General features: G+C 37.6%; 2 long non-coding RNA genes and 1 pseudogene across 6 annotated transcripts, besides 8 other annotated features; 1 reads left to right on the plus strand and 2 right to left on the minus strand.

Annotated features, from left to right (window-relative positions):
* Window positions 10,257-11,456: an enhancer, noted in NCBI's record as "P300/CBP strongly-dependent group 1 enhancer chr21:16738058-16739257 (GRCh37/hg19 assembly coordinates)". NCBI's record gives its function as "activates an origin of replication core promoter dependent on BRD2, BRD4, P300/CBP, MED14 and CDK7 cofactors, with strong dependence on P300/CBP, by STARR-seq in HCT116 cells {active_cell/tissue: HCT116}" and the evidence as "EXISTENCE:reporter gene assay evidence [ECO:0000049][PMID:35650434]".
* Window positions 10,257-11,862: a biological region, named in NCBI's record as "P300/CBP strongly-dependent group 1 enhancer GRCh37_chr21:16738058-16739257".
* Window positions 11,324-11,862: an enhancer, noted in NCBI's record as "OCT4-NANOG-H3K27ac hESC enhancer chr21:16739125-16739663 (GRCh37/hg19 assembly coordinates)". NCBI's record gives its function as "activates a minimal SCP1, AML or CMV promoter by ChIP-STARR-seq in naive H9 embryonic stem cells {active_cell/tissue: H9 hESC(naive)}" and the evidence as "EXISTENCE:reporter gene assay evidence [ECO:0000049][PMID:30033119]".
* Window positions 11,863-12,400: an enhancer, noted in NCBI's record as "OCT4-NANOG-H3K27ac hESC enhancer chr21:16739664-16740201 (GRCh37/hg19 assembly coordinates)". NCBI's record gives its function as "activates a minimal SCP1, AML or CMV promoter by ChIP-STARR-seq in naive H9 embryonic stem cells {active_cell/tissue: H9 hESC(naive)}" and the evidence as "EXISTENCE:reporter gene assay evidence [ECO:0000049][PMID:30033119]".
* Window positions 13,468-89,174, minus strand: LOC101927745 (uncharacterized). 5 transcript variants are annotated; one of them, NR_188234.1, is made up of 9 exons: window positions 88,892-89,174; window positions 88,542-88,599; window positions 45,016-45,067; window positions 39,981-40,015; window positions 39,518-39,647; window positions 38,991-39,024; window positions 35,096-35,136; window positions 30,140-30,207; window positions 13,468-15,429 (listed from the first exon to the last, which is right to left on the minus strand). It is a non-coding gene; the product is annotated as an uncharacterized LOC101927745 (long non-coding RNA). The 5 variants fall into 5 exon arrangements; NR_188236.1 differs by lacking the exon at window positions 38,991-39,024; NR_188237.1 differs by lacking the exons at window positions 30,140-30,207; window positions 45,016-45,067.
* LOC124905055 (uncharacterized) lies at window positions 67,502-70,477 on the plus strand. Its single transcript, XR_007067934.1, has 2 exons — window positions 67,502-67,728; window positions 70,047-70,477. It is a non-coding gene; the product is annotated as an uncharacterized LOC124905055 (long non-coding RNA).
* Window positions 89,446-90,215: an enhancer, noted in NCBI's record as "OCT4-NANOG-H3K4me1 hESC enhancer chr21:16817247-16818016 (GRCh37/hg19 assembly coordinates)". NCBI's record gives its function as "activates a minimal SCP1, AML or CMV promoter by ChIP-STARR-seq in primed H9 embryonic stem cells {active_cell/tissue: H9 hESC(primed)}" and the evidence as "EXISTENCE:reporter gene assay evidence [ECO:0000049][PMID:30033119]".
* Window positions 100,408-100,702: an enhancer, noted in NCBI's record as "tiled region #2263; HepG2 Activating DNase matched - State 5:Enh". NCBI's record gives its function as "activates a minimal TATA promoter and a strong SV40 promoter by Sharpr-MPRA in HepG2 cells {active_cell/tissue: HepG2}" and the evidence as "EXISTENCE:reporter gene assay evidence [ECO:0000049][PMID:27701403]".
* Window positions 127,681-127,730: a silencer, noted in NCBI's record as "silent region_13218". NCBI's record gives its function as "represses an Ori minimal core promoter by ATAC-STARR-seq in GM12878 lymphoblastoid cells {active_cell/tissue: GM12878}" and the evidence as "EXISTENCE:reporter gene assay evidence [ECO:0000049][PMID:35858748]".
* Window positions 132,929-133,137: a silencer, noted in NCBI's record as "fragment chr21:16860730-16860938 (GRCh37/hg19 assembly coordinates)". NCBI's record gives its function as "represses an EF-1alpha promoter that drives an FKBP-Casp9 reporter gene in an ReSE screen in phorbol 12-myristate 13-acetate-treated (for megakaryocytic differentiation) K562 erythroleukemia cells {active_cell/tissue: K562(+PMA)}" and the evidence as "EXISTENCE:reporter gene assay evidence [ECO:0000049][PMID:32094911]".
* On the minus strand, window positions 135,042-135,300 carry CYCSP42 (CYCS pseudogene 42; annotated as a pseudogene).

Here is a 144,179-nt window from a genome sequence, read left to right on the forward strand (position 1 = left end):
GGAGTTGTTGGGAACGAAATTGGAAATATGCCTGTCTGGGTGTGTATTTCATGGTTGTGTGTAGGGACGCTCAGGGACATTAGTTTTAAGAAGGCCATTAATGAGTATAGATAATTGTAGAATTTTATTTCATAATTTCTTCAGGCACACATTAAGGTGAAAATGAGCACAATTGAAAGTTTAAATGGTAGACCTTATTTTCCCCTTGACTTTCGGTAAATTTAAAGATGGTTTATCTTCATTTTTTATTAATCTCAATTTGGCACTGATTCCCAATGCTTCAGCTTTCATTTTCTCTTTTCTTTAGTCTTTCAAGTAGTTATTGATTTATAAACAAATACTTAAATGTAAGGAAGATGAAGAGATTTTGATTTAAAGCAATCCTAATGGTGAAAAGAAAAATCATTTTGAGCTATAGAGGAAACTCCCTCCACAGCATCTCTTTAACCGTTTTGGGTTTTCATACTTCAGGTTGTCTTAAATTTGGGGCCATCTCTATTCCTTTATAGTTTTCCTAACTTGTGCCCTAAAAGATAATATGAGCTGTCTTTGATAAACCCATTTTAGAGCTTGCTCTGTGATCTGAATCACAAAGTTGACATTGAGAATTATGTTCTTCCCCTTGATAAAGGTTGCTAGAAATGGCAGAACAAACGTAAGAGATTTTTTTAAAGTACTTGAAAGACAGGACATCCCGTGGGCTTTTCTGACTGATAAGACATGCTGTACATATCTCTACTCAGGAGGCAGAGGAAAGCTTTGGAAAGAGGATGGGGTATAGTCATCACAAATATTTTAAAGAGACTATAAAAACATGCTAAGGACAGCCAAAGCTGTAATAAAAAATAGAAAACATCAACATAAATGATGAAATTATTATTACATTCTATCAATGTGAATTATCCAAGTCCTTTGATTTTTCTGGGAGACTACAAATGAAAAGAGGTATGTGCAAGAACCCTTCCAGAGAAGGAAGTCTATGTCCTCTTCCATACTATCCCCAACCAAAAATGAATGAGGAAAAATAACATGTAGTTATGTTAAGGTGTTTAGGTTTTTAACAAGAGAGAATAAGATTAAAAGTACCTATCAAAGTAATCGTTTTCAAATTGACAGTTGTTCAACGAGTACTCTAAAGTCCTGTATATGTTATTGCCCTTGATGAAGATGGGCCTTCCCTTGGTCTAATAAGAAAGGTATACTTTCCCTGTTTATAAATGGCATTTTCCATTCATGGAAGAAAAAACGTTCAGTCCTTTGTGATATAAGATTTGTCATCTGATGATATGGTAGCCCCTAGCTACATGTGGCTATTAGACGTTTAAAATGTGGCTAGTCTGAATTGAGATGTGCTATGAAGTGTGAAATATATGTAGGATTTCAAATCCCCCACAAAAAAAATGTAAAGTATCTCAATCATATTCTTATTTTGATTACATGTTGGAATGATAATAATTTGGACATATTTGGTTAAATACATACATTATTCAAATTAATTTGTTTTACTTTCTAACATTTCTATTAGAAAAAATTTTATATTACAATTTAAAGTTGCACAGGTTGCCCACATTATGTTTCTGACCTAGAAGCCAGTCTTAGATATTTGTATCTCTATAACTTTAGGCACTGAAGTCACTTTAAAAAAATAAAGGAAACAAGAGATTTCAACTCTAAGAAATGAAATAAGGAAGGATAGACTTTAACTTGCATATGTGGAGAAGAAAGTTCAAGAAAGAGGAAAAAGGGGAGCAATAGAGGTAGGGAATCAAGTGACTGCAGAAAACAAAGAGGATGGATCAGTTGATGAAACATCAATGCAAAATAACAAGAGTACCACAGTAGACACACACACACACACACACCATGGAGCTCCTATCGTCTTGATTTGTTGCCCTATACTGCAAATCTCATATATTTGATTTCCAAGTAAATTTAGCAAGGTCGATGAGTTTGCACCATTATTGCTCAGGAAATTTCTTCCTGTAAGTTTAGATGGACTCACTGTCATGGTACGAGTTATTATTATTAAGTATACCTTCAGCATTTTATATCTACTGAAGTGGTCATTGCTCATATTTTTTGTTATTCTTCTCCGTTGGCATCTTCCATGCACTCTGTATCAGCCAAATAGTCTAAGTCTGAAACATCAAAATGACTTGACAGATCTGCAGGCTCATATCTTGTTCCATTCTAAACCTTCAAAGTTATATGGAGGAAATATAATAAAAATTGATTCTGCAAAGATGTTCAAGTCCTCAACCTTCCTTACATGGTCAGGATAATAAAAAGATATATACCATACCAAAATTAATTTCCACTGCTCCCTTGGCCTTGGATAAATGAAAAACTATAGTTTTTAGTTTTATGGATCTCCTAGCCTTCACCAGCACCAGTGTTGAGGAAATTAAACAATTAATCTTTCTTTTAATTGTATAGGAATGTCAGTCAGTGAAGTAAACACAACTTATTCCGCTCTTGCTCAATGAAAGTTATCTACTGTGAAGGATTAGCTGCCATGTTCAACAATAACGAAGCTCTTGTTTTCCAATAAAGAGGTTAATTGGCTTCAGAGAAAATACGTGTACAGAACACATAGGCCTAATATTGGTTTTGCAAAGGCCCAGTGTGAGGGAAGTTAATGTTTCCTGTTTATTAGCTGTTTTACAACAATCTGCCCTTGACCAATAATTATGCTTACATAGCTGATGCTAATATGTGTCAGCGCAGTAGCTACTTAATGTATCCTCTGCACCTGTGTGCAATTGAGTTTGCCATCAACCCACAGCGTCCTTAGTCCTCACTCTTTGGGTGTTGTTTCCTGTCTCCAAATGGACTAAGCACCTGGATGGTGGAAACTCCAATGTCAAAAATCAGGCTGCCTTTCCTGGACCTGTTTTCTTAAATTCTAAATGTAGCCATCTGTTTTGCAGGTCTATGTGGTTAAAAATGAGAATAAGAAAAGTAGAGGATACTTTCTAAACTTAAAGAATTTTTCAAGGAAATTCACACAGGTGTCCCATACATATTCACTGGGGAGAGGCCTCTGGAGTTTTGAGAGCATACTGAATCACTGTAGGATCTTGCTAAATTGCAGATTTAAGCAGGGCCTGATAATCTGCATCTCCAACAAGCTCCCAGGTAATCCTGATGATGCTGATTCGTGAGCAAATGTTGAGTAGCAAGGCACGGGGGCTCCTTAGGATCACAGCCACTGTGATAACTACTTACTGATGTTTACTGAGGTACGATTAAGTTTTTACTTTCTGAGTAGCAACCACGCCTTCTATTTCCTTTGAAAAGACTCATAAAGCTTGCCTGCAGTGTAGCTCTGGACAACAGAAAACTCCTGGTAACTTTTGTGAAAGATAGATCATTACATGGCAACTCACTGAAACTGATTTTGTCCATGAGGATGCTCTAAGTCACATATAGCAATAGGCATTGGAGAGAAATTTAGGAAACAGGACTTAAAGAAATATGGCAGTGAGTGTTACCAACTGGGACAGTTAGACTCATTAACTCCTTGATTTCCCACCTTTTTCCTTATTTACCTTCATGTTACTCCCTCTCCTATAGATTATTTATTCCAGTTTGCTCACTTCACTTCATTTTGAGAGCAAGCTAACTAGGTTACAAGTGGCTGTTTAAAAAGCATCCCATGTAATAAACATGGCACATAAAGTTCACTGATGTCAAGAAACAAGAATCAGGAGCAGTAATGATCTCTGAGTCTTTGATCGTTTTAAAATATAGTTCCCCTCTGGGTTAAATATTTTTTATGGCTTTGGGAAATATTCATATTAATTCCTAAAAAAAATGATGACCAGGATGAAGAGCCTATATAAAAATAGACTGAAGGACAATCACCAGGCCGATTTTCTTTCATGATACAAGTTTTCAGTGACAGCTCTAAACTAGAAACTTTTCAATTAAGTCCAATCTGTCACGGTGGGGGAAACCGTGTGGCCGGCAGGCCTTGCAAAGAGATTTGGCAGTGAGTGGCCAAGTTAGCATTTCTAACTGAAAATATGCTGTATTTGTTTAAACCATTGCTTAAATAGCACTGTGTATTTTTATTCCTTTGTAGGCATTTATGCCATTAATTTATATGGTATGCAATTAGGCACTGCAAGCTCAGTATTGGAGTCTCTGTTTTTCAGTCTTTCCCCCATCTCTAAGTTTGCCTTGGTGGCAGTAAAACAGAATGATAAAATAATCTTTTCTTCCCATCTTGCTCTCTCTGCCACATAGGGAGAAATTTTTGTCCTTGAGAATGTTAAGTGTCCAAATCATCTCTGAGCCCAGTTCATGGTCAGCACTTGAAGGGAACAGTTTGAGACAGCAGAAGCCTCTTAAACCATCCCACCACAAATCTCTTACAATATAAAAAGACAGGAAATAATGCATCCCTCCCTCCTTCAAACTGTAGTGACATGATGCCATTATTGTAACATAAAGTACCTTCTTTTTCAAGGTTGTTCTTAAGAGCTGTGGAATTGTACGTTTCAAGAGACTGCATTATTAACAAGGTTTGTATTATAAAAAACATACAGGTCATAAATTAATGGCATCAATATCCCCTGGAACTAGATCTTAGCTGTGTTTAGATGCATTCTTATTTATATTGGTCTAATAACCAGGACCTTTCTCTGCTCACCACATTTCAGCAGTTTCGATTGGCTGTATCATTAGTTCAGTAGCCCCTCACAAGGGGCACGTCAATCACCTCATGTTCTCCTTCACCTCTCCCTCTTCTCCGTCTCTTCTGCATTCCCTCTCCCTCGCTGTTTTGTGTTGTGATTTACTTGGGATCGCTTGAACCTTTTTAATAAATAAGGTTATACACAAACCTAAGGTTGCAGGTGGAATCTCAGTTCCTTACACTCTCCACTACTCAATGTAATGTGATCAGACTTAGGAGGGGAGAAAGCCTACAAATACCGATACTTTACGGAGTATTCTTTCAACTGTTGAATGTCCTTTAATTTAATTCAGAAGTCAATCCAATGCATGTTTTCTTTTTTTTTTTTTTTTTTTTTTTGAGACGGAGTCTCGCTCTGTCGCCCAGGCTGGATGTTTTCTTTCCATTTATGAATTTCCACTTTCAGGAAGAGTTTTTAAAAAGTCAACAAACTCTTCCTGTTGTTCATGTGCTGATTATAGAGAATGTGTCTCTGTTCAAGGTTTAAATTTCCTTTTTGAGATTCTCAGTGTGACCTTCAATTATTTCTGTTGGGGCAATGACTAGAAATTCTTTAAAATAAAATAGTAACTGGTTGGGCCATGTGGATGTACTGCTCTGTGGGACATGGAGTAACTTACAAGTTAAGGATATGAGTAACACAGAAGATAACTCTGTGTTGGTGGTGCTGAATTTTGTTAGAGAACAAACCTCACCGAGGCTGACTTCAGCTCTACTATAAACATGCAAAGCAAGAAAATTGCATGTGTTTTGGACATACTTTGTAAGGCACCATAAGGTCTATTTCAAGAAACTAACATAACAACGGGTGATACTAAATGCTACTGAGGAACTTGCAATATTTTGCACATATGGACTGACTATGTGGCAGCATATATAAATATTTCGTTTGCTAATTGCAGTTAGTTATCAGATTGCACATGAACAGACAGAATGACATATGAGAAGTTCCAAGAACATTGTGTAACAGGACATACAACTGAAATATAGTTTTCTCACACTTGGTGAGATTTGAGCTCAGCAAACACAACTTATTCTGTATTCATTCATTAAGATTAAAATATTTAAAAAATCACCAAATTGAGAACATCGTTATGTTGTCATGTTCGAGGACCAATGCCAAAAAGAATGTGAGAAACTAGAGCTTAAGAGCCACCAGCTCACAAGTTGCTTGACATAATTTGGAATCAGTTGATAGTTCAATATCTGGTTTCCCCAAAAATTAAGTACCCAATACCTCTTTTTATCATTTTGGAGCTTAACTGATGAGCTAGTTAGAAAGGAGAGAAAGCAGAAAACAGAATAATTTTTAAAATCACAAAATCTCTAAAAACTGAAATTTCAAGTCAACTCTTTATAATTTTCAAGGCAAAACTGACAGAATTAGAAATGTTTACCATTGGAAGAGAAGCAACCATAAAAAATAACTTAATGCGCTTCCTGTTTTATAGATTTATACATCCATCTCCCATAGATAAAGTGTCTCTCCAAGATCCCAAGTCTAGTTTGTCAAGGATAGGATTCGAATTCTTACCTCCTAGACTTGTGCTTTCTCCAGCTTTGCATGCTCTCTTGATTACTATTAAACCTTTTCGGTTTATCTCTAGAATATGACTTGGAAGCCAAGGTGGTTTTGTGAAATGGGTCTGAGTTTTTCCATTGATGATATTTGAGTTCAAATCCTGGTTCAGTTTCATTGCCTTCATCTAGAAAAATGATAATTAGACCTTGTTTTCAAAAATAATTTTAACATTAGAAACGAAGTACGTACAATGCCTCAAACCTAAGATGTTCTGAAAATGGTAGCTGTTATTATCATTGCATCTTTGAGGCCTGGGTACTTAGTATGGACTCAATAAACAAATGACAGAATAAATGAAAAAAATAACAGATCACATAAGAATGAGTAAGTGAATGAATGACAATAGTAAGAATTGCCACTAAAAGATAAATGAAGAGGCCTGTGAATATTTTCTTTGGGTTCTCTCCATGTATTAGAAATGCTTTGTTTCCTTTTTGATTTCACTCATTCATCAAGTATGTTCTTTTAGCCTCTGTAGTGCTAGAAAACATGACCCAGAAAATTAGAAAATCAAAATGCACCGAATGGCTCAAAAATGTATATCAGCTCAGCACAGCCTAAATTGGAAAATCTAATTGAACACCTATCCAAACAGAGTTTTGTAAACCTTACCTGCACTAACTATTCAAACTCAAGCAGAAAACCTCTCCTAGGAATAGGCCAATTTAATTAATTTTACTAAGTAGTAGAGGGCAACATGGCCTTGTGCCAGGGTATTCCTTTTTACTTTTTAAATGAGTGTACACAAACGTACCCCTGGTACCATTTCAACAACCTCCTTAATCAAACTGCCTGTAGAAACTGGGAGTCTCCAATGTTAACTTTGCTAAGGTGTCTTTAAGACCAGAGAACAAGGAAGAGTCGGCAGTAGTACCCTGGAAATGCTAAATGAAACACTCTTCCTTATGTTCTTCAGAAGCTAAACTTTTACTACATAAAGTTCGAGATGAGGCAGCAGAGTGATCATAAACAATAGCTTTGCTGAGCTCTTCAACCCACATAATTTTCTAGCAAATAAAAGATGTAGAAGACCTGTGTGAGAGGAATATTCTACTTTAAAACGATGTGGCCTGAAAATTGAGGAATAAGTGAGATATCCTTTTTAATACTCCCTTAGTACTCCAGTCTTTTTAAAAAGCAAAGAAGTAACAAGGCAGGATGAAATACAAGAGAGCAAACCTGCATGGAAATTTGTATAAGAGCTTTTAAGAATATTGATATTTTTCTGCTATAGAAGAAATACTTGCACATTAAAAACAATAGGAATGAGAAGAAAAAAATTTTAAAAAAGGGAAAATCCTAAAACTTTATTTCATAAATACAAAGCCGATCTTGGTGGTTTTTTTGTCAGCTTTGAAAAAAAATCAACTTAATTGAGGCATAATTTTCATATAATAAAATGCACCACTTTTAAGTGTATATAGTTCAATGGTTTTTGATAAATGTGTACAGCAAGTAACCACCACCAAAGCAAAAAGTTCCTTCATTTTCCTAGGAACTCAACTTTACACCCTTATCCTTGGCCCTTGGCAGTCACCAATATGCTTTCTTTCTCTCTCTCTCTCTTTTTTTTTTTTTGAGATGGAGTCTCGCTCTGTCGCCTGGGTTGGAGTGCAGTGGTACCATCTCGGCTCACTACAACCTCCTCCTCCTGGGTTCTAGCGATTCTCTGGCCTTAGCCTCCTGGGTAGCTGTGACTAAAGGCACCCGCCACTATGACTGTCTAATTTTTGTATTTTTAGTGGAGAAATAGTTTTGCCATGTTGGCCAGGCTTGTCTTGAACTCCTGACTTCAAGTGATCCACCTGCCTCAGCCTCCCAAAGTGCTGGAATTACAGGCATGAGCCACCGTGCCTGGCCCAATATACTTTCTATCTTTATAAATTGTTTTCCCTTTTGTAGAGTTGCATATAAATGAAATCATACAGTACCTATTCCTTTAGGTCTGCTTCTTTTTCTCAGCATGTTTTTGATGTTCACTTATGTTGTAGTATATATTACAGATTTGTGGTTTTTTTGTTTCCAAGAAGTATTTCATTGTATGGATAGACCACAATTTATTTCTATATTTATCTCTTGATAGACTGTTGGTTTCTAGTTTTTTCCTATTATGACCACAATTCCTATGAATATTCATGCATAAGTCTTCATGTGAATATATGTTTTCATTTCTCTTGGGTAAATACCTAAGAGTAGAATTGCTGAGTTGTATAAGTGAATGTTTAAGCTCATAAAAAGAACCTGCCAAATTTTTTCCCAAGTGGTTGCAAAATTTTACTTTTCCCAATAGTAGCAAGAATATTTTCAGTTGCTTTGTATCTTCAACGACACTCTGCACCACCTATTATTTCAATTATTTGCCTTTTCCTGATGACTAATGATGTTAAGCAACTTTTTATGTTATTGTTCATTTGTACATTTTCTTTTGTGAGCCTTCTGTTCAAATCTTCTGGCTGTGTTAAAAGTTGTTTGCCTTATTGAGTTGTAGGAGTTCTTAATGTATTCTGGTTATAAATTATTTGTCAGAAATAAGTATTGTCAATATTTTCTCCCAATCTGTGGCTTGCCTTTTAATTTCTAAATGGTGTCTTGCAAAGACTGTAAGTTTTTAATTTAAATGAAATCTAATTCATCATTTTTTCTTTTAAGACTCATTTTTTGTCCTAAAAATTTTTGCCTATCCAATCATATAAATGTTTTGCTCCGTATTTCTTCTAAAAGTTGTAGCAAAAACTCCAAGCAATACTTTAACTGTATGCATTAAATTTTAATATGTTTCATTGTCATTTATATTCAATTTATTCTTTGTAGTTAACTTGTTATTTCTCCTTTGATTCATGGCTTACCTGGTGGTGTGTTTTTAGGGCTCCAAAAGTTTAGGAATGTTTAAAATATCTTTTCATCTAGATTTCTAGATTGATTTTGTTGTAGTTAGAAATCATACTCCATATGGTTTCAATGATTTGAAATATTAAGGCTTTTTATGGCTCTGTATATTATCTATCTTGGTGAATGTTATCTTAGAAGAAAGAGACTAGAAAAAAAAAAGAAATCTCAATCTTTCTTCAACTTTCCAGTAGATAAACTTGTTTCAATATGAAATATCAATTATAGATTGAGTATCCTTTATCTACCATGCTTAGGACCAGAAATGTTTTGGATTTAGGATATTTTTAGATTAAGAGATATTTGCATATGCATAGTGAGGTATCTTGGAGATGAGACCTAAGTCTAAACACAAAATTCATTTATGTTCCATATACACCTTACACATATAGTCTGATTAGGGATGCCTAACCCTGTATAAAATGACACAGCATGAAATTAAAATTTTGCTAAATTCATATGTATTAATAATTCTAAGAATATGAAATTAACTTGCAAATAGCATAATATATAGTAAATATTTGAAGATTTGTCTCAGAATAATAAATCAACAAAATGGACTTTGCCAAGTCTAATCTCACATTAAAATGTGAGTATTTTTGGAGAATACATAGCTTTATTCTCACATCTTTTAGTAGTATTACTTTGCCAAATAACCTGTCTTTCACAAAACTCTTTTAAAAAGAAGTATTCTGAACATTTGGCAGAAGTTTTAAACAATATGAGCCCAAAAGAAAGCTTATCTGACCAGAGTAGTTGGGAGCTGGTCAAATATGTTTATTTCATATAATCTTTAATAAAATTCTTTCCATGTCAAGAAAAAATTTCAGGAAAATCAGCTATTATATAACTGAAAAGTTTTATCTCACCAAAATAGTTGAAAAGTAGCAACAATTTGAGGTTAAGAGAGCATTCTACTAAATTCCCAAAGCTTCAGTGATGAAATAAGATTATAAAAAATAATGAGTGGTAGAAAGAAGGATGAATTTTCTACAGCAGATTTTACGGTCTTGTGGGAAATGAGACCATGTCTTCTCCATTACTTGCTAGCCAAGTATACACTCCCAGGTAGCAGGATTTCAGTGAACTCTGGCGGGCTATTAGACAATAAAATGAAACTATGTGCTAGCCAAAAATCACAAGTGACCACAATGGGAAGAGGTTGAATGAGGCAGCACAGCAGGGAACGGTTTGGATGCCATGTTGGGAGAAGAATGTTAGAAGCAAATTTTTCAGTGCCGCAAAAATGAAAGAATAGCACTCAAGTATAAATTTTCTCAGCAAGGCAATTTTACTTCTATAGAAGGGTGCATCTTGCAGGTGGAGCAATGGCAAGAGCACACCTGAACAAGGGAGGGAAAAAAAAGGGGTTTTTATTCCTGATGCAGGTAGCCCCTACTGCTGCATCATTCCTCTATTGGCTACGGTTGGACCACACAGTCTAAGCTAATTCCAGTTGGCTGCTTTAAAGAGAGCAGAGGTATGAGTTGGAGTGGTGGGGTGAGTAGTTTGGCAGGAAGAACGGTTACAGAACAGGTGACTCAGGATGAGTCAGGATGGAGCAGGTGACAGGGGTGACTCAGGTCAAAGCAGGTGACCAGGGGAACAGATGTGAACTACCGATTAGAACTGGTGGGAAAGTTGTTTACAGAAACTAGAGGCAAGGGGGCAAAGAGAATCAGGAAGTTAAACTTTAAAATGGAGAACAGATAATAAGAGAGCTGAGCATACTGACATACTGATTCTCTGAAGAGAAACTTGGAGTTCACTATATTTAACAAGAACAACCTTTGTCTGGGCCTGACAGCTACTGTACATAATTTACTTTTTCAGTAAATGTATCTGGGATTCTTCTCCAAACTATTCGTAGATTTTCCACCATTTGAATATTCCTTTTGAGTCCTCTATTGATGCCATGAAATTATATCTGTTAGGAGTCCACAATATTAAAAATCTTGAGTGGAAAGAGGGAAATAAAAAAGGATCTTTGCTTTCTTTTAAATTCAAATTAGCTTCCTCAAGCCACAGCTGGAATAGATTATTCTTGACCTTTCTTTAAGTCATAATTTATTTCTTTACAAGTCCCCACCATCAAAGTTTTCAGGACAGTAAGAAAAATGTCTGCTTCACAGAGTGGAGGACATGATTTGCAACAAACCATAATGATGATTTGCAACAAATTTGGGATTCTTTCCTCGTAGTTTTTCAAAATCATCAGGCTGATCACAATCATATTCAGCTAGTAAATTTGCTTTGGTTTCATCCTCTTTTACCCTTTCTTCTCCTGATTATCTATAAATTCTGACTTTTTCTGTGACCAACCTGATTATTACATAAAGTAATGCCTGTAAGCTAATAGTTCACATGTTTTCAATGCTACCTGTTTTTTAGAAACTATATGCTGTTGTGAAAGGAAAATATCTTGGGCCCCCAAAATCACTAAGGAAAACTCAAACTGGAAACTGCTTAGGGCAAACCTGCCTCTCATTCTATTCAGAATTATCTGTCTGCTCACTGACATGGATGCCTATCTGATTGCCTCCTTTGTAAAGGCTAATCAGAAAGTCAAAAGAATGCAACCTATTCTTTTGTGTCTCTCATCTGTGACCTGGAAGCTCCCTCCCCACTTCCAGTCTTCCTGCCTTTGCTTCAAGTTGTCCCACCTTTCGAGGCCGAACCAATGTACTTCTTACATATATTGATTGATGTCTCTTGTCTCCCTAAAATGTACAAAACCAGGCTGTGCTCCGACCACCTTGGGCACATGTTGTCAGGATTTCCCAAGGCTGTGTCATAGGCACGTCATCAACCTTGGCAAAATAAACTTTCTAAATTAACTGTGACCTGTCTCAGATTTTCTGGGTTCACACCGTTATTTATGCTCACAACACATCAGCAACCCCATGTAGCTGATGAGAAAACTAAGTCTAACCGATATCAAATTACACGTGCATACAAAAATAGTAATTGAAAAAATCATGTCTTGGGTTCAGGGCTCTTTGATTCCAGTCTGCTAAAAACAGATGTGACTAATTCAGACTTTCATTCACTCATTTGTTTATTCATTCATTCACATTAAGCACCCATTATATAGTAGGAAATATTCAAGATATTCAAGAAATGTAAAGGCATAAAAATGAATTAAAAAACACATTCTTACATCAAAGAGTTCACAATCTTTAAATAATTAAGTGAGAAAAAAGTTTTCAGCCTTGTGCATGTGATGAAATCACCTCCTTTTATTGTTTAATATGCCTGCTTAGATTTGACTAATGTATTTTTTAAAAAAACATTGTGCTGTGTTTTAGGTTAACTTTGCACCTGAAAAGAGAACAGTTACCTCTTAAAATTAGAGAACTATTGTATCTAATTGTGTAGGTAGTTACTATGGGAATGATTTTATGTAAATTTTATTTTATTATATCAGATTAAGCTAGTGATTAGGTAGGTGGTTTGCAGAGATACTAAGAGCCATTTCTCTAAAAGCTAGAAAAAGGAAAGCTGGGAAGTCAAGTAAGTAATAGTGGTTACAGTGTTTATTTTTAAATTTTTCTTTCTTTATTCATTTTTAAAATTTTTTTTTAGAAGCAGCATTTTGCTGTGTGCCCAGGCTGGGGTGCAGTCCTTTAATCATAATTCATGCAGCCTCAACTTCCTGGGCTCAAGCGATCCTCCCACCTCAGCCTCTTGAGTAGCTGGGACTACAGGCATATGGTGACATGGCTGGCTAGTTTTTTGATTTTCTTGTAGAGACAGGATCTGACTACATTGCTCTGGCTGGTCTTGAACTCCTGACCACAAGCCATCCTCCCACCTCGGCCTCCCAAAATGCTGAGATAACAGGCCTGAGGCATCATGCCTGGCTACAGGGTTTTTTAACCCTCCCCAATCTAATGGCTTGGAGTTGAAGTGTTATGAATTGTTATGTGTAAGTGTGGATAATGCAACACAAGAATCCAGGTAAGAGACAGAAACAAAAACAGATACAAGATTAAAGAATACTCAGTGTCCTTTGTACAGAAGGATTGTGTCCTTCCAGCCAGTCTTCCTGTCAGTAAGATGTTGAAAACTCAGAATGCCCATCAAAATACTACATCTGGGTTTAGATCTCAGGCAAATCAAAGTGGAGCAAACTCCTTCGTACTTTGCAAATAACTTATCACAAGAACTTGAGTTCTGGATCCTAAAAACTGGGAAGACTAATAGAAGAAAAAGTAAAGGAAGTAAAGAAAGAGGGTTTCTTTTACCTCTTTTGAATGCAGAGATGATCTTAGGCAACATTTGAAACAGAGTATGCTTTTGTGTTTTTTAACAGTTTTATTGAGACATAATCTACCTACCATATAATTCACCCATTTAAAGTGTATCATTCAGTAGCTTTTAGGATATTCACAGCATTGTGCAAACAACACAACAATCAATTTTAGAACTTTTTAAGAAAAGCACCACAGAAAGAAACCCTGTATTCCTTAGCCAATACCCTCCAATCCCTGCTTGCTTACTCTAGTACTAGCCAACCACTAACCTACTTTCCATCTCTCTAGATTTGCCTGTTCTAGACATGTTATATAAATGGTATCAAAAATATGTGGTCCTTTGTAACTGCCTTCTTTCACTTAGCATGAGGTTTTCCAGGTCAGTACATGCTACAAAAAAACAAAACAAAACAAAACAAAAAACTCTTTATTTCTTTTTATGGCCAACTAATATAAAAAGAAACTTCATTTCTTTTTGTGGCTAAATAATATTTCATTGTTATGTATACAACATGTTTTATTTATACATCCATCACTGAGGCACATTTTTGGGGGGTTGTTTCCACTTTTTGGCTATTTTAAATAAAGCTGCTACAAATATTTAACTCTAAGTTTTTACATGGACATATATTTTCAGTTCTCCTCAGTACATGGCTAGGAGTGGAATTGCTGGGTCATATGGTAATTCTTTGTTAATTTTTTAAGAAACTGCCACTTTTTTCCAAAGTGTTCGGACAATTTAGCATTTAGCAAAGTGCTTCACAAGCATTATCTCCAATGTGTTTTTTAAATTACTTCTTGGGAAAAATAAGTATGGAAGGCAGAATAGCGCATACAGTTTAACTTCTGCTTTCTATGTCCTGACACTATCTTTGGAGAAAGGTGACACTATCTTTAGAGAAGAGGTCGGATTTAGAAGATATGCTTTCAAGTCTCAGTTCCATATCCAGTAAGCTGGATGACTTAATAGATACTTAACTTTTCCTTGACTCAGTGTATGCATCTGTGAAATTGGAATATTGAAGTACTCCACCTGTTTTACATGATTGTTTTAATGGTGAAAAATAACAGATTTGAAAAGATTAATATGCTGTGGAATTGTAGGGCTGCAAAATTATTATTATTATATCTATTATCTATTTAAAGAATCGTGCAAATTTTTTTACTTATACTTAAATTTCCTTGCACTTATTCCCTGTTTTTTAAAAGATACCTGTTATTTTTTCTCTTAATTTTTTATGGGTTTTGCTCATCACTTTCTAAAGAACCCCAAGTAAGGGGTTTGTGATTAATTACACACGATGATGGAATAAAGTATTTAGGGATGAGAGCACCTTAATTTAATAACTGACCTTGATTTACAGACAAAATGTAATGCATTTTAAGGTAGAAGTCTGACTTAGCACAATGCCTGCCCTTCAAATTTGATGTCTCCTAGTATGTGCATTAATAATATGAAAGCTGTCAGTCAGACGGTTCTGATTGAAAATATCCTCCCAGTTGATTCACTGTCAACATTTCAGTCCCCTGAATAAACTCTCTTTTATACACAAAATCTAGAACAGGTTGCTTTCTGTATTTTTTCAAAAGGTTTTTTTTTTCTTTTTTTTTTTCGAGTTTAAACTTTTAATGGATTGAGCAGCCCTCGCCTAACAATCCCAGTGTGCCCTTTGGGGAAAGATTTCCATTTGCCTACTCTTTATAGCAATGCTCCTGAGCCCTCTGTGGCTTGTTTCCCTTGGAGACCATATTCCACGGTTGAGAGACCCTGTGATAGAATAATCTGATGACTGTGGCGTGGCCGAGGTCTGATGTGTAGAAGTCATTGTACCAGTTGACGGTTCGGTTGCTCTTTTACATTTTCTGGAGGAACTAGGTTGGAAAGAAAAACATGGAGGCAGAAAGCATGAATGATTTTTGTAGGTTTGGTCTTCTTAAAGCTGGCTTTGTATCTGTTGGAGATGACAGACGGGAGAGGGCTGATCCAGGAAGAACTGTTATTTCTGTAATTAAAAAGAAGCAGAATCAGAAGAGAAGAGCCATTGTTCAGGCTGGGTTGGAATTACAGTACATGCTTAATTACCAGCCTTTTTTCCTAGTTATTTTAATGTTTTATTAATCCTGTTCCTCAAAATATCTTCTTTCATTTACAACCACTGACAGAAAAAAAAATGTGACAATTTGTTTTCCTTTGTGCTTGGTAGATGGCATTCTCTAACACTATGGGTCAACATGACCTTAACTTGAGTTTTATTATGTGATACCTACAATGGTGTCTTATCCGTGCCTCCTACTCTTTTGTGTTTATATAATTTTTTTAAATTACTGTGGATCAGTGGACCTTAACCCTTAGAAGTCAAAAATCAAATTTTGAGTGGTTAGCAGTTATTTGCTTACATTTCTTCTGAACTGAAATTACAAAAAAAAATCACTTTTTTGGGGGGAGAGAGGGATAAAAAGTGAAGGAATTAATTGGTAACTAGTGGTGTTCATATGAATTCACTTACCATCTCAACTTCAAATAACTAAAACCTTGTTAAGGAAATAAATTGGATGTATTAAGGTGAGGCTAAAGTATTGGAGGATATTTACAAAGAAGACTAATCTACTTTGGAGATATTTTTAATATAGATGAGTTTTACTTCAGTGGTTCTCAAAATGGAGTCCCCATACTGGCAACAGCAACCGAACCTGGGAACTTGTTGGGCATGTAAATTCTCTGGTTCCACCCACAACTACTGAAGCAGAGTTTGTGGAAATGGGATCCAGTAATCTTTTGTGTTAACATCCTTTTCAGGGGATTTTGATGTTTAGGAGTTACTCCTCAGCTCATTGATTCTCAAACTGGCTTTACAGAAGAATCACGTGGAGAACTTTCCAATACATCAATGCTCAGGTTTTGCCCAAGACCACTTACATGAGAATCTTCTGGGAGTTGAAACCGGGCATATTTTTTACAGACTCCCCAATTGATCCTAAAGAGCAGCCAGGCCAGGGTACAGAAGAATATATCTCAACCCTAGTTGCACTTTACAATTTCCTAGGGAGATTTCAAAATGTCCTGATCTCAAGGTATCCCTCTATACATAATTAAACAGGATCTCTGGGGATGAGACTGCTATCTATCAGAAGTTCCTGTAAAATTATCCTACACAGTCAGGGTTGAGAGCCAATACGTTTGCTGAAGTTATTTGAATGGACTAAATGATCTCTCCAGATCTGTTCTCTTGATGCAGTTCTTTAAATTTTGTTCCCACTTAGCACATTTTTCAGTTTAGTTCATTTTTTCCTCTGACTTTGTGGCATTTTAATTTCCCATTGTGGTGAATTAACTAAATGTGAGCTTGTTTTTAACAAAAGAGGAGTCCATGCATGGACCACCATGGATAAAAGGAAAAGATTAGGGTCAGACATGCACAGGTGGTGAAAGCCAACCACATGAGGAGTTTTCAGGTTATATGATAATTGATATAATGGAACAAGCCCTTTCTTGAAACAGAAGCCATCTCCACATTTAGAGCAGAGTAAGAACTTGTCCAGGTTGCCTTCGGAGTCTCTAGCTCCATCACGCAAAAGTGAGTAAACAAATAAAATACAAGATATCCACATCTTTCCATTTTGAGCCCATAGGTCTATTAGATACCAAGCAAAGCAGACTGGTATTGATACTTTGTCTCTCCCAATAAACTAGTCAACACAAAGGCCACCTTAAAATATAATAACATACAACTTTGTTCTAATTCATCATGCAAAGTTCAATGAATGCTTCACAATAGGGAGTTTTCAAAGATTCTTTGATGAGTGGGATGGACTTTCTGAGTCTGATGCACAAACACTCATCTAGGTCATTCATAATTATTACCTCTTCTTAATTTCCTGTTAGGAATCTACTGCCAAACCCTATGTTTTCCTGAGAATGGCTGTGGAGGTCACCATTTATCTTCTATTCACATTTGCCACTACTCCAAGTCTCCATCTCCCAAATCAGTATTACTCTCATCATCTGTTTAACATGCCGTTCTGCCCCAGTGTGTCCTACTTCTGATATCATCTTGCAAACACAGCAGCCAGAGAGAATCATACTAAAGCACTGCTTTGTCATGTTACTACCCTAAAATGGCTCCAAATTTCCTTTAAGGTAAAGTGAAAGTAACTGTGGATCTCAGATTCTCCCTAAATGAATGCAATCCTTCTCTCCAATTTTTATGCTGGTTCCTAAGGCAAACTCGTAGCTCCAGTGAGCTGGTCATCTTGTTCTTTTCCATATATGAAAAAATTCTGTTGTCGTGACATAGAAGCTCAGCTGTGCCTTCTACCACCCACCTAATGTCTTCGTCTATCCAAGTTGTATCTACACTTTTGAGTTCAGATAAAATCTCAAATCCTGCATCATATCATTTGTTTCTCTTTGAGGTTCTCTGAGCACTAAAATTCTCAACTTCTGCATTCACTGGCCTTCTTCTCCTATGCCCTGCTGGTGCACCTAAAGTTCTTATCACAGAAATCAGTCCTTCATTGCCCTTTCTGTGGATAAAGATGCTCTCATTCAAGATAAATTTTACAGAGCTCCTTCTTCAATTTCAAATGTTTCCATTTATCTCCTAAGTAAACTGTAACTTCCGTGATGGAACCCACATTTTCATCCAGTGCTAACTTTATAGTAGGCACGTCTATGGATTTTACATGGATTTTTTAATATTATTTCATCCATTCTTACTAATCTAAGATGTAAATATTATTATTATCTGAACTTCACAGATAAAGGAAGTGAGACAGTGAAGTTGTAAAAAGCCAGATTTACCCTAAAGAAAGAGCTATCAAGTGGAGAAGCTAAAATTCAGATTCTCCTCTCATTCCAAAGCCCATGATCTTTCCCTGACAATATCAAACATCTTCCAAACTATCCTTTAAATCTTTATGACTGAGTTTAAATTATTTAGATGTTTAGAACAAAATACCATTTTGTAACAAGAAGTTTTTTTTTAAATCTCAAATCTTTCTTAGGCAAACAGAATTGCAGTTAAAAAATTAAAAAAAAACATGAATGTTATGAAGTAGAATAAATAATTTTCTATTAAATAGAAATGGCTAGTGTTGATGATCATGGCATGTTGCCAGTGTGTAATGAGTCTGAGAAATCAAAACCTCAGAAGCTGAATCAAGCCAAACCCCTGAACTGGCTAAATGATATATTCTGAAGGATACATGAGGAGGAAAAATGAAGGGTGGGAGTTTTCCAAGGTTAATTACAGAACAATCATCTAGGAACAAGGCAGTGAGAACAGGGAGGTCTGGTATGCAATGTATGCTGAAGGGCTGGAACCAACACATTGAAGATATTATTCAAGTACAGTTCATTATTTAAGAACCCATTGCCCTCTGAATACTTTAAAGGTCGGGGTCAACTTTATACCAGACTTCATTTGCATTCTTTGTTAATTTAGAAATGTTCTCTTGAGTACCTCTTTAAGCCTCTCATTGTATAGTGTATAGGTACTCTATTATAAACATTCAGATTAATCAGCCAACTTTACCCAGGCCATGGTCTTTTTCTTGGCATTGTGCTAGGTGACCCAGAAAGTGCATAAATGTAAGATATATATGATATGATATTATAGATAGATGAATAGATACTATTTATTAAGCATCTATTATATGATCAATACTTATGATATTTTCCATAACCTTCTGTTACATGTGGAAGGTAGAGGGAGTAGCAGCTTCCATTTTACAAACAAAGAAACTGAGGTATAAGATTTTTCTGAATTTCTTAAAAGTCACATTACTGTAAAGTGGCAAACTCAAGATTTGAATTCAGCTCTCTCTCTCTCTATTTTTTTTTTTTTTTTTTTTTTTTTTGAGACAGAGTCTCTCTCTGTTACCCAGGCTGGAGTGCAGTGGCGCGATGTCGGCTCACTGCAAGCTCCGCTTCCCGGGTTCACGTCATTCTCCTGCCTCAGCCTCCTGAGTAGCTGGGACCACAGGCGCCCGCCACCACGTCCGGCTAATTCTTTTGTATTTTTAGTATAGACGGGGTTTCACCGTGTTAGCCAGGATGGTCTCGATTTCCTGACCTCATGATCCGCCCGCCTCAGCCTTCCAAAGTGTTGGGATTACAGGCATGAGCCACCGTGCCTGGCCTCTCTCTTTCTCTTTTAAAACTTGATTTTCTTTTACCTCAAGATAAATTTCATTACGCTGGGGAACAAACAGCTCCAAAATTTCATCACCCAGCAACTCTCCAAGGCAACTGTCCTCTTGTGGAGGCTCCGCATTGCAGGCTGCCAGGCTCGCAAAGCACCTCCACATCTACAGGAACTCTCCAAGGCAACTGTCCCCATGTGGAGGCTCCGCATTGCAGGCTGCCAGGCTCGTAAAGCACCTCCACATCTACAGGGGCTTCCACAGCGGGGAAGAGTGTGGGGAGACACACACCACTCTACATGCCTCAACTCAGAAGGGACGCCCTCCATTTCTGCTCTCATTTTGTTGCCCAATGCAAGTCACATGGAAACACCTAAATTCAAGGAGGTATTTGCTTGTGATATGGAGAGGAGGCAGGGAAATACTGGGTAGAAGAGGACAGTTCCCTGGCAAAAGCAACGGTAGTAGAACAGTGGGGAGAGGGGGAGGGCATTAAGCAATTTCAGTAATTCAGGATGAGATAATTGCATCTTGAGCCATTGTAATTCCACTCTCAAGCCTGGAAACCCATGATCCTAATTAGGAACAGGCATTCTTGTTTTCAAGCCTAAAAGTTGCCTTTTGGCCCGCCCCATTCCCCTCTTCTCTACCCATATAAACCCCAAACCCCAGGCTCCATGAGCAGAAGATAAGAGGGGCAGAAGAGCAGCAGAGTAGCAGAGTGGTGTGGCAGAGAAGGAGAGGAGAAAAGGAGTATCTGAACATCGAGAGGAGTTTGTCTGGGGGCATTCAGAGAGGAGATCAGCAGCAGGAAGGCTGATCTGGTGAAGATCATCTTCCCACTCCATCCCATTTCCAGCTCCCCATCCATCCCGCTGAGAACCACCTCTATCCAGCAATAAAATCCCCCACATTTACCATCCTTCAATTTGTTCATGTGGCTTGATTCTTCCTGGATGCCAGACAAGAACTTAGGTAGCAAGAGGGCACTGAGCCGGCTAACACTTAAGCCATCTGTGAATGACAGAGCTAAAAGAGCACTGTAACACACCCACTGGGGCTTTGAGAGTCACAGGCACCCACGCCTAGATGCTACCATGGGGCCACAGCCCAGAAGCGCTCACCCTGGCTCCTGCACCTGCCCATCTGTGTGTTCCCCCTCCCATAACGGGTTTGAGTATGTGGCAGCTGAACACACAAACCGTGCCTCTGTTGCATGTCCTGTCAGGGGAGTCAGGGAGCTCTCTCATTTCACTTGGAAAGAGATAATGACAAATCTCAAAAATATACATTATACCTCCATGAAATACATTGTATTACAACAATATACCTCAACAATTTATATTCTGTTTCAATTCAATAGGTAGGTAGTAAGTCTTTACTTAAAATGTTTTGCTAAGAGCAAAAGTGATAGGACTTGGTTCCTGATATGAAGGGATTGACAGTCTGATAAGGATAGTAAATCCTATAAAAATAAAATGTATTAACAAAGAAGGACAAGGAATATTTGAACTCAGAAGAAATAAAGGCAACTTGGATCTGGGGATATTAAGGAAGGTTTAAGGCATTTAAATGGTTTTTTTGGAGAATTAGTAGGATTTTATTAGGAAATACAAGGAAGAAAGTCCTTCTAGATGAAGAAAGAAAAGGGATAAAGATGTAATAGGACATTTTACTTGTGGCATAGCTACCAAGGGCAAGTGACTTAAGACATCCTCCTCCTCCATCCCTGGGGCAAAGCAAGGCTTCTTCAGTGGTGATGGGAAGGGACAGGAAATTTGTAAGAGTTCCCTGCCCTGTGACTACCTGCTTTGTCTGGTTTTTGCTTTCACACTGCTTCCATTAACATATTTTTATCATAGCCAGCACAAGGAATATTCTAGAGTATTATGTTATTTTGTGTTTAAAGGGTCCTACTTTTGGAAAATATTTATAAGGGGAGATGACCCTCCTGGCTCCATAAACAGCTACTCATGTGCCCCTTCCCCAACATATTCATTCACTTTTGGGTTTGGAGGCCACTGAAAAGTGGCCTGAAACTGATTTCTAATTAACCAACCCAGGAAGCTGAGAAGTCACACACAGGTAAAGGGATTGGACCTCTGACCAACTCGGAGATTCATGGAGAACATGTCAATGGAATGGAATAGCTATTGTCCCAAAGCCAGAAATGATAACGGAAATTCTAATAGAAAACTTACTATATGTAAACAGAGATTTTGAACTGAAAGGCTGGACTCAATGTCCAAGATATAGGTAATGCATGCGCCAGGTATATACTCAACTACTATGAAATTATTCCTAACTCAGGCCTGGAGATGGGTTATGGAACCTGGAAGAAACGCTCAGTTGTCTGATTTGAAAGTGCAAAGGCCAGTGCTTACTCAGAAACACTGCTAAGTGTCCCACAAAACTGGTGAAACCATTTAGAGGAGACCCTCAGGAAAAATTCTGTGTGGCAGCCACAACTGCCATCCATCTAGCTCAAGTGGCCAGTCACACGTCACACTTCCATTGCATCAGGTTCACATAACCTTCTCATGAAGTAAATTTTCTGGTGATGGAGAGACAGATCGTATAGAAATACATGTGTATAACAGTTAGTAAGTCAAATGATAGAAGTTGCTGTGGAGATAAACATGGCAAGGAAAAGAGGCAGGGCACATCTGTGAGAGTTTACAATTTTTAATAGAATGATCAGAAAAGATCTCACTGAAAGGTAAGTTTGATAAAAGGTTACAGGGAGTGAGGGCGCAAGCCCTGTGTTTCCTTAGGGCAAGAACATTTTAATCAGAGAGAAAAGCAAATGAAATTTCTGCAACAGAAGCATGCATGTTTGTTTTCAAGGAACACTGGAATCTAGTGAGGCTGGGGTGGAGTTAGCAAGGGGAGAGTTTACCAAAAGAAGTCAGAAAGACAGCAGTTTGTGCAGTGCATTATAAAGACTTTGGCGTTTACTCTGGAGATCTAGAAACTTTTTAAAACATTTTGAGCCAAGATGTGATATGAAAAGGCTGACATATTTCAAAGGCTCTCCCAAGCCGCCATGTTGAGATTAGACAACAGCAGAGCAGTAGTACAACGGTGGGGAGTGGGGGAGGGCATTAAGCAATTTCAGTAATTCAGGTATGAGATAATGGCATCTTGAGCCATTGTAATTGTGGAGCTAATGAGAGGTGGTCACATTTTAGATACGTTTTGAAGGTGAAGTTGTCAAGATTTGCCGAGATTTGCATGTGAGATGAGAAACAAGTGCCCAGAATTACACCAAAGTTTTTAGTCTCAGAAATGGAAAGGATAAAGTTGTCATTAACTGGAGTGGGGAAGACTATGAGAGGAGCAAGGTGTGGGGAGTAAAATTGTGACTTATGTTTTTGGAACATCCAAGTGGAGATATCAACTTGATGTGTGAATCTGAAGGTCAAAGGAGAGGTCCAAGCTAAAAATGTAAACTTAGGGGTCATCAGGATGTGGATGGTATTTTAAAAAATAAGCATGGACTATATCACTGAAGAGTCAATGTAATGGGAGAGAGGTTGGAAGACTGAGCCCTGGACCACTGCAATATTTAGAGGTCTACCTAGTTCTCGAAAGTCAGCCCGGAACCAGATTTTACAGGGTAGACTGGGATATACGCCCCATAGTAAGATATCAGTTTAGGTCTTAGTCACATGACGATGTCTGTATGCTTTTACAACCCTAGATTAAATGCTTGATATGAGCCACAGCCCCAAACAATGATAATCAGTAATATCTTTCAAGCCCACCCCAGCCTCCTAAACCCTTAGACCATTTTATATAAACACTCTTAGGCTTTAGCCCAGTTGCCTATTCATAGCTTTAGTCCCACTTAACACTTTGTGTTGTCTTCCATTTATGTACATAGAAATATTTGTTTACCTTGTTTGTGAGCATGATTGTGTAATTGATTTCCATTTTGTATTTTATCTGTGCATGTGCTTGAATCAGAAGTATGTGACGGAATAAATTTACTAGTCCATCTTGACCTCGTCTTTTCATAGGCATTCAGTACAGTTGGCTTCTTCTTTCTTGCTGAACACTTTCTTGGCAATGGCTTCTATTCCACCACATGATCCCCATTTTCTCCTGCTTTCAGGGCTATTTCTCTGGTCCTTTGCTATTTCACTTTTCCTATCCTAGAACTCTAAATGTGGGAGTTTCTTAGGGCTTATTCTCCAAGCCCTCATCTTCACAATCTATACTCTCTCCTTCAACAATCTCATCTGTACATCTGGTTTGAAATACCATTTATATGCTAATTACTTTCATATTCATATCTCCCTTCCCGGCCTCTCTTCTAAACTCCAAACTTGAATATTTACCTACATACACATTTGATTCTTAGAAGCACCCCAGATTAGAGTTGTTCAAAATGAAATTTTTGACCTTTCCTTCCAATCTAGTTTTCTTCCAGTATTTCTGATTTTAGCAACCACCCAGTGGTTTATGCCAGGAAGAAGCATTTCATCTTTAACACTTTTTTCTCCTTTATTTCCGTATTCATATCACCATAAAATCTTGCAATTCAACCTCCAAAATATATGGTAAGCCCATAATTTTATAAAATATCTATGTAAGGCAAAGCCTGAAGTTCTGTGAAACAATATGAAGCTAATGGAGCCTCTTAGAAGTTGCACTGTAAATGAGTATCATTTGATCTTGGATGAAACAAAATAAAAATATTACACCTAATTCCTTTCTTTTGGGATTGAAATGGTAAACTTCTAAAGTTAGAACGGACTTTAGGGGCATCTTGCCATATTCACTGTCTTTGTAATAAAAAACTAAAACCCAGGGAGAAAAGTGACTATCTGAGGTTCCTACAATTAGTAATGAAAGAGGATTAGCACCTACGTCTCCCAATTCAGTCCAGTGCTCTTTCACAGCACCAAATTGGCAGACATCCATGACTAAGCTCTGATAAATATGAGGCTTATGCCATACAAATAGTCTCTTTTATATCTGTTATTTCCTGAAAAAGTAAGACAAAAGTGGCTTTGTAGGTATTTGCAGCTCTGTATTAGTAGGGTGGATTTAGTTTTTGTCTTAGCATAAACATGATTTTACTTACGAAACACTGATCTTAAAACAAATAAGCAAACTAACAAATGACCTAGCTTAAATATAGCTCAGGCTAAAGTAATGCAATTATTTTAGGTAAATGGTATTTGTATATTTGTGTAAGGTCTAAGATTTTGGAAGAAAACTTCTGGGCAATCAATGGCCTTTTGCCGTCTCTACCTCATCTCTTCCTAGACTCCATTACTGCTTTCAGAACTATTCTGTTATAAGCTTTAAAAACAGATTACCATCCTTTATTTGATACAGAAGATAATCCTGTTGATGTTTTTGAAACCAAGTTGTCTACAAATCTGATCCACTTAAATAAAATATGATAACAAAACTGTGCCTGTCAGTCTCTGAAGAAACTGAGAGTAGAATTAACAAAATGTAATTAAGGTAATCCAAGTAAAGATTAAGGCAGTCGATGACAAAATTATTTTCCTATAGAATAGAGTTGTATTTCTGAGTGGAAGCTCAAATTCTCCTCTCTTTACCTTGGTGGAATCCTATTATTACTTTGATTCAAGTATATCTTTGCAATTAAACTGCTATTAATTATATGGAAATGAGACAGGAAAATACTGTGTAGAAGAGGGCAGTTCCCCTGCAAAGGCCCCACACTCAAGCCTGAAAACCCATGACCCTAAATGGGAACAGGCATTTCTGTTTTTGCACCCAAAAGTTGCCTTTTGGCCCACCATGCCCCCCCATCTTGTACTCATATAAACCCCAGATCCCAGGTTCCAGAAGCACACAAGGCAGAGACGAACAGAAGAGTAGAAGAATGGCAGAACAGCACAGCAGAGAGAAGAGAAGGAACATCCAAATGCCAAGAAGAGTTTGGCTGGGGGCGGTCAAAGAGAGATTGGCTGCTGGATAGCCAAACTCCAGAAGATCATCTTCCCACTCCATTCCCTTTCCAGCTCCCCATCCATCGCACTGAGAGCTACCTCCACCACTCAATAAAACCCCTGCATTTATCCTTCAAGTCCGTGTATGACCTGATTCTTACTGAACATCAGACAAGGACCTGGGTACCAAGAGGGCACTGAGTTGGTTAACACTTAAGCCATCTGCAGATGGCAAAGCTAAAGGAGTGCACTGTAACACATGCCATGCCAACTTTGGCTTCAGGAGTTGGAGACACCCACCCCTAGATGCTACTGTGGGATTGGAGCCCCAAAGTGCTTGCCCAAGCTCCTGCACCTACCCATCTGCATGCTCCCCCTTCTGTAAAGGGTTTGAGTGCATAGCAGCTGAACACACAAGCCACACCCCTGTTGCACATCCTGCAAAGGGCGTCAGGGAGCTCTCTTGTTTCACTAATAGAAACTATTAGAGTGAAATCCTATATTATTTTTAAATTCTAAGCTTGAAGTTTTAGATAAATAATATTTATCATAGGAATGGGACTATGCAACTTAGTTCCATTAATAAAAATAGTGAAATGAAGTCTATTTGTTTTATCCAATGTAAGAATGTTTAAGAATATGCCTTTAATTGACATCTAACTTTGGACTTTGGCAAAAGAAGAGTCATTAAAACAAATACTGTTTATGTTGTCACATACCTAATTTTGGCTGCATGTTTTAAAATCATATGGTTGTGGATCATCAGGGTTAAGGGTATAGACTTTAGGTTCAGAAAAATCTGGTTTAAATCTTGCCTCAGTCACTTCCTCATGATTGAACAAATTACTTAATACTTGTAAGTCTCTTTCAAGTCATCTGCAAAGCTGTAATAATTATTTCTCCCTAAGAATGTTACTGTGAATATTCAAGTAGATAATATATTCAAGGTCTTAAGCACAGTACTTAGCACATAGAAAAGGATCAAACCATAAATATTTATATGTGAATAAATTAATGAATGAATGATATAGGTGAATCTTGCTATTTATATTTATGGCATAAAAAGGAACCTGAAATGTAATGTATACATTTTATATCCTGGTGGATTTGTATTCTATTAATGATAATAATAGTGATAGTCACCACCTTTTGGTCTCTCTATTAGTTTCCTGTAACTTCTTTAATAAAGTACTACAAACTGCATGGCTTAAATTTGCAGAAATTTATTCTTTTACAGTTCTGGTGGTAAGAAATCTCAAATCAAGGTGTTGCCAGGGCCACACTTCCTCTGGAGGCTCTAGCAGAAAATCCTTTTTGTGCCTCTTTCAGATTCTGGTAGCTGCTGGCATTCCTTGGCTGGGACCATATTCTAATTTCTGCCGCCAGGGTCACATTGGCTCCTCCTGTTCTGTGTCAAATATCTCACTGTCTCACCTTTATAAAAGCACTTGTGATTGGATTTAGGGCCTTTATAGATAATCCAGGATGATCACCTTATCTAAAAAATCCTTCACTTAATTACATCTACAAAGACCCTTTCTCCAAATAAGGTAACATTCACAGGTTCCCAAGATCAGAACATGAACATATCCTTTTGGGGGCCATCATTCAACTCACTATAGTCTCTAGAGTTTGGCACCAAGAGTCACAAAATGGATATGCTTAGACCTTGCAATCTATTTATAGATATGAAAACATAATCACCACATAATATAGGATGTTTAATAGAATTATTTACAGTGTGCTAAGAGAAGAGAAATGATAAACTGACTAATTTCATCAGTAAAGCCACGGAGAGATTCATAGCAAAATTGCATTTGAGCTGGATTCTGATGGATGAGTAGGTATTTGTCTAAGAAGAGAAGAAAAAATTGTATGTTCAAATCTCAGGGAAGACCTCAAAGTAGAATTCTAAAAATATGTGGTGGGTTACGGAATAACCTGTATGGTGTGGGAGTGGGCTAGAATGTAGCTTGGTAAGATGAGCTCGTCTCAATTAGATCGAGACTTGTATGGCAAGATAAAGGGTTTTAAATATACCTGCAATCAACAAAAAATTCCTGGTACTTTTTTTTTATACAGCCAGAAAATGTTATTATCTCTTCTTCCCATGGAGGTTGGAATGGAGAGAAGACAGCAAGAAGTCTTGACTTTCAGGTAGAAGACACAATAGTCCAGGGGAGACCTAAGGTAGTGATAGTGAGGATAGAGAGAAGAAGTATATTTCAAAGCCGTGTCTAAGGCTGTAATACTAAGGCATATGCATAGAGAGGTCTCTCATTTGGGCAACTGATTAATACTAATAATAGAAATAGGGGCTAACATACAAATGCCTAATGTCCCCACAACACTAAACCAATTATCATTACCTGAGGCCATCATGTTCCTTCAGACTTCCACACTATGGTATCTGAAGCCTCGTTCCTCTTTCATTCCGAACATTTCCATCTCTTCTACCCCTGCGTTGTCTAAGCTAACCACTTAAGTTTAGTTCATGTGTTACTTCTTTCAAGAAATTCTCTCTGACCCACTAAAATTTAGTTTTGAACTTGGCCAATCTTGGTTGTAAGCCTTATCAAACTGTTTTTGAATTGCGTGTTTTATAGTCTTATCTGTGAATTCCTTTTAAGGCAGGGAACTTGACATTTATTTTTGCATTTCTAGCACCTAGATTTGGGCTTGGCTCACCGTAGGAGTGAAATGTAGTTTGGTGAATTTAAAAAAAGAATGTTGGTGGTGGAGTGGGGCCAGAGTAATTAGCTAAAATTAGAGAGCTCTTGACCGCTGTTAGGTGGTGACAAATGCCTATGGGTCCACAGTCACTTAGTATTAGAAATAAGGTGAAGCCTAATGATAGAAGTTGCAGGTTACTCCTTGCTGTTCATACTCCAGTTCGTTGACTGGCAAAGCCTGCAGTGCAGAATCTGTCCAACTCCTCTATTTGAAACCAACTTCTAGGCCTATCTTCTGGTCACTTCCTTTTCTTTTTCCAGCCACGTCTTGAAGCGACAAGGAAAAAGTAACAGATTGCAAAATATCAGACACTTCAAATCTATTATTCCCTTTTATTTTTTATCACAAGGTACTGAAAAACATTTCCTCTCTGGGGATAGAAAAGGTGAACAGCTAAATATCTGACTCTAGCATCAGATCTAACCCCAGAGCCTCATCATTATATTAAAATGAGAGAGTTTATGAGACAAGTTTAATTGGGCAAATAAAGAGCCTGTTAAGAGAAAGCAAGTATTAACCATCAACCATTTTGTCTTAGGCAACAAAAAATGTTTATAGCTACTCCTCAGCTGCAGAACCCATCGCGCCATAAGAGACATTACATGTTAATAAGGAGACGCTTTGGTGCAACTGTTATCTCTCTACGTGATTAAAAAATGCTTGAGGTGAAGTTACTTACCAAGGTTTTCCTACACTATAGCCCTTGGGAAATCATTTTTTAAAAGTTAAATAAGATAAAGTAGATTGAAGGAAATCACTGTTTCAAAATGTAAACGCGTGACATTTAGCATCTGCATTTTTTTAACGAGTGAGAATTACGTTTCACAATGTTCTGTTAATGCTGTTATGCGGATTAGTACAGACCTGGAGACTGAGAGAAATAAGGCATAGCCTAAAGAAACGAATCAGAAACCAATTAAAACAAACTGTCAGGTTTAGTCTACGAGGCCCACTGCCCCCAAACATGTTCTTATTACGAATAAAGAGGTGCAGGTGAACATGTTTTTCAGGACTTTTATTTAACTTCACTATAAGACAGTTATTAAGATTAATCCTGACTTTGGAGTAAAAACAAAGTGCTGAAAGCTCAATTTTAGGATAAAAAGTCGGCTGGGCATGGTGGCTCATACCTGTAATCTCAGCACTTTGGGAGGCCGAAGTGGGCGGATCACCTGATGTCAGGAGTTTGAGACTAGCCTGGCCAACATGGTGAAACCCTGTTTCTACTAAAAATACAAAAACTAACCGGGTGTGGTGGCAGGTGCCTATAATCCCAGCTACTTGGGAGCTGAGGCAGGAGAATCACCTGAACCAAGGAGGCGGAGGTTGTGGTGAGCCAAGATCACGCCACTTCACTCCAGCCTGGGCAAAAGAGTGAAACTCCATCTCAAAAAAAAAAAAAAAAAAAAAAAAAAAAAAAAAGTTGAGCAACAAATAATATTAGGACCATAACTTATGCCTAATCTTCAGATATGTTAACTGACCATTTGGGGCCTGAAATGTTATATTCAATCTTAGTCTTAAAGTTATCAATTAGAAAATAGAAACATGTACTTCAATAGAATTATACTTTGCTCTCTTCTAGTTCCCATTCCCCAATAAATGAAGCAATTATCTAATAGTTCAGTAGTTCCATTAGAAGGCATGGTCAGGACTGGAGTTTTCTGTATCATAAAACTAGGAAGAGGCTCTATAGGTATAGTCCTAGGAGATGCGGAAGATGCTAACTACATAGACTGTTTGCAACAGCTGAGTGATCCTTTGATCAAATGATCAAATTAAGCATGTCTGATTCAAGCTAAGAGTGCAGGAGGGCTTCAAAAGGAATTTTCTCCTGAGATTTCAAAAGTCTTAGGGCATATACTTAAGGGCAGGGAGAACAAAGCAGTTGTCTTTTTACCTTACTTGTTCACTCTTGTGGAATAAGTTGAAGAAACCAGGCATGCTTATCCTGAAGAAGAGCTGGCTCTGTGGGAACATGATGCTGCTGTCAATTATTTGTAGGACTGTTTAGTGGAAGAGAGAGTAGACTCTTCCATATACAGAATCAAGAGATAAGACAAGGATGAGTTACAGAGAGATGGAGTTCTGAACATGAAAAGGAAGATGATCTTGCCAGCCTGAAATGTATGCCTACCTTGGAGATAGTGATCTCATCATCACTAGAAGCAACCAGGTATAGCCTAAATAGCCATTTATTGGATAGTGAGGAAATGAAATTCAAGTCCTATGGGGTTGGGGTGGATTGATCTATTGATGACGCAAGAGATTTTTTTTTTTTCTAAGTGTAATAGTCTTGACTTCTTTGAAGAGTAAAGTGCTATGCAGAGAACTCCCACTTCTAGCTATGATGGAGTAGCTAGTACTGGACTAGTACTTCTGATGTAAACGATATTAAAAGTGAAAAAATTTTATGAAAGATAACTATTTCTAGACTTTGGGAAAAAAATTGCAAGACTATAATCTCTGAAAGAAAGGAAACAAATGAGATGAGCCCTATCATTTCCCCAGGTTTCTGCTTGGAGGCATGTTCCAGACTGGTGCATGGAAGTGGAAAACATTTCAGAGCAGAATGTTCTCTTTGAATTAAAGAAACATTGATCAGAACTTGGGAAGGATTAGTTGTCTAGAATTTGTAGGGCTGAATGAAAAGAAGGGAATTATTCAGAGAAAGATGCCCAGAAATCTTAGCATTTTCCAGGGACTCAAGATAGCCCCTGTGCAGATTTCTGAGCATTTTACAAAGTAGAACAAATAACTCCTGGAGAAAGACAAAGCATTGAGTAATAATAAACTGGATAACTACTGAAATCCATAGACCTGAAGACTGGGAGACATTCAAGTTCCAACCATCCAGAGTTAAGTGGGCTTACTCAGTATGCTGGGCATCCAGTAGAAATCCCAAGAAGCTCATGTATTAAGCTCACTAAACTTGTCTTTTAGTAAAAACTTAAAGAGAGAAGTGTCTGAACGTCAAGAGGGAAGAAGCAGCTGGACATTGGAGACTATGGTTGGAAAGGAGTTCGGCCAGGTATGGCTGAACTCCAGGGAAAGACCACCTGGCCACTCCATCCCCTTTCCAGCTCCCCATCCCACTGAAAGCCACTTCCACTACTCAATAAAATGCTTTGCATTAACCACCCTCCAATCTGTTTGCACAATCTCATTCCTCCTGGACACCAGACAAGGACCCAGGTGCAGGTGAAAGAGGCTGTCACACTGACCCTCCACTGAGCTGTTTAACACTCAGGCCATCCATGGACAGCAAAGCTAAAGGAGTGCACTGTAACACACACCCCCTGGGCCTCAAGGGTTCGCAGGCAACCCCTACATGCTGCCACAGGCTGGTATGGGGTTTTGCTCCTGCCAGCACCCAAAGGCACTCTCCCTGGCTCCTGAACCTGCTCACCTGTATGTTCCCCCTCCCACAAAGGGTTTGAGTGCTGTGGACTGAGTAAGTGAGCCATCCCTTTACAACTCCTGCATAGGGGTCAAAGAAATTATCCTGCTTCAGTATGATCCAGCAGTCCCACTTCTGGGTACATACCCAAAGGATTTGAAATCACTATGTCAGAGATACATCTATACTTCCATGTTTATTGCAGCACTATTCATAGCCAACTTATAGAATCAACCTAGGCATCCATCAACTGATGGATTGATTTTAACATGTGGTATATATGCACAATGGAATACTAGTCAGCATTTAAAGAAGAGGGCAATTATATCATTTATGACAAAATGGATGAACCTGGAGGACATTATGCTAAGTGAAATAAGCCCGACACAGAAAGATAAACGCTACATACTCTCACTTATATGTGAAAGTTAAAAAAAAAAAAAAAAAAAAAAAAGAGAACACATAAAAGCCAAGAGTAGAATGATGGTTACCAGAAGCTAGGATTAGTGAGGTGGGGGTTAATGGGGAAAAGGAAATTCTATCATTAAGAAATAGAACATCAAAAGCTGAAAGATAAAATATCAGAAGAAAAAATATTCCTAGATAGGCTAAGATACACTACATATATGGCAAGAGAAAAGATCGGGGAACTTGATGATATAAGCCAAGCAAATAGAAAAAAATGTAGGCTAAGTGGTCTTGGACACCAGTAATTCCAACTACATGGAAGGCTAAGGTGGGAGGATTGCTTGAGCCCAGGATTTCAAGGCTGCGGTAAGCTTTGATTGCACCAGTGCACCCCAGCCTGGTTGACAGAGTGAGACCCCCCAATTCTAAAAAATAAAAAGTAGTACATAACAATCAAAGCAGAGCCTCACTGACCTATAAGATAATATGAAACCGTCTAAAAGATGATATGAAACAGTCTATAAGATAATATGAAACAGTCTGTAAGATGATATGAAACAGTCTGTAAGATGATATGAAACAGTCTATAAGATGATATGAAACAGTCTATAAGATGATATGAAACATTCTATAAGATGATATGAAACAGTCTATAAGATGATATGAAACAGTATATAAGATGATATGAAACATTCTATAAGATGATATGAAACAGTCTATAAGATGATATGAAACAGTATATAGGATGATATGAAACAGTGTATAACATATGAAACAGTGTATAAGATGATATGAAACAGTGTATAAGATGATATGAAACAGAGTATAAAATGATATGAAACAGTCTATAAGGCGATATGAAACAGTCTATAAGATGATATGAAGCAGTCTATAAGGTGATATGAAACAGTCTATAAGGTGATATGAAACAGTGTATAAGATGATATGAAACAGTGTATAAGATGATATGAAACAGTCTGTAAGATGATATGAAACCATGTATAAGATGATATGAAACAGTGTATAAGATGATATGGAACAGTCTGTAAGATGATATGAAACAGTCTGTAAGATGATATGAAACAGTCTATAAGATAATATGAAACAACAGTCTAACAAACATGTCATTGGCTCCCATGAAGACCACAGAAGTCAGAAAATGTATTTAAAGAAATATTGAGTCAGACATTCTTTGTATTTAATGAAAGCTATCCACATACAGATCCAAAAGGTCAATAAAGTTCAAGAAAAGAAGCCCAAGAAAAACCACAAAACATACTGTAATCAAATTTATAAAAAATAATGATTAAGAGAAAATCTTAAAAGCAGCCAGAGAAAAAGAGACAGGTTACAAAGAGGAAGAAAAAAGACATTGTTTCTCATCAGAAACAATGCAAAATAAAACACAATGAACTGACATTTTTAAACTGCTGAAAGGAAAAAATAATTACTATTGAATACTATATCCAGTAAAAATATTCTCCAAAAATGAAAGCAAAAAAGAAATTTTCAAAAAAAGAGCAAAAAGAATTCTAAATAGCTCATGGGTCAGAACGAAAATTCTCGGTGAAATTAGAAAACATTCGGAACTGGATGATAATGAAAACACAACACACACACTTTGTGAAATAAAAACAATACTTAGAGGTAAATTTATTATTTTAATGCCTATACATTAGTAAAAAAGAATGGTATAAATTATATAAGCTTCCAGCTTAAGTTAAAAAAAGTAGAGCAAAGAAAACAAGTAAGAGTAATGAAGGAAGTAATAAAGAAAACAAGAGAAGTCAAAGATATAGAAAAGGAATATAATAGAGTAAGTAATTAAAAGCAAAATTTGGTTCTCTGCAAAGATCAATCAAGTTAACAAATGGACCGCAGAGGGCAAACAAACCTCTAGCTATACTAATCAAGAAAATTAAGAGAAAACACAAGTTGCCAATATCAGTAATGCAAGAAAGGAAATCACAAAAAATACTACACACATGCAGAGTATAATAAGGTAATATTATGAACAACTTTATTGCCAACAAACCTCCATTACAAGAAATGTTAAAATTCTTCAGGCTGAAGGAAGGTGATAACAGATGGAAAACCAAATCTGCCCGATGAGGAGAAGAGCACCAGAAATGTTAAATATGCTTGTAGATATAAAAGACATTTTTCACGCTCTTAAAATTTCTCTGAAAGATAGTTGACTATAACAAGAACAAATAGCACAAATACGAGAAAATATCCAACCTATGGGGAAATGACATTAAAGACAAATGAAATAAATGGAGTGGTAGGCCGTATTCATGGATAGGGTGACTCAATATTAATTCTACAAGAAATTAATGCATAAACAGAAAGCATTTTAAATACAGTTGGCCCTCTGTGGTCCATGGGTTCTGCATCCATGCATTCAACCAACTGTGGATGTAAAATATTTGGAAAACAATGGATGGTTGCATCTGTACTAAACATGTACAAACCTACAAACTTTTTTTTCTTGTCATTATTCCCTAAACATACAGTAAAATAACTATTTACATGGTATTTACATTGTATTAGGCACTACCGGTAATCTAGAGATATTTGCAAGTATATGGAAGGATGTGTGTAAGTTATATACAAATACTACTATACCATTTTATATAAAGGACTTGAGCATTCATGAATGTTGGTAACTTCAGGGATTCCTGGAACGAATCTCTGCCAATACCAAAGGATGACTGTAAAAATCCTAACAAGGATTTTCATGTCCTGACAAGCTTATTGCAAAATTTACATGAAAGGCAAAGAATAGCCAGAAAACTCACATAAATTTTCCACCAGATATCAAGGTTTATTATAAAGCTATAAAATGTACTGCCTCATAATTTTAAGATAGGTAAAGACAAAGAGGCCAGTACAACAGGATAGAAAGTCCATAAATAGAACCATAAATAAAGAAAGTTTGAAATAAAGCAGGGTGTCATTTTCGAACAGTATGGGAAGTATGGACTATTAAATATAAGTTGGGAAAATTGGTTATTCATATAGAGAAACATTAAATTCTACACCTACCTTACACCATGCAAAAAAGTCAATTCCAGATGTATCCAAAACTGAAAAGTGAAAAGAAACAGTGTAAAATCTCAGTAGAAAATAATAGAGGTTAGTTTAAAACCTCAAAGAGAACAAAAAAAGGAAAAGAAACAAAATCCTCAAAGAAGGGTTTTTCTGTTTCTATTTTCTATAAACATTTTTTATTATTTATAAGTTTTAAAAGTGATTTCAATTTTTAGGTTTGTGGGTACATGTGCCAGTCTGCTACATGAGTATATTGCATGATGCTGAAGTTAGGACATGAATGATCCCATCACCAGGTAGTAACCATAGTATCAATAGTTTTTCAAATCTTGCTCCACTTCCTCCTTCCTCTCTCTAGTAGTCCCCAGTGTGTATTATTGCCGTCTTTATGTTCATAAATACCCAGTGTTTAGCTTCCTCTTATAAGTGAGAACATGCAGTATTTGGTTTACTGTTCCTACATTAATTCGATTAGGAAAATGGCCTCCAGCTGCATCTATGTTGCTGCAAAGGACATGATTTCATTCCTTTTTATGGCTGTGTGGTATTTCATGGTGTATGTATGTCACATTTTCTGTATTCAATGCATCTGTTAAATCAAGTTTAGTCTAAAACTGCCTCCTTACGTATTTTAAGTTCAGCCTAAATGTTTCTCTGTACATCATAAACTGTAACCTAAATTGAATTATAAATAGACTGTAACCTACTCTTGTGCCAATCACCGAGTTTTGACCAAAGATGGCCAACTATTCAAAATGTGTTCAAATAAGGCAAATGCTGAGCTGTAACCAGTCCGTTTCTGTACCTCACTTCCATGTTCTGTAGATCACTTTCCTTTTTCTGTCCATAAATCTTATTCCACTATGTGGCTGCACTGGAGTCTAGTCTCTGAGCCTACTGTGGCTCACCAGGCTTCTTGATTCACAAATGATTCTTTGCTCAATTAAACTCTTTTAAATTTAAGTTGGCTAAAGGTTTTCTTTTAACACACCATTGATGGGCACCTGGATTGAGTCCATGTGTTTGCTATTGTGAATAGTGCTGTGATGAACATACGAGTGCATGTGTGTTTGGCAGAACAATTTATTTTCTTTGAATATACACCCATTAATGAGATTGTTGGGTCAAATGGTAGTTCTGTTTTAAGTTCTTTGAGATATTCCCTAATTGCCTTCCACAGTGGCTGAATTAATTTACCTTTCCATCGATAATGTATAAGCGTTCCCTTTTCTCCACAGCCTTGACATGTTGTTTTTGACATTTTAATAAAAGCCAACTGACTAGTGTGAGATGGTATCTCATTGTAATTTTGATTTGCATTTCTTTGATGATTAGTGATATTAGCAACGTTTCATATGTCTGTTGTCTGCTTTCATGTCTTCTTTGGAGAAGTATCTGTTCATATCTTTTGCCCCCTTTTTTTTTTTTTTTTGAGACAGAGTCTTGCTCTGTCAGCTGGGCTGGAGTGCAGTGGCATGATCTTGGCTCACTGCAACCTCTGTCTCCTGGGCTCAAGCAATTCTCCTGCCTTAGCCTCCCAAGTAGCTGGGATTACAGGTGTGTGCCACCACACCCAGCTAATTTTTGTATTTTTAGTAGAGACAGGGTTTCACCATGTTGGCCAGGTTGGTCTCGAACTCCTGACCTCAGGTAATCTGCCTGCCTTGGCCTCCCAAAGTGCTGGGATTACAGGCATGTGCCACCATGCCCAGCTGTCTTTTGCCCATTTTTAATGGAGTTATTTGTTATTTTGCTTCTTGAATTAAGTTCCTTATAGATTCTGGATATTAGACGTTTGTTAGATATATAGTTTGTGAATATTTTCTCCCATTCTGTAGATTGTCTGTTTACTCTGGTGATAGTTTCTTTTGCTGTGCAGAAGCTCTTTAGTTTAATTAAGTCCCACTTGTCAATTGCTTTTTTTTTTTTTGAAAGAGGGTCTCACTCTGTTGCCCATGCTGGAGTGCAATGGTGCAAACATGGCTCACCACAGCCTCAACTTTCTGGGCTCAAGTTATCCTCCTACCTCAGCCTCCCAAGTAGCTGGGACCACAGGCATGCACTACCATGCCTAGCTAATTGTTTTCACTTTTTGTAGAGACAGGGACTCACAATTGCTTTTGAGGACTTAATCATAAATTCTTTCCTAAGGCCAACGTCCGGACTGCTGTTTCCCAGATTTTCTTCCAGGATCCTTATACTTTGAGGTCTTACATTTAAATATTTAATCCATCTTGAGTGAATTTCATTATATGGTAAAAGGTAGAAGTCCGGTTTCATTCTCCTGCATATGACTAGCCAGCTATCCCTGTACTATTTATTGAATAGGAAGTCCTTTCCTCATTGCTTATTTTTGTTGATTTTCTTGAAGATCAGATGGCTGTACATGTGTGGCTTTATTTCTGGATTCTCTATTCTGTTTCATTTGTCTATGTTTCCAGCTTTGTTCTTTTTTACTTAAGATTGCTTTGGTTTTTCAGACTCCTTTTTGGTTCCATATGAATTTTAGTATATTTTTTTCTAGTTCTATGAAAAATGACATTGGTAGCTTGATAGCACTAGCATTGAATCTACAGATTGCTTTGGGCAGTATGGCCATTTTAAAGATATTGATTCTTCCGATCCATGAGCATGAAATGTTTTTCCATTTTTTTGTGTTATCTGTGATTTTTTAAGCAGTGTTTTGTAGTTCTCCTCGCGGAGATCTTTCACCTCCTTGGTTGGATGTATTCCTAGATATTTATTTTTGTACATGGCTATATGGTAAATGAGATTGTGTTCCTGATTTGGCTCTCAGCTTGAACGTTATCAGTGTATTGAAATGCTAATGAGTTTTGTACATTAATTTTGTGTCCTAAAACTTTATTGAAGTCATTTATTAGTTCTAAGAGACTTTTGGTGGAGTCTTTACATTTTCTAGGTATAGAATTATACAGTCAGTGAAGAGAGATATTTTGACTTATTTTCCTATTTGGATGATCTTTATTTCTTTCTCTTGACTGATTGCTCTGGCTGGGACTCACAGAAGGATGTTTAAATAAGACACAAAAAAAGCACAAGTCATGAAAGCAAAGATTAATAACCTATTTGTATTAAACTATACTTTTGTTCATTATAAGACACCATTTAGAAACTAAAATTGAAACCAAAAACTGGTCAAAAAAAATCAATAAATAAAAAAGGGACAAAAATTCCCAGTGAACATACAAAGAAATGACTGGCATCCAGAATATTCGGAGAACTACAAATTAATAAGGGAAATACAAGTAAGTATCTAAACAAGCATTGTGCAGAAGTGGAGAACAAGAAAATAGGAACTAAACATTGGGTACTCATGGACATAAAGACCCATGGGTTGAAAAACCACCTTGTGGGCATTATACTCACTATCTGCGTGACAGGATCCATACCCCATTCTCAGCATCATGCAGTGTAATCACATAAACTGCACATGTACCCCCTGAATCTAAAAATTGAAATTATAAAAGAAAAGAAAAAATTTTTAAAAAGCCACAATGTAAATCCATTTTACAGCCATCATTTGGGCAAAAATTATGGACTTGTGAAAATGTGGTGCAATCTGAACTCTCGTTGGCTGCTGGTGGGGTATGAATCACTAGGTATATATTGGGAGAACAGTTTGGTGGTCTCTATAATATTTCAAAACATATAGTAAAATTACACGATAGCCGCAAAAATAAGAGTCTCCTTAGAAGAAATACATGTAAAACAAAAGGTAAAAGGAAAACTTAACCTAAAAAGAGCAAAAATGTCTTTGTTGAAACAGAAAAAATAAAGCAAAATGATAACCTTAATTTGAGGAATATATGAATGACTTAAATTGATTATTATAATGCACAATGAAGATATAGTACAAATTATCACTTACCAAATAACATAGATTCAAATTAGTAAAGCAAAAGCTATTAGAAAAAAAGGGGAAAAATTTTTTAAAATAAAACTTTTTCAGTTGGGAAACATTAACAAATATCAACAGACGTTGTGATCAAATCTGCCAAAACTAACATAGAAAATTTGACTGGCAGAATTCTTGAGCACCAGTTCATGGATATATTGAATTTTCTACTTTAAAAAGTGAACATGCATTTTTCCAACATCCATTAAAATTTTATGAAATTTAATAATATATTATGTGTCAAAGAGCACCTTAATTAAGTTCAGAATATAAACGAGCAAGACCTAAAGTAAAACTAAGACAACATTTAAGAATGGCAACAAGATATAAAATTTACATAAAAATCAATAATTTCCATAAATAGAATAAATCATTGGAAAATGTTAGGAAAAATCTCTTATAATTCTGCCCTTCCCTTCCAATACTGAGAAATAAACTTAACAAGAAATGGGCAAAACATATATGATGAAAACTTGAAAGCATTTCTGATAAAGACTTACCAAATGGAAGGAGACGTCTGTCCTTGGATAGGATTATGCAGCTTCATAAAGATATCAGTTTTTTTCAGTTTCATGTATAAATTTAGTGCAATTCAAATACAAATAAGTGTTCATTTGTTTGCTTGTTTTTCTGGAATAAGATAAATTGTTTTGAAGATTGAATGAAAAAAATAAACATGCAAGAATAGCTTGAAAATCCCTTAAGAAGAAGAGGAATAAAGGGGAACTAGCCCTACTAGACATTAAAATACACTATTAAGTTCTCTTTTTAAAATGTGATACTGGGATATAATAGACAGACATACCAACGAAACACAATAGAGAGCCTAGGAACAAGCTGAAGTGCATGTGGAAACTTAGCATATGTAAGACATCAAATCACTGAGGCAGACATGGACATTTAATAATGAATTTGACACAACTGGATAATCATTTGGAAAAAAAAAGAAAATTGTACTCATACCTCACATAATGCATCAGAAAGAACTCCAAATGGATCTGAAATGTAAGTATAAACAATGAGAGAGATATGTACAAGAGGAAAACATGGGCACATTTTTTATAAACTTAGAGTGAGGAAAACCTTCATAATTAGACTCAAAATCCAGTTGCAATAATAATAACAAAAAAAAAAGATTGGTAAATTTTACTGAATAGAAACAAATTGCATGACAAATAAACCATAGTAAAATATAAAGAAAATAACACTGTGATAAAATAGTTGAGGTGTCATGGATAAAAGGCCAATTTCCTGGATGCATAAAGAATTCTTTACTGTCAAAGGAAGGAAATATCAAAATCTGACAGAAGAAATGGCATTTAAAAAACATGGGGAAAGCACTCAACTTCACTCATATTCAAAGAAATGCTAATTAAAGCTACCGTGTGATGCAATTTCTTACCTATTAGCTTGTTTGGCACCAATTAAAAAGCTTAAGAACCCACTCTGTCAGTGAGGCTTTGGAGAAAAAGGCACTCACAAATTGCTGGTGCACGTGCAAAATGATACAATCCCTATGGAAGGGAAGTGACAGTGTCCAACAAAACTCCACACACATTTATCCTTTGATGCAACAATCCACTTCTAGGAATATGTCTGAAGATACACTCCCACAAATAACAAAACCAAGTTACACATGCATCATTATTTATAATAGCAATATATAGAAAACAGCCCAAATAACCATTTATGGGAGACTGAGTACACTGTAGAGCCATGAAACAAGGTACTGTGAAATCACAGAGAGAGAGAGAAAGAAATCAACTGATACAAAGGTTTTTTACAAAGATATGTGGACCAAAAGCCAAACACGGGGTACTATGCTTCCATTTTTTTGGTAAGAAAGACAAGGTAATAAGAATATCTATATATTTGCTTATGTTTGCTAAAAGAAACACAGAAAGAATAAGCAATAAATTTAAGAAAATGGATGGAAATATGGGGAAGGGAGAATGCAGATATGGATAGAGCTATAGATAGAGAAAAAGAGAGAGAGAGAAAGACTAGATATTTATCAAGGATTGAACCAGCCTTAGTTTGTCGTGTTATTTTTCCACCATAATGCTTTTTGTTTAATTTGCTATTTTCTGACCATGATTCTCAAATTGCTAATTATCTAGGCTCCTGATTTCTGGCCTGTCTTCCCAGACACCATAGGACACTTTTCTTTTTATTTGGACTTTAAATATAAGGTCGTAACATTTATTCTTTTCAAGTTGAATTATCCTGCAAAATGACCAAAGCAATTCTCCCTTTTATTTTCAGCTCTTTTTCTTGCAGCTTTATAAGTGTTGAGAAACACAGACTTTCTCCTATTGTGAAGTAAAGAAACCTAAAATAGATCTTTTTCAAACCTAGCTATGTTGTGATGGGGGAGAAGCAGGGAGCACCTATATGTTTTTATTGAGTAGTGATAAAAAAACTATACTAAATTGTTGGCTAGGAGACAACATAACTCATTTCCTTTTTTTCCTATGAATATTCCAGGAATATTTCCACATACCCATGGCAAAATGCACTTGGAAATGATCAGTAAATCCAGATATTTGTATGTAAGCTCAAATAATTTTTACTAACTGCTTACATTCTGCAGGCACACTAGCTGTGACAAATTGATGGTCTGGTAGGAAGTATTCTGGGGGAACTTTAAGACTGCTCTCAGGGACAAGGCCTGAATGCAGGATTCTTGACAAATATCCCTTAGCCAGAAAAGGGTGATCAACAGTTTATGTGGTGAGCAGATTCTTAATATTATTAAATTTTTCTCTACCAAGAAACATCTCATGGGGGAAAAATAATGGGCTCTCTGATACAGTTTGGATGTCTGTCCCTGAAATCTCATGTTGAAATGTAATCTCCAGTGTTGGAGGTGGGGCCTGGTGGGAGGTGTTTGGATCATGGGGGCTGATGCCTCATGAATGGCTTGGTGCCATCCTCTTGTTGATACATGAGCTCTCATTGACACAGATCTCATTGTTTAAAAGCATGTGGGACCTCTCCCTTCTCTCTCTCTTATTCCTGCTTTTGCAGTGTGACACCTGCTCCTGCTTCACCTTCCACCATGAGTAAAAGCTCCCTGAGACCTCCCAAGAAGCCGGGCAGACGCAGGCACCATGTGTGTACAGCCTGCAGAGCTGTAAGCCAGTTAAACCTTCTTTTTCTTTCTTTCTTTTTGTTAAGAAATTACCCAGTCTCAGGTATTTCTTTATAGTAATGCAAGAATGGACTAACACAGTCTCCAAACCCTTTAACAAAGTCCTACGTGGTATGGCTCTGCCTGTCTCTCTGACACTATCTTGTACCATTCTTTCCCTCGGTCAGTGTGCTCTGGCATGACCGTTTTCTCAAATACATCACACTAATTCATGGTCGGGCACCGTGGCTCTTACCTGTAATCCCAGAACTTTGGGAGGCTGAGGCAGGTGGATCTCTTAAGGCTAGTAGTTCAAGACCAGCCTGGCCCACATGGCAAAACCCGATCTCTACTAAAAACACAAAAATTAGCCAGGCATGGTGGTGCATGTCTGTAATCCCAGCTGCTTGGGAGGCTGAGGCATGAGAATTGCTTGAACCTGGGAGGCAGAGGTTGCAGTGATCTGAGATGGCAACACTGCACTCCAGCTTGGGTGACAGAGTAAGACTCTATCTCAGAAAACAAAACAAAACAAGACAAAAAAAATCACCTTAATCCCAACCTCAAGCCTGAGCAACAGGTATTTCCTCTGCCTGAAACGCTCTTCTCACAGACCTCCACATGGATGGAGACTGCTGATTCAAGTGGCAGCTTGGAAGCCTTCACCTTAGAAGCTACCTCATCCCACATCCAGTTACTCCATCACATTTTGTTTTTTCAACTTTCTTATCACTATTTGAAATTATCTTATTTACACATTTATTTCCTGTTTAAATCCACTTGGGCTGCTACAACAAAAACACCATAAACTGGGTAGCTTATAAAAATCAGAAATTTGTTTCATATAGTCCTCAATGCTGAGAAGTCCAAGATCAGAGAACTAGCATGGTGGGTGTTGGTGAGGGCCCACTTTCTTCATAGGTGGATGTCTTCTCACTGTCACTTCATATGTTAGAAGGGACTACAGTGCTAGCTTTCCCAGGCCTCTTTTACAGGACACAAATTCCATTCATAAGGGCACTTCCCTGCCAAGTCCTCATCTCCTAATACTATCATCTTGGGAATTAGAATTTCAACACTGAATTTTGGAAGGACACAGACATTCAGACCATAGGATCTTCTTATCTATTTTTGACTGGTCCTATTAGATGTAAGCTCCACGGGCATAAGAATCAGACTCATCTTCTTTGCTGTTGGCTAATATGTTGACCTCTAGAGTAGCACAAAGAAGTCTCAGCTCATACTATACAGTAAGCACTTGTTGAATGTATGACTGAATGTATCACAAAATACCAGTCTTTATAAAGGTCTGCAGTAGACAGAATAATATACCCCCTCGGGATGTTCATGCCTTAATCCATAGAACCTCTGAATATGTCATTTTACATGGCAAAAGGTACTTTGCAGATATAATTATATTTTGAGAAATATTATCCTGGATTATCCAAGTACATCCACTCTAATCACAAGGGCTCTTATTAGAGAAAGGCATGAGAGTCAGAGTTGGAGAGAGACTGGAAAATGCTATGCTGTTGGCTCCAATGGTGGAAGAAGTGAGCCAAGGTCATGAGCCAAGGAACGCAAAGAGCCGGTAAAGGCAACTGGACAAGATGAATTCTCCCCTAAAGCCTCCAGAGGAATGCAGCCTTGTTATTACCTTGATTTTAGCCAAGACCTGTGTCACACTTTTGACCTCCAAATCTACAATATAAAAATGTATGCTATTTTGAGCCACTAAATTTATGGTAATTTATTATAGCAGCAAGAGGAAACTAATACAAGTGCTATATTGGCTCTTCCCAGTGTATTAGCACCACGTCTACATTAGTGTATGTGCTAGGGTTCCCCAGAGAAACCGAGTCATGAGGGCATCTCTCTCTCTCTCTCTCTCTCTCTCTCTCTCTGTGTGTGTGTATGTGTGTGTGTATTACTTCTTTATATGTAGAGAGGGACAAAGAGAGAGAGGGACAAAGAGAGAGAGAGAAAAGGAGAGAGGGAGAAAGAAAGAGAGAGAGGGAGACACACCCAGAGAGAGAGAGAGAGAGAGAGAGAAAGAGAGAGAGAGAGAAAAAGAAAGACTGAAAGAGAGATATTTATTATTTATTTTAAGGAATTGGCTCACATGATTTTAGAGTCTGGCAAGTCCAAAAAATCTGCAAGGGTAGATTAGCAGGCTGGAGACCTACAGAAGAACTGATGTTACATTTCATGTTCAAATATAGTCTGGGAGGGGAATTCCCTCTTCCTAGAGGGACCTCACTCAGTCTTTTTCTCTTAAGGCCTTCAATTAATAGGATGAGGCCCACCCACATTACAGATGATTCTTTGCTTTACACACAGTCTACTGACTCAAATGCTAACGTGGTCTAAAAATAATACCTTCAAACAACATCCAGAAGAATATTTGACCAAATTTCTGGGTATCATGGTCTAGCCATGTTGACATATCAAATTAACCATCAGAGCATGTCAGAGAGGTGCTACACAGCTATTATCATCTCAGACATTGTATTGTTTACTGCTCTGATGTACATTTTTTTTCTTCAAATTCTCAGGAACAAAAAGTATTCACAGGAACAAAGCCATAAATACAAGTTATTTAGGCAATATTTTTCCTGCACCGTACCCTCTGCTGAGCTGGTTAGAGCTAGACTAAACTATATATTTTCTATCTCAGGGAATGTGGATAGGTTTCTTCTCAAATGTGGAATGTGAGGAAACATGAGCAATCGCCACCATTCTGTCCACACGTTAACTAGATTCGTATGGTGGGTTTTGCTTGTTTGTTTGTTTCATGCTATCTAGAATAGGTTTATTTTCTGGTAGCAAAATTATCTTGATTTGATTCAGAGAAACAAAACTTACAAGGCTTTACTCTGGTATGAGTTTGAAGATACTGGTCGCCACCACAGGGAGTCTGAGGATGAAATAGACATAGAGGAAGCAGATCAATAGACCATGCATTGTGCACAGCTGAAATCAAGTTCTACCTGAAGCCAATGCTATCCCTGGACTTCTCGGTTATCTACACCAAAAAATTCCCCTTTTGCTTAAGCCAGATTGATTTGAGCTTTTTATCTTTTTCAAGTAAAAGGGCACTACATGTATTAAAATTAACTTCTGGAATGTTGTATTAGAAACTCTTGAACCTAGAATGTGAAATTTCTGAGAAGAGGAGATAAGTCACCAAAGGTTTCTGGTCAACGTCTAAAATAATTATCAGGGCTCCTGACATACACCAAAATGAAGTGGGCTTCAAAAAAGGTGCAGCTCCCTGAAAGGACATCATCCTCAGTACCCAGCTCTTAAGTAGGACAATACTCAAGGGGGGATCCTTCCACAGACGAGAACCAGGAGCTATGGGGAAATAAATGGAAATGGGCAATGATTTAAGAGGTCAGAGCCAAGGTCAGCCACATTGGACTTTGTCTGGCCAGAGCAGTGAGTCATTGCTTTTCCTGCCCATGGGATAGGTGTGTACTATGAAGTAGGATTCATTGTGCATTGTTTTCCACTCCCCCTCATCCTTTCTATATGTGTTTTGGTTATAGGTACTGGGTCCTTCCTCCCCATTGCACAGTGGGTATGTAGGGATGGTTAAACTTACTAGCCATGGATCAGTGAACCATGGGGACCTGTATCCTAATCTCACTGGGTGCACATCCCTCAGAGAGTTTAGACTTGAAGATGGATACATTAATTAAATGAGACCTTGAACTGTCTCCCTTTGAGGTTTTACATTTTGGACAAAACAAAGATAATACACGGAGGTTTCATCTGTTGTCCTTGACACTCATTATCTATTCTCTGTTTTTGGAACACAGTGTGCTGACTTCCCCACATTCAGCTTATGTGCTTAGCATGAGGCTAACTCTCTCTCAATCTACGAGGGTTTGGTGTACGACCAAGGTTAAGTCAACCTGCTTGTTTCACTGCCTGGTCATCGTGTTTGGGTTCATGTCAGGGATATAAGCCAAGTCTGTGCAATCAGAACAATGAGGCACAATTCTGGGACTATTGAATGGGGAAGCAAACTCTCTCTTTTGTGCTGCTGGGGGCCTAAATCTGGCTCACCTATAAATGGAGCCAACTCAGAAGCAAAACCAAGAAATGAATCTGTTGACATCATTTGAACAAGGAATCAAGCTCTTATCTAAACAACTTGCTCTCTCTCTTCAAACAAATATAACTCTAGATATATGTCATACATTACTTAAGTCTTTTTGATGTAAGTTGCCAGTCACCTCCAAAGGTAAAAGTATTCCAACAAATATAAGTCTCTTATCCTATGGGAGTAAATTTTATTGGGATAAGTAAGATAATGAAGTATTGTTGAACAAAAAAAACTCTCTAACCTGCTTTTCTAACTGCTGTTATTCTTTGTAGTAGGAAATCTTAGTAGCTGCATCTGTCAAGATTTTTCACTGGTGAGGGCTTCACCTGTTCCAGCTCCTGATAAGATTGACTCCCAGCCACTCTTCTTCATCACTTTCACTAGATGACAGTTTATGACAGGCCTTCTAGAAGTAGGTGCTACCATACTAAAGGCTCTTTGCAGGAAATAATCTCTTTGGGTTTGTTTTTTAACCTGTAAGTTGTTCACTAAGAATGTTAAGAAAGGAAGTTTTAATTATTCTTAGAATTTTACAGCTGGGGATTATTTAGCACTTATCTAATAATCCAGTTAATGATTTACAGATGAGGTTCATTGAAAAAACATAAAAGGGGTATATCAATGAAGATGATGTTCAACTATAAATAATAAAGGCCCGGCGTGTAGTAAGCTAAACAAGAGAAAAGTTAACTTTTTACCATCTGGATAGAATATGAAGACCTACAGTTTTGGTGGAGACTGCTTTTTGATTACAAGTAAGCATTCTACCCTACTGTCTTTAAAAAGTTCTTGGACACAGGAACTGATTGTCCAGTTGTACTACACTGCTTAGCTTCCCCAGCATTCAAGTGTGATCAAGAAGACTATGACATTCCCAAAATGATTTGAGCAGAAGTGATGGATGCTTTCGGTCATTAATTATGTGCTTTGATGTTCTCCTTGCTTCCTATTGGCTTCAAATGATAAAGGCTAAAGCAATCTAGAAGCCATGCATTGAGGATGGCAGTGTGCTCAGCCAGTCTGATTCTCTGGCTGATTTTGAGAAGCACAGTCTGCCTTTCCTAACTTGTTTGAACCATCATGTCAAGGGACTCTTTTTTTTTTCCACAGAAGCATGACCTTTACTATAATTAATAGTGTAATATTAATTACCTTCAATTGTAAAACCTTTTACAAAACTTTTACAAAGGTTTTAGAATTGTGAAACCTTCAATTCTGTTTCTCTACTTTTCTTAGTTTCCATCAAAGACATTTCATGATCCAAAATGCCTACAGAAGTGCCTGCCATTATATGCACATCTTGAGTAGCAGGAAGATGAAGGGACAAATACAAAAGAAATGATGCTTTTTAAAGAGACTTCCCAAAAGTACCTTGCTACACTTCAGTTTACATATTATTGGCAAGAGCATAGTCACTTGGCCTTATTTAGCTGCAAGGGAATACATCTTTAACTGGGTGGCAAGATGCCCAGCTATAAAAATCAGAGTTGTTTTACTAAGAGAGAGGGTGTGTATGGGGAATAAAGTGGCATTTTCTTTTGTAGAGAGGAAATCAGTCTTTAATTTCTTATCAAAAGGAAAAATTTTTAAAAAGCAGCAATGAAGTTCATTATAGACATGTCAGAAATGGAAATTTTTTTCAATCTGCACCATCACAGGGCCAAGATAAAGTTTTTAGAATCTTCATTAAAATTTATACTTCTGGGAGTCATAAGCGCCAGTTTCATTTCCAACGTGTGCAATATTATAAAGTGGACCTGAACAGGCTGTAAAGTGGTTAGGATGTCACTTGGGCCAAATGAAAGCTTTGAGCTTCTCCACATGGACAATGAAAATGAGAGGTGTTTACAAGAGACTTTTGGGTTTTGTTTGACCTTAGTGAAGGGGAGTATGCAACCAAGACCATCACACAGAGCCATCCACCCTGCTTACAGTATTTTGTCTTGTTCTATGAGGATATATCCATGTCAAAATTTTGGCTCAGGTTATGTCCAGTTTTCTTAACCTCTTTCTTCTTCCTTAAGACCTTCTCTGGGGACTTTTCTTGACCTAAACAGGAAGGCCTAGCAAGGTCTTTTGCAAAACTAAGGCAGTATTCAAGGTCTTCATATTGTCATCTTTCCTTAAACATGATCACAAATTCTTTTTTTTTTTTTTTTTTTGAGACGGAGTCTCGCTCTGTCGCCCAGGCTGGAGTGCAGTGGCGCGATCTCGGCTCACTGCAAGCTCCGCCTCCCGGGTTCACGCCATTCTCCTGCCTCAGCCTCCCGAGTAGCTGGGACTACAGGCGCCCGCTACCACGCCCTGCTAATTTTTTGTATTTTTAGTAGAGACGGGGTTTCACCGTGTTAGCCAGGATGGTCTCGATCTCCTGACCTCGTGATCCGCCCGCCTCGGCCTCCCAAAGTGCTGGGATTACAGGCGTGAGCCACCGCGCCCGGCCGATCACAAATTCTTAAGTGTGGCTTGTACACTCATCAGTTTTTTGCAGGTAAGGGAATATTTTGATTTATTCTTCTACTAACATGACTTCTTATCTCTCATCATAAAAGGCAGAAGCATCGTAATTTTTTCATTTTAACTAGAACATTTAAATTTAAATAAAAAGTTTAAATAGAAAATTTTCTTTATATGAGAATCATTTTCTTTATCTGTACAATGACTAATAAAAATATTTTCTGTGACAATTTCTTAACAGTCTCGAATGCAGCCTTTACTTTTATTTTGTCAATAATAATAACAGTTTTTCTTTTTTTTTTTTTTTTTTTTTTTGGGTGACATGGAGTCTAGCTCTTGTCACCCAGGCAGGAGTGCAGTGGCGCGATCTTGGCTCACTACAACGTCCGCCTCCCGGGTTCAAGCAATTCTTGTTACTCAGCCTCCCAAGTAGCTGGGATTACAGGCGCCCGCAACCACGTCTGGCTGATATTTTTATTTTTAGTAGAGACGGGGTTTCCCCATGTTGGCCAGGCTGGTCTCTAACTCCCTACCTCAGGTGATCCACCCGCCTCGGCCTCCCAGAGTGCTGGGATTACAGGCGTGAGCCACCGTGCCCGGCCAACAGTTTTTCATGGATAGAGCTCCTGCAGGTGTTCCTCCAGCACTTTGCATTTTTCATCTCATTTAATCTTCACAAGAACCTCACAAAGCATATATTATTTAATCTATTTTATGGATAAGAAAACTGAGAATCAGAAAAAATGGATACTGAGATAAATCCTGTGTTACTGAAGTCTGATGTGCTCCTACCTGTGTTTTTCGAGGCAGTAAGATGGCTTACACTGCTCTGTCCTGCCAAGTCCCTCTGGAATCCCTCTGGCTGTCCAGCTGTCCCTCTCAGCCCATGGCAACTCAGAGTGCAAAGCCATTGTTAATACCTAGTCTTTAATTTTATGTTACTGCAGATTTTAAACTCAGTTCCACTCCACTCCAGCCCACACATTACAGTCATCCTTTTTCCGACAAAGGAGTAAGTAAAGAGCATTCTTACCTGATTGCACCACCTCCCACCCCATGAGGTGCAAACCTCCTGGGCACAGCAGAGACAAACTATTCAGATAAGTAAAGGGTAGCAGGCAACCACACTATTCTGTTTCCCAGGGCTACTTTCCATCCCATGCTGATGCCATAGTCTAGAGCTGTCCTGGTAGGAGTATAAATTTTACTACCCCTTGGAGCTGCCATGAGAGCTTGTTAAACAAGACAGGAATTAACATTTTTTATTCACTATGTCCTCCCTTTGGAAATGCTTTATGGCTGGCTTAGGCATTTTCCCTAGCAACCCATTCTCTATTTTAGGGAAATGGAAATAAAATGCCTGACATTTACTTCATAGAGCAATTCAGAATAATATTAAGGAAAATTTGGAGCCATTTCTCAAACTAGTTGGAAGGAGCATGGAATGGACATAGTTCTCCACTGAGGGATCCTAATGCATGCTTTATCCTGACATTGGTAGAAGAGTAACATGTGGCCACATTCTGTATTCCTCTAAGCAGAGATATCAAAAGGAGATAATCTGGAGAAGAAGAGAAAAAAAACTAGTTAACATATAGCAAGAACACACATATTCTCTACTGATGATAAACCTAATTTTTCTTAGGCCTTCGTCAACACTGGCCTGGTTTGGCTACCTTTTCTGGTGGTCTGAGAAACCCTTGACGTTCAAATGACAACACTTTTCCTGGATAGAAAAGAGAGAAAGCAGCTCAGGATATTTTGAGTCAACTTAATTTATAAATTTGCAATAATACTACGATTTTCTATTTTATTCAAGTGCAAAAATATTTCAAATTTTTTTTAAATTAAAGACTTAGAAAAATGAATGAGAGTTATCTAGACAGTATTCAGTAGATCACATATCAGGCTACTTTATGGCATTTAATAACCATTAGATGGAAATAAACAACTTAACATCCCTACTTAGATACTTCATAGGCATTGCAAACATAATATGTCCAAAATCCAACTCATGACCTGCCCCACCATGTCTGCTATCCCCATTTCTGCCTCATTCCCTGCCATTGGTCTGGTTGTAGACCCAGAAAACTGGAAATCTCCCTTGATATCCTCCTCTTTCCCATTCCTGGTATTTAAGCCATCATCAAGTTCTTTAATTTGAACTTCAAAACTCTCCTGGAATTTATATACTTTCATCATTTCCACAGGCCAGCCATAGGCGAAGGTGGTCACCTAGACTTCTATAGCATTCTGACTTTCTCTAGCCGTATTTTAAATGGATTATCCATACCACTGTCAAAATAACCTTTGAAAAATACAATTCTGGTTGTGTATTTTCTTTGCTTAAAATGCATCAAAGATTCTCACTACTGTTGGGACAAATGTGAAAGTCTTGTCCCAGCCGTATGGCCCAGAAAGTCATGAAGACCTCACTTATCCCCAAAGCCTTCTCTTAAGCCAGTTTCCTATTGGTTTCTTAGAGTGTTGCTTTTGTGTCTCTCTTTGTGTGTGTGCTTGAGTGTACACTAGTGTGTTTCTGTACTTTATAGACTTGCCATAGTAGGGATACAGAATTATTATTTTTCTTTTTACTCTAGATCTGTGTTTTGCCTTACTGGTTTGTGCCTCAATTCCAGAGAAGCCTTAACGTCACTGAGAGTTAACAATCGCTTGACACCAATCTGATTAACAATCACTCCCTGGCGCCCCACCAAGATCCTGCAGGTCAATGATCCAGCAGCACCACAGTCCAGCCAAGCGGCACACAAGTCATTTTAGCTTCCTCTGTCCAGGGTACACCCTCCTAAGAAGCAACCTTTTTGCCTAGAGTGTTGGCTTCAGGAAAGTCTTATTAGTCATTGCAGTTGCAATTCCTGGGCTGGTTCTTGTTCCTGGGTGCTGAGGGCTGTTTCTCAAGTGTAATGGCCTTCAACCTGTTAAGGAATTCCCCTCCCCCCTTTTTAATATCCTGTCATAAGATTAATAGTTCAAACGTGATGCCACATGCAAACAGCCTGATAAGATCTTACTTAATGAAAAGCAAGCAGAGACTTTCTTCTGTGAACATATGTCTTTTGAGAAATTCAAAGCAAATTGGAGATAACATGTAAAATATCTCAGGAAAAGAAAAAGTTCTAAATGAGAACATTTATCATCATCATAGATTCATGTGGGCTGTCAAGACACAATAAAGATTTTAACTCATTTTGTCTCAGGCAGCCTTTTCCACGAGGACTTTCATTAACAATACTCCCTGCTTGACCTGTTTCTGCTCAGCCACATCTCCCACTGTGGAGGACAGGGTGTGAAATATATCTTTTCAAATGGATGTCATTGATTTTAATATACCTTTAATAATATTGCTGCTCAGTGTTTTAATTACTCATACTTATTGGTACTTCCGCCCTCAGGTGATTTTATCTAATAAATCTGATAAGTACAGTAGACTCTGATACTCGGATATTAGATGAATAGCTCATGCTGTGGGGAGACCATTTCCTCTGTGGTGGACTCAGACATGGGTCAAAGGTGTGCGCTAAAGAGCCCAGAGAAGGGGAAGGCTTTTACATGCTCGGCAACAGCCGGACATTCTTCTCTACTCCAGGCAGCCACACCAGGAGAATCCTTGACAGTGCTGTTTGAATGAGTGCTTCATTTTGCAATCTCTGCCCAGTCTACCCTAATCACAATGTAACACTCCTTCTTTGTGCTTTGCTGGCATTTAGTGCTTATCATTAGTATTCAGCTTTTCATATTTTATTCCAGTTAATCACATGTGTATGCATTTTTGTCTACTGTTGTGGGTTGAAGTGAGTTCCCCTAAAGTTCATATTTTGGGATTAACCCCCAGTACCTCAGAATATGACCTTATTTGGAAACAGGGATGTTGCAGATGTAATTAGTTAAGATGAGGTCATACTGGTGTAAGGTGGGCCCTGAATGGGGAAATTTGGACACAGATGCTCATACAGAGAAGACATTGTGAAGACTCAGGGTGCAGGGAGAACACTGTCTGCAAGCCAGAGAGTGCCTGAGGCTACAGGCACTGAGGTTATAGCCTGAGAGTACCAGAAGCTACAAGAGGCCTGCAACAGATTCTCCCTCACAGCTTTTAGAAGAAACCAACCCAACCAACACCTTGATTTTGGTTTCAGACTTTAAACCATCGAAACTATGAGACAATACATTTATGTTGTTCTAAGTCATGCATTTGGTTACGGCAGCCCTAGGAAAAAATAAACCCACTAAAGTATAGCTTCCTGATAGGCAAACATCTCATTTTACTCACCTTTGTGTACCTGAAATAGGGTCAACATAAGGTGGTTGGTTACTCAATAAACGTTTATGGAACTTTATTATATGAGTGGTGAAGAATGAAGATGCAAAAAGTTAATTTGTTGGAGAGTAAGGAAGATGGTAAGATGATGTATTCTTCCATTGCTTGGAAAGATGGGTTAGGAGGAAATGATGACCCAAAGAGTATATATTTTAGCAGGGATGGGCCAAGAAAGGTGGTTCAGATCTAAAGCCATAAGTAGCAAGCATTTATCTGAACATACCCCTATGGGGTGCTGGGAAACATGAGGAAGGCTGGCAAATGGGCTCAAAGACATCATACAAGACTGAGGGTTAGGACCCAGTCTGCATTTACTTAGCCCACGTTACAATGGGACAACAAACTCAAAAACACAGTGGAATGCCTTGAGGAAAAGCTCAGTTCTTGCAAAAAACTGGAATGCAAATTACAAGCGGGACTATGGGACACAGAAAAAATTACTATCAAGCAACTGGAATTCCTCTGAAAGTCTCACATGTTTGAGACAAACAGGGAATACCTAGGAATTGTACCTGAAATTAACAGCCCTGGTGCTAAAGCCTTGGGGGACTGTTTAAGGACAGATCTGTCTCGAGATGGTCTTTAAAGAGTACTAGGTTTTATGTAGGATTATAGTACACTTGGCTACAGTCTGGGATAAAGTAACCTGACACAGTACATCTATTTTTGGTATCAGTTCACATCTAATTGAAGTGAATAACTACAACTGTAAACCAGTGACTGGCTCAAGCAGAAACTGCAAAGTGGTTGCTGTTACTCTGCAAGCAGCTCATGAGGTTCTCTTCTAGGCCTATACATTTGGCCCACATTCCATTTTTTATGTTTGAATTAGTTGCCAAAAATCACCATTTGGAGGAGCATTGTTCAAGGTGTGGCTTCATTCCTCCATGACTCTGTCTTGGCCCATGCTACCTGTTATGTTCCTGATCCTGAATTTAAAGGATGGCAGGGAGCAAAAAGATGAAACCCCTCTAGTTTTCAAAAATTCTTTTAAAAGTAGGATATAGAATGATGTTGGCCTAAATTGTTTTAATTTACATATATCTAAATGCAAATTCTAGGATTGGATTCTAGAGAAAAATCATAGCTGTCCTACTTGTAACAAACATTTGCAGTGTAAAAATGTCTAGATGAAAATAAAGCGTAACTAAGCCAGATGGATGGGGAAGTGATATAACTAATAAGAGTTTAAATAAAGTAATTGGTTTTATGATTTTGTAAGTAGAAAGTGAGAATCATAGAAAACTTAAAAATATATGAAATTATAAAGAAAAAAAAATCACCCACGATTCTACTACCTGAAGACAACTGTTGGGATTTTCTTGTGTCTTTTCTCTATGTGGAATGTCACATTCCTTCTGTTTTTAAATCAAATTAAATTGTAGTCCTCACCAGCTGAGTTGGAGGAAAATCCCAGTAATTATTAACTCCTATCTTGGATGGAGATTGGGTAGGCAGGGTGTCTTTCAAAAGAGTCGTGTGTGGTTTTCTGCAGTTGAATTCTGAAAAAGAGTGTGGTTCTCCATTCCACACTGGCCACCACAGTTCTCCAACTTTTTTAAGCCAGGTGTAGGAACCTTTGATATGGGCTCCCAGTCCATGAGTTTTAATATTCTACCATTTTTCCCCCAAACCTATGAAAGGGCACCACACAATTGCACTATTCCTCCAAAAGTTCTATTACTAGTAGGCTGGCTGTCACCATGTAGAAGGAAACTGAGGGGGAAAAAGAGTCTCAACCACTTCCCAGTGATGGGAGAAGCTCCTCATCTCTCCATTGCTAATTCCCCTGTTTCTGCTTTTTCACTCTAGAAACACTTGCCTCTCAGCCATCCCTCCATATCCCCACTTAGCACAACCTTTTCTAGGAAGCTGGGGTGGAGGTGAGCATGGCATCTGTGGAGTGTCAGGAAACTTCTGCTTTGGACCTTCCCATTATTATTATGCCTATAACAATTTTATTAATATAATTTTATTATAGGCATAATACAATTTTAAAAATAATTAAACCTAAAAAAAGAGATAAAAGAGAGTCCTGGGTTGGGTGGACAGTCACACTGTTACAAGTAGAACAAAGAGATGTGAAAGTCTCCAATGAGATATGGAAACACAGAGAATGGGTGACTTTCTTGAAATAATAACAACAAAAAAAACTCTATATCAGGAGGAACCAAAACCAATTAATTTCTCACAAATTTTTTCTGCTATATATAGTTGATATAATTAGAATCATACCATATATGCAATTGTCTATTTTTTGTTACATTATAACTAAGCATTTTTCAATGTTGTTAAAAACTCTAAGCAAACGTAATTAAGAGCTGCAGAGTACTCAAGCATGAGTATGCATCTATGCACATAACATTAGAAAAGACATCATAATATGGGAGTCAGGAGAAGCAGCTATGGAACCAGACTGTAGAAATTCCAATCCCAGCTCTGCACTTGTAACTAGCATAATCTTGATATGGTAATTAACCTCATCGCGCCTCAGTATCTTCATCTGTAAAATGGGCATAATAACCTGCATTCAGGTTCCCATGAACACTAAATAAGCCAATCTATGTAAAGTCCTGAGAAGAGGGACTTACAGAGTGGACAAAAGGCTGACAATTATTTTAGTATATTGCTGTGCTGTGTGTTTAAGACTAGGTACTCTAGACAGCCACCCCTCTGTTTGAATCTGGGCTCTGCGTTCTATCATCTGTGTGACCTTTGGGAAATTACTCAGCTTCTCTGAGTTTCAGTTTTCTCATTGATATGGTAGTACATTTTTGGGGGTTGTTGTGCAGATTAAATACAATACCAAAAATGAACCCCTCAGCAAAATTCCTGGCAAAAGTCTTCAATATATTATGACTTAATCTTTCCATATCCCCTGTGCCTAACCCATAGCCTTTAAGTGCTCAAAAAATATTAGTTGTATAGAGGTTTACTGATTAAAAAGCTGAGTTGTAATGTACTAACGTGTTTATTAAAAGACCTTGAGAAATACACAAGGATTTAGTAATAGAAAATATCCATGTGGAAGGAGATTGGGGAGAAGTAAGGGGAATTCACTTTTTCTGTCTTCAAAGTTTACAATGAAAAGAAATTTCACATTTTAAAAAAAAAGAGGCAAGAGCAGGGTCCTGCAGATTCCTGAGATGGGTGGACAGTCACACTGCTACAAGTAGAACAAAGGAAAAAGCCGAGTGGAACATGTATTCCAGATCTTTCCAACAGGCTTCAGATCTCACTTTCTTTTGACCTTCCCTTTGAGCTCAAATCAACAATCTACCAAGACAGATGATAAGGCTTGGCTGCGTCCCCACCCAAATCTCATCTTGAATTGTAGTTCTCATAATCGCCACATGTTGCAGGAGGGACCAGGTGGAGATAATTGAATCACAGGGGTGGTTTCTCCCATCCTGTTCTCCCGATAGTGAGTTAGTTCTCATGAGACCTGATGATTTTATAAGGCCTTCCCCCTTTGCTGGGCACTCATTCTTCTCCTTCCTGCCATCATGTGAAGAAGGACGTGTTTGCTTCCCCTTCTGCCATGATTGTAAGTTTACTGAGGCCTACCCAGCCATGCCAAACTGTGAGTTAATTAAACTTCTTTCCTTCATAAATTACCCACTATTGGGTACGTCTTTACTAGCAGTGTGAGAACAGACTAATACAACAGAATTGTGGTGTTTTCCCTGAATGAGTAGTTTTCATATATATATGTGTGTGTGTGTGTGTGTGTGTGTGTATTACCATTGTAATATATCCTATTGTAATACATTATATTAAAATCTTCTCTGTGTTGCAGTGAAGTGGTAAAAAAAGCAGTTTGTGTTTGTATGGGAAAGAATTCGGCACAGTTGGCAAGATCATGAATTTCCCGGGACTTCATATTTCCCTGTGTGCAGATGGGTGTTGCTAACAACCCCACTCACACATGGACCTGGTGAAGAGGTGATTGGTGAGCTTTTCAGTAGACTCTCCTAGGTGGGTTAGGCCACTTCATCCAGCACTTTGGCAGCAGCTATTCACAGATGAGGGCACTGTGCTCAGAGTAAGGCATGATTTATAAAGAAGGGGCTGACCGTTCATTCCACTTGTCAGATCACGGATGGAAAGCTCTGGCCATTGGGTCTGCTCACCTTTCTCCTGCCAGATCCCAGTTCAGATTAGCGAAGCAGTCAGCCTATCTCTTGTGCATTACAGCTTACTTCCTTTTGTGAAGGAACCTGCCATTTGGCTGCAGATATATTCAAATTTGCAGGTCTCAGAGAAAGGAGAAAGCTCCAGGTGCCAAGCTGATAGAAAGATCTGTGTTCTTTGGTGGTGTCTTGTGAGCCTGAGATTTCAGAGAAAATGGTGTAAACTAGCTCAGATGCCACAGTATCAAATCAGAAAGAAAGGAAAAGACTTGGGCCTAAAGGCCTTGTTTTGGGTGGAAAAAAGTCCAGACATCAAGACAACTTTGATTCAAATCCTGGCATTGCCATTTACCAGCGGTTTGACTTTGGCTTTCTTATCCTGGAAGGACTTCAGCTTCCTCATCTATCAAACAGGGATAAAAAATATCTACCTCAGAGAACTTTCAGGGGAAAATAATGGCATAAATTGCTAGCATTTGATAGACATTCAACAATAATAATAACAACTGTAATCACGAGTGGCTTTTATGTACATTCAGAGGATAGGGCCTACCCAGTGCCCACACCTTGGCAACTTGAGGTCTGCTAAATGTCAGCCAACTTGTTGATTTAGTAATAAATTTGAGATGGTGTTTCTTCACAGTATTACTCTTTTCTTTCTTTCTTTCTTTTTTTTTTTTTTTTTGAGACAGGGTCTCACTCTGTCACCCAGGCTGGAGTGCAGTGGTGCAATTTTGGCTCACTGCAACCTCTACATAACAGGCTCAAGCGATTCTCCTACCTCAGCCTCCCAAGTAGCTAGGACCACAGGCACACACCACCACACCTGGCTAATTTTTGGATTTTTTGTAGAGATGGAGGTTTCACCATGTTGCATAGGCTGTCCTTGTACTCCCGAGCTCTAGTGATCCTCCCACCTCGGCCTCCCAAAGTGCTGGGATTACAGGTGGGAGCCATCAATTTTGTCTTCTACATTTTAATAGAAGGCATTTATGAATAGCTTTCTTATCAATTTAAACATTTTGAGTAGGTCAACCCCAAGGAGCTATTACTCCATACCCTTTAGGATGGCTATAATCAAAATAGCAGAAAACGACAAGTGTTGGTGAGGGTGTAGAGAAATTGGAACCCTCGTATATTGCTGGTAGAAATGTAAAAGGGGGTAGCTGTCATGGAAAATGGTTTGGAAGTTCCTCAGAAAGCTACATATGGAATTACCACATGACTCAGCAAGTCACTTCTACGTAAATAACCAAAATAATTGAAAACAGAGGCTCAAACAGGTACTCACATGCTAGTGTGTATTGAAGTACTATTCCCAACAGTCAAAAGGTGGGAACAACCCTAATGTCCATCTACAGATGAATAGATAAAATGTTATATACATATGATAAAATATTATTTAGCCATAAAAAGGAATAAAATTTTGATACATGCTACAACATGGATGATACTTGAAGACATTATGCTAAATGAAATTAGTCAGACACAAAGTGACAACTATTGTATGATTCCACTGATATGAAATCTCTAGAGTAGGCAGATTCATAGAAACAGAAAGTAGATCAGAGGTTACCAGGGGATGAGGAGAGTGGAGAACAGAAAGTTATTGCTTAATGAATACAGAGTTTCTGTTTAGGTTGATGAAAATTTTTGGAAATCGAAAGTTGTGAGGGTTGCACAACATTGTGAATGTAATTAATGCCACTTAATTGTCAACTTAAAAGTAGTTACAGTGGCAAATTTTGTTATATATGTTTTACCACAATAAAATGCTTTACAAAGTAAATAAATATATGACCTCTTATTTTTAAAATGTTTTGAATAGTTACACATTCACATAGCTCAAAAATCAAAGCAGTATACATTGATAATTCTTACTCTTCTCTCCAATCTCATCAGTTTTGTTCCTTTCATCAGTTCCCACAGGTAACCCCTGTTATTAGTTTTTAATTTATATTTTAAGTATATCTTTATGCAAATAGAAAGCAAGACTAAATACAAATTTTTTGCCTCTTTCATGTATACATATATTAACACATATGTACTGTTCTATGTCTTTGTTTTTCCATTTAAAGATACATCCTAGAGATATTTCCAGTATATAAAGAGCTGCCGCTTTCTTTTGTACTACTGTATAATAGTCAATTGTGTGGATATACCATGGTTAATTTAACCAGTCCCTTAGTGAAGAAGTTTAAGTTGTTTTGAATTTTGATATTTACAGAACTCTGCAAGAAATAATTTTATATATTTGTCATTCATATATGCAGGGTTTTTTTTATAGGATCAAGTCCTAAGATTGGAATTGCTGAAATCCAAGAACAATTGCATTTGTAAGTTTGATAGCTATTCCTAGTGCTCCTCCACAAGTCTTGAATCACCAGCAATGACATAACAAAATCTTCTTGTGTTAAAATTGTTTGGCCAATATCATTAGTAAAAAAATGACACCTGAGGATCTTTTCTATTTATATTGCCCTTATGAGTACAGCTTAGCATCTTTTCATATACTTAGAGATCACTTAGTTTTCTATTGATCTACAAGTTTTCCAAATCCTAAGGAATGAATGTCAATGAAAGTGTTTGAGACTGGGACAGGTGGGAGGGAGATAACTGGGGGATTGGAGTCTGTCTCATTCTCCCCATTCTTATTCCCATGAAACACAATCTAGGTAGTTGTGTCTTCCTCAGGCAAAAGCTGCTTCTTAATATCCAGGAAAAGCCTGCTTTCTGCTGGAACTCAGTGAGGTTTTAGGGAGAAGGCAGTCTGCCTTCTGTGTGCAGAGGTTCACAATTAGTAAGAAAAGTGAACTGTGAGTCAATAAGCTTAATAAAATCACTTTGTCTAATGTCCTACCAACATTTTCATGCAATTTCCAAAGAGCCACCTGTGAAAATCTTCTCAAGAAAGATGATCACCTGAGCTTGCAGATTTCATACTATATAGCTCTACAGAGTCTTGGGAGAAACCACAAAGCCATTCAATCATCCCCTTTGAGATGGGAATAAATAACAACAATGCCACATAAATAGCGTCAGTTGGCTGTGGGGGCAAGCTGTCATTTCCAGGAGAGGGATGTGGTTTTCTACCCAAGGGTGCAGCATATGATCATATTAAAAAATTCCAAAGATAGCAGAATTCAAATGTGTCATTTTTGTCATTAAGCTGCCTGCAGGTGTTCCATTTAGATCAGATGACACATTTGCAAAAACCAGAAGGAAAAGAGTGGGCTTTTGCTTAATTCATTGAATCCCAGAAGAAAATGAACACTTTTTTTTTCCCATGACAAACTGGAATTTGCCTCAGATGAGCTTGACATATTGCCAGCCTGCGGTCTGACTTTGTCTGAGAACATCACTGCACTCCTCCAAAGTTGCCAGGATCAGAGGCCAAAAGGAAAAAGAATGGGGCTTTTCTAAGGCTGCTGGATGATATCTTCCCCACAATCCATCTTGATGTGTCACTGCAAGTGTCCAGGGGACAAGGGTCAGAGAGAAAAACAAAAAGGGAGGCATTCTTGGGCCCAGAAATGACTTCTGATAAGAGGAAATAAGCAAGGGACATGATAGATTCAGGACACCTATAACCAACCTGAGGTGGACCAGAATTTCTAAGTTTTTAACCAAGAAATATTGATTTATGTATATTATGCTTTATGGCACTTTAGAGCAATTTATAACACTTACATTAAGGAATGGATGGGCCGGGAGAAAAGCCAATATGGGCATGAAAAAAGATGAAGTGCTGTCAGGAATAGTGACTTTCAAGTATCAGGTGCAATTTCTTGCTTTTGCATTTTATCTGAACTATTTTAACATTAAACAAGAAAATGATTAGTGATTTTAAGTTACACAAACAAAACAAAATGAGATAAATTGAACAGACCTAAAGGAATTCTTAAAACACACACACGCACACACACTCTCTCAACTGTTAAAGTCAGAAAACAAAAATAACACCCTTCTATATACACTTATTTTAAAAATGCATTTAAGTTGTGATATTATGTAAAATGAGGGGACCAAAGAGTATGGTATAAAATGTGTTTTTATTTCAAATATGAGTTGTGTTAATAAAAACAAACAAATGCAGCAAAATACTGTGGTTCTTTGCCAAGACAGTCACTTTTCTTTCCTAATACATTTTGATGAATCAGGAAAGACCTCAGAGACGAGAGACACTTTCTTTGTACATGTCCCACAAGCACAGTTCCAGGATTTTGGCACTAAGTAAACAAATAAAAATATGCAACAGACATAAGAGATAATAGTAATGTGTATTGAGAAATATAATTTTATATAGTTGTTCCTTTTTCCCAAGATTCTTTATTAATATCACCAATAGTTATTACTAGAAAACACTTTCAGAGCTAGAAAGTTGCCAGAAACATTTCTAATTGACTACTGTTATAATTAATATTTTGAAATGCTGAGACATTTGCTAGGGTGGACAGCTCCTTCAAAACCCGGCCGTTATCTGACGAAAGAGCCTAGGCTCAAATAAGAATTAAACACAAGTTGGAAGTAAGGTGAGGCACAGTGGAATTTTTTTAGGATGGATATAGTTTTCAATAACCTTAATTTGGAATTTTTCCTTTGGGATAATGACTTTGAGTCTATAGAAATATTGTATGCATTATAGACGAATTGATTTTTTAACTAAATTCTGAAAGGCTTAAGTAAAATGATTTGATGATCAAGTCAGATGCATTTCTAAGGAAGTGAGGATCACATTAGACAGAAAGTTTGGGTTTGGTGTATAATAATTGAAATAAAGACTCTGATAAGATGTATCAATGTCTTGTGTTTAATGATCTCAGGAAGTAGGAATGATATTAGCAGGCAATGTAACACTAGCATAGAGCACTGAAGACAAGATTAAATCTGACTTCATGTAGGTGAACAAAAAACATATGGAAAGCAAAAAGCTGAGTACAAGGATAAAGGAAAGAATATGAAGGAATAAACCTCAATAGAAATTGGTTTAATTTAATTTGGGAAAAATCTGCTTCATAATAGGGAAATAAGTGGGACCAAGGAAGAATATATTTCCCAATCATCTGACATCATGATCTTTCTCAGCCTAATATCTATGCTGAATTCATGTATTGATTTAGATCATACAATTTAGGCTGACCTTCAAAGTTTGGTCCTAATCTAATCCTCCAGTGATAGTTCCCCAAACTCCCCATCATTCCAAGCAATTCATTCTATGTATCCTCAAAACACACAAGGGACCTCCACATATAGTGGTATGTATTGATTGGCTGAGTATTAGCTGATACTTGAACACTTCTTCCAGCATCAGCTTCCCACTTCCTCAGACCCTGGATCCTAGCACTCTATCACATTGTTTTAAGATCCCCTTTGTATTCAGGCAACCCTCTTGGGTGGAGGCTCTTTCAGGATGGCTCAAGAACAGCTTCATTTGCCCCATGGGGAAACTGAGCCTGTTATTGTAAGCGTAGCTCCCTTTCTAGGACTTGTGTCATCTTGCTGCACCATGAGGAAGGCAGCTTTAGTGACTTCTGTCACCTTTAAATTTCTCAAACTTGTGTCTGGCCCCATTCTTTATTTCTATGCATTTCCCTGGGCATAAGAACACAAGTCGAACTCTCTCTTCAAAGCTTAGACTTGGTTGGAGGAGGTGGGAGAATGGTGTTCAGCAACTATATATGGCAGAGGCTATGGGGTTATCCCTTTCTCCGCAACAATTCTCTTTTCCTGGTTGGCTCCCTATGCTGGCAGAACCAGTTTCACTCCCATAACATGTGCTTTGCAGGGAGTCTGCTCCTTCAGCTTACTTGGGGATGTGAAAGTCACCATTTACTCTCAGCCTTTGATGCCTCAGACAAAATTGAGTTTAATGTTATTTGAACATATTATTTTTATATAATATTAGAAGTAGAAAGACTCTTTGGAGTTCTCTAATGCATCTCTTTCCAAAAAAAAAATTTTATTATGTTAGTCCTTCAACCTTGACTTAAGTATATTAATTGCAGTTGAGTTCATCACTTTGGAGATAGCCAGCTTTAGCAAAATACCGCACATGGCTAGATTTTCCTTATATTAAGATACCATTTTTTGCTATAATTTTGCCTTATCTATTTTAGTTCTGTCCTCAAGAGCAAACACAGAATTTTTGGCATAAGATTGTCTCAGAACATACTGCTGTGTAAAGGTGGCTGAGTAGTCAGCTGGGAGAAAATGGCAGGAATGGGAAGAAGTGACTTTAACTGAATCCAGGGGAAGATAATGGCCAAGAATCAGAATCAGATGCAAACACAGATATGGCAAAGACTACCCATTTGCAAGCAGGAATTAGGGATGAAAGGAAGATTAATTTTTTGTGAGTATGTTTGTATGTATTAATGGACTGCTTAGTTCAGTGTCAATAACATGTGAATGTAGCTGTGGATATAGAGATAGGAGGCCATAGTAGCAGCACATCTAATGGAAGTCTTCAAAAATGAGTTAGGTTGACTTACAGCATTATGTACTTGGGTTGGAGAGGGGATACACATAGCTCAAAAAGTTAAAAACAAATCAGTTAAAATATTTTATATGGCAATGTTTCTTTAGGCATTTAATGAATAATCACATCTTCCTCTAACAAAAATTAAAAAAGGAGCTTAAGGGGGCTGACCTGGACATAATGGTGGGGTGTGAGTGACAGTCAGCATTCTGGAAAGCCAAAACATTTAGGGAAACAGCCCTGCTGTGATCCCAAGAGTATAGCAGGCGGTTGAGGTTAAAAACCAATTAATGAGGTTCAAATGGAGTGCTAAATAGCAAGAGGATTTAAAGCCAAATTTGGGGAGCTGGAACAGCCAGAAGATTGAGGAGCTGGAAATAACAGGTCAGGTGGCAAAGCCTGAGAGTGTTAGGCAAATATTTGAGATGAGTTCGTTATTTATAATTTGATTCCATGCTCTTTGCACCATGATGTGTGAGTGAACCAGTTAGATTTAAAGGGCTGTGGATGGAGCTCAGTGATGAACTGGCTTCACTGGGTCATTTCATTCACCTGTGGCTTGAAGTTATAGGGACAGAAAATGTGTAAAATTGGAGGGAGTAACCCCATTGTCCTTGATATATATGATGCTTTCCTGGTTGGTTGCTCCTACTTGGTGAAGACATAAAATGCCTTGAAACCTGATCTAATCCCTCAAAGTCTGAATTTCTAGGTCTGCTTCAGCTCTCGTAAGAAGCAGCAGTCTAGGTGGCCAAAAGTAGTCTTGATCATTAAAAGTCCAGCTCTAACATTAGTCAACTGACTTTCCCCAGTATTATTTCCTGAAGACATCAATCCTGGAAAGGGATTCCCTACTTCCTTTAAAATGAGAAGCCTTTGTTTATGTAAGGTAGAGTACACTGGCACCACAGTAAATATCAACCCAGTTTTTAAATGCCAGAAGTTTACAGATGTGACTGGGACTGGGGAAGCACTTCCCTTTCCCAAGGAGATTGTTTCTATCATCAAGGTAGAAAAATGAAGAACAAGTTAGGAGTAATCAACAGTGGACCCCAAAAATTACTGCATATTTCTAATCATCTTCAGGGACATTTCACCAATATTTAGTCCAGTATTATGCCCTTGTGTTGGCAGGACAAAATATGGCCTAGGAATTCCATTCAGGTTCTTAAACACACATTTCTTAGGACTGGGTCTGGGGTGATGCTCTTGCTTGTGTCTGAGGTTCTTGTAAGGCTAGATTCATTAAACAGATCAGGATTTTTGTCTAGACAAGTGATGATGAGCCCTTGCTCTAAGGCACCTTGCAGGAGGAAGGACACCAGCCTAATGGCATTCAGAGTTGTTAAGGGATGTCTGGGTGTCTGCCTGCCTTCCATCTGATGCCCTTTCAGATCCAGACAAGGTTGTAGGTGCCCCGAATACCCAATAATTCATTCACCAGAGAAGCAAGAAGAGGCCATAGCACCTGGATAATGAGTCTTGCTTAGCTTGGTCTAAGGGAATGGGGAAGATAGGAAGAAGAAAAGTTCTCCTTCAGGAAGGTAATGATTTTTGTGGGGAAATCGTAACCAGTACCATGTGGCCCAGGCAGGGTCCAAAGATGGTTAGTCTGAGTGTGGCAGTCTGGGCTCAGGTCACTGAGGGAGGATGGCTGCTTTGAAGCAGTGGGGCTTGTGTGTAACCGGTGCATAGATGGCTGATGGCAGAGGTGAGGAATGACTTTGGGGTGAGCAGAGAGAAAGCATCTGAAAGGTGGAGGAGCATCCCACCAGTTTCAAACAGTGGGGGTCTAGCACACGACTGTAGCTGCCAAGGAGGCTGAAAGTGATAGCGAGAGTTCTGCATGAGCCCCTCAGTACAGAAGAGAACTGACGAAGGAACCGGGACTCCAGCAGCAACACTGCTGGAGGTCACAGCAACCAGAGAGGACAGTGGCCTTTTACCATCGGGAGTTATCTCAGTTCTTTTTTTTTTTTTTTTTCTGTATATAAACTTCCATGCTATTAGCAGGTGGATATGTTTCATTAAAAAAAAAATAGTGCTTAACCTAAGCTTATTAGTTATCTGTCTTGTTGGAACACTTAGTTTATATACAGGATTTTTTCCATGCCTCCCTCAATAGTCCTACTTGCTTCTCTGTTTTCTCACCTTTGTACTCGGAGATTCATTTTAGGCAAGATTTCAGTTTGCGTGAAAGAATGCCAATCTCTGTCTTCTTCGCCAAGGGAAGCCTGGCCAAATTGCTATCAGTTTTGAAAAACCAAAGATAAATGTATGTGTCTTAAAGGTCTAATTGTATCATTTCCCTCTTTATACTTTGATTACTTTGACAGATGGGACCTTCACAATATATTCATTGTTCAGCTGGAAACCCTGGGAAGCAGTAATCTGAGCTCCTTGTCCTGAGGCCACTTGGTGGCCATCTCCATCCAATGTTGTCTGTGGACCCCAACAGAGGGGTAGGTAAAGAGTTATTAAGTCACTTGAAATTGCTTTTCGTGCACTGAAAAGTGGTTGGGCCATTTCAGGCCATAGCAGTGTGGCAGAATGCCCAACTGCCTACGTCAAGCAGTGTTTATAAATTAGAAATTACCAGCCATTTGGTTCTTTGCTGATCAGTCAGAGTCCCTGGAAGACTGTGCCGACGTGCCTGGGGCAGAGTTGTTACTGGACCAAACAAAGCATAGCTCTTGGTTAATCAGTCATGATTTGTCTACCTGGCGGTGTAGATTGGAATATTTGGAAGAGATTTGGAAATATACATCTTTTCAATTGCAGTGCTATGTGGCTAATTATTCCAGCTAAAAGCAACAACTAAAACGGTTTTTTGTTAGTTTTCTTGCCTAGCATAGAAAACTGGCTATAAAATTCAATTCAGTATAATTTGCTCTAGATGTATTTCACTCAACTAGTTAACAAAGGTTTATTAACAGGAGGTACCGTGTGTCACACATGAAGCATGATAAGACTAGTCCTCCCACACCATTTTTTTCTTGAGTCACTACATGAAGCTATATTAGTCATTTAATATATTAAAGGATTCACTTCACAACTCTAGGAGGAAGGTATGGCTAATGACCCCATTTTGCAGCTGAACAAACTGAATTTCAGAGAATTAAGCAAGTTTCCTAAGGGCCCCACAGCTAGAAAACCATGGAGCTGTAATCATGAATGCAGCAGACTGAAATCATTCTTGCCTTTTAGTTGGTGACCTCAACCACCCCAGAATCTCCTTAGAGTTTCTGATAATCTCCTGACCAGGTCCAGGTGATCCCTACAATGCTCATCTTTTCCTTTCTGGGCAGCCTGGAGCAATTCTCAGCCTGTAGTAATTATTGCTGACCAGCTGACTCCTATCCCCAGACCAGCCCAGCAACCCCCTGCCAGTCCCCCTCAAAAGCCATAGTCCAGGCTGAGGTCAGGCCACCTTTCTTAGTTCCTGTCTCTTGAAAATCAGTCCTGCCATGACTTGGCTGCCCACTTCACAGAACGATGGCAGGCCACGATCATTGCTTTAGGGTACTTGGAGACTGGGAAGAATAAAATGAGAGGAGAGAAAATGTTTGGACCAAAGGAAAAATGGATAGAACGAAACAGTAAAATAGACTTGAAATTAAATGCACCCAATTGAACATATATGCTTATCTCCCAAAATCCCCCAAATGGTAAGAACATAGAGACAAAGAGCAGACAAAACAGCAGATGAGTCATCACCAAATGGTAACTCACACAGATTTGAACTTTCTGGGAATGTACACGCCTAATGAAAAGAAGCCAAAAACAGACCACAAAACCTTGAAAACACTCAGGGACTAGAAGCACCAGGTAGCTCAGAAAGAGGAGTGTGGGAGGCTGCTGACCCAGATGAATGGAATGAAACATTGTAGGGAACAGTTATATCCTCAGATGCCTTCTCTCATCCCACAAAGCTGAGCAGCTGTCCGTCCTTGACTCTGGGAGAAAGGCGTTATCATCAAGATTTCCATAAGTGGACAGAAGACACACTGACCATGAAAGGAAGGCCAGCACTGGGTGATCATTTTCATTCTAAATGGTGAGACATCTGATCCACTCTTTCTCTTTCCTTCCCCTGGAAGATTCAGATTGAAGGATGCTAGCTTTATATCCTGACTGGCAGGAGAATGGAGGACCAACTTTAGCAGAATTTATTAGTCCTAGAGAAAACAGTTGCAGACAACAAGGCTGGTCTCTCGTAGCTTACTACCAGTTCTCAAAGCCATACTCTGAAGTGGAGTAACATCCAATTATTTGAGACATGCGGCTATTATTAAATAAAAAATCCAAAACAGAAAAAAATGAACTTACATGAAACAGGATAAATGAAAAAATAAACTTTAAAACTTTAATTAATTTAATCAGATAGTTAAGAAGTTGCATTTTTTAAACAACAGAAGATAATTTAGGACATCTCTTGAGTAGGAGGATAACTATTCAAAAGAAACTGAAATTGAAAATAAGTGAGAAAAGGTAAGAAAATTAGAGAGTCAAATCTGATATCCAACAGACAGATCGTAGGAGCACTATAAATTGAGAAGATAGAAAATGAAGGGTAGGAAATAGGAAATAATAAAAGAAAATTTTATAGCACTCCAGACACGAGTTTTAAGATAGTTCTTGCATATAGCTAGAGCTTGATAAATGTCTGCAGCACAAATTCTAAAGAGTTTACTTGCAGGCATTGCAGTGAATGAAAAGAATCCTCAGTGGGAAAGCCTGAGACAATGAGAGTACCTTAAAAGCTTGCAGAGAAAGATTAGCATTAAAATGGCTTCGGAATTACTGATAGCCTCCCTGGAAGCTAGAATTCAGTGGAGAAAACCTGTGAAATTTGAGGGAACATAATTAACAACACAAAATCCTATATCAATCCAAATTATAAATCAATTATGTGGGTAAAATAAAGACATCTTTAGACATGCAGAAAAATTTCAAAACAATCATCCATCCCTCCGCCTATTCCCAGGCATGCTGACTTTCCTGGGAGGATACTGATGTATGTGTTCCCAAAATCAAAGCCTCCAAATCAAAAAAGACAAATGATTCAGGAACTGGGACCCAACAGGGAAGAAAAGCTAAGGGAATTCCCAGGATGAAGATGAAGGAAAGTCCCAGGAAAATAACTACACTGAGGCCAGCAGAGCAATCAGTTCAGATCAGAATAGAAACCAGATGGTTCCAGGAGGGGTATCACCAAGAAAACCATAAAACCAGTCTGAATGACTACATTTATAAGGCTTACAGTTCAGTCAGACAGATTATAGACACATTAATTATAGACACAAGCAAATAAATGAGGCAATTATTAAATCCAGGAAAAATAAAAAGTTATACAAGAAAAGAAATATTAGCATGTTTTCTACAAGACTTGATATAAACAAAAATCTAACTTAAACATAACCACGCAGACACCAAATCTTGACTTTAAGATGTACCAAGGAACTACCATGGAAGGATAAAGTATGTGTGTTAGCATTGGCGTAAGACAGCTAAATCCTAGTCTTTGTTAGAAGGAAGTAAAAAGACAACTTACAAAATTGAAAAAGCTCTAAAAGCAATAGATGCATTTTATTTGGAAACATGAAGTTAAAGGGCAGAAGAGACAAGCAAGCAAAGCAATAAAAAATGACCAATCTGAGGCACAGGACTAGTGGGTAAGAAGTTTGGAGTAAGGCACTATTCTTTTTACTTAAAGGAGTTGTGTCACTTGGCTTTCTAAACAAGGCCCATAATTGGAAATAAAAGACAAGGAAGAAAGACAAAAAAGAAAAAAAGAACAAGAGAGGAAGAGGCAGGGACGGAGAGAGAAAGGTGAAGGAATGGAAAGGGAGGGAAGGAATATAACATATCACTAGAAAAGTATTCAGTGAACTGGTACTGGATGCTTTGCGTTCTCAGTGGATGAAGGAACGGCTATGCCAGGACAATCAGGGCAGGATCTTATAAAGGAGGTGAAACTGAAAGGACAGGTATGGTTTAGACAAGTGGTGAGGACTGTGGAGGGGAGGGTTTATGTAACCCAAAGGCACCATATGAAGTAGTCACTAAGGTAGGTTTACAGGCAGTGTGTTTAAGGCCTCTAGGAGTCCATAGAATGATACCTTTGCTGGGGCCCAGTCCTCCAAAGTATGGCACTGCAGCATGCTGAGCACTTTGAACTACAGGAAATTAAAAGGCCTTAGAAGCAGACTCAGAAACAGGGACTTTCTGATCTTCTCGTTTCTCCTCCTCACCAAGGACAGATAGATAGAAAGTATATCTATTACAGAGAGAGCTTCTCTCTGGAAGTTCTCTAGTATGGCTGTAGAAACTTCTTCCAAAAGAAACGCAATTATCTTAAAACCCCCTCCCTAGGAATCTCATCAAATAAGCAAAGAAGATTAAGCGCAGAGAAAAGACAATGCTGTCACCATGCCCATGCCAAACACTTTTCATCTATTCTTCTGAGACTAGCTCTGAGAAGTTACCTGGGAGATTTTACCTATGTAAGAAGACAACCTTTGCTCACTGTGGAGTTCTGTCCCTCACTTTTCTGCAATTTGTTGGAACATCCTTCAGAGATCAGAGAAGCTTTGTTCTAGGACATTGGCTGTTCTTGGGACTCATTCAATCTCCCTGAAAGTCACTTACTACCCCTTAAAATTACCTACATTTCTCATTTCTCTCTTCCCTATGAAGAGAGTATTTAAGCTTCAACCACCTTGCCCTTCTTTGAGTTTCATATTTTGTATGGTTCCCGTAAACACTTACATGTTAATAAATTTGTGTGCTTTTCCTCTTGTAAATCCATTGTCAGTTTATTTTAGCAGACTTGAAACTTCAGAGGGGGAGGAAAAAATTCCCATCATCCCTACAACTTCGTTTGAAATGAAAAGACATCTCTAAGATTTGGTAGTTTTTTAAGCTGGGTAATGGTATAGGGCAGCTCTATCTTTACGATGTTAAAATTTTGCTAGTTAAAAAAACAAAAAACTAAATGGTACATTCTTGAAGTAGATGCAGGCCCACCCCATAGGCAAAAGACTTGTGAACAGATGATGGGCATGTGCAGATTTGAATGGTATCGCTTCTTCCTGGGGGACATAATACCATTTGCCAGGACACATGAGTTGGTAAGCAGAGTGTGAGCAGAATTTCAGTCTTCTCTTAATCCCTTGGCGGAGTAATCTCAAAGTCCCTGTTTTGGGTCCGTGATTCATGCCCTCCTGAGCCTGACCGTGGAAGGATCAGAAAGCATAGCCAGCGAGTAAGCAACAACGGGGATGTATCTGCCCATTCCCTTCCTGCTACGAGCTTTCGGACATAACACAGAATTGAGCTGTCAGAGAAGAGGAGGACTAAATAGGCATGGGTCTGGAGTTCTGATTATGACTCTGTACTAGATATTTCAGTTGATAAAATGAGATCTTATTTGTAACTCAGAGTGACTGGATGAATTTTTATTGTGTGAATTCTTGAGATTTAATCCAAGCAGTAGGAAAAGACGAGTTTGCAGGCAGGTTTAAGTGGGCAAATGGGCACTGAACACAAAATCAAAGTTATTTTCTGTGTCTAGCTGGTGCATTAAAATAATTGTGAAATGATTCTATTATGTTAATGAAAGTGTATCTATTACTATCAGTTAGATCGAAAACAGATAAATCAGACACTGTCTATTACTGTATCTGCTAGACATTATGCCTTAATACTTCAATATTAGCCAGAGTAATAGTTCCACAATCCCACATGCCTAGAGAGCAATTCAGAAGAGGCTACAAAAATTTAACATGATAAATAGTGAATGTCAAATAATTTTGTAATGGTATCAAATCACTTTGACAGACTTAACTTTATTTTGAGTTTATCTCAATCTAGTTTCACTTAAGTTGAAAAGTAGTTTGTTTTCTACATTGGGATGTTTCAAATACATATATACATGCATTTTTAGAATACCTGTAGTTTCAAAAATACCTCAGAAACGGAATGAGCTTTGGAATTTCCATCACCTTCTGACAATGGTGCATAGAACCCTGTATGGTTTTCGTTTTTCTAATACTCTTTATTGAAATATAATTTACATACCATAAAATTTAGCAAATTGAATGGGTTTAATGAATTCTGAGAGTTCTGTAACCATCTTCATCATCTTGGTTTAGAACATTTCATCACTCCCCCAAATAATCCCCTCTTTATTAACAGTTAATCTGATTTTCCCTCTTCCACCCCGCCAGCCCTAGTTATCCCAATCAACATTCTGTCACTATAGATATGCCTCTTACGAACTTTCATATAAATTGAATCACACAATATGTAATCTTTGGTAATTTGTTCCTTTCACTTAGCTTGATGTTTTCAAGGTTCGGCCTTGTTATAGCATGTGTCGGTACTTCATTCTTTTTAAGTGCCAAATAATATTCTGCTGTGTGGGTATACCCTATTTTCATCAGTTGATGGACGTTTGCGCTATTTCCATATTGTGGCTATTATGAATATGCTGCTATAACATTTTTCACATGTTTATTGTGTGGATGTATATTTTCATTTCTCTCGGGCATATACCCAGAAGTGAAATTTCTAGGTCATAGTGGAGTTAAACAAGATACCTCTATGCCTCCATGTGTAACCTTATGAGGTACATCCAAACTGTTTTCCAAAGTGGCTGTACCATTTTCCATTTCTTCCAGCAATGTGTGAGGGTTTCAATTTTTCTATATCCTCAACAATAGTTGTTATTGTTCTTTTCTTTCTTTCTTTTTAAAATATAGCCATCCTAGTAGGTGTAGAGTGGTTCCTCATATACTTTTAATTTTCACAGTTTTTTTTTTGAGACAGAGTCTCGCTCTGTCACCCAGGCTGGAGTGCAATGGCACAATTTCAGCTTACTGCAACCTCCACCTCTCGGGTTCAAGTGATTCATTCTCCTGCCTCAGCCTGCTGAGTAGCTGGGATTACAGGTTCATGCCACCACACCTGGCTAATTTTTTATATTTTTGGTAGAGACGAGATTTCACCATGTTGGACAGGCTGGTCTTGAACTCCTGACCTCAAGTGATCCACCTGCCTCAGCCTCCCAAAATGCTGGGATTACAGGTGTGAGCCACCATGCCTGGCCAATTTTCACATTCTTAATGACTAACAATGTTGAGCATTTTTTAAATGTTCTGGTTGGCCATTTCTATATTTTCTTTGGAGAAATGTTTATTCAAATCCTTTGTCCATTTGAAAATTGAATTATTTGGCATTTTATTATTGAGTTGTAGGAGTTATTATAACAGTTATAACAATCTATATATCAATCTCTTATACACATATTATTTACAAATATTTTCTCCATTCTATGGGTTGTCATTTCACTTTCTTGATAGTATCATTTGCAACACAAAAGCTTTTACTTTCAATGTAGTTCAGTTTATCTTTTGTTGCTTATTCCTATAAAGGCAGGGGGATGCTGGAGATGTTCAATGCTAAATAAAATGTAGTTTATGACCTAAATGCATGTATATGACAAGAGATGCCATCACTGGTATGATAAAACCATAAAGAATATTCTGTGCAGAGTTGATCATTTCTTTTAAGGCCAGTTTTCCCACCTTCTTGGCTTGGCTAACACTATACCTCTTTCAAGTTTCAGATGAGACAGAATTTTTCTAGAAAGCCCTATGTGCTTTCTCTCACCATCTCATAATGTCATCTTGAAGTAGTATCATTACTAACCCAATCTTAACAGATGAGGAAGCTGAGGCTCAAAAATGGCAAAAAATTTTCCCAAATTTATACAAGCAATTTATTGTGGGGTGAATATTTCAAACCAAGTCTATCTTCAAAGCCAGTGAAGATTTTGGTCTTATTTACTATCTTGGTAATGGGTTTATAACCAGGTGATTATTTCTGAAAGGAGATGATAACCCTTTAAACTGTACATCACATATCATTTCAGCTGCAAAAAATTAAAAATGTGATTATTCAAGTTCATAAATTATATTTTACGCATAATCAATTTAACGGTAGAAGCTTTTCAGGAGGCTCATTGGGAAATCATAATGAAAGTGAGACAAGAATTGTCTTTTGGTCTACGTATATTCTGAATGAGTGCCCCAAAGAAGAGAGCTTCACCTTGCAACTCTCACCACTCTTCTCAGAGGGTGTGTGTCAGAGAATTAAGTATACTGAGGTTGCACATTGACACAACACACTTTGAAGAGGATGGTGACTTTTATTATAGATAAGAGGCAAATATTGGGAAATAGAAACATGTCTCTGAAAGTGAAATTCAAAGGCAAAAGAAGATTGTATATTAACTGTACTTATATTTGAAAATATAAAGCATGAAATATATAAAAATATAAAAGATATGTCATAATTTTTAAAGATATGAATATAGCTGTATGAATATCATAAGCAAGAAAAGAAGTTCTATTTGTGAGTCGACCCTCTCAAAATGAGATTGATGATGAATGCCATGTTACTTCAATTGTTAAGTATTCTTCTGCTATGTCATAATGATAAAAATGTCACAACCATTTAATTATTAATTTCTCATACGATGGGTAAGTTAGATTCAGAAAATGAACTCTTGTGCAATATGAACTCATTCTACCTCACCAAGAAGCTATAAGAAAAGGCTTTTTGTAAGCCTCATACATCCTGTGCATAGCATACAGGATCTAATGTAAACTTCACAATAATTCTGCAAGGCAAGAAGGATTGTCCCTCTTTTGCAGATTCAGAAACTGGGGCTCAGAAGGATCTTAGAAGTGGCTCCATGTTCACAGCTGGTTAGCTGGCAAAGAGAGATTCAAGATTTTCAAATTCAAGATTTTCAAATCTTTCAAAAAGAGATTTTAAATAGTGCCCCATTACCCATGCTTTTTCTACTAGGCTGTACCCAGTCTCAAAATTCCTGGCTTCCAGCCGTTCACTTAAGATACTGGTTTAAGCTGCCTGTAGATAAGAAGATAATGTGTTAAGACACTGAACGCTGACATAGAGATTTTAGTCCTCTTCAGTAAGAATCAATTTTTCAAAATCTGGAGCAAACTCAAAAGCTCCATTTTTGGATGATACTAGTATAATCACCAAAATTGAGTCATCCCTTAAACAGTAATAATTTGCACAATAGTAAACTCCCTTTGTTCTGATGGCCAGTATTTCTTAGGGGTAATACTTCACCCTGCATTCATTGAGAGGCCATGTGGCATCTCTGTGACTTTTGACACCAAGATCTGACCTTTCTGTGGGCCATCCAGGGCTTAGCCACTGACATCAACCACTCCTTTTACTATACCATTTCATGTTCTGTGGCTCTTAAACAAGAACAGATAGCATGATGTCCTCTGTTAAAAACCTAAGAAATCAAATTATCCTGTTATTAAACTTGTCCTGACATAAGTTACATGTTTTTGGTGTGATAGATGTGTGTATGGCGACAGAAAGCCAAGCATAGCTTGCAGTTTCCTGAAAGGATCTGCAGAAAAACTGAAATCTGGGAGTCATTTTGAAGTCAAGACTGTGGCCATAAATGTACTATTATTTCACTCAGTGGAACTGAGCACCTTCCTCAGGAGAGTCCTAAACAGAAACGGGAGGACAGGAAGTGAGCCAGATACTATTCTGAGCTTCACACTTCCCAAAGTCCTCCAGGAAGAATCTCAGCCATTACGACATCATTGTCTCTTGGGACCTCCACAATTAGGTACTTTCCTGAGAAAACATCCATGATTCCTTGTTTTCCTGCTTTTTCTGTTTCTTACTATGGTCCTTTGTACATGTGTTTCCCCATTCTTCTGCATTAAATGAAGCTTTTGAAAACAGACAATGAGATGTCTTGTCTTTCTCTACAGCACCTCTTCCCACTTCCCCCTTCCCCCAGTCCCACCTGGGCATCCATTGCTGGTAGGTAGGAGAGAAACTGACCTGCAATATTAAAGGTGAACCAAAGCCCTAGATATCCCAAAAGGGAGCTCTGAAGAGGGAATTACCTGTCAGGTTTCCCCATGTAGCAGGGTCTTCTTTTTCCCTCACACACACCTTTGCTTATCGCTGGATGCAGGTGCCCTGGAGTGGGTGGGACCTCAGGAGAGGTAGGCTGCACTCTGTAGCTGAGGTCAACCTCAAGGGGGCACTGGTTGGAGGCTGTCTGCTGACCACATGCCCTGAAGCTGGGCACCACATCTCTCCCTACAGGAGGATCTGGGTGGGACATCTAGGTGACCAACACACTTCCCATGTTACTCCACAAAAATGTTCTTCCTTACCATACACATATTGATGATGGCTACTAAAATATCACCTTCCAGATATTAATTTTAATGCAAACATTTCTGAGAAGTAACCCTTTAAGCTGGTACCCACTATCAATTTCTTGGTGAAACAGCTTCCTTTCTTTCCCATGAGAAAGTTTTAAAAGGAACAAGAAGGCATTAGGTACAGCAGCCAAAGAGCATGGTGCATTTGGGTGTGTGGGGGCATCAACCAATGCCACTCCTTAGTGTGGGGCCATTACATTAGTGTAATGTGTTTTGTGTTGCTATAAAGGAATAGCTGAGACTGGTTAGTTTAAGAAGAAAAGGGGTTTATTTAGCTCATGGTTCTGCAGGCGATATATGCATGGCACCAGCATTAGCTTGGCTTCTGGTGAAGCCCCAGGAAGCTTTTACTTATGGCAGAAGATGAAGAGGGAGCAGGTGTGTCATCCAGCAAGAGAGGGAGCAAGAGAGAGGAGGAGGTGCCAGGCTGCTTTAAACAATCAGCTCTTGAGTAAACTAATAGAGTGAGAACTCACTCATTGCCGTGGGGAGGTCACCAGGCCATTCATGAGGGATCCACCCCCATGATCCAAATACCTTCCACTAGGCCCCGCCTCTAACACTGGGGATCACGTTTCCACATGAGATTCGGAGGGGACAAACATCCAAACCATATCAGCAATCTCCTCACTTTACAGATGAGGAGACCAAGGTTCCAAGAAGTGAGGTGGCCCAGGCAGAGCCCTCCAACTGGTGAGGACGGAACACAGTCTCCTCCTCTGAGCTCTTCCCTTTTGCCTCTTCTCATGCAAGCATACAGAGAACTGGAGGGGCTTTGCCAGCACAGACAGGGTATTTGTTTTTAAAGTATAAAATAGTGCCTCTGCCTCAGAAGAGTCATTTGGTCTTCACTCATAAACAGAATAGAGCTCTAGTGCTGGGAGTGAACTCATTGCTATGCGTGTGTGGACAGTGAGGAATAATGGTTTACTAGTGTGGGAAAAACACAAAAACAAGATCTCTCTAATCTCTCTAAATCTTATTTCTTCATAGCTCAGGTGGGGATAATGAATCCTGCTTGCTTATTTCCCAGTGTGGCTGTGAAACTTTAGGAAGAATAAGCTAGTCAGTATTTAGTATAGTATTATTTAACAGCAAGCAAGCACTTATTTCAAAAATCCTTTTAGACCTGCTGATAATTTGAAATATTCAAGAAGTGGGACTGCCTGGGTTCTGGACAATCTCAATGAAGTCCAGCTGTAAACTCTGGTCTAGCTGTACCATTAGGGCCTACTGGGTGAAAACCAGACTTACCTTTAAGATTCTAGTCCCCAACACATATGGCCTCTTCGATATGATTTTTGAGATGTGTTTGTCTTACTGAAGTCCACTGGGCTAAGAAATTACTTTGGGCTACTGTGCAGCAATGCTTTGTGTTTGCCTATTAGATTCCATTTTTAAAGGGCAATTCCTATCTATTGGGCTCTTACTAAGTGATATTCTCTCCAGTGTTATAGATCCCATTTTCTATTAAGCATCTAATATACATCAGATACTTATAGGTTTAAAATTATTTTTAGCATACAACAATGTGAAACAAAATGATGCTCTAATAAAGACGACAACAACAAAAGCAATGGCAACAACAACAAAACAACAGCAACAGCAACAACAAAACCATCAGGTTCTATGTAAAGCAGGTGGCAAGAAGAAATGGCATTAAAATAGCGCAGGGCCAAGGAATCTCAAGAGAGGCCCTGACAATTGGCACTGAATGTTGATTCTTCAGTAATTACGGAGCTCAGTGACCTGAGAAGAATTGGTGGTGAGCAAGCTTGCCTCAGCTATGCTTCCCACCCCCGTGTTTGTGCCAGCTGGGGGCCCAGGGCTGGTTTAAATTCTAGCAAGACTCTCATACCAGTGCAAACATTTACAAAATACTGGGTGTTTATCTTGGCCTCGAAGAAAGGTAAGCATCTTTTGGAGTTCACCTGACATTAAAAACATATTTAAACTTGGGGTATTGGCCTGTTGAAATTGTCCTATATGGATGTATTTGTGATGATTTAGGATGATTTTATAATAGTAATTCCCCACCCTTAACATTCTGTATATTCGCCAACATTTATTGAATGGGAACTAGGATGGGGAGGTGGAACACCTCAAAGGCCAAGTCTGACATTATGCATCCCATAATAGTAGTACTGCAGTGCTCAGGACTGAACTGCAAGGAATTATTATCATACTGTTTTTCCTGTAAAACAGTGATGTATATGAAATACTGAGAGTAGGGCTACGCAGTGACTTGCTTTTTCAGTGGTGCTAGATTCTTCTATTCTCTCCTGACCTCTCACTGAGAACACTGAAAAAGGTTAAGAGGCCAAAGAGTAGCTACAGAGAGAAAATACATTGCTCTGTCCTCATTAACACAGTGCTCAAACCAAGTGAGGCAAAAGGTTTAGAGAAACAATTTCCCTTTCAATGCCCAAGTAATGTTAATCTGTAAAAATTATCTATGTACTTTGTGCCAAATAAGGTAAACAATAAAAGTAGAGAGCTATTTCCTTTACACTAAAAGATGAAAAGTAGCAAATTGGTCGAGAGGGAGAAAATTGGATGGAAGTTCAAACTTTTCCTCTGCAAGTTTGATAACGGAATCTGCCAAAGTAAACTGGCAATAGAAAGATTAATGGGAGAAAAGTTAAACAAATTTATAATGCATAAGTGCATGGGAGTCACATAAGGTATAAAACTCAAGGGCTAGAAGGTTGAAGATTAAATGTCCTCTTTATAGGAAAGAGGAAAGTAGTAGATATAGGCAATTGTAGTAGAAGAGAAAATGATTTCTAGAGGAGATTAATGGGTCTGAAGAACAAACAGTTGCCTGGGATAATTTTCCTCCAGGCTCTGGGTACATGGTTACAATTTACAGAAAGGTAAGGGGCAGGACTGCACTGTGAACAGAGGTTGTCTTATTATGGAGATAAAGTCCCTCAGGTAACAGTTCTCATAGGAATAGATAAAAAGCCTGTTTGGGTGGGTGTGGTCATGGTCTTAGTTTCCTTTTCCATGATTAATATTCCCTGGTTAGTGAGGGGAACAGGGGATCGAAGGCAATTGTGTTTTTTGGAAGAACTTCCCTTAGTCAGATAAGAAAACTTCAGAGAGAGCTCCTGCCTGTGCTTGGAGGGAGAAATTAAGGGAGGGCCAGAGAAACTTCAATTCTGGGGCAGCTTCTAAGTCCTTCCAACTTCCTTTAATACAAAGTGCTCAGCATGCAAAAGTGCCGTACCTTGGGGTATCATTTTCTGTTGACTAGCCCAAAAGAATGAAGCTTAAAAAAAAAAGAGAATCTCCAAATTTTTCTAATTTATAAAAATTGAATGAATGTGGCATTGAATGTGTATATATAATCACTTTTACTTTCAGGAGTATCTTCCAACTCTGAAATTCTATGATTCTAAGACACATTCTATGTAATATCTTTCCTTGAAAAGATGTATTTTCTCTCTGATACCTAAAATCCTTTCCTTTGGATAGAGAAAGGATTTTCTTCCTTTTATATACATGCATTCACCACAAATTAATCAAGCAGAATATTGCTGGTACTTAAAAACAAATAAGCTGTAGCTCCTGTCCTCAAAGAGCTTACAGTCTAGGCAAAGATAAGTCATTAATTCATTAATAGACCTTACTGAAAATTTTGCAAGTGGAAGTTCACTTTCTAGTTTTCTCTGTCACACTAAGATGAGATATCACAAAGAGCTACAAAGAATCAGGCTCAATTTTCATCCATAGACTAAACATATTTCATTTCAGTGATGATATATTTCTATGATGTGTTTTGATGAATACAGCTATCATTACATAGGGCTCCTTGAGAACTCTGAATGTTCAAAAATAGGAATTAGCACTACAATAAAAAGTATATATAGGTATTTTTGGCAGAGTATATACTGTAATCAGTAAAACATAAAATGGCTTTAAAAATATGTAAGATATGTTTACAGGGATTTAAAACAGAGTGTCTTAACCATTTTAAAGTAATATAGTGCTAAAGTGCATGCTGAGTAATTCCAGGAGGTCTTCTTTTTTTTTTTTTTTTTTTTTGGTGGTTGTATAATTTAAATGATTCTTAATTTTAAAATGCATTTTTGGCCAAGACATTTAATGTTGAAAAGTGCCTATTCAGCATGCAAGAGACCATAAGTGTTTTTCATAAGAATTTTTATTATAAAGCTACATGAATTTTAAAAATAGTTATTTACACAAAAGGGCCTAATGGCTCCAATAGTTTAACAGATCAATAATCAATGTTCTTAAAAGTCACTTAATTCAAATTTATGTAATCTGCATTACGAAAAGATCTTATATACATATTTACAGCATAACTCCTAGTGATTTCTTTATAACTATCTCTGTCCCTAATGTCATCTTATGCTCCTTTATGATAGAAATATTTTTAAGACCAACACTTTGAAAATATCAAAAGATATTATTGCATAAACAAATACACTGGAAGTCACCTAAGGCTGTGACAATGCCTCTATAATAAAGATATTTAGTTGTCTTCCTTTTTGTGATTTTCCTAATTGTGAATAGAAGAAAATTCAAAGAAAATTACAGAAGAGTTTACAATAAAAGATTCCTAGTATCTTAAATGTCTGCCAAAACAACTTATATGGCTTTTGTTAGTTGTCATATTGAAGAGGAAATTAAAGACACCATAGCAACCCAAAATTTTCCAAGAATCTGTGGACATATGAGTCTGCTGTGTGCTTTTCAATATTTACAGAGTCAACTATAAGCTATCATGGTTTTATAAAGCTGGTAGTAGTCCAATCCCACATACATGTCAAGTGCCTTTGGGAACAACAAATAACTCATTAGACCTGTCCCCAAGTCTCCAGTTTATAATCCTCTTCAGATTATGTGTTGTCCTTTGGGTTTTGAAAAAAACCACATAACAAAACCTACTTCTTTTCCAGGCCCAAGTTTGTGATGCTTTCTTACTTCTCCAAGTTCACCTCGCTAGTAACAGTACTATTTCCTCAAAATTAAACCCAGAGGCAGTTTGATGCAGACAACTTCTTTGAGTTTCCCATAACCAAAAAATATATATTGACATTTGTGCTGGACTGCAATAAATGCATGCCCTGCTGTGCCCACCCTGATCCTGTTCACAGGAAACCCCTGACAAACAACTCCAAGCCTTAGAAAATCTCTCGTTTCTGGTTATAGTCTCTTAAAGGATTGTATAAAACTTAGAATATTTTATCTGGCTTTTCCCTTTCTTCAGGGAAAAAAAAAAATCTCCAGTGAATGATATCACTTACACAAAAAGAACAAAATGCATTTTTTTTTTTTATTTTTTAATGACTTTCTTTTAACCTACCCAAACTGCATGCTAAGCCCAAACTTTGTAATTCATGGTCTTAGAAATGTTATGTTATCAGTTCCCTGTCCCTTTCATGGGCTGCCCCCTTTCTACTCTTTCAAGAGCCTGGTAAGTCATATGATTGACTTTCAAACCAAGACTGGTTGATGTGAGTAAAGGAAATTGAATTGGAATACAATCACCCCCTACTGCTCTGAACAGTTTTTTGTGCATCTAAATATGATCTGAATTTCAGATATGGTTTTCTATTTGACATTGATTTTCCTCCAGCTTATATGTGCTACATCTTTACCTAAATTGAGTTGTTATCTTCTTCTGCCTTTTTGAACTTCACACTATAAATTAACTATTATCCTACTGAAATAAATTCCTTTGCAGATTTTATGTATATGGAAGGAATTTCAATTTCATTTGAGGATACACATTGAGTTATTATGTCCTATAGAGTAATTTATTGATCTTTGGGAACAAAAACCTCCAGTATAGTATCAGAAGAATTTTACTGTTAATTTTTAAAATAATACTTCAAAATTCACTCTTAAGGGAATATATGCTCACTCATATCAGTAAAATAAGGAATCAGTTGGATATGAGAGGATAAAAATCTGATATTCAAAATATGTTCTTACTCATTTTAAAATAAAGAGATCTATTAACAAAATACAGTGAATTTTGATAGCTTATGAGACTGTCGTTTTGACTAGAAATGGTTTAGAAAATTAATCTATTTGTTCCTCTCCAGCTTCCATTATAAATCATTTCTTCTGTCACCTCAAAGTTAAATAATAGTCTACATTGGAATTAATGGATCCAAAACAAAGCAATCATTAACAATTAAGTAGATTTAGATTAAAAAAATAAAAATAAATCCTCATTCCAGGAGATAAAAGAAGTATATGTGCCTTTAAATTAATAATGGCACAAAAGTATTGGTGATATCTAGACTCCTTCTCAAGGAGCAACAGGAAATTTCATTGAAATCAGCCAGAATTACAATATGTCTCACTCTGGAGGTGAAAAGGAGACAAAGTTGTAGTTATGTAAAGAACCATAGAGAAATTTACTCAGACAACCCATGAAACATTCATTTTTTAAAAACTGCACAAAACTGAAATCTTCTACATCTTTTCTGCTCTTAGAGTTTGCTGTGTTACTTTTGGAATTTATACTAATCTAGAAATCATGGCCATGTTTGGGGCCTTAGGTATCAAAAGACCTGGGGATTCCGTTAGGGGAACCTAGATATGAGTAATTCTTTCCTACTGTTCTTGTGTGCACGTTTCTGTTGCTTAACAAAACACATGCTGAAAAACCATACTTGGTCAAGAGGTAGATTTATGACTGTTTAGGAATCTACCACATGGAGCATGGGGCCTTTGTGGTTAAATACAACTGAATGACAATAAGGCAGTATCACAAAGCAGGAAACAGGCCTTGGCTCTCTTCAATTTTAGGTTATTGGGATTTGGAGAGGGAAACTTATGCCTCCTGCCAGACATGATTTTTAAACATTTTTAACTTGGTTTCCCGTTATCACTTTAAAGCACTTTGTGCATGAAGGGTGACATTTATGTGGCAAGTTATATTTTATTATTAGGTGAAAATTTTTTTGAACAAGTGAAAACATTTGTCTTTAATAGTGATTAAATGCCCAACAAGTTAGAACCTTTACAGAGAACAAAATGAGCTAAGTGCAAAAATAAGTTTCTAATGTTGCTTCTAAAAATAAAAAAATAACAAATGAATAAAGGAGATAAATGCACCAGGGATTTCCAAATTGGAAACTCAAAACATTTTTAAAGCTAATTTAATAATTTATTTTTAAAACCCTACAAAATAACAGAATGAAGATATTCCCTCCAATGTAAGGTATGCAGTTATTAAAATACTGATCAATTATTTGCTTTTGTTGTTTTCCTGTTAAAGTTTCCTTTCGTTGACTGTTTTTACCCTGGCAGCACATCTACTCTGCATACATCTCTGTTTATTAATCAATGCAATACCCTCTCTTCAGTTCAGTACAGGACCCATGAAATATTTTAAACTTGCTCCTTTATTGGGTTAAACCTATTTGAATGGAAAGAAATTAGCCATTACAATTCTGAGAGATCATGTCTGCACACAGCAAATCACAAGAAACATTCTTTGGGGTCACTTTTGAGGTTTCCTTCTAAGTCTTTGAAGCATATCATTGGTTACAAAAGGAAAAAAGACTAAATTTTCAGTATTAGGCAGAGAAAAAAAAATTTTATGAAGCAAATATTCATGCAGAATGTATTGATAAAACTTGGGAGTACACATGTAGCCATTCCATAAGTACCCCACTTTTTTTTTTATTTGTGTTCTTGGTTACATTAATTAAATGAGCTTAATCTCATACTCTAATTATTATCTCTACAGTTTGTTTTGTAGCAAAAAAAAAAAAAAAAAACTCAAAAAACACAAACAAAAACAAAAACAAACCCTAATGTAGGAGTTTAAATGTGTTATTTTTTGAGAAATATGAAATTCGTCTTTGGCATTAGCTTCAACTTTCATCCTAGAGTAGTTAATGGGCCTAAATCTAATTATTTGTAAAGTTTGCTTGGATGATTGGTAGATGATAAAGCAATATACACTAATTAGCCACAAGGACAACGACATGAGAGATGAATTTTACAGATACATCAAAAACTTATCTGTGAATGGAATTTTAGAATGCTTTAAATAGAGCTATAAAAATAGGTGAAACAAGTTGATTTAAGTTGGAGTTCTTTATTATTCATGGAACTATAGGAATTTTTTTTTCTTGTGGTACTTAGAAGTTTCAGTGTGTTATAAAGATTTTTTCTTCTACCAGATTGCATCTTCCTTGAAGGCCAGACCCATGTCTGATTCATATTATCTCCATGTGTCTAGTAGATTTCTCTCTATAAATTAGCTATCAAATATTTGTTGAATGCAGAACCCATATGCCATCCTTTTGCAAATTAGAAATAAAAGCATGCATTCTCCAGAACGTGTTTCTTAAAGCACCTGCCTCTCTTGTGTCCTTTTTGAAATTAATCACATGAATTCAGAAATGAGAAGGGATAGTTTTATGTTAGGTCTTTTGTAGGAAAGTAATGCACTGTGTCAAAGTTTCTTAAATTCAGGCTTAACCACTGGACTGAATCATAAGTACAAAATGTGCCATGGGATTAAAGGTCTTATTTTTTACTGTACTAAAAAATAAATAACAGTTTGGTAAAATGGTGTAATTATAGTTTCTTCTAGTATTTGGATATTAAATTAGAGGGTACCATAATTCAGGAATGATGGCCTTTTCTTTATCTGAATGTGTCTAGATAGAGGGCCCTGTGTTTTGCTGAAGACTGTAATTGTTAGTGTACTTATAATAATTCTCTAGTCACTCATCATCAGCACCTAAACAGCTTGCCTTGGAAAGTTATGAAATCCCGGAGTTAATGACCACGCTTAAATTTTGGCCAAGCAATCTAAACTCTTATCCTCAATTTTCCACAGCAGTTGGATCCATTCTAGAGGTAAATACCTTAGAGAAGAGAATTGACTAGGAGCAAAATACATGCAAATATATGTTATATAAAGAGCATGATAATTCCTCGCTTTACTATTTTTTAAATGGAAATATACTTTGTCTCAGATGTCACAAATTAGTGAAATACTTTGAGAGAAATATAATTTTAAATATCTCTAAATTCTTATAGATAAATGTCCTCTAATTTGTTTCTGAAATGCCAAATCTAACTTAAGCAATTTATGACCACTATTTTATCAGTGCTTAAATTTAATTTTCCTTCTTCATAGTTAGTACCCACTGTACACATTTCTATATTAATATACATACATATTTAAATTAATGTAACATTAAATCTATAAGCATAACCAAGTTAATTATAACTATGTGATAAAATATGCAAATTATTTTTTAGACAGTGACTCTTTCAAATATCCAACTGAATTATATAAATAAAACATGAATGACAAATTTTTTAGTTGTTTGTCACATATTACAACCATTCTATATGTTATTCATTTTCCAAATATAAAAGAGTTACCATTACTAGATGGAAAATTATATTCAGAAATGCAGACATGTCCTTGGTAGGAAAAAGATAGAAACGCACAACGAGCTTCACTCACTAAACCAAATTTCTTAAATTTCAAAAAGACCCATTATTCACAGGTCAAATTTGTCCCTTGATCAGTATACAGAAAACAATAAGGTTTAGTCATAAACAGTAAAGCAGCATGTCTGGAAGGAAAGAGACTAGAAATGAAACAAAATGAGATATGGGCCGTCTAAGGCTACCCCAGTCCTCACTTTCACCCCCCTTCACCTAGACGAGTACATGCTGAACAAGCACCAAAAACAACCAATAAATGAAAGGAAACTCAAAGGTCACTTGGGGTCATTATTTTCACATACCTTTGAATAATGAGAGCATCACATGTCAGCCAGAGGAGAACAAAATGTCACATTCTCCAGCTAAAGGTTGGCCTTGGTCAAAGGTCACAGAAGGGAGGCCAGGAAATAACCTAAGAGGTTAGGCTGGGTGCACAAAGAAAGGTCACCAAATGTCAATGAAAGCATGCAGCTGTTTGGAGATGAAACAACTGAGGCACCCTTTTGTGCTGACATCGGCTAGAAAAAATGTCTCTGCTGACATTTTTTTTAGCTGGCAGTTTTATAGGACATTGACATTAATGTACCCAACCCCGAATTAGCCTTTTAAAAAGCAACAGTTTGGAAGTTAAGTGCAGCAGTTTCCAAAAAATCATAACTGTGACATTTTTATTCCAGATGATTAATACAGCAATGGACTTCTAACACAAAATTTAGATTTGATCTGAGCTCTTTCATCACGACAATGTGTTAGCAACTAGGCCTCGGGACACAGGTAACAATCAGTAACTAGTATTTTTATGTTTTTAAGAATTATTATTATTCCTTTAACTAAAAGGTATTCAGAAACCTCACCTTATTACAAGGTAGGAAGACATGAGTGATTTCCACATTTCACTGGGCCTAGCTGTTGGCAGCTCTTGATCTAGTAATAAAATCCATTCAAAGGAAAGAGAAAAGACTGAAAAATTTGCAACCCCATTTTAAAGGAATTCATGCAAAATACTTGCAGACTAAATCTTAATCTATCTGAGTATTTCCATCTTAAACATCAGCCCTAAAAGTAACAATTCTTAGAGAAGTGGTGGTAGTGTTCCCAAGTATTCTCAGACATCAAACTCTACAGGAAAGAAGTTTAGAAAAGATAGGCACCTTGAATTATTCATATACTTAACTTACAGTTGATCCTTCCTAGCAGCTTCAGTTTTCTGTGTGTATGGAGGTCTATTTTATACACACACACCTGATATTCATCCAAGATTAGCAGCTGTTTCCAGATAACATTAGAACATTTCACATCTATAAACATCCTTTACTGATTCACAGGCACAAGACCATATTTTAATTCAAGACATACTTTTCAGTCCTCAGGGTTCTGACAAGTGGCCCCAATTTACAACTTAGGCAGCTCCAATTTTTTCCCAAATCTTTTTCAAACAGTTTCCACATCCTCTTAAAAAAGAGAACATTGTGGATTTATACAACAAAAATAATAATAATAAAAGTTGGCTGGGTGTGGTGGCTCATGCCTGGAATCCTTGCACTTTGGGAGGCCGAGGCGGGTGGATCACCTGAGGTCAGGTGTTCGAGACCAGCCTGCCCAACCTGATGAAACCCCGTCTCTACTAAAAATACGAAAAATTAGCCGGGCATGGTGGCGGGTGCCTGTAATCCCAGCTATTCAGGAGGCTGAGGCAGAAGAATTGCTTGAACTCGGGAGGCAGAGGTTGCAGTGAGCCAAGATTGCACCACTGCACTCCAGCCTGGGCAACAAGAGTAAAATTCCACCTCAAAAAAAAAAAGTTTACACAGAAACAAAACTCTAAAGTTTATTTCACAAACAGGGGCCATCTCTCCCTAAAACCTCTATTCCGGGTGAGTCTCTTTTTTGTTTGTTCCTCCGTAAACTTCCAGGGAGACTGCCAAACAGTAATGCTCACCCCGGGGTGACTGCAGGACTCACCCAGAGACAAAACTACCTTCCTACCTAATGGGCCCTAGACATATGAAGCCTGTCAGGAGAACATCATAAATCATGGAGATGGGAAGAGAGGGGGCAGGAGGAGCCACACAAACCCTTTGCACTTAGGAGAAAGAGTTATTTAACACGTCAGGGAAGTGCATTTAATAAATGAAGTCAGTGACTTGAACATGTCATATTCGATCTATATGGAGGTTACTGAACTTTCTTTAAAAAGTCATTTTTATGCTGGTTGCTTTTCTTATGAAATTTTCTACACCTCTAGTGTATAAAATGGATGTGTAAGCAGCTGATTGAGAAATAGCTAAGGTCAAAGTTAATAAGGAAAGCAGAAGGTCTAAAAGCAGGCTGCCTTTTTTTTCCCCTTTGAGTTCAAGAGACTCCATATGATTTGGGCATGACATACTAATGTTTCTGACATCAGGCCTTTTTTTAAATCTGCCTTCAAATAACTGATACTTGGGTGGTAATGAATGTGGAAGATGTCTCGTTGCTGGAATTACAAAAATGAACTTTCCTCTTCTGATTTCATTCATGGGCTAGTTTTTATGAGTAAAATGATATCAAAGACTTGGAGGGATGGAATATTGCCTCAAAATGTCAAGACAATATAAGTTACAGAATGTACAAGTTGGAGAAGAAAGAAAAGGGTGGGAACATAGAATTAGGTGTCCCTTTAAAAACAAAGAAGAAAGCAAAATACTCAGCAAGTATATAAACAAGTACAAACTGCACATCTATTTTGGAAAATGTTTTTGTATCTCCAGGCTTTCTGGATCCCTTACATTTAAGTCATGAGAATCTCTGGGTTATTTTGTCACATAAAAGAGTATAAAACCCCCATCAAATCAACAAATAGGTTTGCTCCCTCAGATGAGATTTAACTGAAACTTGGAACAAAAACAGTGAGGTTCATCAGATAAACATATGCCAAATTTAAGACTTCTATCTGTTCTTAAATGGATGCTATAGATTGTCTGCAAGAACTACTCCCTTCAACTTCAGATGTGATAAAGCTTGATATGATGCTCTTAGACCTTGAAACAGAAACCATATGTGGCAATAAACAAACAAACAAAATCCCTGGATACTGCAAAGGAAAAAAAAACAGAAAACTTACTCGATTTTAGAAGACTTGAAAAAGTTGTAATTATCTTCCTTGATGTACACGGTGTTCACTGACAGGAAAAAAAAAAGAAATCTCAGCACCTAAAAACTTATATATTTGCACATTTATGTTCAAATTATTCTCTAAATGGCTTGAAATAATTGCCTCTTCTGCTTTGTATTAACTAAACTTTTTTTTTTTTTTTTTTGTCAAGTCATGGTTCTTTTTCTAGTATCTGAAAATGTGCCAAACTAAATGTCAGTGCCTTCATAAGGAAGATTTAGAGTTCCTTTTGGAGCAGATAGAAGCCTCAAATGACAAACACGCTTATCCTGAATGCCCCTCCTGCTGGTGTGACTTACCTCAGAACAAGGTCAAAGAAGCCGCCAGAGAAGATCTACGATTTGTTTGACTTGACATTCCCTGGTATTTCCCTTTGTTATCCCTGTGTCATCGTTCTGTGGCAGAGGGAGAGCAAGGCAAGCGCTTGCTTTCAGGTATATCTGGCTAGTAGCCCTACATACCACAGAGAGCTACTGTGGATTTCACTGTATGAAAAGCCTCCATTTGACTTGAATGCTGTTAAAGCATTGCAGGGGTAAGTTTTGAAATCCTTCCTTAGGTCAAACTCTAGCTGGAAAGTTCGCCCCATCCTCCTCTTGGAAGGACTCTTATATGGCCTTGTAGCTAAACTTGAGCAACCACACACTGCAGCAGAGCAGCTGGCATGGCCCAAGCCAGGTGGGTGGTCCAGGCAAGGCCCAGTCCCCTTGTGTCCATTATTGCTAAGGTGCATCTAGGAGCACAAGGACAGGAGGAGTCAGACATGTGAGTGTTTTTGCAATCAGTCAACAAACATCCACTGTTTACCGATTACAGGACATTTCTTCTGGGCATTGGGAATACCAAGTGACAAAGTCATGCTTTTAATTTTCAAGGTGTTTAATAGAGAATAAGCCAGGGTTGGAACACTCTACCCCGGAAGTCCCTGCTATTAAATCTGGCTTTGCTTTTCAGTAATCACCTCCTTAAAGACCCAGGGGACAAAAAACTTAGAAACAATTTCCTCCCTCCCTGACTTACTTTGTCTCTGACTTCGGCCTTTCACAGTGGCACACATGGTTGGGACATCTAAAATACCACTGGAAAATTTAAGGATATAATCTACCTATATTATATGAATAGCACAAATTTATTTTCAATGAATTAGCAGAAGTTCAGAGCCATTCTTTCTTAGGCACTTTCCTATACTCTTGGTGAATTCGTCTAGTATGTGAAAAAAGAGTTTCTCTCAGATTGTTAGTCCCAGCTACAAGGCCTGCCACCATAGAAAAGTTCCTTCTCTGTCCTTTTTCTCCTCTCTTCAGATCCCCTTTCTTGACCTTTCTATCACAGCATCTGAACCTGCCTGCACCTGCTCATTGTCCATTTGAATTGCTTCTCTGCTGGAGGTATTCCTGGGGCCCACTCTGGCCTACTGCCTTTGGGCTTCACCTGACCTAGCTCTGCATTTACAAAGCAAGCCCAACAGATTTCCACCATACATTTCAAACACCGAGAATGACACTGATTTTGAAACTCAGCTACACTGCATAGAGGAACTCCCTGAATACACCCAATCACCCAATTTAGGGAAGTACGAATTTTCTGACAATGTGAAAGGGAAATGACCTATTTTAAACTAAAGTATTGAAAATTTCTAATTATTCTCATTCCAAGGGAAAAAAATGAAAAAAAAAAAAATCCTAAAGAAAAAGAACAATTCCCTCCTATAACCTATCCCTTAAAGGAATGGACAATACTTGGGTAATGATGTTCAACTTATGCATAAGAAGACAAAAGGGCATTTTTTTCTGTATGGCTTCTTTGCCAGAGACCCTTTGGTAATGTGAGGTTTTTCTAAAGGCATAAGGGACGATTTCTCTATGTAGTTTTGCAAGGTCCCTTTCATTCCTTCTGACATCTTACTTTATCCTTTTCCTTTTTCTCTCCCTAAATGAAATGGATGTCTATGTACATATATATTTTCTGAAATACAAATGTAGAATGGCATGTAAGTACCATAAACCTGAGATTTAATTTAAATGCAATATGTAAGCAAGGCCTGTTAGGTCCTGGGTCCCAGTAAGAAATGGGATTCACCCTTAAAATGGTTTAAGTGAAGATATGTTAACGGTAGCACTCCAAAAAGGCATAGGCAGAGTTTTAGGAGCAAATAAATAATTTACCCAGGGACTAGCAACATTACAACCTCTTGGGCTGAAGGGACAATGAGAAGAAATAATGTTAACAGAACCCAGCGAGAACTGGAAGCACAGAGGAGGGGCCGCCCAGTTGGAGCTGTAGTTTTGGAGAAATGCAGCAGCTGCCCAAGACGTGGTGCTGAAGCCACAGGGCAGCAGAGAAGAAATACCCTGGCTTTACTTCCTTGCAACTCAGTCAGCTCCTGCCAGTACATCCTGTGGCAAAATATCAGCTGTAACCTGTCAGTAAAAAGATTCAGTGGGGTTAGCTTCCTGATACACAGCAGGGAAAACATGGGTTGCCAAGGAATTTGGTATGGAGACTAAGGAATAATTTGCACAAAATTTCCCATTTAAATATGAGAGAATTAGAGTGAATTCAATCATCGGGTTTATAACTAACTTTCAGGAATTTAAAAAATGTGGAAGGATGATGCTATGGATTGAAATATGTCCTCCCTAAATTCATATGTTGAAACTCCAATCCCCAGTATAAAACGCAGCAAGAAGGGGGCCATCAGCAGGCCAGGAAGAGAGCCCTCACAAAAAACGGAATCAGCCAGCACCTTGATCTCGGACTTCCCAGCCTCCAGCATCATGAAAAAATAAAGATTTGTTGTTTAAGTCACCCAGTCTATCATATTTTGTTATGGCAGCCCAAGCAAACCTATGCAGCCGGGTCAAGTATTTTATATATATATTATAGGAGAATACATGCTTTGAGTCATATAGAACAGGATATTAACACCAACTCTAAATTGCTATTTGTAGATTTGGGGAAACACTCCAAACTTCAGTTTTCTAAATTAAATAAGTACAGTATTTTCTTCATTATTGGGCTTTTTTTTTTTTTTTTTTTTTTTGAGATGGATTTTTGCTCTTGTTGCCCAGGCTGGAGTGCAATGGCACAATCTCGGCTCACTGCAACCTCTGCCTCCCGGGTTCAAGCGACTCTCCTGCCTCAGCCTCCCAACTAGCTGGGATTATGGGCATGAACCACCATGCCTTGCTAATTTTGTATTTTTAGTAGAGATGTGGTTTCTCCATGTTAGTCAGGCTGGTCTTGAACTCCCAATCTCAGGTCATCTGCCCGTCTCAGCCTCCTAAAGTGCTGGGATTACAGGGTGAGCCACCCTGCCCAGCATTATTATTGGGCTTTTTAAAAGCATCACATTTCTTCTTGTATATTTTCTTTTTTTAATGAAGTACAGTCTTTACAATAGCCTTTAGTGAAGATTTGCTCCTAAAAACTTAGCTTTTGTTTATCTGATGATGGCTTTATTTCAAGTAGTTTCACCTAGTATATAATTATTTGATAGTCATTTTCTCTTGACTCTTTGAAGACATTTTTCATCATCTTCTGGCTTCCATTGTAGCTGCTTTCATTCCTTTGTAGTTATTTCATATTTGCTTTGTTTTTGGTGAGCTGAAATTTCACTAAGGTGTGTTCAGGTGTGTGTTTTTTTTGTTGCTACCTACTTATATTTCACTGAGGTCTTCTGATGTAATCTAGTCTGCCACCAATATTGGGAAGCCTTTAGCCATTTTTTTTCCTATACTGACTTTTCTCCATTCTCTATATTCTCTTGTGAAATTCTAAGCAATAAGCCAGACCTTCTAACTTTACTGTAATGTCCCTTAACCTCTATTTCATGTTTTCCAAATATTTACCCATGTTATATTGAGTCATTTCTTCTGCTGTATTTTCCAGTTGTAAATTCTCTCCTCAGCTGTATCTGATACTCTACCATTGAGTTTTTAATCTCAATAATTATATTTTTTACTACTGTAAGTTCTGTTTTTAAAATTTTTTAGCAATTCTGCATGATCAGTCTCCACAGTCTTATGCCTTCCTCACACATTTGATGCCTTTCTTTTTTTCTTTTAAAATTTAAAAATTTTAGTAGAGACTTAAAAATTTTTAAATTTTAAAAGAAAAAAAGTAGAGATTTAAAAATTTAGTACAGATTTTAAAATTTTTAAATTTTAAAAGAAAAAACAGTATTCTTACTTTTTATATTCTAAATGCAGTAATTTCCATATCTGAGATCTTAATGCATCTGATTCTTTTCTTTGTATTCTTTGTTGTTTATCCTCTTTCTTGGTCTCAATATGTTATTTTCCATTGTGTTTTGTTATTTTTGTTGTTGTTGTGAGTTTAGGCTTGATGAAACTTTTTCTGTGAGGCTATTCTGAGTCTTAGATTGAGAGTGTATTCCTCCAAAAATATGTGTATTTTCTTATGGCATTCATCAACTAGCACTACCAGTCAGGGGGTGATATGAATTTGGAGCACAATCCCACATTAGGCCCCGTTTATACTGATACATTTCCAGTGGGTGTATTTTTTTGTTTTTAAAAATGAGGTAAAATTTACATAACATAAAACTAGCCATTTTAAACTGTACATTCAGTAGCATTTATTACCTTCACAATGTTGTGGAACCATCACCTCTATCTAGTTTAAAAATATTTTCATCACCCCAAAAGGAAATCCCAAACCCACTGATATGGTTTGGCTGTGTCCCCACCCAAATCTCATCTTGAATTGTCATTCCCATAATCCCCATGTGTCATGGAAGCCACCTGGTGGAAGGTAAATTAATCAGGGGAGAAGTTACCCTCATGCTGTTCTTGTCATAGTGAGTGAGTTCTGAGAAGATCTGATGGTTTTATAAGGGGCTTTCCCCACTTTTGCTTGGTACTTCTCCTTGCTGCTACCATGTGAAGAAGGACATGTTTGCTTCCCCTTCTGCCATGATTGTAAGTTTCCTGAGGCCTAGCCAACTGTAAAGAACTGAGCCAATTAAACATCTTTCCTTTATAAATAACCCAGTCTTGGGTATGTCTTTATTAGCAGCTTGAGAATGGACTAATACACACACTAAACAGTTACTTCCCATTACCCAACTACCTATACCCTGGCAAACACAGATGTGCTCTTTCTCTCTTTATAGACATACCTGTTCTATATATGTTATACAAATGGAATCACATAAAATGTGATGTCTGATTTCTAGCTTCTCTTATTTAATATACTTCCCAGGTTCATCCATGTTGTAGCATTATCAGTATTTTATTCCCTTGCATGGCTAAATTCCACTGTACACACATATTACATTTTGCTTGGCCATTCCATTGATTGACATTTGGGTTTTTTATATCTTTTCACTACTGTGAATAGTGATGCTGTGAACATTCATGTTCAAGTCTTTGTTTGAATATCTGTTTTCAGTACTTTTAGGTATACACCTAAGAATGGAACTGTGATCATGTAGTAAATCTATGTTTAACTTTTTAAGGAACCCCAAAACTGTTTTCCACTGTGGATTGTACCATTTTACATACCCATCAGCAATGTATGAGGGTTCCAATCTCTCCACATCCTTGTCAACAGAGGTTATTTTCCATTTTATTTTGTTTATGTATAGCCATTCTAGCAGATGTGAAGTGGTATCTCATTGTGGTTTTGATTTGCATTTCCCTCATAAATAATGATGTTGAGAAACTTTCCACGTGCTTATTGGCCATCTGGATAACTTCTCTGGAGAAATATCCATTTAAGTTGTTTGCTTGTTTTTTTATTTATTTTAAGTTCTGGGATTCATGTGCAGGACCTGCAGGTTTGTTACATAGGTAAATGTGTGCCATGGTGGTTTGCTCCACCTATCAACCCATCACCCAGATATTAAGCCCAGCATGTATTAGATATTTTTCCTGATGCTCTCCCTCCCCCATCCCTCCTCAACAGGCCCCAGTGTATGTTGTTCTCTATATGTCCATGTGTTCTCATTGTTCAGCTCCCACTTATAAATGAGAACATGTGGTGCTTCGGTGCTTGGTTTTCTGTTCCTGCATTAGCTTGCTGAAGATAATGGCTTCCAGCTCCATCTATGTCCCTGCAAAGGACATGGTCTCCCTCCTTTTTATGGCTGCATAGTATTCCATGGTGTATATGTACAACATTTTCTTTATCCAGTCTATCATTGACATACATTTGGGTTGATTCCATGTCTTTGCTATTGTGAATAGTGCTGCAATGAACATAAGCATACATGCGTCTTTATAATAGAATGATTTATATTCCTTTGGGTATATACCCAGTAATGGGATTGTTGGGTCAAATAATATTTCTGGTTCTAGATTCTTGAGGAATCACCACACTGTCTTCCACAATGGTTGAGCTAATTTACATTCCCATCAACAGTGTGAAAGTGTTTCTATTTCTCCACAGCCTTGCCAGTATCTGTTGTTTCTTCACTTTTTAATAATCACCATTCTGACTGGCATGAGGTGGTATCTCATTGTGGTTTTGATTTGCATTTCTCTAGTGATCAGTGATGTTCAGCTTTTTTTTTCATATGTTTGTGGACCACATAAATATCTTATTTTGAGAAGTGTTTGTTCATGTCCTTTGCCCACTTTTTGATGGATTTGTTTGTTTTTTCTTGTAAATTTGTTTAAGTTTCTTGTAGATTCTGGATACTAGACCTACATCAAATGAATAGATTGCAAAAGTTTTCTCCCATTCTGTAGGTTGTCTGTTCACTCTGATGACAGTTTTGTTGTTGGTGTTGTGCAAAGCTCTTCAGTTTAATTAGATCCCATTTGTCAATTTTTGCTTTTGTTTGCAATTGCTTTTGACATTTTCATCATGAAATCTTTGCCCATGCCTATGCCCTGATTGATATAGCCTGGATTTTCTTCTAGGGTTTTTATAGTTTGGGGTTTTACATTTAAGTCTTTAATGCATTTTGACTTGATTTTTGTATAAGACGTAAGGAAGGGATCCAGTTTCCATTTTCTGCATATGACTAGCATCCCAGCTTCATTTATTAAGTAGGCAATCCTTTCCCCATTGCTTGCTTTTGTCAGGTTCACCAAAGCTCAGATGGTTGTAGACACACAGTATTATTTCTGAGTTCTTTATTCTGTTGCATTGCTCTATGTTTCTGTTTTTGTGCCAGTACCATGCTGTTTTGGTTAACGCGGCCTTGTAGTGTAGTTGAAGTCAGTTAGCATGATGCTTCCAGCTTTTTTCTTTTTGATTAGGATTGTCTTGGCTATACAGGCTCTTTTTGGTGCCATATGAATTTTAAAGTAGTTTTTTTCTAATTCTGTGAAAAATGTTGATGGTAATTTAATAGGAATAGCATTGAATCTATAAATTACTTTGGGCAGTATAGTCATTTTCATGATATTGATTATTCCTATTTACGAACATGGAATGTTTTTCCATTTGTTTGTGTCCTCTCTGATGTCCTTGAGCAGTGGTTTGTAGCTCTCCTTGAAGCGGTCCTTCACTTCTGCTGTTAGCTATATTCCTAGGTATTTTGTTTTCTTTATAGCAATTGTAAATGGGAATTCATGCATGATTTGGCTTTCTGCTGGTCTATTGTTGGTGTATAGGAATGTTTATAATTTTTACACATTGATTTTGTATCTTGAGACTTTGCTGAAGTGGCTTATCAACTTTAGAAGCTTTTGGGCAGAGACAATGGGGTTTTCTAGATATAGGATCATGTCATCTGCAAACAGAGACAGTTTGACTTCTACTCTTTCTATTTGAATACTTTTTATTTCTTTCTCTTGCCTGATTGCCCTGGCCAGAACTTCCAATACTATGTTGAATTGGAGTGTTGAGATAGGGCATCCTTGTCTTGTGCTGATTTTGCTTCCAGCTCTTGCCCACTCCGTATAATATTGGCTGTGGGTTTGTCATAAATACCTCTTATTATTTTGAGGTATGTTCCATCAATACCTAGTTTATGGAGAGTTTTTAACATGAAGGAATGCTGAATTTTTTTGAAGGCCTTTTCTGTGTATATTGAGATAATCATGAAGTTTTTGTCTTTAGCTCTGTTTATGTCATGAATCGTTTATTGATTTGTGTATATTTAACCAGCCTTGCATCCCAGGGATGAAGCCAACTTGATTGTGGTGGCTAAGCTTTTTGATGTGCTGCTGAATTTGGTTTGCCAGTATTTTACTGAGGATTTTTGCAGTGATGTTCATCAGTGATATTGGCCTGAAGTTTTCTTTTTTTGTTATATCTCTGCCAGGTTGTGGTATCAGGATGATGCTGGCCTCATAAAATGAGTTAGGGAGAAGTCTCTAAAACTTTGGAATAGTTTTAGAAGTCTCAAAACTTTGGAATAGTTTTAGAAGAAATGGTACCAGCTCCTCTTTTTACCTCTGGTAGAATTCAGCTGTAAATCCATCTGGTCTTGGGCTTTCTTTTGGTTGGTATGCTTTATTACTGTCTCAGTTTCAGAATTTGTTATTTGTCTATTCATGAATTTAACTCTTTCCTTGTTCGGTCTTGTGAGGGTGCATGTGTCCAGGAACTTACTCATTTCTTCTAGATTTTCTAGTTTGTTTGCATAAAGGTGTTTGTAGTATTCTCTGATGTTTGCTTGTATTTCTGTGGGGTCCATGGTGATATCCCCTTTATCTCTTTTATAGTGTATATTTGATTCTTCTCTCTTTTCTTCTTTGCTAGTCCATCTAGTGATCTGTGTATTTCATTAATTTTTTCAGAAAACCAGCTTCTGGATTTATTGATTTTTTTGAAAGGTTCTTCTTGTCTCTATCTCCTTCAGTTCTGCTCTGATCTTGGTTATTTCTTGTCTTATGCTAGCTTTGAGGTTTGTTTGCTCTTGGTTCTCTAGTTATTTTAGTTGTGATGTTAGGATGTCAATTTGAGATCTCTCTAGATTTTTTATGTGGACATTTAGTGCTATAAATTTCCCTCTTCACACTACTTTAGCAATGTTCCAGATATTCTGGTATATTGTCTCTGTGTTCCCATTGCTTTCAAAAAACTTCTTGATTTCTGCCTTAATTTCATTATTTACCCAGGAGTAACTCAGGACCAGGTTGTTCGGTTTTCATGTAGTTGTGTGATTTTGAGTGAGTTTCTTAATCTTGAGTTCAAATTTGATTGCACGGTGGTCTGAGAGACCGCTTGTTTTGATTTTAGTTCTTTTGCACTTGCTGAGGAGTGTTTTACTTCCAATTATGTGACTGATTTTAGATTAAGTGCCATGTGGCACCAGTAAAAATGTATATTCTGTTTTTTGGGGGGTGGAGAGTTATGTAGATATCTATCAGACTGACTTGATCCAGAGCTGAGTTGAAGTCCTGAATATCTTTGTTAATTTTCTGTCTCAATGATCTGTCAAACATTAACAGTGAGGTGTTAAACTCTCTCACTATTATTGTGTGGGAGTGTAAGTTTCTTTGTAGGTCTCCAAGAACTTGTTTTATGAATCTGGGTGCTCCTGTGCTGGGCACATATATATTTAGGATAGTTAGCTCTTCTTGTTGAATTGAAACCTTTATCATGTAATGCCTTTCTTTGTCTTATTTGATCTTTGTTCATTTAAAGTCTGTTTTGTCAGAAACTAGGATTGCAACTCCTGCTTTTTCTGCTCTCCATTTGCTTGGTAGATTTTCCTCCATCCCTTTATTTTGAGCCTATGTGTGTTTTTGCATGTGAGATGGCTCTCTTGAATATAGCACACCAATGGGTCTTGACTCCTTATCCAGCTTGCCACTCTGTGTCTTTTAATTGGGGCATTTATCCTATTTACACTTAAGGTTAATATTGTTATGTGTGAATTTGATCCTGTAATCATGATGCTAGGGGTTATTTTGCAGACTTGTTGATGTAGTTGCTTCATAGTGTCATTAGTCTGTGTACTTCAGTGTGTTTTTGTAGTGTCTGGTAACAGTTTGTTCTTTCCATATTTAGTGTTTCCTTCAGAAGCTCCTGCAAGGCAGGCCTGGTGGTAATGAATTTCCTCAGCATTTGCTTGTCTGAAAAGGATTTTATTTCTCCTTCACTTACGAAGCTTAATTTGGCCAGATATGACATTCTGAGTTGGAAATTTTTTCTTTAAGAATGTTGAATATTGACCCCCCAATCTTTTCTGGCTTGCAGGGTTTATGCTGAGAGGTCTGCTATGATTCTGATGGGCTTCCCTTTGTAGGTGACCTGATCTTTCACTCTGGCTTCCCTTAACATTTTTTCCTTCATGTTTACCTTGAAGAATGTGATGATTATGTGTTTGGGGGTTGATCTTCTCATGGAGTATGTTACTGGGGTTCTCTGGATTTCCTGAATTTGAATGTTGGCCTGTATTTCTAGGTTGGGAAAGTTCTCCTGGATGATATCCTGAAGTATGTTTTCCAACTTGGTTCCTCCGTTCTCCCCGTCTCTTTCAGGTACCCCCATCAGTCATAGGTTTAGTCTTTTTACATAATCCTATAGTTCTGGGAGGTTTTGTTTGTTCCTTTGCATTCTTTTTTCTCTAATCTTGTCTGCCTGTCTTCATTTCAGCAAGATTGTCTTCAAGCTCTGAAATTCTTTCCTCTGCTTGGTCTATTCGGCTATTGATACTTACAGTTGCATTGTGAAGTTCTCGTGTTGTGTTTTTCAGCTCCATCAGGTCATGTATGCTCCTCTCCATGATGGTTAGTACTGAGTGTCAACTTGATTGGATTGAAGGATGCAAAGTATTGATCCTGGGTGTGTCTGTGAGAGTGTTGCCAAAGGAGATTAACATTTGAGTTAGTGGGCTGGAGAAGGCAGACCCACCCTTAATCTGGTGAGCACAATCTAATCAGCTGCCGGTGAATATAAAGCACGCAGAAAAACGTGAAAAGGCAAGGCTTGCCTAGCTCCCAGCCTACATCTGTCTCTTGTGCTGGATGCTTCCTGCCCTCAAACATCAGACTTCAAGTTCTTTAGTTTTGGGACTTGGACTGGCTCTTCTTGCTCCTCAAGCTTGCAGATAGCCTATTGTGGGACCTTGTGATCATGTAAGTTAATACTTAATAAACTCCCCTATATATATCCTATAATATCATATATATAATCCTATTACGTAATATATATATGTGTATATATATGTGTGTGTGTGTGTATATATATATATATCCTATTAGTTCTGTCCCTCTAGGGAACCCTAATACACTCTCTAAACTGGTTATTCTGATTAGCAACTCCTGTAATTTTTATCACGGTTCTTATCTTCTTTACATTGGGTTAGAACATGCTCCTTTAGCTCAGCAAAGTTCATTATTACCCACCTTCTGAAGCCTACTTCTGTCAGTTCATCCATTTCAGCCTCATCCCAGTTCTATGCCCTCGCTGGAGAGGTGCTATGATCACTTGGAGGAGAGAGGCACTCTGGCTTTTAGAGTTTTCAGGATTTTTTTTGTTGATTTTTTTCTCATCTTCACGAGTTTAGCTTTAATCTTTGAGGCTGCTGACCTTTGGATGGATTTTTTATGAGGACATTTTGTTGATACTGTTATTATTGCTTTCTGTTTGTTTTTCTTTTAACAGCCAGGCACTCTTCTGTCATGCTGCTGCCATTTGCTGGGGGTCCATTCCATACCCTATTCGCTTGGCTCCCTCCCATCATTCCTGGAGATGTCACCAGTGGAGGCAGAATAGCAAAGATGGCTGCCTGCTCCTTCATCTGGGAGCTCTGTCCCAGAGGGGCACCAAGCTGATGCCAGCGAGAACACTCCTGTATAAGGTGTCTGGTGACTCCTTTTGGGGGATCTCGCCCAGTCAGGAGGCATGGGATCAGGGACCCACTTAACGAAGCAGTTTGGCTGCCTCTTGGTGGAGGAGGTGCGCTGCACTGGGGGGATCTCCCTCTCGTCCAGACTGCCTGGATTCCTCAGAGTCAGCAGGGGAAAAGAATAAGTTCACTGATCCGCAGAGACTGTGGCCACCCCTCCCGCAGGGGCTCTGTGCCAGGGAGATCAGAGTTCTGTCCATAAACCCCTGGCTGGAGTTTTTGAAATTCTCACAGGGAGGCCCTGCCTGATGACGAGGGATGGTTCAAGGTCCAGCCTAAAGAGGCCGTGTTGCCACAATCTGCCACAACAACTGTGCTGCACTGTGGGGAATTCCTCCTGGGTCCAAACCCCACCCCAGCAGGGGAAAATGGCAGACTGGAGCTGCAGTGATGGCAGCCACCCCACCCCCTCATAGCTCAGTCGTCTTAGGCACCAGGCAGCGGCAGTGATGGTGACCACACCCCCGCCCCCAACCCTGGGGAGCTCAGTAGTCTTAGGCAGCAGGCAGCCGAAGTGATGGCGACCGCCTATGCCCCTGGGAGCTCAGTCATCTTAGGTAGTCTCCAGCCAAGCAACCATTGAGAATCTGAACAGCTCTGTTTTTGGGACGCAAGGTCCTGGTGGCGTGGGCTCATGATGGGATCTCCTGATCCGTGGGTTGCACAGATCCATGGAAAAAGTGTGGTTTCCCAGGCAGGGTAGCACAATCACTCACTGTCTGCCTTAGCTGGGGGTGAGAGCTCTCCTTGCTCCATGTGGCCGGGTGGGCCGTCGCTCCACACTGCTTTTCCTGGCTCTTCATGGGATACGCCAACTGCCTAGTCAGTCCCAATGAGAGAAACAGGATACCTCAGTTGCCTCAGTTGTCAGTGCAGGATTCACTTGTTTTTGTTCTTCTTGGTGGAAGCCCCTAACCACAGTTGTTTCTAGTTGGCCATTTTAGTCCCTCCTCATTTTTAAAAAGGAGTTGTTTGTCTTTTGTTGTTGAGTTAAAAGAGTTCTTTATAAATTCTGCCTATAGGCTCTTATTAGATACATGATTTGCGAATATCTGCTCCCATTTTGTAGGTTGTATTGTCACTCTTTGTAGTGTGCTCTGATGCATAAAGGGATTTTCAGTTTTGATGAAGTCTAATTTATTTATTTTTTTTGCTTTTGTTGTTTGTGCTTTCAATGTCGTATCTAACAATGCATTGTTAAGCCTAAGATTATGACGATTAACCTTCTAAGGTTTTAAGAGTTTTGTAGTTTTTATTCTATTTAGGTCATTAATCAGCTTTGAGTTAATATTTATATATATGAAATCAAGGAACAGCTTTATTCTTTGGTATGTAGATATCTGGTTGTCCCAACACAGTTTATTGAAGAAACTATATTTCCCCATTAAATGGTTTTGACACCCTTATTGAAAAGTAATTGTGCATAGATGTATATGTTTATTTCTGGACTCCCAATTTCATTCCATTAGTCTATGTGTTTACCCTTGTTCCCCTGCTGTAATGTTTTGATTATTCAAGCTTTGTAATAAGTTTTAAAATCAAGAAATGTAAGTTCTCTTTGTTCTTCTTTTTTTATTATTTTGGTTATCCAGGGCCCTTTACAATTTCATTAGCATTTTTTTCAGCAAAAAAAAAAAATCATTGGGACTTTGATAAGGATTGTACTGAATCTGTAGATTATTTTAAGTAGTATTGCCAACTTAACAATATTGTCTTTTAATCCATCAACACACGATGACTTTCCATTTATTTATGTCTTCTTTAATTTGTTGCCACAATATCTTATAGTTTTCAGCATACAAGTCTTGTATCTTCTTTGTTAAATTTATCACTTAGTGTTTTATAATATTTAACACTTTTCTAAAAAGAATTTATTTTTAATTTTATTTCTGAATTCTTTATTGTTAGTATACAGAAATACAACTGATTTTTGTGTGTTGATTTTTTATCCTGCAACTTTGCTAAGTGTATTAGTTTACATTTGCTTTTGGTTTTTATTTTTTCTCTTCATCAGGACAAAGAACAATCCAATTTTCTTTGATGATAACCTTTACAAGAGATACTTATTTGGTTGTATTTTGTTTCTCGCTAACCATTTAAATGAGCAAACTTTTGGAATCCCAGCTTTATTTGAAGTTCTAACCCAGTTCTCTTTCTTTGAGGGCCTTAGGTTTTATCTCTTCCTAACACATGTAGTTCATTAATATCAAAGCTCCTGTTCAGATAATTCTGGAAATTACCTGTAGTTCAGCTAGCACTCTTTGCACTGGACTCATGTTTTGGCTTAGCTTGAACTTTCTTGCCAACTCAGCAATATAAGCATGGCTGTGTTTTGCACATACGTGTGTATTTTCTTCAATATGTTAAATGTTTCTCAATAGATTAGTTTTAGAGGACGTGTGTCCCACGTTCAGAAAGGAAAGTCTCTTATAGAGGGTATTTATGGGAATTAAGAGAGACCATATATACAAAAAGCCTAAGATGAGCCTCATTACACCAATAATCATCTGATGTCATTTTACTTTTGTGTATATTGTTACAAATGTGCAAGGATGCCCAATAATGTATCACTGCTTATTGTAACTGGGAAATATGAGTAACTTGAAACTGCTAGTGTAGGAAACAATATAAGCATGCATTCCTGCTTGAGATGCATGATTTCACTTAAAGCAGCCCCTCAAACCTCACTGCAACACTGCTCACCTTCATAAAATGGCTCGCTAACAGGATGACTAGAGCAGTGATAAGAACATTGTATTATTTTTGGTGCATCTTTTCAAAATGATCACTCCGGTTTACCATTTTCAATTTACATATTTTACTGTTGTCCATTAATTAGTGTTGAAGCAAAATCAACTAGAAGTTACCTAAAGCCAAGTTCAAGTACATTACTGTCCTGGATTCTTACAGGTAAAAGCATGGCAGCTCTTAAACAAGAGCAGAATTAAGTTCTAAGGAAACCCCCCACAGAATGTCCATTCAATGGGAAAGCTTAGCCTGAACCAACACAATGGAAGTCCAAGACAGATGTAATTTCATCATGAAAATGATTAAAGCAGGACTTAAAGTGAATTGAACCTGTATTCTGAAAAGTAAAGACTCTGTTGAATCAGACTGCAGATACCATTACTTATTGATCCAGCCCATGAATTGATTATCTTCTTTCTCTTTAACCCTGACTTCTATCTACTGAAAGCCTGAGAAAGATTTTTCTATAGTTAAAATGCTTTTCATTCAGCATAACTAGCTATTTCACTGTTTATCTACGTACTTTATATAGTAATTTTTAAATGTGTCAAGATATATTTAGCAAACATATCAATTAGATTACAATGCTGAGTAAAGCAATTTTATTTGATGTTTGATAAAATGCTCAGATAAGCAATCACACTCTTTTAAAAAGCAAATTTTAGGCATAAACTTGTTCTGTCCTCTTACTAGTTTTTTTTTTTTTTTTTTTTTCACACTAGCTAGCAACACATGCCATTGTGTGCTTTTGGATTTGACACATTTGGGGCTTTCTTTTGCTTTCAAAATAAGTCTTGTTATTACTACAGTTTGGGTCAGGCTTATTGTACATGAATGCAATAGTTATATCATTATATTATAAGCAGCTAATTGTACTGGTTGTACTAATGAATTATTCATGGCATAATCACATAAATTCACTTCATGCTGATGCTTTATTTTGCATACTAATTTGAACATAGTGCATTTTTCACATTTTGATCTAGAGATGATCTCAGATAATGACCTGTTTGTGGATATGGGGGTTTACATTGACCTTAATATTTTTCTTTTCTCTAAACATTGCTCCATAATGTGTACATTTCATCAGGGTGGTATAGGTCATTCAGAATCAGGGCCCTGCTAATAATTTCTTTTAAGGCCCTCTAATTATTGCTCATTAACAGAATTTCCAAGATAATCTTTCCAACACAGAGCATTGTGTTACCAGGGTCTTCCAAATAGTAGATGTTGTGCCTATTTTCTTCTCCTTCTAACTCATACTTCCCAAACTAATCCTCTCCCTTTTCTTGCCCAATCTCTGGAATTTTCATTGAATTACTCTTTTCTAACTTACACCTTATCCGTTCATGCCAACAAATCCCCTATAGATAAGCCTAAAGTTTTATATGTGGAGAAATGACACCATTGGCCAGTGGCTGGGTAACCTAATGGTCTCCCTGACTCAACTTTCTCACTTCAAGCCCTCATATAGTTTTCAGATTAGTTCTTCTATAGCCACTAATTAAGGCATGTGCTTCCACTGCAACAGAATCTTCTATGGTTTATTACTCTTTACCCACATTAAAACATCTCTGTTTAGCTTTCAAATCCTCCCTAAAGCATCCACCCTTCTAGTGATCTTATTTCATTTCTCCCTCCAGTGACACCAGTTTACTTATTGCTCTATAAACACAGAAAGTTTATACCACTACCTACACCTTTGTTTATCTCCTATCTGCAAATTCCTGTTTACTTTCACCTATGACATTTTCTCAAGACTCAGTACAAGTGCCATTTAGTTTGTAAAGCCTTCTTGGACTATCACAATCATTAGTGATATTCCCTAATTCCCTTTACCACTTGCCAATGCTTCAGTCACTTCATTATACACTTCTTTATATTTTGTGTTTAGTCTTGTCTCATGTGTTTTAATTTTACCTTCCCAATAGGATTATAATTTTTTTGAAAGTCTGAACCATACTGTATATAATCTATTTATCCCTTTGTAGGGTTGATAAGCTTCTTATTGTCTAGCAAAATCTAACATGTCTTAAGTGCTAATAATCATTTATTTTATTTGACTCATTATTAATGCCTGACATGGCAGGTGTTGACATGTACGTAATAGCATTAAAGAGGGTCCAAAGGACCAAGCTATATTTCATGTTGTGGGTGGTACTTTAAGCAAATATATTTATCATAAAATGGAATAGCAATTTTTCTTTCTGAAAGTCTGAAGCTGAAAAATTATTTGACCTATCTCTCCTGAATTGGAAATATCTAACATCAACCTTTAGGATGAGAGGATCATTTGGCTGCGCTATCTGGTATCCATTTGATTTCTGGGTGGAATTAGTTCATCTGGCTTGCTGGCCAGGTGTCCTATTCATTCCTGGATGCTGAAATCATGAAAAAAAATTGAGAAGATGAGCATCCCATTTGGAGAAGAAGGAACATTCTACAGTCAAGAATATAAAAGGAGCTCCACCTTCTCTCTACCATATTTTAGGAAACAATAGCAAAAATCAGTATTTCTACACACTAAAAGTAGTGTCTATGCCTAACTATTATACAGATTTGCAAGGTTTTTATTTTTAAATCCTTGGATTTCATTGCCTTAAATTAACGAAAAGATGATTTTAAAATAGTGAAGTTTCCTTGGAGATATGCAAGAGCTAGACTGCAAATTCCATCCAGGGAAATGAGAGATCATGTCTACCTTATTTCTAATGTGTCCCCAGAGGACAGCACAGTGTCTAGCATCTAGCAGATGTTCAGTAAATGTTCCTGGATATGTCAATGAATAAACATATGAGATGATAAGTGTTCATAATAAGTCCAAGCATTGTGGACTCCACCTACCAGTTAAGTACAAAGATAGTCTCATGGATGTTAATATCCTACATTTATTGTTCCTAAACTATCCTTCTGTTTAACTGTAGGAAGTCAAGTGTTTTGTAGCTTCCCTACCCAAGTATTCTAACATCTCCAGGGGCACTTGTTAGTTTTTATTGCTTGCTGCTAGGGCTAGCAACCCAGAACTCTCCAATCTTTGGCCCTTGGATTCATGGAAAAACTGTTCCAAGGTTAAAATATTGTTTTCCTAGCCACTGCCGTTATGGCCACAAGGGGAATCTCGCATGCAACATGCCAGTGAAACTGGGCCTGTGCCTCTGTCATGAAGGTGGAGGGTAATTGGGTGGTAGAAAGGATACCCATTCTACATTAGGCTTAGCTAGTGCTTCTAATGGCAATTTCGGTTGAGTCTCAAGGATTAGGCATCCAGTACTTCACACACTCACTCACCCCCATAGAGAATGAGCCAGGATCCTAAAGTTCCAGGCCTAAAGGTCAAGGCCTCTTCCAGGCTGAGACTCTCCTCTCATTGCTATCCTTCCCGCCTGCACCACATGGGGTCTCTTGCATTTTTCCATGTCGCTGAAATCAGAACTAGCACTGCCTAAAATGCAAGATATTTCTTCTCCTGGAAAATCTGCCATGCTTAGAATGTAATTCACGGATAAAACCCTCACTGCCACCTATGCAAAGTGAGAGAAACAGTGTTCCTTCTCCAGTATACTCAGCCAGGGCTCCTAGAACAAAGCTTCTTCAGTTCCAAATGTTATCATGTTTTCTTTGATGGATCATTCAACTAACAGGTTGTTTGGTCCTGTTGAAATAAGGTTGTTTGGTCCACTTCCTGTAATCAGCTGGCAAACTATACCCACATCCATTAACCCCCTCCCCACTCAGGACCTACTGCTGACTCCAGACCACTGGATTATGCCACCCCTTTTCTTTGATGAGTTCCTTCTCATTGTTCCCTTTCCTTTGTCCTCTGAGATCACTCTCTGCCACCTCCAAAACATCAGATATGGCTGAACCTTTCTGGTGAGTGGGTTGAAGTCTTTCCTTTCTTCTCTTAGATCCTACACAAAGGAGTGGTTACAAAGGTGAGTTATGGATGCAAAAATCTTAATAAAATACCGGCAAACCAAATCCAGCAGTACATCAAAAAGCTTATCCACCACGATCAAATCGGCTTCATCCCTGGGATGCAAAGCTGGTTCAACATATGCAAATGAATGAACATAACCCATCACATAAACAGAATCAATGACAAAAGCCACATGATTATCTCAATAGATGCAGAAAAGTCCTTCAATAAAATGCAACATCCCTTCATGTTAAAAACTCTCAATAAACTAGGTATTGATGGAACAAATATCAAAATAATAACAGCCATTTATGACAAACCCACAGCCAGTATCATATTGAATGGGCAAAAGCTGGAAGTATTCCCTTTGAAAACTGGCACAAGACACAGATGCCCTCTCTTATCGCTCCTATTCAACATAGTATTGCAAGTTCTGACCAGGGCAATCAGGCAAGAGAAAGAAGGTATTCAAATAGGAACAGAAGAAGTCAAATCATCTCTGTTTGCAGACATCATGATTCTATACTTAGAAAACCCCATTGTCTCAGCCCAAAAACTCCTTAAGTGGATAAGCAACTTCAGCAAAGTCTCAGGATACAAAATCAACGTGCAAAAATCACAAGGATTCCTATACACAAACAATAGACAAGCAGAGAGTCAAATCATGAATGAATTCCCATTCAAAATTGCTACAAAGAGAATAAAATACCTAGGAATACAGCTAACAAAAGACATGAAGGACCTCTTCAAGGAGAACTACGAACTACTTCTTAAGGAAATAAGAGAGGACACAAACAAATGGAAAAACATTCCATCCTCATGGATAGAAAGAATCAATATCGTGAAAATGTCCATACTGCCCAAAGTATTTGAAAGATTCAATACTACTCCCATCAAACTACCATTGGCAGTCTTCTCAGAATTAGAAAAAAACTACTTTAAATTTCATATGGAACCGAAAAAGAGCCCTAATAGCCAAGACAATCATACACAAAAAGAACAAAGTCAGAGGCATCATGCTACCTGACTTCAAACTATATACTACAAGGCTACAGTAACCGAAACAGCATGGTGCTGGTACCAAAACAGACATATAGACCAATGGAACAGAACAGGGACCTCAGAAATAATACCACACATCTACAACCATCTGATCTTTGACAAACCAGACAAAAAAAATGCAATGGGGAAAACATTCCCTATTTAATAAATGGTGCTGGGAAAACTGGCTAGCCATATGCAGAAAAGTGAAACTGGACCCTTTCCTTATATCTTATACAAAAATTAACTCAAGATGGATTAAAGACTTAAATGTAAAACCCAAAACCACAAAAACCTTTGAAGAAAACCTAGGCAATACCATTCAGGACATAGACCTGGACAAAGATTTCATGATGAAAATGCCAAAAGCAATTGTAACAAAAGCCAAAATTGACAAATGGGATCTGATTAAACTAAAGAGCTTTTACACAGCAAAAGAAACTATCATCAGAGTGAACAGGCAACCTACAGAATGGGAGAAAATTTTTGCCAACTACCCATCTGACAAACATCTGATATCCGGAATCTACAAGGAACTTAAACAAACTTACAAGAAAAAAAACCAAACAATCCCATCAAAAAATGGGCAGAGGATATGAACAAACACTTCCCAAAAGAAGACATTTATGCAGCCAATAAACATATTTTAAAAAGCTTAACATCATTGATCATTAGACAAATGCAAATCAAAACCACAATGAGATATCATCTCTTGCCAGTCAGAATGGTGATTATTAAAAAGTCCAGAAACTATAGATGCTGGCGAGGCTGTGGAGAAATGAGAACACTTTTACATTGTTGGTGGGAATGTAAATTAGTTCAACCATTGTGGAAGACAGTACGGCAATTCCTCAAGGATCTAGAACCAGAAATACCATTTGACCCAGCAATCCCATTCCTGGGTAGATACCCAAAGGAGTATAAATCGTTCTACTATAAAGCACATGTACACGTATGTTTATTGCAGCACTATTTTCAATAGCAAAGACATGGAACCAATCCAAATGCCCATCAGTGATAGATTGGATAAAGAAAATGTGGTACAAATACACTGTGGAATACTATGCAGCCATAAAAGGGAATGAGATCATGTCCTTCACAGGGACATGGATGAAGCTGGAAGCCATCATTCTCAGCAGGCTAACACAGAAAGAGAAAACCAAGTGGGTGCTGAACAATGAGAACACATGGACGCAGGGAGGGGAACAACACACTGGGGGCCTGTTGTGGGGTGGGGGGCGAGGAGAGGGAGAGCATTAGGACAAATAGCTAATGAATGTGGGACTTAAAACCTAGATGATGGGTTGATAGGTACAGCAAACCACCATGGCACATGTATACTTATGTGACAAACCTGCACATTCTGCACATTTATCCCATAACTTAAGGTAAAATAAATAAAAAAGTGAGTGAAAAGATACTGTGATTTGAATATTTGTATCTCCTCCAAAGTTCATGTTGGAACTTCAACCCCAGTGTGATAGTACTGTATTAAAACATGGGATCTTTAAGAAGTTATATGGTTTGGCTGTGTCCTCACCCAAATCTCATCTTCAATTGTAGCTCCCATTTTTCCCACATGTTGTAGGAGGGACCTGGTGGGAGACAACTGAATCATGGGAACAGCTTCCCCCATACTGTTTGCATGGTAGTGAATAAGTCTCATGAGATCTGATGGTTTTATAAGGGGAAACCCCTTTTGGTTGGTTCTCATTCTCTCTCTTGCCTGCTGCCATGTAAGATGTGTCTTTCACCTTCCACCATGACTGTGAGGCCTCCCCAGCCACAGGGAACTGTGAGTCCATCAAACCTCTTTTTCTTTATAATTTACCCAGTTTTGGGTATGTCTTTTTCAGCAGCGTCAAAACGGACTAATACAGGAGGTGATTAAGTCCTGAGGGTGGAACCCTCATGAATGAGATTAGTGATCAGATAAAAGTGCTGGAAGGGACTAGCTAGACCAATTTTGCCCTTCCATCTCTTCCACTAGGTGAGGACACATATTTGTCCCCTTTTGCTCTTCCGCCTTCCACCATGTGAGGCTGCCACTGTGAGAGGATGCCATCAGTGGAATAAACCCTCAGCAGATGCCAACTCTGCTGGCACCTTGATCTTAGGCTTTCCAGCCTATAGAACTGTAAGAAAATAAATTTCTGTTGTTTATAAATTACCTAGTATCTAGTATTTTGTTATAGCAGTACAAACGGACTAAGACTGTCACCTACTATAAAATGCCAGAGTTCTGCTATTTTAAAAGTAAATATGAAGCAAAATGCACGAGACACTTTGTAAAGTTTAGGTCCATGATTTGAGAACACTCAAATAGCATAGACATGCTGGTGAGAACTTCAGTGATAGATACTACTGTTCACTGTACAGTACATCTCAGATGGTCTCTGAATTGCAGGGAAGAAGTGGTTGCTGGGAAGCTTAGTGTCTTCATCCATTTTGTGTTGCTATAACAGAGTACCTGAGTCTGGATAATTTATAACGAAAACAGGTTTAGTTAGTTCACAGTTTTGCAGGCTGAGAAGTTCAAAAGCATGGCCCTGGCTTCTAGTGAGGGTTTTGGTGCTAAATCATAACATGGTGTAGGTCAAAGTGGAAGCAAACACGTGCAAAGAAGGAAAACCCAAGGGACATCTTTGCTTTTTCAGCAACCCACTCTCACAGGAACTAATTCATTCCCACAGGAACTAATCCAGTCTGGCCAAAGCAAGAACTCATTCACTAACGTGAGAACAGCACCAAACCATTCATGAGAAATTTGCCCCCGTGACCAAAACACCACCCATAAGGTTTCACCTCCCAACACTGCCACATTAGGGATGAAATTTCAACATGAGTTTTGGCGAAGACAAACTCAAACAACAGCAAAAAGTCCTGTTGTAGATCTACCTATTTTGTCTTTCTTTATTTCAAATTGAAAGCTATATAATTATATTTATATATATTTTAAAATATTATTTTAAATAATAATAAAAATAAAATATATTTTAAAATATTAGTTTTAAAATAGTAATTTGATGTTACTCCAATATAACGCCAGAATTTTCCAAATAAAGCAATGGGTTACCTTTGTAACATTTTTGAACTGCATTTTTTTTGTTTAAAATAATTGTTTCTACTATGTTTCAATCCATGCGAATACATATCTTTTATTTAACACTTATAGGACATTTTGTTTAATTTAGTCATTTTATCTTTCATTGATGATGAACTTACATGAAACCTGTGTAGTATTGGCCAAACTTTATTTTTAGGTGATATCAGGTTATAGCACTTTTTCTTTACCAAGAATGGAGGAAAATAAGTAGTACCTGTTTTTCAGAGGAAAGATAAATGTATGCAAAATATCAGTGTCATGGATGCAAGATCTCTGTTTATTAGCTATCAGGTAACTTAAGAGGTTAGAGACTGAAGAGAAAGCCATCCTCTACATATGGCTTTGGGAATTTGGCAAGAGGTGAAAGGAACATTATAAGATTAAGGCCTGCAGAGTAACTTAACATGCCTTATGATATGTAGAAGAAAATGCAGAAAGATAGGAACATGTGAGTGATGTAGTCCAGGATTTACCACAAGAAGCAGGAATCAACTGCTCACATGTATGTCTCTTTAATTGCCAGATATCTTAGTGTCTAATAGCAATTACATCCCAAAAGAACTACAATGACATTTATTGGGTAACCACTATGCCAGGCCAGATATTTTTGCATATGTTACCTCATTTAAGCCTCACAAATCCTCAGGTATCACTATCCTTTTGTTCAGATACTGGAACTGGAGATCAGAGCATTTAAGGGATTTCTGTACAGTCTGAAAAGTAAGGATCAGAGGTCAAATTCTAATCCAGGACAAACCGTTAACTATGCCTTCTTTGACTTTAAGATAAGAGAATAACTCAGAATTTTATACATTTAATAGGCAGAAAAACTCTAAATTCTCCAATTCTATACAGGTATTTCCTAAAAAGCAGCATAATCATTGTCATCATGGGGAAGAAATGTAGATCAATCATCTCAATGCACTTGGCTTAGTGCTAGCAGTAGCTTTAAAGGAATTAATAGATAAATTCCCTTGACTACGATTTTAGAATCATTAAAAAAGCATTGAGAAAAGTTATTTTCTAGGTAACTTTCCCCATGATTTTGAAACTTAACCTTTATTGGAACCTTCCAAATCTTTCTGTTCAAATCCTTATGATTTAGATTATGAACTTAAGTTGGAAATAACTTTTCCTTATAAAATCATAATGGTTCTATCTATCTATACACACATACGTATTTGACCTCAATTTAATTGTCTTTGAATGAGATTCTGCATTCATGTTAAGATATTTCATTTATTTAAACTAGATTATTCCATTACCAAACATGCCTTCTGTTTAAACTGTTTGAATCACAGCCAAGTAAGAAGCAAATCCTATTCAACTGAACTGAGCCTCTCTGGCCAGCCTTGTGAGTAAGGAGAAAAGAAGTAAAAGAGGGAGGAGAAGAGTTTGATTATGGTGATTTGGTACCTGGAAAAGATGGGGTAAAATCATCAGGTTTTGTAAATAAAAATACAGAACACTTGAATACATTTGAACTTCAGATAAAACAAGGCACAGTTTTTTGTACAAGGATGTCTCAAATACTGCATGAGACATACTTATATTTTAAAATCACCCATTGTTTATTTAAATTCATATTTAACTGGGTGTCCTATATTTTATCTGGTAACCCTAGATGAAGGATCACACAGGACAAATATAACTAGCATTGGGTTCCAATTGCCACATGTCTTTTATGCACAGATTGGCAGGCTTCTCCTGGGGGAAAGTAGAGGCTTAAAATTGAGGCTGCTTTTGCTCACTGCTTAATAGTGACAAGCTATTGATAGCCAGGCATTGCCAAATTCTCATTAGTTTCTAAAAGTCAGGAACTACATTTAGAAAAAAGCGGCTCGCTTATGGAGAGGTCATCTCTCCAGTAACCTCAAGTACCAGGAACACAGCTGAAACCCAGGAAGCAAGGGAAAAAAAGGCCTCTGAGGATTCAAAATAGAAACCATGTGCTAAAGCTCATGCTCTTTTCTCTGAGAAGAGGCCCTCAGACTTGCACTCAGTGTAATTTGCTCTTCTTTCAGACACCATCCAAACAAGTTTGGTTGTCTGATTTCCCACCCAACAGAGATAGAAAGCAGGAAATTGCAAAGTGGGCAGGATGGCTATGTAGACTAGGGGTCAGCCTTGTGGCAGACGATCTGGTAAAAACACATGCACACATATACACACACAAACACACACATGCACTCCACTATATGCAGCAATTCCCATAAAAATTTGGAAGAAATGTACCAAAATGGAATTTGTGGTTATTTTTTAGTAATGAGCTTACAAGTGGTCTTATTTTCTTCTTACACTTTTTAAATATTAGCTAAACTTTTTACATGCATGTTTATGATCAGAAGAGGCAACACAGATATTTTCAATTAAAGAAAATTTAAAAATTATTTCTTGATTCTCTCAGGAGAGCTCTGTTCACACCTCTATTAGAAGCATTTCCCAAATGGTAATTATATGCCAGACATTTATTTGTCTTTGTCCTCTGCTGACTTGTAAACTTTTTGAGAGCAGAGTTAGTACCTTTGTAGCATTGTAGCCTTAGTTATCAGCATAATCTCTAGCACACCAATGCCCAATAAATATTTGTTGAGTATGGAATGAAAGTCAAAATGCATGGTGTTTCTATGGGCATCTAGACATGGAATTCTCCACACCTCTGTCTCCCAGGAGCAGTGCGCCACTGTGGTCTGCTTTGCCCTTTGACTAGGATAAAAGTCTACTCTAAGTCCACAATACAAATTAGAATTAAGATTGCATTCTCTGTTTTTAAAAGCACAGAGGAATATGATTTATTCTGGCAAAGTGTCTTTTGAAATGGTTAGCATCTTTTAAAGTTTTGGCTTAAAGGAATGAGTATAAGAAATTTTGAGAATTCTCTTACTTTTAGTCATTTATTTGAAAATCTGGCTGTATCTGTTAATTGAGGATCATGGGCTAAAGATATGGGACACGGCTCTCAGAGTTGCACTACAGAGGTAAAATGCAATCTGTAAAATATTGGCTGTAGAATAAGACCATGTACAAGTTCTAGAGGAAGAAATGAGAGACCCCTATATGTATTACTTTATATGGCATCTTTATAAAGCTTTAAGGCATGTGCATCTTTGCAAATAAATAAAAATGTGAAAAACACCAAAGCTCTACTTTCCTTGTAACCAATTTCCTTAAAGACCCCCCCTTCTCAGTGCTACATAGAAGGATTGAATATGGTCTTAAGTTCTACTCTTTTTCAACACAAACGAAGATTAAACCAATTCATTCAGAAGAAAGAGAAATGACTGGATTCCATTTACAAGTAGAAAAGGAGTAGAATTTTAGGTCAGGTGCAGTGGCTCATGCCTGTAATCCCAGCACTTTAAGAGGCCGAGGCAGGTGGATCGCGAGGTCAGGAGTTCGAGACCAGCCTGGCCAATATGGTGAAACCCCATCTCTACTAAAAATATAAAACTTAGCTGGGCGTGGTGGTGTGCACCTGTAATCCCAGCTACTCGGGAGGCTGAGGCAGGAGAATTGCTTGAACCCAGGAGGCAGAGGTTGCAATGAGCTGAGATCATGCCACTGCACTTTAGCCTGAGCAATAGAGCAAGACTCTGTAAAAAAGTAAATAAATAAAAAATAAAAAACATAAAAAAAATAAAAAAAACTATGACTATTTAATCAGAAAGAAATATATGAGTTGCTGAACAGTGGATATCATGGCAGAGATACGTGACAATACTGAATAGGATGATTCACCATCTGTTATTTATGTTTTATAAATGATTTCAAAGCACATTTTAGTAACTTGGACGGGATTCTCAAAGCGGGAAAACAGTGTTGCCTTTGCCCACAAATGCACCAGGGCCTGCCAGCAGAGCCCCTTAACCCTAAAAAGCAGCTACTCAAAATTAAAATGCACATGAGGACATTTTTCACTACAATCAACCTGGGTATCAGTATCGACGAACAGGGCTAAGCATTGGTAACTTAATGCAGAGATAAATTTGTACTTTACCCATTGAATTTGGTTCCTTTTCCACATCTGTAAAAAGTTAAATAGAATGGTAAAGTTACCTGATTTGTCTTTCATCTCGTTATTTCTCTACTCCTTGAAGGTAATGCCGAGGAAACACACACACACACACACACACACACACACACACACACAGAGAGAGAGAGAGAGAGAGAAAAAAAAGTAAGTCCAAAGCAGGCAGCAGGAAAAAGACAGAAAAAGTGACAAATAAATGATTAATCCCTGGAAAATTTAAATTTAATAGTGAATACGGACAACTTTCAACTTATAAAAGAAAAACATCCCTTGGGCATCAAGCCTAAGATACTCAACTGTAAGAGGCGGTAAGTCTGTAAGCCTAATAAATAACTTTAGGAAAAGTTTTAAAACTTTGTTTTGATTTTTTAAATATCTAGACCAATGTGTTTTTAAAAACTAGAAATAATGGAATAAATTCCTAATATTTGAAAGAAGATGTCAAGAAAGATAGCGAAGCCTTCCTAAATCACAAGCCTCTATGTCACTCCTTAGACATAATCATCTTTTTGTATCCCACATGAAAATCTTCAGCTATGAAGTGACTATACGGTGCTGTTCCTGCCCAAGTCACCACTAAACTGAGAAGGCTGATATGCCACTGGTCAGGAGACAGTTAATGATGTTACACAGGAAACATGGCACCCAAGTTTCTAACCAACAGTGAATCTGCTTGTTAATTACATTCTGAGCAGGGAGTGACTTTTGCTACCAAAGGGGATTTAAAGAACCCTTTCCACACTACTCCAGAGATGTGAATGCTGAGCCTACAGCCATGCAATGAAGTATATGTAGCAATGAGTATCACACAGCCTCACACAGTACTCTAAGAAATGGTTAAGAAAAACAAATCCTCCATAAAAATCAAGTAAAACTATAAATAATTAAAAACTGCCTTTGGAATAAATGCATATGAATACTAAGTCTAATTAGCAATAAGGTCTTTAAACACACACACACACACACACACACACACACACACACACATTCCAAGGCAGACTTTGTAAGGCAAAGAATAATTTTAAAAAATGCTGTTGCTGTTCCCTACAAAAATGCTGATTAAAGATTGCTACCCGCTTCTTACCCCAGAGAAAGTGGAAAGTCAAACCCTGATGCCCATATTTGCCTGTATCATGTCCAAGAAATTATGGTAAATTGTGAATCAGTCACTACTAACAAATCCATTTGTCCTCTTCATAAAGACTGGAGCTGAAGAATCTGCTGTCAGGATTCGATGGACAGATATCTAGAACAACAGACCCAGTGAATATTTGCTGAATGAATGAACCTTGGATTTGGAAAGCCTTCTATACCAGATTCATGTTTCTGATGTTCTGAATGGAGAAAAACAAGTAAAGAGTTATCCTCAAAGTTTTCTCTCGTGATAGGGCTTATTTCTCTTTAGGTGTGCTACATACTATACTATGTTCTTCACATTCAAGATGAAACGGGATAAACGTCCTAACAAACTTTACCTCTCTGGACTTGACCTTTTAGATATATTTTGGTTCTGGTCTTGGCTTTTGGGTAAGTAGCTATACAGAGTTCATCCCTCACAGCCAGTTCAAGCTGGCTGAACATTATGTCCAGTAGAGGGTTCCCTGGGAGACTGATTTGGCTTAGAACCTTTTGACCCATTCTGTTGGCAAACTTAAAGGTTCACACAGGTCCGTCCTGATCCTTTCAACTATTTCAAACCTCCTATGCCCTTGAAGTGTTCTCTCACTTTTTTTTTCTTTTTTTTCCCTGAGTTCTTTTGAGCAGGGATAATTAGCAGGCGTATTAGTTTCCAAGGGCTGTCATAACGAATTACAAACTGGTGGCTCAAGATTACAGAAAATCATTCTTTTATAGTTGTGGAGGCGAGAGTCTGAAATCAGGGTGTCAACAGGACCATGCACTTTTCAAAGACTCTGGGGGAGAATCCTTCCTTGTCTATTTCAGATTCTTGGCTTGTAGTTACATAACTCCAATTTCTGCCTCTGTCTTTGTATGATCTCTCCCCTGTGTTTTCTCCCTTTCTATGTATCAGGACATTTTTCATTGAATTTAGGGCCAATTAGGATAATTCCAGATGATCTCATCTTGAGATCCTTGACTTAATTATCTCTGCAAAGATCCCTTTTCCAAATAAGGTCACATTCCCAGGTACCAGGTGGACATACCTTATGTGGAAACCACCATTCCATTCACTACAGTGAGTGATTCATCTTTAGATTTGAAGAGGTAAATAATTTGTGGTATTACATTTGGTGCTCTAAACATTTATTTTAAATATTCTGCATACCTTAACTTTGTGTCTATTTATTTTAAGTTATTGCTTTAACTTATTATTATTGTCTTCATTGGTAGTTCTTCTAGACCAAAGTTTTTCAGTCACAGCATGACTGACATTTGGGGCTTGATAATTCTTTCTTGTGGGAGGATTTGCTGCTCATTGTATTGTGTTTCACAGCATCCCTCGCCTCTACTCTCTAGGTGCCAGTAGCATTCCACCAGTTGTGTCAATAAAACATGCCTCTAGAAATTCCCAAATGTCCCTGGATCAGGAAATTGTTCTTGGTTGGAAACCACTGGTCCACTTCAAACATTTCTAGATAAGACTATTAGAAATTACACTGAAACACTAAAATTCATCTAAATCATAACTTTGATTTCTTTGGCTAAAACTTGTGCACTGAAAATATTATAAAAATGTTTTATTTTATTTTGGTTCAGAATAATGAGTTAATGGAACATTTTCCCAGGGTATACATAATTTTCAATGGCCCAGTCTCTACTCACGTAGCAAGTGATATGAAGGACCAGGCTTAGTGCATGCTCTCCCATTTACTTATCTGCTATTCAAAAACGGGCAGAAATCTGCTCCTTTCGACCAGAAAGGCAAACTGAATTCCTTCATAACAGGGTTTGACAGAGAAATATATGTGATATCCATTAATGAAGTAAAATTGCAGAAAAACCACTTCTTTATACAAAGAGAAAAAATATCAACCATTCACCTTTATTGCCATTAGGATCAACATGGAACACTCAAACAATGGTTCTGTTATTAATTCAGAAACATCCAACCCACTTATGAGTTAAAGCAAGATATTAGGCACAGATCTATGAGCTATTAATATTGTCTGTTTTAATAAAACATATCAGAGCTTACACTAACAAAAGTTGTTGCTTCAAGGTTGTAGACACCTTAGTAAGCTAGACAATTTAGTAAACTCCAAAACTGTCATTGCCCCATTCTCCAACCATTTTAAATGTTGTAGACCTGAAATAAAGGCCATCCTGAGTCTCAACAAGAACTCATTTTTGTTTAGAATTACATCTAATTTTGGTTAACTGGATTTTTATCTACAAAACTTGTTTCCAACATTCAAATCCACATTTAAAAGTTTAATATGGCCGGGCACAGTGGCTCAAGCCTGTAATCCCAACACTTTGGGAGGCTGAAGTGGGTGGATCACTTGAGGTCAGGAGTTCAAGACCAGCCTAGCCAACAAGGTGAAACCCTCTCTCTATTAAAAATACAAAAATTAGCTGGGCGTGGTGGTGAGCACCTGTAATCCCAGCTACTTGGGAGGCTGAGGCATGAGAATTGCTTGAACCCAGGCGGCAGAGGTTGCAGTGAGTGGAGATCATGCCACTGAACTCTAGCCTGGGCAACAGAGTGAGATTCCATTTCAAAAATAAATAAATTAATTTAAAAAATAAGATGATAATAAAATAAAATAAAAGTTTAATGTTACTACCAACAGAAATATTTTTAAGATTCCCAGTTTTCCAAGACAATTTAAAAAGACAAAGCAAAAATATTTTGAGTAATGATAGCTTCTTTGACATAAATATAAGGTCTCCCAAGGTAACCGCTCTGAGAAGGACAATAAGCATTTGGATTTATAAATGTTGCTACTTTTAAGAAAATAAATTGCATTATTTTACAGATCCAATCTATAGATAACCCATTAGCTAAACATTCTTTGAAAACAGAAATCAGATTTTTTTCCAGTTATAGCTAACAATACTAATTTCAAATAACAATTATAATAATTTATTATGAGAGAAGATCTTTTTGAGCTATTAATTAACTGAATTGAGAGGTAGCATAGCATACTGAATAAAACCATGGGCTTAGTAGCTCAACTGCTAGGATGCAATTGTGACTCTGTCAGTTATCAACTGTGTGACCTTGGTTTTCTACTCTGTAAAATTGGTCTAATAATAGTAACAACCTCATTAAGTTGCTGTAAAGATTACAAGTTAATGCACATAAAGCATGAAGAGTAGAGTCTAGTATGTAGTAGATGTTCAATAAATGATTATTTCTGTGATTGTTTCACTTTTCTCATGTCTCTTTTTATTTGATTTGATCCAATTCCCTAAAGACTTCACGTTAAGAAATAAAACATTTGACTCCAAAGACTTTTGGCAAGCTGCACTTTTCAGTCTCCTAGTTTGTCTTTATGGCCTTTGGGGTCCATATCTTTCTGCTGCATTTTACAAGTTCTGTTTCAATCATATTTACTTCCATTATATATTAAGTCATATTGAGACTACATAATAATACATGACAATAGATAAAAATTTGGTTAGCCCAGAGTAAAGAATTTAAAGTTATCATTGGACAGATAATAGAAAGAGGAGGAGGATTATTTTGTGTGACATAAATCAAGCATGGTGAAAAACAACGTAATGCTCCCTCATAGAAGCAGGTTTTCACTAAGGGGCTGATGATATTCAAATTGCATAAAATGAATACTTTCCCTGGGATAGTCTTGACCACACAGTATTTATTTTTTTAATTCACAATATTTTTTGAATCAATTTTTAAGTTGGTGCTTAAGTGATTAATTTCTTAATCATGACATACTTATCTACTCCAATGTAGGAAAAATCTTTTTATCTCTCAATACTCATAAATAATAGATGAAATGTAATTGAACTATTATAAATATTATTGATGACAGAAGGAAACAAACTTCTGAGTTCAGCTCTTCCTAACCCAAGAGAGATTGAGCAAAAATACGTATATTATGTGGGAAATTACAATTCAAGTATTAGAACTCCTTTGTTTAGTTAGTTATTTGCCTCAGGCAGGTGATAATTTTCAAACCTAGAAACAATTTATTTTAAATATTCAAAAATTAATATAGAAAATAAGGCTACCAAACTTTTCCAAACACATTTACAAAGAATTCTTGAGGAGGAAAAACAAACTTGAATGATCTGCTTCCTCATTACCATAAAAAGTTGTTTTGTGATGAACCCCCTTGATTCTAAGGACAACAATCCATGACAATTATTATCACAGACAAAATTTCCAGAATATAAGAAATTCTTCCTGTTTCCTTAAGTGGTTTTAAAAAGATTCATCATGATCAAATATAATTTTAGTAAACTCTTCATTTCAGAATAACATAAGATGTCCCAGTGAGAGAATACGCTGAAATCCTTTAATCATACTTTTTTGCAAAAGAGCATTTACAAAGCATCTTTAAGTCACCCTGAATTGGCATAACGTATTGAAGATTTGGGGCATGTGGCTGGATGTTACCTTAACATGGTGACAAAGATACAGGAAGATAGAGAAGAAAGAAAATGGAGAATGGAAAAATTCCACCACTTGTACATAAAAAGCATGAGGTTACATATGTTGTCTCTCTGCGTGGTTCTTCTTTCCAAGGCTCTGGGAAGGGAAAGGGGTAAAATGATCTTCAATTCTTTCTCAGGCCTGTACTGTACCACTGCCTTTCAATATTCTCCCATTTGGCTGAGTTTGTCGAATTTAAAACATGATGCAGTGTTTACTTTATACACATTAAAAGGGAGTTATGTTTAAAACATATAAACTAAAATATCTGGACTATCTGTAACTGAATAATAAAAGAAGACACAAAACCAAATATGAAAAAATTAACAAAGAACTTGAATAAACAACTCACCAAGGAAGAAATCCAAGAGGTAAGTAAGCACATGAAAAGATACTCAATACCACGAGTCATTAGGGGAATCCCAATTAAAATCAAAGTAAGATATTACCACACTTATACTAGAGAGTGGATAAAACTTTAAAAGCTGAAAATACAAAGTACTGGTAAAGGTGTGGAACATCTAGAACTCATACATTTTTCTAGTAGTAATGCAAATGTTACCATCACTTTGAAACATAATTTTGAAAAATAAGTATACACTTACCATATGATCAATCAATAGCTCATCTAAGTATTTACCCAAGAGTAATGAAAACCCATGTCCTCACAAAAACCTCTATGTGAATGTTCACAGCATTTTTACTCATAATTGCCTCAAACTGAAAACAATACAAATGTTCATCATTAGTGATGGAGTGAATGGATAAACAAATTGTGATAATTCCATAAAACAAAGTGCTACTCAAAAGCAAAACTAGATGAACAATTGATGCAACAACATGGATGAATCTCAAAAACATCATGCTAACTGAAGAAAGCCAGACACAAAAGCTTATATGCCATGTGATTCCAGTTACATGATTATCTGAGAAAAGCAAATTTAAAGGGACATAGATCCAAGACGTGATTGTCAGGGAGTTGGGGATGGGGGAAGAGGCTGTGTTACAAAGAAGGATAGAGGACATTTTTGGAGCGATGAAAATATTCTATGTATATCTTGATGATAGTAGTAGTTATACAAATATCTACATTCATCAAGATTTATAAAGCTACATGTTTAAAAAATGGTGAATTTTACTGTATGTGGATTATACCTCAATAAAATTGACTAAAAAATCAATGCAATATATTTAAGATCACCCTGACACATGGGATAGTTCACTCCAAACCTAAACTCATTGACACAGAACCAAGCCATGACCAGATAACAGATGTAGGTTATCATCATTTATTCTGGCTTCCCATAAAGTCCTTAGTGTAACCATCTAAAACCTGGTAGTGCTATTGCCCTTGATTTAAAAAATTGACAATTTCCCTAAGGTCACTGCATTAATCAGGGTAGACCAGGTATACTATAGTAGTGTATTAGTTCATTTTCATGCTACTGTTAAGGACATACCTGAAACTGCGTAGTTTATAAAGGAAAGGTTTAATTGACTCACAGTTCTGCAGGGCTGGGGAGGCCTCAGGAAACTTACAGTCACGGCAGAAGGGGAAGCAAACACGTCCTTCTTCACAAGGCAGCAGGAGAGAGAAGAATGAGAGGTTAGGGAAGGGGGAAACCCCTTATAAAACCATCAGATCTTGTGAGAACTCACTCACTATCATGAGAACAGCATGGGAAAAACCACCCTCATGATTCAATGATCTCAACCTGGTCCTACCCTTGACACATGGGAGAATTACTATAATTCAAGGTGAGATTTGGGTGGGGACACGAAGCCAAACTATATCAAGTAGCAAACCCCAAACCTCAGTGGTTTAACATAGTCCATATTTATTTCTTGCTTATGTAAATTCTGCTGTGAGTTTCTGGTGACTCTTCAGGGTATCTGTTGTCCATGCATTCACTCAGTGGTCCCAGATGAGCTAGTTTCCACCATGCTATAGCTGTGTCAACTGTAGCATGCACTTTCTCAGTCAATGCAGCAGGAAAAGAGAATGCTCACAGTAGCATTCTCACAGTAGTGAAAGTGACAACACAACACATATCATTGCTTCTCACAAAATTTTACCAGGAACAGGTTGCTTAGTCCAGCTTAATTTAAAAGTCAGAAAAGTATAATTTCCCCTTTGTGCCAGGGAGATGAGGATAACCAGCTTGGGATAAGCACCAGAAGTTACTAACACAGTTCTTTTTATTTTATTTCACAATATACTTTTTGCTGTTTCTTATCAAATAAGTATTCATGCACACTTATTATTCTGGGCCATGAAGTAGCAATGTATTACTAGGCAGAAGCAGTATGGTACCATGTTCTTGTTGGGAATATCATCATTTAACCCTCAACATTGTTGCAGTGGGGTAAATTAAGCTGCCAAGGGCTTAATGTTTTTCTCCTAGGATTTCCTGTTGAGTTTTGGTATCTAGAGACTGATGGGGATTAGCTTTGCATGCTCCCGCTTAGTCTTCTTGCATGTGGGAATTTGGGAGCAATTAATGTCATCTCTGATGACAGAGGAAATTAACTCTGTGTGTTAGCTATGTTGATAGAACATACTCAAAGGTTCAGATGGCAGTCTGAACTTCTGAACTTTTGGGAGCTAAATACACACTTAATTCTTTAGAGATCCCTGAAGACACAAATTAAAGAGGGTGAATTAAAAGAAAAAAGTGTTTCCAGTTTTTATAGGAGGAGCTTTGAAGTCACCATGGAATGAGTCTGAGAATCTCTACAGTATCTGTATACTGTAGGAAGAGGAGTTAAAGTCAGATCATTGGTGAAGTGGAAGGTTCTCACGTGAGAGGCAGGTACTGAGATGGCGGAAAGAGCAAAGCTGCTGGAAATTGGGGCAGTGGATCAATAGTGGGGGATGGATGTGGGACAAGCAGACGTGATCTCAATCATGAAATGTGATTTTGGAGCATGATAGTTTTACGGGTCCTTAAATCTGTCCCAATTTATCCTTTTCTCATGGAAATAACGAGCGCACTATTTGTCTTTTGAATCCATTATACAGAGTGAGTGCAACATTTCAGGTCAAAAGAAGATCTGTTCCCATAGACTGAACTACCATGTTCTTTTTCCTAATGATAATTCTAGTGAAAATAAAACAACAGCAAAATGTGTGTGTATTAATGAATGTGTGTGATCTGAGCACATACAACACAAGTACAACTAGATATAAAATAGGTAAGCAGACAAAACCTTCAGTGAGGGTTTCCATTATGATGCAACATAGGAAGTAGCTATAGTGTAATCTGTAGAAGCAACAAAATGTAGCATTTATTTCATCCCTTCTATGCTGCATGCCAATGGCAGACAATGTTAAAGGAGCACAGCTCTCTGTTCTATGAAGCCCAGGCCAGGCCTCAGCATCCTTGTCAACCCAGCACTGGAAGTAGCCACTATATAAACAAATAAACAATCAAATTTTGCACTCGATTTGAGAGCTACTTTCTATCAAACACCAGCAAAAGATTTCTGAATTTTGAATGGTGGTGAAAACTCTCCAGAGATTTTTTCCTTTTCACTAAAAGCCTGGTGAGATTATGCGTTTCCTTTTTGCTTTCTTTTCTTACTCTCCTCTGTCTTTTCTTGAAAAAAAAAATGTACTAAGCACTAACCACAAGAACCTGCATGTGTCAGGTGCTGGAGATAAAATTGTGAACAAGGCACAGTGGGAAAATTCTAAGTAATGTCCAGCACTCATAACCAGTCACTTCTGGAAAGATTTTCTTCACTTTGCTGAAAGCTATATGAATCCAGTTTCATCCTACCATGTGGCAATTTCTACCCTTCTCTACCCCCACCACCCCAGTTTAAACTATATCATCTATTGCCTGGACTGCTGTAGGAGCCACCTTGGTAAATCTCTACATTCACTCGGATCCTATCCAATCCATCTTCTGCACAGGAGTCAGAGCAATTACATACAGGGTCTTGTGATTCTCGTGCTTAAAACGCTCCACTGGATTTCCCCGGCTCTTTAGATGGAAGCCAACACTCCTAACACGGCGGCCAAGGCCCTGTGTAATTTGTTCCATACCTGTTTATTCAGCTTCATCTACCACCCCTCTCTTCTTCACTGTCTGTTATCCAACCACAATGTTTTTCCATTTCTCAAACTTACCCTTTCTGCCTTGCAGCTTTGTAGCCTGCAATACTATTTTCCCACTTTGCCTTCTAGTTAACTCTGTCATCTTTTAAGTTTCAGTTCAGAATTCACTTCACCTACTGCACACCCAGCTACTTTTGTATTAATTTCATGGTATCATGTACCTCTCCTTCTTTCATCACATTTAATGATAATTCATGTTGTCTGTTTGATTATTTGATTAACCTCTGCCTGCCTCATTAGCCTATTAGCTCAATGATGACATAATGATTGCAAGGAAAATGTCTGCTGTGCTCTTAAGTGTGTTTGAGCGTGTGTGCACGCACGTCTAGCACATAGTAGATGCTCAACAAATACTAGTGGCATGGAGGCAGGAGGAAACAACTCACTGGTTGCATGAATGAACAAATAAAGATAGGAGTGTTCCTGTCCCCAGACCTTACAATCTAATGGGAAACAGATAATAAATAGACAATTTGAAGACAGTTTGATGAGTTCTGTGAGAAGACAAGTATAGTGTGCTACATGCAAACATAAGAGGGATACTGAATTCCAATTTGAAGGGGCTACTATAGTAGAGATGAAGAGGAATTATATAATCAAGAGTTACAATAGACATATTTACAGAAATGGAGCAGTTTCACATATCCAGCCCTTGCGGGGCTATGTATAGTAGTAAATAAGAACAGAAATACAAGCTGTGGAAATTCTGCTGCAAAGGCTGTATTTTAAAGTCTGAACTCTAAATGGTTGCAAACAGAGAGAGACTGAGAATTCTTCCAATTAGCACATCTGTCTTGACTCAGGAAGTGACTACACTGAGGCAGATCCACATAAAAACAGAGAACACAGAGGGAAGTCAACCTATGATTAAAAAAAAAAATTCAAATAATGACACAGTAAGAGGATCAGGGTCAAAACTGAAGATACTTTCCCCCTAAGCTGTGCATAGCTAGAAAAGATTAGTAGGGGCTGGGGGCAGTGGCTCACACCTGTAATCTCAGCACTTTGGGAGGCCGAGGTGGGCAGATCCCAAGGTCAAGATATCGAGACCATCCTGGCCAACGTGGTGAAACCCTGTCTCTACTAAAAATACAAAAATTAGCTAGGCGTGGTGGCAGGTGCCTGTAGTCCCAGCTATTCTGGAGGCCGAGGCAGCAGAATCGCTTGAAACCAGGTGGTGGAGGTTGCAGTGAGCCAAGATCGTGCCACTGCACTCCAGCCAGGCAACAGAGTGAGACTCCGTCTCAAAACAAAAAAAGAATGTAGAAAAGATTAGTAGGGGACCCAGGGATCTCATTTTAGTTAAAGCTGAGCACGGTTTCTGGGCATTTCATACATGTATGCATAGATATGCTTTATATGCATAATTGAATAAATTAAATATAGTTTATTGTAAATTACAGATGGGTCATTCTGAAGTAATCTTCTTTATTGCCGTTGCGAAGTCTCAATTAAAAAAAAATTAGTTACTGTTAAACATATATTTGGACACAAACAAATCCAAACAGCACATGCAGTTGAACTCCTGGATAGCCAAGCCAAGCAGCTCACGTTAGAGGACTGTGCTTGAAGAAGATCTGTTCCTGATGGTGAGCGGACCACATGTCATTCACAAGTACGTATACCCTTCAAATAGCTTTGCTATAGATTTGCCATGTAGCTTTCAAGGCCAGAGAAAGGGGGTCCCCTGAGGGTCTTTCTTTTTTTTTTTTTTTTAATAATGGAGCCCATGAACACTAGTGCAGAATGTAAATGTGAAGTCACAGAACCCATTTTTCCTAACTGTGATCACCCAGATTTTGCTGTAGGGTAGCAAATGACTGCAGATTCCAGGGGGAGAAGCCAAACAGCTCTCACTACCCTGAAAAAATGGAAGTCAGAAAAAGCATTCAACAATGTCACCCTGCTGCAAGCATGTTAGGAGCTGTCCCCAGAGACCTCATCTTCCTCTTCATCCTCAGCAAAGAAAATTAAATGTCACTAGTGAGCACAGAACCTCCCTCATTTCACCATTATCTTCTCTTTTCTAAAGATGCTTTATGTCCTTTCTGAAAGTACTAAAGAAATCCTTAATGATATCTAGAAATAATGTTTCTTTCTTGCACCCAGAATTTTCCTGCTCTTTGGAAAGTAACACTTCACTCTTTTTTTTTTTCTGAATTATTATTTACAGGGCAAGTTGACATTTTAGGACACAAATCAGATTATCAAGTTTAGTCTTGGTGAAATCACCTTATTATTTGTAAGAAATACCTGTCTTCAGTTAAAGCATGGGTAATCATTAATGATAAATATAATGTTATTTAATATGTGGTATGTAATTGGAGAGTGCCATAGGTGAGTGCAGACAGAAATAAACTAGTTTTCAAACTAACTGGCTCTACTCCATCTAGCTATGTGTCCCTAAATAAAGCACTTAACTGCTCTGTGCCACAAGAGTTTGCCACAAAACACAAAACTAGTAGAATCCTAAAGATCTCAAAAAGCCTGTATGTTTAAAAGAATGTCACTGTAACTTTGGGAAACTTTAAGGCACTGAACATGTTCGATATCATCAGAAGCTAGAAAAAATGATTAGGATTTTTCCTTTAAACTTTATACATTTGTGTTTTGTCTTGGTTTTGAGTATTTAGTGTTTTTTTCATTTTTAAATGAGCTTTGTAGTTAGTGCATTGGCCCTCAGGAACGATAATTTATTGTTTTTGTTTTATTTTAGGTTAAAGTAAAATTATGAGACTTCATATATTTCTGAGTGACTTAAGACTGTTCACTGGGAAACCACAGCTTGTGCACGATAGCACTGTGCTTGTATCAAGTGACCTCAGAGCTTTCCTGCATAGAATCCTTCCCCAATGCTCTTAATTTTCTGCGCTTGCAGGCAGGCCTTAGGCATCTTTCTGACCATCCTCGCGTATCCCAGAGTGGGCCTCGGTCTTTGCAGAGGTGTACCACCGCCCTCTGCTGGACAGATTGCAGCAAGTAGCCTCAGAGTCCCTTCTCAAGTGTGGGTTTCCTGCCCCGCCTCTCCTACACCATCAGACCTGAGTGGACATGTACAGTCTTCACAAAGGGTTAGGTGAAATTGATAATTTTAGAGGTTTGGGTATTTTACTAAAGATGCTTTGAGTAACATGATAAACAAGCATCTGACTTTTTAACTTGGGATTTTCAATGATACTCATTACAAACTGACTAGCATTCACATTTTGGAACACTCATTCCTTTTGACTGATTCAGCACACTTCGCCAGGTATTCTCCAATCAGAGAACTATTTTTATCTCACATGAATTAGAAGAGATGGTTCCTAACAGATAAAGATGATATTCCAATGAGATAAACCTTCTCCTTCTGAGTTAATTAGACATTGACTGGTAGGCTGTATTCTCAATCATTTTGCCATCAAATATTTTTTGAAAACCTACTACACACCCAGAAATCTTTTAAGTGTCAGGGATATAGCAAGAAATACAATACTTTAAAAAGATATATGCCAGTCACCTTGTATCTATTTCTGACCTGCTGAAATATAAGTTCTAATGGGAATACAACTAGAGTGACCAACCGTCTTGGTTTTCTCAGGATTCACAGGCTTCCTAGGATGCGATATTTTCAGTGCCAAAACAAGTACCAGGAAAATTGAAGGAGTTGGTTATGGTAAATACATCTCTACCATAAAAGATTGTAAACTACACTAGCATTTATTGAAAAATAGCCTTTCAATAGTGTTAGGTTCATCCTTAATACTATTCCTCTGAATAGTTTCTTCTCATTAAAAATGTGTTGCAATTTATAAATTACATAAAAATTAGTCTATTGAATTGTTGTTTGCAGAGCATTTTCTTATATACAAAAGAGCTGAGCAAACCTAAAATCATAAATTCAAATTTGCTCTGTGAAAGCCAAGCAAAGTAAATACCGGAAAAGCCAACCTCAATCTTGTAAGATGCAGAAAGAGCTTAGATTACCTATGCAGAGACACTTTAGAACAAAAGGGGAAATTAAAACCAGGAAAAGGTATTTATTAATGAAATCCCTGAGAAAGACAAACTATCAATCAGGTGATAACAAACGATAAAAGCTTAAAACTGGAAGATCCTAAAATTCACCCATTTTCTATCCAAACAAAACATTTTCTCCAGGATTTTGATGTTATTTATTAAAGCTTGAATACATCTTCTGACATATTATTCCAAAAAAAATTAGTCTTTATTTCTCACCAATAATTGTTTCCCATATTTTATTTAAATATGATCCTCTTAATTTTCTTAATTTTGCTTTAGATAATTTTTTAAAAAATATATAACTTCATATATCCATGTGTCGTTAGAACTAAAACTAAAATTCAATATTATTTTCTGCTTGACATCTGCTAAGAATGGAGGGTCTCAAATGGTCTAACTGCAAGTTCCCCTCCTCACTTTGCTTGTGAGAATAAAGCTCCCTAACTGAATAACTCTCCTTAGTGAGGTGACCAGGCACAATTTCTGCCTATTACTGGGGAGTAGGTTTCAGTTCCCAGCTAGCCTATGGATTTATTCAAACAAGCCAATCACGTCGTCTTGTGGGAACCAGGACATCATGCCCTCTTGATACTACAAAGCCTGCTCCCACAGCCCCTGGTTGTTCACTCTGTTCCTGGTGATATACTCCCTGGCATGCAGTGTCCTCCTCTCCTGGGCTGTGAGTATATGTGACTAATAAATTGCTGTCTATCCCATCTGTCCAGCACCAGGTATTGTGTATATGGCCATCACCTTAGCCCTAGCGTGGAAATCCCTTCCTCACTAATGGGGTAAAGAGGAGTCCATTAAAACAACCCATACCTATGATATCTTATACAATGCTACACAATTCTCCTCAGTCTTCTATTTTCCAGTGGTTTCCACTCTTATCCTGCAAAATCACTGCTGAGGTGAAGCTAGAAAATCATTGAAGTATAACAAGACATTGAAATAGGCATACTTTTTGATTGAGTGCAAATGAGGCTCTTATAATCACTGTTGAGAGATGAGTAAACTCAAAGCTTTTAAGAAGCTAGTTGCTTCATAAGAACTATAAGTGACGATTGGGGGGACTAGTATTCAGAAATTTTTGTAGACAAAGAAAAGTTGAAGGAAAAATATGCATTTGTTTAGCAAAGATTCTATTTTTTAAAAATCCAGTTCTAAATTTTATATGCTAAATGAGAAGCTGCTGTGTATGTTCACAAATCTACAGATAATTTCCTTCTCTGTTTTTATAAATGGTTTAATTCTTCTTTCAAACCTAAACTTATATGCCAGAAGTTGTAAGAACAACAAAAAAAAGCGACCATCCGAGTTTTAATACCTTACTTTGCTCCTACTCCCTGTGAAATAAAGAAATTGATAAGCAATGGACTGGTTACAGGTGGACATTAAGAATTATTCATAGAAAGTTAGCAGTGGAAAGGACATGAGGAACTCCCCAGCCCAACCATCCAGCTCTCACTGAATTAATGGATGTGAAAATGAGGTTCAGTAAATTGTCTGTGTGTCAGATGTCAGTGTCAGGCTCTCTAATTCTCAGCCCATTTCTTTTTCAGCACCCTTTGCCCCTCCCCCCACTTAAAATTAATTGAAAATTGACTAAAGAGCTTGGCCAGGTTCCTAATGTGGTAGCTTAGCATATTCACTGAATTGCAATGTAATGCATTAAGAAAGTCGTTCCTTTCTTACCCTGGTTCAGACACATTTCTCTGAGAATCTGAAGGACCAATACAAGATATGCCAATTAGAGAGTTCAGAATTTATGACGTCCATGGATTAACTAATCAATAATGCTACTTGGTATATTTCAAATTTAACAGAATTTGAAATGGCCTATGGTTACATATCAAGGAGGCATAATTATACAACATATCAAACATCTGTAGGATCAGCCCAGACTAGAACTTACCTATGCATATTTCCTGCATGCATGTGACAGTGTACACTACAAAGAATAAAGTCACCCAGTGGAAGCAAGAAGTACAAATCCAAACTGAACTGAAAATAGAGCTCTAGGAAGCCTCAGAAGCAAGAAGCTATTGCACAAGATGGATCCTTGGTTGAGAAGGGGATTCTTTGCAAGGTTAGACTAGATGAGACCAACCAGCTCAAATAAGTTGAATTAAAGGATAGACCAAATAGCTAGGAGAACTTACACACACATGCACACACACACATGCACACATGCATGCGTGCACACACACAGGCACACGTGCATGCATGCACACACACGCACACACATGCACACACCCATGTGCACACACACACGCACACATACACAAGTACACACACGCATGTGCGCACGCACACACATTCTTTTTTAGAAATTACGCAACTCAGAAATGCATCTCTAAATTATAGGGAGAAGAGAGGAAAAAAATACAGGTTTTGTGTATCCTGGCATCTCCAGAAAATATTGAAAAATGAAGACAGAAGTTCAGTTATTTTTTATCATATAGATGTTTTCCTTTTTCGAATTCCACATTAGGTTATGAAATTCTACTCTTCGGGATTAGAAGAGTAGAATCATATAGATGTTTTCCCTTTTTGAATTCCACATTAGGTTATGAAATTCTACTCTTTGGGAAAATTGCAAAATAAAATGAGAGTAATTTCATGGACCTTCAACCGTGATGAAATTCTTACCTTGAAAAGCTAAGAACAGTAAAGTAAATGATTGAGCAGGTAGGGCCTCCACAAGTGGAAGACTTTCCCAGCCAAATATCAGCAACAGCCAAAAAGACTAGGCCATTTCCAAAAAACTAACTCAACAATTAATAGTGATTTATTACTCAGGAACCTGACATTAATTAAAGCAAATTTAGCAGTATCCTTATCACTTGAAGTTGATGTTATTGCAGTTGGCTGGAAAGAGAGTACAAATTACTTCGGCAAGGCTGCCAGTCACTCACATCCTCCTAAAATGCCTTTCTACCCCAGCGGAAAGCTTTCTGGAACTCTCGAACCCCTAAATTAAATTATGTTGGAGGGACCCTAGCCTGAATGTTCTCTTAATCTTGGCCATCTGCACTTACTCAAATGTATGACTTTGCTCTTTTAACAACTCCAAAGAAAATGTATGATTAAAAGAAAAAGACAAATGGCCAGAAAAAAGATTTGAAGGTAAAAATTTACTTGGATTGTATAGTTTGATTTGCAAGAATACCAGACTTGGTTTAATAATTACTGGATAGTAATTATAGACACAAATATGTAATAGGTAATATTTAATTAATGTGTTGTAAGATGATAATCTGATAAATTCACTGAGTTCATTTCATTTGCTTTTGTGACAAACATAAATCCTAATTCACAACTCTGGGATACTTAAATAGTCCAAAATGCAAAACTAACAAGAACGAGACAATATTAAGTTCCTTTATATACATTTTCTAATTACCACAAATATTGACCTCTGACTTCAGCCTATATTCAAAATGAGACGCCAACATCTTAAAAGCTTAATATGTCTATCAGATGTCACAATTATACTTTAAATATTTTGGTGCTAAATATTTAAATATTTGGTTTTCTAATTATTCTTTAAATCATTGGTGCAAAATAGAAAACAGAGTACTCAATTTCAACATATCTTTTTTCCCCCAAATTATCTGAATTAATCATTTGGATAATATCAGATCCAATTGATAGTCTCATTAGATGGCATCACTGAAGAAGTGACTCTGTCGCAGCTAGGAAGACCCCATTGCCAATCACCTTGCAAGTAGCAGTCACTGTAATTCCATACGGTTCCTGAGACAGTGTGAATGAAAATGAACATGCATTGCGCTTCTTCTATTTTGTCCTCCCAGGGATTAATATATTTTACTGGTTCTTACAATATCCTTATAAGTTAGGTACTACTCTTTTCCCAAAGCTTACAAATAATTCAATGAAGGCATAAAAAGCTTAAATAACCTATAAACAATCATACTACTCCAAAGGAATGAAGCTGAGATTTAAGCCTAGATATATTATCTATTGCTGCATAACAGATTCTTCCAAAACTTAGTGGCTTAACACAATAGCATTTACTATTTCACAATTCCTTGTAGCTTCTCTGGGTCCTCTGGCTCTGAGTTGCTTACTAGGAGAAAATCACAGACACCCCAGTGCTCTATTGAGAGTGGATCCGCTTCCAAGCCCATATAGTTGTTGGCAGGATTCTGTTCCTCGCTGGCTATTGGAGTGAAGGCCTCAATTCCTTGCAGGCTGTTGCCTGGAGGCTGCCCTTGTGCGCTCTCCATGGGGTGGCTCAGAACATGGCAGCTGGCTTCCAGAATGAGCCAACAAGACAGCCCCAGAATGTGAGCAAAATAGAAGTCACTGACTTTTACAACCTCATCTTGAAGTGGCATCGCTTAGAAGCAAGTTATTAACTCCAACTCACACTCAGTGGGAAGAAATCAAACAAAGATGTGAATATCAGGAAACAGAGCTCATTGGAAGCCATCTTAGGAACTACCACACCAAGAATGTTTTTTTGTTTTTTAAAAATTAAAAAAAAATTAACTAAAGCCTTATGATGACATCACTTACAAGTCTGTGCTGATGGTATATCTCTACATTCTAATGAGTTTGTAAAACCCTCATTACTAATCATGTATATATGGCATTTCTACAATTTTATTTGTTTTTTAACAACTACGTAAGCATAAGCCTGAATTACAACATAGTGTAATAGTAAACAATTCAAAAGTGAATTCTAACTTGCTACTACTTCTTGTCATTTTGACCTTTAAAAGCATCAGATCTTGTAGATTATCTATAAAATGTAAAAAGTGTTAAATATTTTTTGATATTATATATAAACTATGTAAAAAACAACAATTTAGATGCAAGAAATTTTTGTGAAATTGACATAGAACATACCAAATAAAATAAAAAAATAAAATAAAATAAAATAAAATGGGCATGGCAATCAAATCTTCACCCTCTGCATTTAGATGGACTGGTAAACACAAATTCAAATACAGTTGAGTCTTACTCTACTTTATAAGATAGTGAAGGAATTTCACTATCATATTAAAGTATATTCATATAACCAGTTATATAAATCTAAATAGAAAACCAATCTTCTCTAGTTATGAGATGGCAATCAGCAGGTTTGTGAAAAGTTGGACCTAACTAATCCAGGTTAGCCTCAATTCCAATTATGCCTTTAGAAGAGGAAATTGTGATAATATTTGCTGGACCTGAATTACTATCAAAATTCAAAAAGTATGATCACATTCATTTAACGACCAGCCAATTTTATTTAAATCAGGACTGTTCAACAAGAATATTCTATCAGCCATTAATGATCTGAATTCTGGTTTATCAGATTAATTGAAATATAGCACCTGCTTTTAAACAGTTATCAGGCATTTGTCTTTTGTAATAAGTAAAGCAGTGGCTTACTATTATTCATTAGTCGGTTTTTTTGTTTGTTTGTTTGTTTTGAGATCTGCTATCAAGTTTGCACTCTCTCCCTTATAAGTTCAAGCTGAAAAGTTCTGTAGTCCCCATGACCATCCTCACTTCTGATACCAACTGCAAATTCAGGAAACTCCAAGATTATGCATGTACTTGCTAGTTTGATAGAGGTATTCACAGAAACTCAGAAAAGTCATTATATTCACTTATATTCACAGTTGTACGTTATGACAGCAAAAGAATACAGATTAAAATTAATAGAAGGAAGAGTCACATAAGGCAGATCTGGGAGACAACAAAACATGCAACTTGTAGTTGTCCTCGCCCAGTGAAGTGGTGCAGACTGTGCCTATTTCTCCCAGAAAGGATGAGTGACAGTACACATGGAGTCTCACCAACTAGAGATGCTCACCTAAGTTTTAGTGTCCTGAGTTTTATGGGGGATTGGTCACATTGACATGACTTACCACACGGCTGATCATAGTCTCCAGTCCCTCCAGAGGTCAAAACGATAACATGTTGCCCAAGAATAAATAACATGTTGTTCCATTGTTAGCACAGACAATCTGGTGTGGCCCAAGGCCTCCCGGAAAACAAAGAAACTCATATAGGGCAAGGACATTCCAAGGTCTTAGAGATTTACCTCCCAGGAGCCCAGGGAAAAGGCCAAATCTTTCTTTGGACAAAATTAATTCTTTACTGCACACCAGCGAAGATCATTTTTGTTCCAAGGATGTGTCTTTTTGGACACATCAAATATTCTATCAGTGTTCTCAGGCACTACCTTTGTTCTTGTTGGCATCTGTGTAAGAGAATCCAGGGCCTGAACCATTGTCCACTCAAACAGACCATACACACCTGGTCCAGTTTTGTGCATGCCTCCCTTTTCCACAGTGTGCCACTTGCTATAGTTCTGAACAAAAACTCCCTTGCCCTTCGGAGCTTTATTTATTTTTAATTTGCTCTGTCATTGCATTGCATGCAATAGAAGCTTCCTGGTGGAAGCTCAATGTTCTGCTCAGTCCCAGACACGTTTTCAGCCACTGTATCATTGCCTTAGGTTGTGGTTTCCCCAAAGCAGCACCGGAGGTAAGGGCTTGTGTGCAGGAGTTCACTTGGGAGGTGGCTCTAGGAAATAGAAGCGAGTTTCCAGGAAGTGTGGGATGAATACGGGGATGGGGTGGGGGGCGGGGAGGAATCCAATATGAATATATAATCTCATATTGAGTATAAAAATCCAATATGAGTATGTTTTCCAGACTGCTGCTAAGGAGAATGGTGAATTATTCTACTGCGACCTTTTGAGGGTCCACACAATGCCTCCCAAAACTATCTACCAGAGGGTGGATAGGAAGCATTGATCCATGGCTTATATTCCCCATTGGTCAAACATTGTTCTGCTGAAGCTCACTCTGGCCACAGTCTTTGGCATCAAAAGAGAACTAGGGCAGAAGTCAAAGACATGGCTGTCAGAAAACTGGAGAGTGCACTGGAACTGTCTACTCCAGGTGTGGCTGGAGCCAGAGAAGTGACCTCAGCCATGTCTGCTGCAACTATATTACCTATGCCAGTTGTTTACAAACGCAGAAGAATATCAGAATCATCTGGAGAACTATTAAAGAACACAGATGCCCTGAATTGTAGAAGAGGGATAGGATATGGGCCTTTGTATTCTTACCAAGCTCCCTGGGTGATTCTGATACTTATACTAGTGTTTGAGTACCACTAATTGATACTCCATGCAGACCCTAGAAGGACAAGGCAGGCTCAACAGGAAGTAATTTGACATGAATTTTGTTGCTGTTAACCTGAACTCATGGTAGGTCTAGAGTGGGATACAGGCTGCCCCATGCCAATTCTGCCATGGACTTTACCATCCCCAGTTGTGTTGGTTCGGTCCACGTAATTGTTGTTGCTGCCTGCTCAGCTAGCACCTTGACACCCTACCTTGCTCTTGCCAACTCACTCCCTCAAAGAAAAGGAAAAGAACACTTAATCTGTTAAAGATATTTAATGAACACCTGCTATAAACTAGCCAATTTGATACACGTTTTACAAACATGATTTCATTTGATGCTCACGACAAATCTGTGAAGTAGGCAGTGTTATTCAGATTTTTCAGATGAGAGATCTGAATCTCAGAGAGACCTGAAGCCCTGTATCTCTTGCGGCCTGGATTAGAAAACAGATGTTTTGGCCTACATAACTGCAAAGTCTTCTCCATTCTTGTCTTTAGAGACAAGGTGTAACCACCACCTGCATTAGCTTTACCAGAGCATTTCTCTGTTCTCCTAAACTTTGAAAAGGCAGATACCTACCTAGCGAACATCTTATTTTGTAGCTGTCAAACCAGTCTCCAAGTATTAAAACAGTATCTGATCACACTTTGGCTGAATAGGTTTATTTAATGGGAAATTTAATGGGAAAGGCATTTATTGAGCACTTACTAGATGCCAAGCCCAGTGTTAAGTGCTTTGTATACAACATCTCTTTCCTTTACTGTTCATAGAAACAGGGCATCATCAGCTTCTTCTTGACCTCACAGAAGAATATATTTATCTGCCTGTAACAAATATGCAGTCAGGTGTGGTGGTTCATGCCTGTATTCAGGCCCATTATCCCAACAATTTGGGAGGCTAAGGCAGGAGGATCACTTGAGGCCAGGGGTTCCAGCCCAGCTTGGGCAACATAGTGAGACTCCACCTCCTCCCTAAATAAATAAATAAAAAATTAGCTGGGTGTGGTGGTGTATGCTTCTAGTTCTAGCTACTTGGGAGGCTGAGGCAGGAGGATCACTCAAGCCCAGAAGGTCAAAGCCACAGTGAGCCATGATCATGCCAGTGCACTTCAACCCGGGCAACACAGAGAGACCCTGTCTCTAAAAAATAAAAATGAAAAATGAAAAAAAAAAAACTTAGCAGCTTGGTTACTCAGAAAATAGATCCTCACAGATCATGAAGGTGATAAGATGCGGCAAATTTTATTCAGATATCTTGCTGGTTTTATTAGATCTGCTTAAATATTTTTGGAGCCTGGAATAAGACAGCGGTTATTTTTGAAGTTTGAAAATTATGACTGAACTTCACTTGTTTATTATTCATAGATTTTTGAGAGAATTTTTAATTATAAGTATAAATGTGTTTTAAAATGTTAAGAAGGATTTCAAATATATCTAAATGTTTAATGGCAGTTTAGCCCCTATCTTCTAATGTTTATTTTCATTCCATATATTCTATCAATAATTGATTCTTTCTCATTTTCCATTAGCTTTTATTAGCAAAGAGCAACCTTATAAGCACAATATAGCACATCTACATTTAGTGCTTCTTGTCCCCAAAATGGCAATTCCATTCGCCTCAGCACTCATATGTCCATACTAAGTTGCTAATCTTTTTCAAAGCTGCTCCAGACAGCTTCAAGGCAAATATACTTAGTGTATTACTTTGTATTCTTTGAACAGACAGCAACATAGTTTTTGACAGCTTATTTTCAACAGATAAGCATGAAGACATTGTAAAACAGTCTAAAGGCATTTAGACTGGTGTTAATGATTTGTTTTGATTCTTTATTGTCTACAGTGTCTGATGTTTCTGCACCAGCTTCTGCTGCTAAAGATAAGATGACATTTGATAGTTCGGTTCATCCTATGAAAAGTTTAATTTAATTACAAAAGGGTCTGATTTGCTAGATTAAAAGGTCAAGTATTATAAAATTCATTTTTGGTGCAGAGATTTGAGAAAGCTGCACAGTGCAAAGTTCAAACAGTCAGAGAAGAGTAAGACACTTTAGAAAATGAGGAAAAATTAAAACTATTGGCTAATTTCATTGGAGAAGGAGAGACTAGAGACACATTCTTGTATATACAGCAGTTGAACATACCACTTAAAATAATTTGTTGTCAGTATTTTTTTTTTTAGCCTTTTGAAAGTTTTGCATCAGGGTGATTTGCCAAAAAAGGGGTGGGGGCAAAATTTAGGGAACTACGCTAAAATTGTCTTTGTTTGAAAATAGCACGAGACTCTACAGAAGTATTAAGATAAGAATGCTCCTAGACAGCACAGGCAAGGACTTCACCGCCTCTTCCCCTGCTCACCATTTTACCTCAACCACACAAGCTCTGCTGACTTTTATTGGGGATTAAATGTCTCCAGACTTAAAAAAGAAAAAAAAATGCAATGAAATCCAGATAGCTGTGCTTGCTCTCAGCCCACTGAAGATGAGAGACAATATAAGCGAACGTTTTAGGGCGACTTCATTTAAGAACATGAAGTGCCTGAGTAATAAGACGGACTGTGCCCATGGTACCAGGGTCAACTTGACCAGCTGACTAAAACAGCCTGCAACAGCTAAGTGACTACCTTAAGCCAAAGAATAAAGCTTTACAGAGGTACAGCTGGTTAGAAGTGAGTGTTAATAACTGAGTGCATAAAAGAGAGAGGGAAACAGCACAAGTGAGGGAAGCTGATGGACTCACAATTTGACTTCATCCCATAGATCAAACGTTGATCAAACGATAAAAGTGGATCAAAAATGACTCAACGATTCCTGGCTAGAGCTGATGAAAAAGGGGCTGCTTCATTGGACAATATGGCATGAGGAATGTGAGGAGCAGCTGGTATTTCAGTTCCATTAAAAACCCCTCCAGCTTACCGTGGGTATTCAACTTGTGCCGGCGTCGATACTTCCACAGGGGAGTTTTCTCCAGGTGGTGCGACAGCACAGGCAGGTTGCGCCGGTGGAACTTGATATTCCCTCACTCATGCCACCCCTACTTTTAAAAGAATCTAATTACAAAATGACTGGAGGAAGGGAATGTGTAAATGTCATATACCCGGACCTTCCGTAATACCAATGCCTTGTGAAATCCAAACTGAAAAAGTCGTACAAATGGATTTGGACAGAAATGCTGTTGCATGGATTGAAAACAGGCTCAAAGACTGTAAACAAGGATAATGACAAATGCCAGTGCAATCAAGGGCCAGTGGATGAGTTTTCCACCAGAAGACAGTGTCCAGAGATGCCCCATGAGTCAGGATTCGAGTTCATTTTTGGTCACTAGGTGTATTACCTACAAAGGAGTGAAGAGTATATGGACAAAATCACAGCCGACTCTCAGTGTGAAGGAGGGTAAAATTAATAAAAGGAAAATTACATTGAGTCAAAAGAATGCTAGAAATATAGAAGTGGAAAATCGCCTAAATAGTTACTGATATGAAAATAACTTGAGAGAGATTCTTCCCAAATTTCAAAGATTTGGAACACACCTGTAGATCAATGTAAACAATCCAGTTTGCCTGCCATTTTATCATCTTTCAAGTTTTTGATTTATGCTCCAATATTTATTTGAACAAAATAATGATATAACTTATGGCAGTGAATATTCTTAAATTTGAAAATCTCTATAAAAATGATATTTATTCATCCCCAACCCTCCCACTTTTGGGACCCAGATTTTTGGATGCAGGTTAATTTGCATGCTGATTTGCCAGCTGAAAATCTCAAAGAGAAAAACTTGGAAGCACTTGTAGTCAGTCAACTAAAGTAAAATGTAAGCAGAAAAGCTATAATGAAAATACAATTCATAATATTTGCACATGGAACTTATAATGACTGGTTAACTTTTAATGTGAAGAATAAAAATTTCCTGTCATGATGAAATGAATCAATTAATTACTTATTAATTGTACTTCTATTATGTGGTGAGCACTTTACTAAAAAGTCGTTTTTTTGTTGTTTTTTTTTTTTTGAGAAAGGGGTTGTACCAAAGTAAAATTAGAAAAATAAAAACAAGGAAAGCACATTTCTTTGTCTCAATAAATCATGCTCACAAGTAGATTCTTAGAATTTCAGAGCTAAAAAGGACCTAAAGCTTCATTGATTCTGACCTTTTTTATTTTGGATGAGAACTGGACTCCACAGGGAAGTGAGGATCCCTGGCTCGCGATGATGTGGCCTGCCAGAGTCCTTATGGGAATGTCTCTCTAGATGCCTCCTCATAGCTGTGTATCCATGAGACTCAGTGGAACTTTCACTTCCCATTGGCTTCCATCGGGCCTGTGATCCCACTTCACCTCTGTCCTTCCAGTCATGCTGGGCCTAGCCCAACAGAGCCACAGACTACTTTGCCCAGGCATTTATTCTGGAAGCCTGACCAAGCCTGCTGACTGGGCTGGGCTGTAGACTGTAGCGTTCATCAGTGATTTTCTTTGGCCAGAGTGAGCACCACTCTAAGCAGAGTCTTTCAGAACTTTGGAGCCACTTAATCCTACAGAACTTTTCATTCCTGCCATCATTGGCCTCCACCCAAAATGCACACTGCCATCGTCATCTGGTCTCTTACATCCTCATCCTCATGCTACTCAGTTTCCTCTCCTATGACTCATCCTTCCATTCCTACTCAATTTCCCGGCCAACCTCCTGGCTTTTGCTCTCATTGTTCCATCTGCCTGCCCTGACTACATGCTCCACCTGGTGAAAACCCACTGTCCTTTCAAGACTCATCACAATCACCTCTGCAAAGAAGAACCATCACCTGCCTCCCCCTAGCTGCAGCACCTCATAGAACTGACAATCCCCTCTATTTTTGCATTCCATATAGGGTGTAAAAATGGAGACGATTGCCAATTTGTGAGAGGTAGCAGCTATGATATAAATGGTTAAAGAATTTCTTTGCATGTCTGCTGCCACTAGAATCAAATCCCTCTAAGGGCCTAGATAGTTCTGTAACCACAGCTGTATCCTCAGTGCCTAGAACAGTATCTTCCAGCACACAGTATGTTCTTACTAAATGTTTCTTAATGAGATAAGCATCTCTATTGGACCATTAGCTCCTTGGAGGCAAGAATAATGTCTTCTTTCCCCATTACCCCATAGCTCCGGGCACAGAGTTGGTTATCATATATGGCTGGATAATTACATTAAATTCTTTCCATAGCGACTCTCTGGAAACCTTATTTCCCTGTAAATAAATTCCTCTGTTCATTCAAGCACTTCACCCAGCTCTCCCTCTATATAGTCACCTCTTTAACGTGATTCCTCCTTAAGAGATGAGACTTCCTATTTTGTCCTCATCAAACAAGGTTGCTCATTCTCACAACTCCTTTTATCTGCAACCTAAGGTCAGCCTATTAGTACTTCTAGATCCCCATTTCAGCTCAATTTCTTTCCTTCATAGACAAGATTATGGAAAGAGCAGTCTACATTCCAGTCCTTATCAGCCATCAGCTTTCAGTCCCTATTTCTATTGAAATAACTCTTAATAGGGTCAAATGTAATGGACTATTCTTGGAAATATTTCTGGCTACTTCCAGGCTCAGTTCACGTGTTTCTCAACTTCTCTGTAATATTAGGCATTGCTGCACGAAGTATCTTCCTCTTCCACTTCCTTACTTTCTTCCCACTTCTCTGTTCTAATTTTTTCAGACTTTTGGAAGTGCCTTGCCTTCTATTTTATTCTTTACCTGGCATTCTGTCCTGACACCTCTAAACCTTATTCTCTGGTTCAACTAACACCTTTACAATGATGAACATTAAGTTCATTCCTCTTCTAAGGTCTAGTTTTATTTATCCCTCTGTCTCTGGAAAGCTCCACTTGGATAATCTAAAACACTTCAAAATCAGTTTTTATAAGGTAGGATGCATTATGTATTTCCCCTAACTCTTCTCTTCCTGTAGTAGTGTCTTACTTAATCAGTAGTACCCCCAATTATCCTCTTTTCTGAGCCACAAACCTGGCAGATATTTCTAGACAACCTTCATTTTTTTCCTCTATATCCAATTTCTGCCATTCCACATCTAAGGCCCAATGTCTGCCATTCTGCTTCCAATATTACTTTCACATCCATGCCTTCTTCTTCATCCTTATGACTACTACGTGAAAATTGGCTCTAATCACCTTTTTCCTGTTTAACAAAGATAAAAATGACTTCTGCATGAGTATTTGTTATGTGTCCTTCTCCCCTTTGCAGGATTCACTTAAGAACCATCTGCTGTGCCCATAGTGATAATGGTTTAAAAGAATTGAAAATCAGAAATAACTAGAAATAGGGCCAAGAAAGAGAAAAAAGGTAGTGGGGAGAAGGAACACATCCAGGAAACAAGGAGATGAGTTTTTTAAAAAAAGTTTACACCTGAACTGAGGGTGGAAAAAAGTTTTCAGTGTAGTGCTAGGGTTTGATAGAAATAGAAAGGTGAGTGAAGAACGATGATCTAATACTATTCCTGAAATTCTAATAAAGGCTTATGTTGCATTTAAACATTTTCAGGGGCAAAAGTTGTGTTTATTTGATGATGGCATCACAAAGAGACCGGTCCACATGAAGACCAAGGTTTACACGATCCACAGTTGAATATTGCAGTAGCCTTCTCTCTAATGTCCTCGATACTCCCTTCAAACTTCCACTTGGATATCAGAGTGACATTTTAAAGATGCAGACCTGATCATGACAATGCCTTGTTTAAAATTTTAAGCAATTTATCCAAACTGTTACAAAAAGTTCAAGCTCCTGATTTAGGTATAATTGCTGTTTATAATATGACTCTTGCCCAAACATGTCACCAAATCTTCAGACACTCCCCAGAACTAAAACCATTCTGAATAGTTAGCAGTCAGTCCTCTGAAGACACACCACTTTACATATGATTTTTTCCTCTATTTTAAATATTCTCCTTTCCTTCTTCACATCAACCAATTTCTATTTGTATTCAAATCCCATACAAATGACTACTCTTAGAAGCCCAATGCACTGTCCATTCCACAAATGACTACTCTTAAAAAGCCTTCTTTGACACCTGAGTCTGAGTCAGATACAAATGACTACTCTTAAAAATCCTTCTTTGACACCTGAGTCTGAGTCAGATGATTAGCCCCATTCTCACAGTAAACAGGTCCCATAAACTTCATGACCCTCCTTTCCTTCCTCCTCCTTGAGACAGCCAACTTTACCAGTTTAATTTTTGCCTGTAATAATTTTTTTCAGAGTATTTATAAACACTGTGTGCAATGTGTACATTTTACAAAACTGGATGACATATATTATAAAGCTGATCAGCAAGAATATAGATAGGACAGTAGCCTGAATTCTTTCAAACGAAAAGATGAATAAAGACCTGCCATAACAAATAGTAAGAATATACTACCTCTTAAGGTGAACTGAGTGTTAGAGGCATATGAAGTTTTATACAGTCAAGTAGGTTTATGTAGACTCCATGAATGACAAAGGGAATTAGAGATGCTCTGAAGACAGTATTTAAAAATCAGTGAATAAGGATGAAGTCTTCAGCAAAGGGGTCAGAAAAGCCACATACATACTTGGTAAAAGAAGACTCAGCTTCCTATCTCAAAACAAAAATATAATAAATCTCATATGGATTAAATGCTAGAATGTAAATATAAAACCATAAAAGTACTTGAATAAAATATAGAAAATTATTTTTATATTTGCATAAAGAAACCCCTTCTTAGTGCAACTTGAAGATCAAATGCCTTAAAGAAGAAGACTAGTTTGAGTAGCTAAAAAAAAGTACAATTTTATGCTTTAAAACTATATTTTTTCATGATAGTTGTTTCCTTTAAATGTTATAAAACATGACTTTTCTGCTTTGTCTCTGACCACGTCTTCACAAAAATGACAGAAGAGCTATTGCTTCAGTCACTTAGAAGAAATATTTATAGATGATCAATATTGGCCTCTGAATGTAAACTGCAATATCTACCTGACTAACCAAAGAAATTGATATCTACCTTGTTTATGGAATTTTTCTATCCTGGAAATTCTGTGATTCCTGGCACATATTGTTCTATTGTTTTATCACACTCTTCATGTTTATCAG

The sequence above is a fragment of the Homo sapiens genome, chromosome 21, assembly GCF_000001405.40.
Source record: "Homo sapiens chromosome 21, GRCh38.p14 Primary Assembly".
Taxonomy (NCBI): Eukaryota; Metazoa; Chordata; class Mammalia; order Primates; family Hominidae; genus Homo; species Homo sapiens.